The 144,179-nt window shown below is 41.6% G+C and overlaps 5 protein-coding genes and 1 long non-coding RNA gene across 11 annotated transcripts in view; 2 read left to right on the top strand and 4 right to left on the bottom strand.

Moving 5' to 3' along the window:
- Positions 1 to 1,920: 1,920 nt before the first annotated feature.
- On the bottom strand, positions 1,921 to 52,388 carry LOC115375770 (insulin receptor-like). The gene is made up of 21 exons (XM_030075305.1): positions 51,204 to 52,388; positions 43,189 to 43,737; positions 25,373 to 25,709; positions 19,938 to 20,077; positions 19,508 to 19,652; positions 18,940 to 19,154; positions 18,377 to 18,503; positions 16,338 to 16,591; positions 13,044 to 13,211; positions 12,039 to 12,237; positions 11,221 to 11,507; positions 10,232 to 10,371; positions 9,315 to 9,474; positions 8,813 to 8,912; positions 8,638 to 8,705; positions 7,853 to 8,082; positions 7,497 to 7,607; positions 6,489 to 6,648; positions 5,646 to 5,775; positions 4,398 to 4,532; positions 1,921 to 3,529 (listed from the first exon to the last, which is right to left on the bottom strand). The coding sequence occupies exons 1-21, from the start codon at positions 51,283 to 51,285 to the stop codon at positions 3,163 to 3,165; spliced, it is 4,104 nt and encodes a 1,367-aa protein (XP_029931165.1). The 5' UTR covers positions 51,286 to 52,388; the 3' UTR covers positions 1,921 to 3,162.
- Positions 27,056 to 27,477, top strand: LOC115375771 (uncharacterized). Its single transcript, XR_003929746.1, has 2 exons — positions 27,056 to 27,226; positions 27,389 to 27,477. It is a non-coding gene; the product is annotated as an uncharacterized LOC115375771 (long non-coding RNA).
- An 8,157-nt stretch (positions 52,389 to 60,545) lies between the features above and the next one.
- Positions 60,546 to 81,528, bottom strand: mfsd14a2 (major facilitator superfamily domain containing 14A2). The gene is made up of 12 exons (XM_030073891.1): positions 81,302 to 81,528; positions 78,150 to 78,245; positions 72,608 to 72,670; positions 71,493 to 71,620; positions 70,905 to 71,019; positions 69,099 to 69,317; positions 68,318 to 68,431; positions 66,747 to 66,818; positions 65,792 to 65,904; positions 64,497 to 64,594; positions 63,723 to 63,880; positions 60,546 to 63,566 (listed from the first exon to the last, which is right to left on the bottom strand). Exons 1-12 carry the CDS (start codon positions 81,383 to 81,385, stop codon positions 63,354 to 63,356), a joined length of 1,473 nt encoding a protein of 490 aa, XP_029929751.1. The 5' UTR covers positions 81,386 to 81,528; the 3' UTR covers positions 60,546 to 63,353.
- A 366-nt stretch (positions 81,529 to 81,894) lies between these two features.
- Positions 81,895 to 116,273, bottom strand: LOC115374774 (myosin IXb). Of its 5 annotated transcripts, none has more exons than XR_003929660.1 (41): positions 115,753 to 116,273; positions 114,534 to 115,345; positions 109,809 to 109,903; positions 109,395 to 109,457; positions 108,998 to 109,097; positions 108,095 to 108,195; positions 106,190 to 106,313; positions 105,919 to 106,008; positions 105,691 to 105,807; positions 105,196 to 105,330; positions 103,834 to 103,955; positions 102,907 to 103,048; positions 102,085 to 102,274; positions 101,857 to 101,923; positions 101,130 to 101,222; positions 100,933 to 100,972; positions 100,413 to 100,535; positions 98,422 to 98,502; positions 98,223 to 98,333; positions 97,799 to 97,921; positions 97,432 to 97,581; positions 96,886 to 97,034; positions 95,252 to 95,602; positions 94,833 to 94,914; positions 93,763 to 93,960; positions 92,784 to 92,890; positions 92,528 to 92,607; positions 91,920 to 92,104; positions 91,260 to 91,367; positions 90,611 to 90,781; positions 90,329 to 90,367; positions 89,966 to 90,244; positions 88,625 to 88,817; positions 88,389 to 88,517; positions 87,758 to 87,863; positions 87,436 to 87,567; positions 87,151 to 87,274; positions 86,482 to 86,585; positions 85,717 to 85,844; positions 83,329 to 83,672; positions 81,895 to 83,297 (listed from the first exon to the last, which is right to left on the bottom strand). XR_003929660.1 is itself a non-coding variant. In XM_030073887.1 (41 exons), exons 2-41 carry the CDS (start codon positions 115,281 to 115,283, stop codon positions 83,383 to 83,385), a joined length of 5,679 nt encoding a protein of 1,892 aa, XP_029929747.1. In that variant the 5' UTR covers positions 115,284 to 115,345; positions 115,753 to 116,273; the 3' UTR covers positions 81,896 to 83,382. The 5 variants fall into 5 exon arrangements, 4 of the variants coding, with proteins under 4 accessions (XP_029929747.1, XP_029929750.1, XP_029929746.1 ...); XM_030073887.1 differs by having other exon boundaries at positions 81,896 to 83,672; positions 89,966 to 90,039; positions 90,133 to 90,244; XM_030073890.1 differs by lacking the exon at positions 93,763 to 93,960 and having other exon boundaries at positions 81,896 to 83,672; positions 89,966 to 90,039; positions 90,133 to 90,244.
- Positions 116,274 to 133,588: 17,315 nt separating this feature from the next.
- On the top strand, positions 133,589 to 139,539 carry LOC115375901 (uncharacterized). Of its 2 annotated transcripts, none has more exons than XM_030075494.1 (3): positions 133,589 to 135,537; positions 136,234 to 136,856; positions 138,879 to 139,539. In XM_030075494.1, exons 1-2 carry the CDS (start codon positions 134,536 to 134,538, stop codon positions 136,756 to 136,758), a joined length of 1,527 nt encoding a protein of 508 aa, XP_029931354.1. In that variant the 5' UTR covers positions 133,589 to 134,535; the 3' UTR covers positions 136,759 to 136,856; positions 138,879 to 139,539. The 2 variants fall into 2 exon arrangements, with proteins under 2 accessions (XP_029931354.1, XP_029931355.1); XM_030075495.1 differs by having other exon boundaries at positions 138,882 to 139,539.
- A 4,360-nt stretch (positions 139,540 to 143,899) lies between these two features.
- Positions 143,900 to 144,179, bottom strand: part of loxl5b (lysyl oxidase-like 5b) — a 4,449-nt gene continuing 4,169 nt past the window's right edge. Inside the window, exon 7 of the mRNA XM_030074567.1 lies at positions 143,900 to 144,179. This exon is cut by the window's right edge and continues 179 nt beyond it. The gene's annotated coding sequence lies outside the window, so the exon portion shown is untranslated.

The following is a 144,179-nucleotide window of genomic DNA, read 5'->3' on the forward strand; positions in this document are numbered from 1 at the left end:
GTATTGGTGGACTGTGTTAACCTAATGTTAAGTGATGCTGCTTTTCCAGCTAAGTGTAAATACAGAATGGCACAGTCATGAACATGAACAAAAGTTGAATTTCCATGCTTATTTTTCTTGATTTAGTGGAAATTAAACACCCTTACCAGCCTCACAAGGGCATTAATTGGATGTAAAATGATTGGCTACTTCAGGACAAACAATTAAGCAATAATTTCTGAATATACAACAAGCACATGAAAAGCCATTTCCCAGTGTCATCAGTGGTAAGTGCTGTTTCAGACATGAGATACAGGGGGCGCTACAGTTCCACCTGGGCTTTTGTTCGATTGGAATTGTATCAGGTTTTGTTCAGCACAAAAAAATCAAAAGTATGCACATTTTTGCCCCTTTATCAGTGGGAAAAGTGGACAAATTTGACCATTTTTTAAATCTTTTCTACAGGAGTAATGTTCAGTTGCACCATGTGAGGGCAGCGTGATGGTAGTCATAGTTATATAGACACTGAAAATACCCTCCTGTATTTCCTAGTTAGAGCTCAAATTTGTTTGATGGAAAATGCTTGTATAGAAACTATTGACAGGGATGTGGTTAATTTATTATCTTTAATTTTTGTTTTCAGTTCACTTTTGTTTCAGTTAGTTTTCAGAATGATTTGTTGGTTTCAGTTTAGCTTTTATTTTTACAAAATGTTTAGTTTGAGCTTAGTTTTTATTAGTTTCAGTATTAGTTTTAGTTTTTTTTTTTTTTAAATATATATATATTTATATATATATATATATATATAATGGGTGATATTTGTCAGGGGCAAGATTTAAGAATTTTAGAATATGTATTACAGCACAAACACAACACTTTATGAGGGCAACTGCTTGTTATGCTGACAAATTTGATCAAACTGACAAAGACTAAAACTACAGACATTTTCTCTATATTCTTTATTTAAGTTAGTTTGGCACGTACTCAATATTGTTTGTTTAGTTTTAGTTTTTATTCTAGTCTAGTTTTATTCTAGTCTAGTCTAGTTTTTATTTTTTCATTTTAGTTAACAAAAATGTTTTTTTTTTTTTTTTTTAATCTAGTTTTATTTTGTAGTTTCTTTCTAGTAAACTATAATAACCTTGGTTAACAACTCTAGATATTACAAAACTAGATGGCTCAGTACTCACTAAAATCACTGGTGAAACTGATTCTTTGTTTGGTACTTATGATGTGTATGGCATAGATTATTTTTGTGTTGACTGACCTTCATGACAGTTGCTCTTTCTCCTTTTGTGATAAAAGGCCATCAATACAAAACTTTGGACTTAGCGTATGACTTAGAAATACTTTTGTAGAGGCAAAATCATGAGCATATTTGTTCTATTGAAAGGAACTGAGAGGGTCAAAGGTAAGCAGGCTGAACATCCTAAGCATATAAGATTAGCAGCCGTTTTAATGATTTCATCAAAATCGCCTCAGCTGCACTACCCTCGTGATGACTTTTAAACAACCCACCTCGGCTTGTTTTTCATACGAATTGGCAGATCATTTTCTAGAGGATATAGTATTACGTCAAAGGAGCTTAGCCTTTTTAATTACCATATGCTGTTACATGCAGGGACAGGCCTCATTAGCACAGTTCACTGAGTGGCTAAATGTCCTCCAGCAGGTGGCAGCATCTCTCTAGGTTTAACCTGACTTCTCTGTGCTCTAACCTTCAGTTATCAAAGGAAACCTTCAATTAAGTCAAGTGGCTGGGCTCTAGACTGCCTTCCCATACCACAACCCTCTGAGTGTTAGAGCCACGTTCGACCCAGTAACACAAGGCCACCAGTTTCCCTCTCATATGCATAGCAATCTCCATCATTCCAGGAGAAATGTTAAGACAACTATGAGACACAATTCGATGAGAAATAACAGAAGCATCGCCAGAGCCTCTTCATGAATGCACCTTGCTGCTTTATTTACAGCACTATTTTATTTGATCTTGATATGAGGGGCAGACATCTGAAGCAAAAGACGCCAAACACTCCTTCTCCTGTGCATCGCATAGCACAAAAAAAAAAAAAAAAAGAAGAAGAAGGCCAAGTGCTGTTGGTTGATCAAGAGTCCAAAATGCTAATTAATATGATTCTCTGGATTAGAAAAAATAAACATAAGAGACTAACATGTAAAAACATTTTCTACGACCGGAAATACCTCAACATTGACAACATATCAACTATGTACAAAAACATCAATAATATATTTATATATATATATATATATTTTAAATCTTCTATACCCACTAAAATATACCAAAGAAGCAGCTATTGGTCAATCTGAGGAACTCGTTTGCCAACATGTTTTTTTTTTTTTTTTTGAAAAGTTTAAATATCCTTCAGCTGTAAATGTGAAAAAAGAAAAAGAAAAAAAAAGAAATGTAAATAAATTAAAAAATAGAACCCGACAAAAATCCTGTTAATCCTGTGTGCCGTGTTGGAATACTGCAGAGTGTGAGGAGGTAAGCGGTCTCGGCCGGCTTCTCCAGTGGATGAGAGTTTGTTCGGCGATGGAACGTCTTTGACCGTCCGACGGAGTTCCCCAAGTCTTTCAGTTGAGTCTGTCATTCATTTTACCACTTGAGTACAAAGATTCAGACACATTTTCAGGACGACTGATGTAGGCCACGGACAAAATAGAAGGGCACTTTTTCAAAACGTAGCAACCCGGGGATGAACCCTTTTGATGCAGTGAGGGAGGGGGGACAAAGTCTGGTGGTCACAAAGGGACTGGGGTTTAGCAGCCTTCTTGTTTTGTCAAGAGTTTGTTTCACAGTTGATTCCATTATCCGCCCAGTCTAGCACAAACTTGGCAATACATACATATATATATATATGTATATATATATATATATATATATATATAACTACAATCATAGACAAGAGAGAAGCAGGAGGTCCGTCCTTAAATACAAAAAAGTGTCTTCTGGCGTCCGCGTGTGGACATACTGTAGTGTTTGTGTGTGTGGCATCTGAGGAGAAAAATAAGGTCCTGAGATATGTCTTGAAGGCTCTCTGGAGAGCGAGTGATAAAAGTGTGATCTATATAAAATGACAACAAAAAACAAAAATATATTCATATCTATAGCACTGATGTGTGTGTGTGTGTGCGTGGGGGGTGTGAGGGGTGTACAGTATGTTATGAGGGGCTGGACCGTGGCAGGGCCAGTATTCGTCCGTTGGTCTTGCCCCCGTTCATGTGCGTGTAGGGGATGTGGTGCTCCTCGTAGCTGCCCCGCAGGCCCACGGAGGAGGCCTCGTCCCTGTCCAAGCACTGCTCCCTCTGCGAGTAGGACGACGGGTCCAGCGGGATGCTCTCCATGTTCTCCATGTTCTCCATGTCCAGGTCGAAGTCTTCGCTCTCGGGCGGCTTGTTCTCCTCACTGTAGAAGAAGGACACCTCCTGGAAGGACGGGTGCAGTTCCTCGCGCAGCATCTCGATGATCTCCTGGAAGGTGGGACGCATCTTGGGGTTGTACTGCCAGCACATCTGCATCAGGTTATGTCTGGGTGGAGGTGAAAGACAAGGGGGAGAGGGAGAACATGTTAACTGCACAGAAAAAAAAAAAATCACACTGTTGTTTTGATTTTTAGGTTGCTTGCATGTTGTGCACTAAGCATAGCCTATATTTTATGCACATATTCAATAGCTTTAAAGGCGACCAAAAAATAACCAAGATTATTTTTTTGGCAAACAAATTTACACTCAGTTGACGAGAACAGCTTAGGCTGCTTAGGGTTACAAGTGTCAAAAAGAAAGAATTAAAGAACAAAAAGAACCTAAGGCACACTCTCGAGTTAAGCTGAATGATATGGTTAAAAAGAAATCACATTGCAATTAATTTTACAGCTAATGCAATCTTAATATGAGCTATGATTTTACGAGGAATGATAATTTTTGCAAAAAGCTGTTAAAAGATGATAGTGATGATGATAGTGTGACTGTTGCTGGGGTCTGTACACCTTCTATCTGGAAAAGACAATTTGTAGGTCAGGGTGTCTTTGTAGCACCATAATCCTTTATTTACAACAATATTTTGTCACACATTTTAACTTCATCAAAAAATTACAGCTCCTGTGATTTAGATATTGCACTTGGCATATTGCAGTTTTGCTAATATTTTGATTAATTGTTCAGCCCTACTGTTGAGTAAAAAAAAAAGTAAAAAGCCTTCATTTAAGTGGCTGAAATTTAAATGCACCAACACATTACAGGCTTTGCAATCTTTTCTTTTTTCAACTTATATTTTATACTTGTTGGGGTGGAGAAAGGCTCTGAAACAGCATTTTGACCATCACAGGACACAAAATGTCCCGTGACACTCATACCAGTGAAAACATTTCAAGCCTGTTCTGGCCTGCTCCTGTACTCACAGCCTGTCAGCACAGTTGTCCGGCCGGTCCAGGTAGCCTCCGTCCATGACGAACTTGAGGACCTGCTCGTTGGACAGGCCCTGGTACGGCTGCTCGGCCAGCGTGCTGATTTCCCACAGCACCACCCCGAACGACCTGGAGGGCAGGAGGCGCAGGAAAACAACAACACGGGGACAATGAGGACGGGCCAATTAGACTGCTGACAGAGCGAGCCTGCCTGTAAACACTTGAGGAGCGGGAGCAGAGGCGGCGGCCGCATCACTGCTGGTAAACGGCGCTCCAGGAAACAACATCTGAGAGCCGGCAAGAGATTAGCCACGGTGTTGTGCAGTGGGAGTGACACACACATACACACACTTATCTGTAAAGTTGTGATGTGTTGACTGTTAGTCTGACGTGGTTTTATGATCTATTTTGTTCGGCAAAAAGGCCTTACATATGATTGACTTAATTCAAGTAATACAAGCAGTGTGTGAGAGAGCAGCTTGTTGTTCACTACTGGAAAAAATCATCCTTGTGTCCCCAGCTGACATACACTATGTTAATAACAGGAGGCTAAGCATCGTCCCAACTCAGAGGACGGACATTTTACTGGCAGAAAGTTGCACGTGATTTTTATTATATGGCCTGTAGATTCTGAAATTAACAAGTCGACAGTGACCATGATTTGGCCTGTTGGTGGCGCTGTGGTGAGCCAACCAGTTTTACTTTGTAGATGCTGGATATCAAATGTACAAATTCATCATTCCCCAAAAGGTTCATCGGATGTGCGAAAGTGCACATCTGATCCTTAAATTTCTATTTTGCCTAACAATATCTCTTACTTCCAAAACAAAACTGCCCGACTTTGACAAGTTCTCATTTTTGAGATAATGCTTGCCCCTCAGTGGCAGTCAACATGGCTGTATACAATTAAGAGTCAGCATGGAGCAATGAAAAGAAAATGAAAAGAACATTTCTTGAATGTTACGTGAAGTCTGTCTGGTGTCTGTTTCCTGTTGAAGCCAACCGCTGTGTGTATCTGTGTATGTATATACATACATACATATATATTCTGTATATACATTTTTTTTCAGTTCTGTGCTAAGGTCAGTTTTAGGTAGAATTCAATGACTTTTAAGGCCTAATAATTCCAAAATTGTATTGAGGACATTTTCAGGACCTAACTCTGACCCTGCAGACACCCTGCTCAGCACACAGGTGTCCACACACACACACACACACACACACGGTGAAAGTAGCACTGACCAGCAGTCTGAGTGTGCGGTGAAGACTCCGTCCTTGAGGGACTCGGGGGCCATCCACCTGACGGGCAGCAGGCCCTTCCCTCCTTTCCTGTAGTAGTCGGTCTCATAGATGTCTCTGGTCATGCCGAAGTCTGGCAACAACAGTTGATTTCCAAATTGAACAATTCAATTATAATTTTCAGATTAGCTGCAGCATGACTGCAATGTCTTATCAGTTTGTGAAATATGAAGTTCAGTTTGCTGTAAACCTGTGGGGCTGTAAAGCCCGGTGAGACAGTGAATAGTGATTTGGGGCTCTAAATAAACTTTGTTATGGTGTTTTGTGTTTAAAATGCTATATAAACTCGACCTGACCGCTGTTGTCAGTTTACCTCTCTTATCTGTCTGCAACAGTGCTTGTAAGAGATAAGATGGCTTTGTGTGGTCAATTATAGTCTTACGTTTGCCATTATCTGTCCTTGATGCTTGTGCTGACTTTAACTGCATTTAAAGTAAATCTGATTTGAGAGCGCCGCGCATGAGCGTGTCTTTCACATATCGAGATAAACCTCAATGTAATGCATAATTAAAATGTAGATGGAGCATACAAGTGAGCTGTTCAATACATGTAAAACACATTCAGTCTTGTACAGAACATCTCGTCAGCACGATATGTAATACGCCACCTTGCACCTCGTGTGTCAATCCTGTATTGTGTAACTGTCCTGTAATATTTCAGCAACGTTACTCAAGTCAAATTTCTTTTGTACCCACTGAACTCTGCAAATAAAGGTGGATCTGATTCATAATTAATAACCCCCCACCTTGGCACCTTGGCACGGAGTGCAATCGTGTCAGGCCTCACCTCCTATTTTGACAGTGAGATCATGAGCTACCATGCAGTTCCTGGCTGCCAGGTCTCTGTGGACAAACTTCTTGGCGTTGAGGTAAGCCATGCCGTCGGCGATCTCTGCAGCCATCTGGATCATCTCCTTCAGCGTGGGCGGCGGGCGCCCCGGGTTGTTCTGAGGCACATGACACAGCGCATGTGGCATTTGAAACTTCTTTTTTTTTTTTTTTTTAATGTAAAGAACCTCCTTTGATACCAAGTTAAATGTTTAGAAAAATGTAAAATCTGCAACTTCTATAACACCACAGCACCTTAAACACACATCAAGCTATGTGATATGATACTTAACTTGGACAACTTAGAAGCAACTTTTGCACAGGGGTTTATTATGTTGTCTGGGTGCCACTTCTGTCTTTTTGTTATGAACACAGTTAGTTTAATTATCAAATGTTTATAAATTCAAAACTGAAAAAACTCTTTTGAAATGAACTGAGTTAGAATTGAAAGTTTGGCTATTGTGTTAACACTATGACAACTAGATCCTGGTTATGCAACAGAGCCCCATCTCATGAGTTTGTAGATATGCTTTAATCCACAACTCCATAACCATGTGAGTAGAGTCATCAATAATAATAATAATAATAATAATGCTCTAACAATTGGAATATAATTATTCTATATTTGGCTGGGATGCTTTGGAGACTTGTTTACAACCATGTGGGGAAACGTTCTCCCCACGTCCCGTGTTGGAAAGCCATGTCCTATCACATCGTAACGGTGTCAACAGCAGCAGAGAACCTTTAGCAAACAGGGCTAGGGTGTTTTTTTAACGTGCTGGTTGTAAAGCTGATTTGTCATTCAGGGACAAACTGACACCAACAAGACTTCCCTGATTCAAAAAAGGGGAGAAATCCAAAAGACAAGGTTTGATGCAACCAAAACGACTGATATTTATCGGACTGAAGGGCAGGCACAAGAGTGATGATGTACAGCAGAGCAGTGTTTGTGCTCATGTGGTTTTACCTCGGAGTCTGGGCGCAGACAGCGCAGGTAGCTCTTCAGGTCTCCGTGGGTCATCAGCTCCATCACCACCAGGGTGGGTTGGCCCTTGGACACCACGCCCAGCAGACGCACCTGAGACACAACGGGACAGGTGAGGGCTCTCGCTGCTGAAACTGGACTGACCACATTACCATACAGTTTGAAGTGGCTCTAGTTTCCCATCCAAGCCTGTGTCTCTACATCATCAGTGAACAAAAACCAAAGACCCAGTCTGTATTTTCATTACTGTGTCATGATGCTGAGCACTCCGCCAGCACCTTGATGGCTCTTTGTGTATCTAGAGGGCACATTTCTCTTTTAACGATGCATCTCCGTACCACATGGTGACAGCTGAAGGCTTTCATGACAGAGGCCTCGTTGAGGAACTCGATTCTCTCCCTCAGGCTGGCTGACTCGTTGACAGTTTTCACTGCGACGTGCGTCTCCGCCTCGCCCTTGATGATGTCCTTGGCGATGCCCTCGTAGACCATACCGAAGGAGCCCTGACCCAGCTCCCGCAAAATACTGATCTTCTCCCTCGGCACCTCCCACTCGTCCTGCTCGTACACTGCAGGCAGATTTCATTAACAGTTTAGACTCGGTGCTCATCATCTTACCCACAGCGACACGCACTTGGTGTAAAAGCAGAAGAGGCATCATTTCCTAAATCGACAACATTAAAAGTAGCGCCAAGCACAGGGTGCAAGGGTTGGGAGCAAAGCTTGTCAGTGGCTGGCCAAAAAACAAGATTTACAAAGTTGTCAGTAGACATGGGCTCTTATCAAATTTGCATGGTGCAAACATCTTGGCCAAAAGTGCCCTGCTTAACCATGTTATCATAGTATTTATCATAATAAGCTGAGAAAATGGTATTAAGGCTAAAATGTAATGTAATCATTTTGCATGATTTGCGTTCCAAAAGAAATGAAATATAGAAAATTCAATTTTCCACTTAATTCTTCACAGATTTTCATACTGAGTCATTGAACAGTCATTTTACTGCCACTAACACAACCTATTTTCATCTTCAGCTATAAAGAGACGCTACATTTTAAAATAGGGTGAGAAAAAAAAAAAAACAGTTTCCAATTTACTGTTAAAACAACTTGATTTCACTGCTTACCATCATTAGCACTGAGGTACTCTGGGTTTGAAGAGGCATAGATGGGGCCACTAGGACCTTGGGTTTGCCTGAAGAGGAAAAGAGAGAGAGTGAAAATCAGTTGGGAAATAACAACCTTTTTTGTAAACAATACAAAAGTAATGCAGATAGTGAACAAAGAGTGGAAAACGCGTACTTCTTCTTGAACATAAAAACTCCTGCGGCGGCCACAAACAGGAGGAGGACAAAGCAGATGACTGGTCCAATCACAATCTTCACCACATTAATTGGATCCCCTGTTCAAAACATCCGCACAGGCAGTGAGTCACATCTCAGCTGAAGCACAAACAAAACTGATGAATGCCACACAGCTAACAATGTGGATTATATGCTGCTCTGGGAACATAATCTGCTTCAAGTGTATTAAGGAGCATCTCGGGCTTTGTTGATGAAGACTCAGAAAGCTAATGTAGCCCTGCGTGGTTCCAACATGTTTTCCATTTTGACATCCCACACTTTTCCCAGATTCATCTCTTGACATGATTTGATGATTTCTGGCAGCAGCTGGGTCATGTGACTCTCAAATGTATAGATTCTCAACAGCAAAAACCACAGCATATGACATAACAGTAGGTCTACAGCTTTATCAAATGTGCAATTATTTTGTCATTCTCACACTCTTCAAAAGAACGACTTACTCAGGTCCTGGACATAGAAGTGGGTGGGCTCGGTCCAGGAGCCGTTCCCTGCCAGAGAGGTGGCTCGGATCCTCACCGTATAGTTCCCAGGATGCACCACTCTCAGTCTGCAGCCATTGGCCATTTTGAACATGTTTCTGGACACGCAGTGGTGCAGCTCCTGCAGGGAAAAAAAGAAAAAAAAAAAAAAGAAAAAAAAAATTGGTTAGTGTAGTAACCACAAAAAAAAGACTACGTTCAAGAAAAAAACCTGAATCACACTGTACTTCCCTAATACTACACTAGCTCAAAAGATCAGGTTTAAAATAACTTGCTGACTCATTTTTCAGTATACTGTAAACCCCACGTGTTAAAAGTTTCCATGTTTTTGTGTCGGCTGTGGGAACGTCGTTGTTTATCATTTTATTTTGTTTTCCACAGGAAATAATAGTTGGCAGCATCAAGCCAGATGTTTTGTGCTGCCATCGCCATGGTAACTAAAACATGGTGCGACACTAAAATTACCTTTCCATTAAGGTTATCAACCCAATGACATTACAGGAACCACAGGGCCCAATTTCAAAATGCAGCCGTCTAATTTCTGGCCAAAAAGGGTATGGCCGAGTAATAACTATTGCAGCTCCTATTTGTGTGTACCTGCGTGGGTAGTTTTAAGATGAATAAATTCAATTTGGTTTTTAAATTCATCTCCTGTCATCTCCAGGCTTGTGTGTTGTCTTAATGGGAAAGCGGAACATGCCGCAGTAAGTGTGTTGTCTGTGAAAATTAATGCGTCTGCTTCCGTGTATGTGTGTTAATGTCAACTTACTGCTTCCCTTTCTCTTTGAGTGGGGCCACTGGTTATTACAAAAAAAAAAAAAAAAAAGACATAACAGATGTGTATGTTTAGTATGTGTGTGTGTGGTGTGTTTCCTCACCTCAGTATCTCCCAGTCTCTTGTAGTTAACCTCATACAGGATGATCATGCCATTGGGGGCTTTAGGTTCCTGCCACTTGATGTGCACCGTGTACTCAGACACGTCGTAAGCAATGGGACCGACGATGTCATCAGCTTTGTCTGAGGAAATAACATTAAATGGCGTTAGGAGTTTGAACTGCACTCACTGATAACAACATTTATTCAAGACAATCTTTAATGATTAGAATCCAGGAAAAAGTGGCTTTTCATCTACATGTAGATTTAACTTCGGCTTTTTTTTTCTTTTTAAAGATAATCTGAACACTTTTGTTTGTTTCACTACTCTCTAATGCCAGATGATAGTAATTAGATCTATTCACAGACCATTACATGGTTTAAATGTTGTAAATTTGCATGGTGTGCGGTGAGTCTTCCTCAGAAAAAAGTCCTCGAGCACATGTGTTTTACATTTCCAGTAGCAGCAATAGGAATTCATTTGGAATAAACTGGAGAAGAAGTGCCAGTGCTTAGCATGAGCAGCAACAGGCACTATGGCTGAACAAAGAATAGAGCAATACCAGCAGAAACTTCATCTAACTTCCTCATATTTGTTATGTGCATACCCTTTCATTAGCCAAAGTTAACTTCCATAATTAAACATTAAGTCATGATTCAAATAATTTAAAGCTTTGAAAATTCAGTGAAATCTTTTTTTTTTTTTTTTTTTTTTAGTATAAATATACTTTGTTGTGGAGTCACGTTAAACAGCTGTTTCATCTCATAGGCTTGGTTAGGATTGGAAACCCTCAATGACGCAAAGGGGGAATCCTTAGAAGAACGTCCCAATTAGTGACCATCAACTAGCTACAAGGTCTAGCAAACACAGCATCTTTGTAGATTGTGTCCTTGGAAGGATGTGGCCCCTGAATTGGAACGCAGCGCATAGATCAAAGCTGGCCAGCCCCTTGGCAGTGATAATAAAAGGGAGTACTATCGATGGCTCCTTACCCTCAGGCATTGTGCGGGCGCTGACGTACGCTGCCATGCTGCAGCGGCCCGGGTCAGTCGGGTGGTTGCAGGCGTGGATCTCGATCTGGTAGCTGGTGAAGTGGCGCAGGTTGGAGATGACGGTGGACTCCTTGGAGTGAACTGTCACTACGGTCTTGGTGCTTTCAAAGCTCTCCTCCTCCTCGTCCTCAGGGCTGCGGGTGCCCTCAGGCTGGCTGGGGGTGGTGGTGAGGAAGGAGTGTGTTCGATTGGCGATGCCCATGGTGGAACGCCGCTGCCTGGTGGGTCTATGGGGGGCAGAGGGTGGAGCCATCATGTTATACGGTGTTAAAGCCTTGTAAAATCTGATGTTATTTCTCTACCGCTTCATGAATGAGGGAAGGGGAAGCAAAGGGTCCTTTCAAGACTTTCAAGAAGTGCCAGAAATTTTAACCAATCACAACCTTTGAGAGCTGATTTAGGGTAATTATTTCTGACATTTGAAAACTTATCTGATGTTATCTAACTGTCTTTGTCCAACAACAATTTATAAAACAATTTAACAAACAATTTATTAAGAAAAATCTGTGAACACTGTTTAATCCGGTTCTGTAACTGAAGTAAGTTGAATTGAATCGAGTTTGACAATGGCAGAAAGACATCTGAGAAGCCTTTTTGATATAGGTAAACTTAAAGAGATGTTTCTACTTGTAAAACCTTAGAAAATTCTCCTGACATTAACACTGATGCATTATGAAAGTACAAAAAGAAAAAAAAAATCTCATACATTCCTCTTAGCTAAACTTCTTCAAAGACCATTATGTTGTCAACCGCCTTACTTTATCTCAAAGACCTCGTTGTGGAGGTAATTCTCGAAGGTTTTGCGATACTCCGAGTCCTCTTTCTCCTTCTTGAGCTCTTTATCGGTTTTGGGGCAGGCGCAGCAGCGTGTCCCCTGGCCCTGCTCCTCCGTCTGGTTCCACTTCTGCTCCTCATCGCTGTCCACCTGGGTTGGCACCCGCGATGGCAACTTCATCCCTAGAGGGACGGGAGTCAGCAACAGACAACCCCACACACACACACACACACACACATAAATACATACATACACAGACACACACAAAGACAAAAAAACAGACAATCAGACAGAATTAGATTACGAATGTGACAGGCAAGCACAGACAAACGAACACAGATGCACACAGTCATATGCATGAACATGCATGAACATACATACACACACACACAGACGCATGCACACACAGAGCCTGAGGCGCAATGTCAGTCACTGTCACTCCCCAGGTTCTCACCCTGTCTAGTGGAGATAAATTACCGGTGACACAACCTCCCCAAAGACTCCAGTTTCTTGGATGTGTGGGAGTTAAGAGAGTTGTAAGAGGAAAGTTTGGGCTTTCTTGTATGCTGAGATGGAAGGGCACCGGTGACAGTGTTCTGCCCAAGGTCAGGCTGTGACAAAAACAGTGCGACCGAGATTTATGTCTGAACTTCATCTGAACCCAAATCAAGAGTGCGAGGAAGATTCTTCGTGTCTCAGTGTCAGATATTCATTGTGCATGTCGCCATTATGCACTGATGTGACCCGGGCAAATCCCTGTATCTGTAATGCACTTGCTTCTGTTGCTCAGTGGGTGCAATATGGCACTAACACTGCCAGGGACAAGGCTTGGATTCCCGCTGTGGGAATCCAACAGGACACAAAGTCAGCTCAACATTAGTGCGCCTCAATGAAGTTGTAAGGGGAGCAATCCTACCAATGGAAGGCAGGCAGCACTAACTCAGGGAAGCAAACACGGGAACATGGACAAACAGACAGTGTGGCTCACCCTTCTGACAGTAGTCAAACTTGTAGAGCTCGCTGGCTTCCGGCTGGCGCTGGCAGAACACAAGGTAGTGAGTGATGTTGCCGTTGGGGTCGTTGGGTGGCTTCCACTTCAGGATAATCTGGGAGGATGAGTTGGATGACGATATCGGGTCCAGTGGGACGGAAGGTTCTGCAGGGACAATGAAGAAAGGTCAGAAGCTTAATAAGCAGGGTTGGTTAATAAACGCAAATAAATTGAACTTACTATGATAGTAGAGGATATCACAGGCCGATATCACAATATTTTTTCTTTTTTATGGACTGTGGACTAGAATATGAGCTTTTGAGGGGAAAAAGACAGAAGACTGAAGAAATGCAACAAAACTGGATGCGAGCTGCCGTTAAAACTCAAGAACAAGAGGAAGGAAAAAGAGATTAAGAAGGAGGAAGAGAGCTGGTAAATTTGAGGGACATCATAATAAGTACATAATTCTACTGGTCATAATTTTGCAGTTGAGTGCCAAGTTTGCCAAAAATGTATTGCATGTGAATCATTGAAAGGGACTCTTTTAATCACGCCTTCATGAAGAGTCAGCGCAAATGATTTAAACATGTAGCAGCGAATTAAAAAATCTTTTATTATCTTGAAATATCGTGAAAATGTGTTCTCTTCTGTGCCGCCATAGTAAAAACTCCATACATCAGTATCACACTGCAAAAAGTCAAAATCTTATTTGTCTTATTTCAAGTAAAAATGTCTTATTTCTAGTCAAAATATCTCATTACACTTAAAATAAGCTCAGATCAGCTCAGAAATTACTTGTCTTTAGACAATTTTCACTTGTTTCAAGTGAAAATTTACTTGAGACGGCCCTGATTCGAATGAGTAGGCCAATAATGACAAATTTTTACTTGTTCACTTGTGTCACAAGTAAAAATTTGCTTGTTCCATTGGCAAAATTTGTTTCTTGTTTCAAGCTAATTTTCACTTGTTTCAAGTAGATTTTCACTTGAAACAAGTGAAAATTGTCTAAAGACAAGTTATTTCTGTGCTGATCATGTCTTATTTTAAGTGTAATGAGATATTTTGACTAGAAATAAGACGTTTTTACTTGAAATAAGACAAATAATCTTGGTAAGATTTTGAGTTTTTGCAGTGCATGATTATATAAATTAATCACTGGGAATTATCAAGAATGTCAGAGTAGGGGTGCTATGACAATCAACTTTGCCTTTCAGATCACATTAGATGATAAACTAGATGGAGCTGCAGACTCATTGTGTGTGACACTCTGAGGCAACAAGTAGCTTCCCCGTCACTTCTGCTTTCTGGCTATTACACTATTTGATATGCTTGTTCTCATCATGATAAAGCAAGGTGAGCAGAGTGTCAGTGCTCATCTATTTGACCTATGGCATTTGGTGTTGGATGTCCCAACTTACATCTATTTTACAACTTAATAAAGACAATTAAGAAATAGTAGAGGTTCCTGTTCCACTGAACATGCATGTATGTATTTCCTGGAGAGAGGCAACCTAGTTTGTTTGTACCGCTATATTTTTTTACCTTATCTAAATGAATGTGCAAAAACAAACAAAAAACTTCCTTCCTACAGTTATCACACACCAACAGATTTTGGCAACAATCAGACATTGCAGAGACAATATTTATTATGTGCCATGTTGTGTGACTTAATTTGCAGCCCTAATATTTCATGCAGACTGCAATATAACTGAGTACCTTCTATTGCTTGGGAGTTGTTTGTGTTTCATACAGCAAAACAAAGTACATTGTCAAGTACATTTTGCCACTCTTAATTCGATCTGCTTATTGATCCAAGATTAACAGTAATACCGTGAGAGGTGTAATAAATATGAGTCAGTGTCTGAGATTTGCAAATGCAGGGTGGGGAAACTGGCAATAGCCACGAGCCAAATGCTAATACACTGTGACTGCAGCTGGCAAGGTTTGTAAGTTGAAAAGCATCTTTGGAAGCTTCGCAGTCGTTATTTGGGTGTAAAGTTTTTTTGTATTAGATTCGGAAAGTAAAAGTGGTTCATCAGCTTTGGAAGCCACCAACAATTTTGGCCAATGGACAACAATGATAGCCTCATGTACTGACTGATTAATAAACAGCTTCTTTTTCTTTTTTTTTTTTTTAAAGAAGGTTTCATTGGCTGCTCAGGCAAGATTGTTGATGGGCATTTGCACCTCTGATGGTGTGCTGAGGCCTTTCTGAGCAGTCATATGAATGAGATTGGTTGGGTGCGTGTATTAATGAGAGGCTTAAAAGTCTCTTGGCTTGGAGCTGGAACAGTTCTGAGAATCAAACTCCCTTAGACAGCAATAAAAATATCATCAAACAAAACAAAAAAAAAAAACAGGTTTACTAGGTGACATTTGCATTTCGTGGAAGTGTGTATGAGCATGAGGAGAAAAGAAGCAAGGAGGGGGGGCGAGGGGACGGCAGCTGAACCCTGAGGAGACAAAGGGATCCAAATTGTATTGTCACAGAGTGATTATTTTGTCCCAGTCTGATGACAGTGCGACACACTGGTCCAACCACATTGTCAGACTGAGTTTCACCAGTAACAGTGTATTTGTAATGACAGCTTAGCTGCTGCGATGAGGTATGCGGGGTAGACATGACACTGATAGTGAACCCAAAGCAGTCGGCAGACGGGTAGCAAACAACCCTGCCTTTGGTGTGGCTGGCTGAGTGTGTGCGTCTCCGCTGGCAGCCAGCGTTTCGTGCAAGCGACCGACGTAATGTTTGATGCGGTTTATCAGGAAGGAAGCCTGCTCTGTGTAAAAGGAAGCCAGTTAGACAGGCCATCATGGCTACGGCTAACCCAAACTGCACAAGGCATTCTGTGGGTGGCGAGTGCAATTAGGTACTAGGAAAGAGATTTATGATTGCTGCGTGACTGACTGATGCAGACACCTTGCACTAGGCAGCGCCCTGTAGGTTGGCAGCACCCCAGGCAAATCATGCCATCTGTCTTCCTTTTCCCTGTTCTTGTGCCAAGGACATTTTTGTAGCAGCCAGACTGACATACAGAACATTGAATCCACTAGTCACTGATAGTAGCACCATAGGCATTATGGATTTAAGATGACCCTGAAAAATAAATTCGCTAAAGGAATTCTAGTACCATCTAATGAAAATACCTTACAGGAATTAATTATAGCACATATATGGACAATAAATTCTACAGGACTTTGTTCACAAATAATTTATCCAGACATCAGACCAGGACAGAGGTGTACATGGTGGTGTAACCGCTGCACGACACATATCTACATAAGCCTTACTGGTGGCATTGGTGCGCACATAGATGATCTCGCTCTTGGCTCCGTGGACCTGGTGGTCGTCTGAGGCTGACAGCTGGGTCTTGACCATGATGGCGTACTGCGTCCACGGCTTAAGCGGCAGGATGAGGTGCCCCGGCTCAATCTGCTCTTTGTCCCCCTCGGTGGCTCGAGGCGGAGGGTCCACATCCGCGATCACCCAACTGTTGGAGCCGCAGGCGTCCTGCCCGTCAAACTCGGTCACGTTCTTAAAGGGTCTGATGTGGGACACAAGAAGTGGGTGTGAGAGAAAGGCGGCACTGAGGCCTAAAATGTGTTTCACTAGATTGCACAGGCAGTCTTGAGTGTGTCTGGAAATGTACTGCCTGATCAACCTGGCATAGGGTGGGTGGATTAAAATGATGAAAAGACTCAAAACACCCGAGGAGTGCAGAGACATCTCTCAGCATGTGTACAGGTCAGATCATCAGCGGTGCAGACAGGCAGTTTGACGCTCCTCAGAGATTTAGCACTAAATTTATCTGAGCAGTTGAACGCCAGATATTAGTGCAACACCGGTCCCGAGAAAGTATATGTGTGCGACTTGTGTCTGAGTGTATAGGACCAGGTCAGTATAGCTGAGCTTGAAATGATCACTAACCACCAGCCATTAGCAGAGGACTTTGGATATAGCTATCAAGTATGTAACTTCTCCCTTTCACTTTGGAGAGCAGCCAAGCTGTATTTCATCAGCTATTTTCTACTCTAAATACTACTTTAGCAATTGCCACGCTGACTGAGGAGATATACCTTATTGACACATGGCATTTTATGCGACTAGTTCCCAGATAAGATTTGTCCACATTACATTTACATTTGTTATCAAAATGCTTCTTCAGCAGCCAGATAGAAATCCGGCTGCCTCTCCCCCGCACTTTCCCTCTCAATATGCAAATTCTGTCTGCACTGAGTGTAAACATCTGGTTTCATTTACACTCCAGCCATGACTCTCATTCACATCCAGCCGACTGTTGGTTGTTTACTAGGAGCTGTTTACTAATCTAGCTAATCTTCCTGAGGTCCAGCATGTAGCACATGTAAAACGCACAACACTAAGAACATAAGTCAATAAACTGACAACCACAAGTACATCATAGGCATATGTTACTAAAACAGGATGCTCAGGCCACCTGTTCACAGAGACGGACACACCTTAAACTCACTCATGTTAGCTGTCTTAACATAAGTGCATGGCATATTCCAGTGAATGGCAGCCCTATTACAAATGTAACCTGCTGACTCCTACTTGCTTCCCTTGTTTAGGAATCATGTGTCTGAGTACAGATACAGATCTTGTACAGATCTTCAGAAGCCCTGATATTGATTACATTGATTACAAAACAGTAAATTAAAGTACTGTCTCTCCATCTGGGTTAGTCATGATAAACTAGAGTCTATACTGGACAGGATGTGGCTTCAAAGCTTAGGTCTGTTTCAACCCTGTTCTTCGTGCTGAATCCCAAATTAGTAACACAGAACCAGTCTGTACAATTAGAAGAAATATAAAAACTGACATAACTGTAACAGTCTCTAGCAATAACAATATACATATCGTCATAAAAACATTAGTAAAATGCTTTGGCCATGAAAGTGAGCCGTCCACTATTATCCAAGGAGTTTAGACCCACTGACCTGCTGAAGTGGCCCATATGACATACTGAGCCCCAATTTAAGATTGGTTACCAAGGTTGTTTCATTCAATTTGTTATGGATATTGCAAACAAACCTGTCTGCTCATCCCAAGTCATGAACTCAGATTTGCAGATTATTTGTCTGTTAATATGCTATTTATGGCCTATATGTGACTGTGTTTATGGAGGCTATCTTGATCTAAAGAAGTGTTTTTGTGATCAACAGGTTTTTAGGCAAGTTAAGGTAAATTGTGTTTAGATGATTTGTGGGTCTGGATTTTCATGTGATTGTGATCACATTGCTATCCAAATCACTCAAGATGCCTTATAATGGGTTCAAGTTTAAGTTCATATCTCGGGGAAGTCACTTACGCTTCTTTGTAGAGCACCATGAAGCCCAGCAGGTCTCTGAAATCTGGAGGCCAGAAGGGTTCCCACTTGATGATGATTTTATCGCTCAGGGTTCGGACCTGGGTGAACTTCAACACATGATTCTCACCTGAGACGCAAAAGAATGAACAAAAATTAATGATCAGCAGGGAAAGCTTCCAAATGAAGACGACAGTCATGCGCGTGTTGTTTGTCTCTGTTGAGATGATCGTGGGGAAACAGGTTTTTCTAATGATTGAGAATGCAAACAGCACGCTGTCCTCAAGTAAGACACCCGCCACCTACTCAGCCATTTTAAGCAGCTCTAGATAAAATTTGAGCCAACTGGCTGCACTGAAAATGGGACACAATACGAGGTCTCAAACAGGGAACATTTATTTGTGTGCAAGACATTTGCACACAAACACACACAAATGGAGGAAATGACCCTTATAAAAATAACCATAACTATCTTTGACTCTGTCACCATGTCTGACTCGGTGGTGTTGCTGTTGCCATAGTAAGTCGTGCTGCGTTGAACATCATCTGCAAACAGAGGTTCTTACATGAAGCCTGGTCTCCGTTAGTCTTGGACGCAATGTCATGCTTGACCTGCCGATCCTTGGTTCCCGTGACCTCCTCCATCTTGGCGATCTCGGACATGCAGAGCTTGGAGTTGTAGTGGAAGAACATGCGGCCCTGCAGGATGGTCAACTTGTGTTTGGACCAGTCCCAAAGCTGACGCAGGTTCTGGTTGTCTAGTGCGTAGAATGAGTAGTTCCTGAGAAGAACACACAAAATTGCACACATTTTAGCCTTCAAATGCGATGCAGTCGACGGTGTTACCATAAGCGCATGAGTGTGTGAATTTCTTTAGCATAAGTAATATGCTGAAAAGTGACGACTAAATTCCCAGCCTTGGCGACGGCATTGCCATGTGTAACCCACTGAGCTACAAAGCTTCTTCCACCTAGCCTAAATGAAGCCTCGTGTATGATTTGGGATAGACAGACTAAAAACAGCTACCACAGCAAGACGTTTTGAAAAGGTCAGTCCTTCCGCTTTTAACTCATAATTACAGGAGGAGGCTTTGACATGGCATGGATGAGACGGGCGCAGAAAACGGAGACTCACCCGATTTCCTGGACCTCTCCACGGATAACACGAAGTTTGCGCAGGAAGGAGAGGGACACGAGGGCGTAGGAGCGCCGCACTGCCAGGTAGCCGGTGATTTCCTCCAGCTGGCCCAGGTTGGCCTCCAGCTCGGCTGCAATGTTGGCTACAGAAACACAAGACGCATCCTTACGGTGACTTTTGATTATGCAGCATTTTTAGCTCTGTGACTACAAATAAAGAAATTCCCCTGCAGCTGCTCTCAGACACCAAATTGTTTTCTTCTGTCTCTATTATGACTCTAGATTTCATCTTTAATTATATCAGTGTCTACAGTGCTCTGTGTACTGTCACAAACGCGTGGTCTAAACAAAATGATTTTCTCTAAATGGGCTGCATGCTGGAGCTGAATCATCCAAACTGAGTGTACTAACAAAACAAGGATACTCACTTCCTCCACGCAGGTTGATGACCAGGCTTCCATTGAGAACAGTACATCCTCTCAAAGCCTGGGCAGCCGTGACAGAATCCACAGTTTTCAGACCCATACATATCTTGGGACAGAGGCCGGCACAAGGAGTGCAATTGAGCCTACAGAACAAAGGAAAAGAACACTGTGACCTTGATATCATTCAAGGAATAGTGTTTGCATGAGAAGTCAGTAGTCTCCAACTTAACAGTCGGTGCCACAAACCACAGCAGACTTGCTCTGTTGCACATTACAGTCATTTGTCTCTTAATTAGGTTAGGGTTCTATCCTCTTTACTTAACTCAACACAGGAGGTTAACTCTCTTCAAAAGTGAAACGGTAATAGTCCAGTCATTTTATGAAATAACCTAGGACAAATTGCAAGAGAAGCAAACTCAACTGATTTTGTATCCTCAGTTTGTCCTGAGTGAGGGGAAAAAAGTCCCAAGAAATCCCATTGGTGGAAAGTTTTGAAAATCACCTATTTATGACCACATATTACCAAAAAACACTGTTTTTAACACACAGGGGAAAGGGTTCAAAATTTTACTTTTAGATATCACTATAAAAATTCACAAGTTGATTACACACACAAAGACAAGAAAAAAAGTCAATTACAAGTTCTTTAAATTATTCTGTTTACACATGCATATCACACATTATCTGATTTGATATGCGCTAATAAGGAATATAAGGAATAAATGTCAGAACAGATATTTAAACAGTGAATTAAAAGGTTACTATATATATAGTAACCTTTTAATTCACTGTTATATAGTAACCTTTTAATTCAAGGTTACTATATATATAGTAACCTTGTAATTCACTGTTTAAATGTCTCTTCTGGCATTTATTCCTTATATTCCTTATTAGCGCATATCAAATCAGATAATGTGTGATATGCATGTGTAAACAGAATAATTCAAAGAACTTGTAATTGACTTTTTTTCTTGTCTTTGTGTGTGTAATCAACTTGTGAATTTTTATAGTGATATCTAAAAGTAAAATTTTGAACCCCTTTCCCCTGTGTCTTAAAAACAGTGTTTTTTGGTAATATGTGGTCATAAAAAGGTGATTTTCAAAACTTTCCACCAATGGGATTCCTTTGGGACTTTTTTCCCCTCACTCAGGACAAACTGAGGATACAAAATCAGTTGAGTTTGCAATTTGTCCGAGGTTGACCCCAATTTTGGCCTAAAATTACTGGACTATAATGCGAAATCTAGAGTTCGTGCTCACTAAATGAAAAAGCCGAGAAAGAAGCGTCTCTCAGTACTTTGTGGATGTCGGCTTGAAGTTGTCTTTTGAGTTGAATGAAATGAAAATGAAATGACCTCAAACCTTCACCTTAAGAAACACGTTTCACAAAGTGGTTTACATAATCTCCTCTCATAACACGTTTGAATGTGGCTTTGCATGCCAGCCATATGAACCTAGCACCCCCACCCCCACCCCAGCGGCGTGTGTATGTCCTCCACACTCATAATGGGATAAATTCAGACTTTCATAAGGTCATATCAAAAGTACAGCACGTCCTCTGTGGCCTCTTAATTTCACACAGCACGATGAACTGACAAGTTGTAGTGGCAGCACATGAACAGAACTTATCATTACTATTATTTTTTTCCCCATAGGTTTCAATTTGAGGGGACTACAGGGCGGATTAGACAATGATGGGTTGTTTGCTTGGGGCCGCTGGTCTGGGTTCCATATGTGTCAAAGCTGTTATTACGCTAGCTGCTTTATGAAGTGAGAAAAGCCTTGTCTACCAATTGTTGGGTAAGCCGACAGTACAATTAGGGAAAAATGTGGCATTCCCTTGTGTATGCTAATGGCCCAGTGGAATTAAATTTCTGACAAACGAACAGGGCTTTTACAAGGTGACATAATGTTTGAGATGTAAAAAGAGTTTATTTCCTCTGTTTCTTCTCTGCTACAATTTGCATGGTGACGTGTTTCATTTGCAAAGCATAAATACACCTGAGGAATGTAGAATAAAGACATGCACTGTGAGCTGCAGCCATCTTGTACTTATGACTGAGATTATTGTCCATTCTAAAGCTTATAATTACAAAACAAACCACCCCAAACCAAGCACTTTACCCCCAAGTGCCCCAGTCGTGCTGCTGGGGGTAAAGTGCTTGGGGTTTGTTGGTATTTTATCAAATCTGAATCTGCTTATGGAATCCAAATCCTTTTGAATCCCTCATCAAACCTTTTTACGTCATTTTCAGGAGGAAAAAAAAGGATAAAGAAAATTTCAAAAACACAGCAATCATTAACTTGACTTGATGCGGTTAGGCTTAGTGTTCATTGCACTAATGTACCCCGTCTAGCTGACAGGACCATGCCATTAATTCTGTATTTACTGTATCCTCATTGATTTTGAGTGCCCAGGCTTCTTAAGAGTTGTGTTGATCTGCCATGTTGACAAACACACTGGGAAGTGTTGATGCAAATGTATGACATCATGAATTCAATAAGAGGATTAAATCGACTTTAGGGATTAACAAACCTAGATGTTGTGCTTGGGACACTTAGAACCGGTTCCAGTACAGAACAAGGTGATGGAGCCCACGCTGGAACATCACCGCTGAACTGGGAACCTCCTCAGTGTGAATGTATAGAACTTCATGAATGACTACGCTGGTGCAGATGCTTTCCAGACAAGGGAGCAGACTGAGGCCCCTAGAGGAATGCCGGTCTGTCCCAAATCTAGTCTCCTCTGGGGCTTCAGCTGCTAGCCAGCCACCCAGCGAGTCAGCCATGTTGGGGCAAAAGACAGCAAAACAGTCCAGCTGCATTTCAACTCCTATCTAACAGATGATGTGAGTGTATGGAGGCCCTAACCTTGCAGACACACCCACAAACACCAACATGCTGTTTGAGGCTCGCTGTCAATCAGGGAGTGCCTAAGGGAGCCGGTTAAGGTCAGTGGTGGGTCAGCGCTACAGAGACACACACACACACACACACACACACACACACCACTCCCTGCTTTGGACAGGATGGTCAGTTTGGATCCTCATTCACATTCACAGTCACAGCCACAAAAGGTACACAAATGTACACAGTGTACCAAAATACATATTTTTTCATTCAGCTTTTCATTACTTTCCAAAAGTGGACATGGAGGACAAAATCCTATTTAAGGCGGCAACTGAGGCTTCAAATATAAAGAGTGTGTGCAAGAACGTAGGCGCTAAATTGTAACTAGTTCTACATCTCAACATACATGAGATAACAAGACAGCTGTAAAATACACACTTAGAGTTATGGGGAAAAACCTGCTAAAGGCATCTGCCTATACTTCCCACACTGCAATGCAGACACCAGTGGTGAGTAAACAACCATTAATTTTGTGCAATGACTGAGTGACAAAAATGTTGTGCATGAATACTGACTGAGTCAAAAGCAGAAGCACAGATGTGCCAGCCTTCCTGCTGCACTGCACTACTCTGACACACACACACACACACACAAAGAAAAAGCATGTGCACACATTCACATATACAAGTGCTGTCTGAGCAACAGAACCATCAGTTCCTGCATTTTCATTGGGAGCCGCACAGGGAGAGGAACACTCAGCTCACACAGAATTCTAATTCCAGCCTTCTGGCGATCAGAAAATGCTTTGGCACCAGCTCCAATGCTGATAGGCCGGGCTGATAATAAGCAAAGCAACTATAATCACTCATGATGAAATGCAACAGGGTCATAAACATATTTGAGCATTTCAAATCTAGCCCAACTGCATCAAGATTTAAATTAGCGGACAGTTTGAATTACTGTGCAGCACTGTCAGAGTAATGAGACACCACATGGGTATGATATGTATGATTAAATGAAGTTCTTACCACTAAAGTCTTTCTGTTTGAAAAAAGGAAAGGTAAATGATTCAATTATTCAACAGCTTGTGCCTGAATAAAGCTACATTCACAGACCTTTAGGTGTTTCCCCTGGAACTGTTTCTCACAGCAACATACGGCACACATATTTTTCAACTGCTCCTCCCTGGAATCACAACCTTATTATGGTAGAGGGGTTTGTGTGCCCCTGTGACCCTGGGAGCATGTAGCTCCTGGTAGGGTCACAACAAGGCAAAGGTCTCAGGTGAGGGGCAAAGACAAAGAGCAATTCAGAAGTCCCTATGGTGTGTCCACAACAATCACCACCTGCAGGAGGAGAGCTCGAGGCCAGGTGTGATGACAGGGTGGAGACCATGGCGGACTGGACTTACAGTGCAGACACTGCGTTTGGCCAGTTTGCCACCTATCTGTCGAAGGGGAGCGGGGGCTTATGTGAGAAGCTGAGCGACACGGACTACACACAGCCTTGGGTCTGGAACAACACACTCCAGAGTTGTTTGGGAGGAAAGGTGACGGGCAGGTGTGGGGTTACTTGTTGGCCCCCAGATGAGCTCTGCTGTGTTGGAGCTTGTCCCGGTGAATGAGACGGTTGCATCTCTGCGACATCAGGTTGCAGGGGGGGGGAAATCTCTGACTATCATGACGGTGTGCACACCCAGCACTAAAAGCAAAGCTCTCAAATTACTGGTTGATCATTGTTCCAACCCTCACCTATGGTCATGAGCTCTGGGTTGTGACAGAAAGAATGAGATCGCAGATTCAAGCGGCAGAAATGAGTTTCCTCTGGATGGTTCAGGGGTGCAGCCTCAGGAAAAGGGTGAGGAGCTCAGACAGAGCCAGGATGCCTCCTGGGTGACTCCCTGTGGAGGTGTTACGAGCACAACCAACTGGGAGACCTGAGGGCAGACCCAGGACATGCTGGGGGGGGTGGATTATATATCCTGCCTGGCCGGGAAGTGCCGTAGGATCCCCCAGGAGGAGCTGGACCAGATAAGCGTCAGGTAGTTTAAGACAGACCATTCGAATGATCCTCTTCCAGGGGACAGGCCTAATTTTCAGTATTTTTCTCACACCCAACTCTTTCGTTTCTTTGCTATTACTTCTTCCTGCTTTTTGCACTTCTTACCTGTAACACATAATTTTTCTACACTTGTACCAAGCACTGTGTTGTATGCATGCATGTCAAATACTCCAATGAACTGACTGCTGCATGAAACCTGGGAGCGTTTTTATCAATACTGTGTGTGAGCACAGCATTTGCAAATAAAAGCAACTTCTCTTTTTTAGCACAATGGAGGAGCACATCAGAGTGAATTCCCAACCCTAACCCCACTCCAAACCCCTTATGGAATCGAAATGCAACTGTAATCACCTATGCAAGTGGACTGGACTACGTGTGGAAATCCAAGTGTGCGCAAGTATGCGTGTGTATTTACGCAGGAAGAATAGCCAACTCCACTGGTCACAAGTCTACTTCATGGATCGCACACTTGTGTGGTCACGGCCGACCAACAAGCGCCCATCGGACCGATGTGAGTGTGCACTTACGAGGAGGAGTTGACGGTAGTGTAGCCAGAGGGACACTCGGGGATGCAGGCTCCGTTGTGGATGACGTACTCGTGACAGTCGGGGCTCTTGCTCTGCTCTTTGTCCCGCTTGCATTTGTTGTGGAGCTCCTGGCAGAACGCGAAGGAGACGCAACGCCAGCCCTTGAAGATGTAGTGGTTTTCCGGGCAGCGCTCCACGCAGGTGCCTTGGTGCTCGAGGTTGCGGCAAGCCACGCACTGGCTGGCCGAGTCGGGCTTCAGGCAGCCCCCCAAGCACTGGTCGTGGCAGCACTGGTCGTCCTTGGTGCAGGCCCGATGTTTGCAATGAACGGGGCACACTGGGGAGACAGACAGACAGGACAGGACAGGTTAGTGAGGGTACTCAGGAGAAGAAAGGAAGGTGAGACAGCACAGACAAAAAGCTAAAGGGTAAATTCTTTCTTCAGCTATAGCTGCTAGGCCTGCAAGTCTTCAGAGCCCAATGTCAGATACAAGAAGAGGAAGAGAGGAAACAGCGGCTTATCATCATTCAAACACCTGTTATTTCAGTTCCCCAAATGACTAAGTTCATTTTAATCAGTCCAAGATTACATCTTCAGTGGAATCAAAATCTCATATGGTATGATCTCCGTCTCAACAGGAGTCAAATCCCTCCCCGCTGCACATTGCTAGAGTCTAGCCAGCAGGCCAGATGACCATCTGCCATTGGCCGACAAGCACACTGAATACAAACAGCAGGGATCCTCCACCGGTTGACAAAAGACAGATACTCCTCCAGATGGATGAGTGAAAGTGAAAGCGCACGAGAGAAAAAAAATGGCGTCTTTTTAAGCATATTTTGGGAGGAACTCGTGCCTGCCACTTTAATGTGTGACACGCTGTCGTTGCTTTGTTTATTTTTTAAAAAGGCATATAGGGTTATTACATAAGTGAGTGAAACAGAGAAGTGGGCCGACCTTTATCCTCCATGCTATGGTTATTTCAACAGGCCTCAGTGCCTCGGGAGTGACTGAAAACAATTTATTCAGCGGCGGCTTTCTAGCGACGTGACCTACACAGGCACCTTGGGAACACGCTGAGGAAGAACTGTGGCAGAAAGCTGCAGTAACCCTGAAACACTCCTGCAAGCATGCACACACACACATGAACACACATATACACTCACAAATGTTACTGGAGTGCGTATACACTCCAGTAAGGAAGGAAACACACAGAGCCTGTTGGTTGGCTGTGTGTGTGTGTGTGCGTGTGCGTGTGTTTTCTTGCAAGTAAATCAGCCTCTTACATAACAGACGGTCTAGATTGGCAGATGTGTAGTATGTGTGCGCCAATATTTGTTTGTTTGAAAAAGTGTTTGAGGACAAGTGTGCAAGGATGGAGGCTTGTCAGAGGTAAATACAGCAGGCTGACCCGTCCACTGGGATTAGCCTCTCATCCCAGAGAGACAGATTAAGATTGCCCAACAGCAGTGCAGATAATTAGAGGTTGAGGTTAAGGGCAGGTCACAGTTCAGACCCTAAGGATGTGCGTGTCTTTTGCAGGTCTGGACAAACAACGTCCAGCCATGTCTACCTACACGCCAGCGAGGCGTTCAGCTAATCACAACAAGAACAAATGACTCACAAAGACGGGGAAATGCAAAGCGCTGTGCTCCACATTTAGGGGGCAAGGTGAATTCTGAACGTAATCCCCTGTTACTCGTGATATCTAAAATCCGGCAGCGACCGCCGAGCCTCATGTTAGCGTGTGTGCCGATCTGCTAGGGGTTCATCAGTGTGACAACCAGCGAGGGACACGAGGTCAGTCTTTAAAGGAACAAAACAACATGGATCCCTGTCCTCTTGCATTCACTGAGGTAAGCCTTTCAAACGGCTGACCTAAAAAAACGTGGGCATGTGTGTGTGTGTGTGTGTGCAAAGCCAGCAATATGAGAATGGCAGTCGGAGGGGGGAGGTGCAAGGGGGCACGAATCTAGGAAAACAAGTGATATAACCAACTTTTGTCTTCGTCAGGGCAGACTGCATAACCCACTCCACGCTGGGTTTTAAGAACAGGAGGACTGTGAGGATTTCCACAAAGGAAATAAAGACTGACTCAGTGTTTTTTTTTACCTCTTTGATATTCTTTTTTCTCCCCAAACATTTCTACGTCTGCCAACTGCAAAAGCTCAATTCCCACTCACCTCCAGGCAACATGCATGCACGCACACACACACACGCACACAGACACACACACACACACACACACAAAAACGGCTTTGCTGTCTTTTTTTCATTCAGTCCTGATCCTCCTGAAGGGCTCCATGTCGGAGCACAGGCCCAGCAGCAGATCCACCCTCAGCCTTAGCCAATGTGTTGGCTAGCTGGAGAAGCTAGCCATTCAAATGGCCTCTCCCATCTCCAAGGAAGAGCACCGCACAGATTAACCCCTCGCATGCCTCCCTCGCCTGCCAGACAGCCAGACAGCAGCAGCAGCAGCAGCAATGGGAGGTATGCAGAAAGGCGATATAAGAGCCACATAGTAACAGGCTGGCGCTGAGCTGGGCTGCTCTCGCTTGTCTGTCCTATCACAGTGGGAGAGGCTGGGCTCAACATAATCAAAAACACAAGTGGTCTTCATGGAGATTTGAGGTGGCTTCTTCTGAATTTTTTTTTTTTTGCGATTTCACTTTTAACATAAATCTGTGGCTGACAGGAGGATGAAAATAACAAATCCCTTTTTTTTTTATTATTCTTAAGTGTTTGCTGAGAGACTTGCGGTGTGCTCTGCATTGAGGGGTTCAAAATGGTGTTGTAACAAGCACATGATGTGACTGCGGCGCTAAACAGCTCTGCACCTCAGGTAATGGGTCATGCCTTGTCATGTCTACGCCTCATTAGGAGTGTCTACAGACTAAAACTGTCGTACAGCACATAAAGTTTCCTTCCAAAAAGAGATCTTTACCACTGTTTTAACAAAGCTGATGCACGGTACAAACTGACTGAGGGCATGAAAGTACAAAGAAAAAGCGCCCTAATTTATGACATTTTTACAACATTCATATTTATAAAAATGTTCAACATCTAGTCTTCACGCAAGTATCAAAACAACCCAGTCAACACTCAAAAAAATGTATGATTTGATGGGCAGTGAAGGTTGAAATGAGTGAAGAAGCCGAGATTTACTGTCCATGGAGCTGACTTGGCAAAGTCTGATGACTTGAGAACAATGGTGGATCTTAAATGAGCAGTTTTCTTCACTGGTAGTCATCTCAGAAGCTTCTATAAGGACGACAACAAAAACAACAACAGAGGCCACACCGATGGAGATAGACTTGTTTCTCGTGTGTGCGCTTGTCAAAACAGTTTCAAGGTTGGGACCCTGAGGAGCGTCAAAAGTGAGGCGATGCCAAGTCCACTTTGATCTCCCAGAGCGAGAAGGAGACCGGAGACTGTTTGGGGGAGCTCGTCATTCTTTCCTTAAACATGCAAATCTCTCAGTGTTGGACGCTCTATTATCACAGATCCCGCGGCCAGCGCAGTGCAGCCCGGGCCCTTTCTCAGTTTAGTCTGGGTCAATTAGTGATGCTCAGCTTGAATGTGGTCTTGTCAGCGTCTCAGCTACTTATCTTCCATTCGGACAAAGTAAAATCACTTGACAACAAGAGACAAATCAATGGGCTTTTGGGGGGGGCGAGTGTTGGCTCAGCGGTTGGACTTGGGTCTGCTGACGACGGGCTGCAGCTTAAGAAGAAAAAAAATGTAAACGGCAACAACAACAACAAAAAAATCAGGCTGTGTGTCAAGGCTGGAGATGTGTCCACCCCTCCCCTCTTGATTCTCCTCGTCCTTATGGCTTCCTCTGGCACACTGGTCAGGGCCTGTCAGATCTCCTGTCATGCGGCCTGTGCAAAGTGCAGCGGGATCACATGAAGTCCGGGGAATAACGCAACAGGAATGCCTGGCTCTTCATCTCATTAGCAGGAGTTTCACTTGGATGGGGACACGAGGGGGGGGGGGGCGGCAGCAGAGCCACATAATGAGGCACTCAACCCAAAGTTCAAAATGGAACTAACAACAACAAACCAACACATCTCCAGCACTGCAAAAACGCAAAATCTTATCAAGATTATTTGTCTTATTTCAAGTCAAAAATGTCTTATTTCTAGTCAAAATATCTCATTACACTTAAAATAAGACATGATCACCTCAGAAGTAACTTGTTTCAAGTGAAAATTTGCTTGTTTCATTGGCAAAATTTGCCAGTGGAAAAAGTGAAAATTCACTTGAAATAACTGAAAATTAGCTAGAAACAAGAAACAAATTTTGCCAATGAAACAAGCAAATTTTCACTTGTTTCAAGCAAATTTTCACTTGAAACAAGAGACAGTTGTCTAAAAACAAGTTACTTCTGAGGTGATCATGTCTTATTTTAAGTGAAATGAGATATTTTGACAAGGAATAAGACATTTTTGACTTGAAATAAGACAAATAATCTTGGTAAGATTTTGACTTTTTGCAGTGAGACCGCTGTGTGAGAGAGACGAACACACCCTGCCAACTTAAAACGGGAGGTGACGAAACAGTTTAGCACAGCCAGCGAACGGCGAGCTCCAGCAACGCGGGGCGTCCACAAGGCTGACAAGAGTCCGTGCCGCACGCGAGGGACAGCTCACACAATACAAATCCTTGTCCTGTTCTGAACCTTTCGGTATCAACAAACCAAGTGCATCGGGAATTCCAAGTCTCCCATCTTTGCTTTCAGTAACTTCAAATGCAAGCCAACATGCACTCAGTTATGTATTTATACAAGCAGAGGGATAATATTTATCAAGCTTTATTGTAGCCTAAAGCACAGGGTCTCTGCCTGCTGCTAAGAGATGCGGTCCTTGATATTAACCGCAATTCCTCAAACAGTTTGTGGCGCGTTCTTCCATGTCGCTTTTTTGGCAGGGATGTTAAGGACAGTGCATTCAGGCCTTGTGCGTTAAGATCACGTTAGACCCCAGAAAATGCCAAACGGAATGTGGTGGCGCACTAGCTGGCAATTAAAATTCCAAGGCCATGACAAGGGTAGTATTTAGTTGCTTGTGAATGAAATTGCTGAACGCCCAGAAGAGAAAAATCAGAGGAAGAACACATGAAATGTCTTAGCTGACATAACCCTATATGGTGATCTTCCGATGTTTCAGAAGGCACGTTTGACTATTTTAAGTACATGGGCAGCGCAAACAGATTTGGCCGCTCCTCAAATCCAAATTTCAGCTAATCTGTATTTTGTATTGTGTGGTCTAATGAAAGTCTAGATCAGTTTAGAATGGTGATTGCTTATTCAACGGCATATGCTGTACACATTTTGCATGCTGACTAAACTGTCCAAGTAAAACTGAACAGATTCATGCGTCGTTCCGATGGGACAGTGTGTTGGATGCTCACTGCTTGGCTTGGCACCGTACAACACTTGACTAGATATTTGGGGAAGTTGTCATGAATCAGTGACAACAGCCATTCCGAGGCGGCTATCTCATACGTGCACTCACTATTAAGTTTTCCTTTTCTTTCCCTTTCAGGTTGACTGTTCCCTTTTTGTTTCCACTGGAAACTCGAGGATTTCATCAAAATAAACAGCGCAAAAGTGAAATTCGGAACTGGTTGCAGTGGAAATACATTACTGTACAGTGAAAGTGCCTGGGAAAAATGTGTTTTCGAGCACAGGATGGAATTATAGCATCCTATGTGAAATTCCCATAAACCTCCAGTTTATTTCCTGCAAACCAATTTTGGAAAATGGAATTTTACAAAAACAAGTTCTAAATGTGACATTTTTCAGTCAAATGAAATGATGGATTCTTTCGGATTGTACATTTTAATCTTAGAATAACATGATATTCTATGAGGAATGTGGTATGCCAGCAAGTAAAGCGGGGTAGCATCAAACTGAGGTTGAGCGGTGTAACGGCATAAAGCAGTCTCTGTAAAGAGTGCATGGTAGATATTGGGGCTTTCATGGACCCAAACATAGCTGGCAGTGTCTCTTTGGAGTACTTCCCAGCTGAGCCCTTCTGTCTACCTATGTGCAGCACATATGTACATACACGCAGACATATGTGAGTACACGTGTACTCGTGTAAACCCGTTTCCCTCTATGCTCATTGTCATATTTGCACTGCACCAGACCATAGGCGCATGAAACACAATCAAGCAAAGCCTGTGCAGCTAGTTCGGGCAGACGACTGGAGTCACAATAGCGCATGAGACACGTGATGCAACATTCATTCGAACAAATATCTAAAACTCCCTCCAGCCACAAGGCGATCTGTTTAAGTAACGTCTTGCTCACTCGCTCTACAGTGCTGCACTGGTGCTGCCATGCTGCTCCGACTGCAGGTCACTGCTGCTGCTCACTGTACCAGTATTTTGTCATCCCCACCTCCACCCCAGCATCAACTTGCTGGCTTGGATATCTAGGTTTCCCTAAGGGGAATTTGCTGCCGTCATTCCCTGCTCTCTCATTTTCTAAGGTGTACTGTGCTGTTTGCAGGGAGAGACACGATCAGAGCCTTGACACCATAATGAACTCTGCACCCATATCTGCATGCATTCTAATCACAACTGTTCTATATGAACTGCCTGAACCAGCTATAATTATGTATAAGTGGCAGTGAGTGTCGAGCTAAATTAATGTGGTGTTATTGCAGTGTGAACTAACCTTACAGTGAAACATGAATATAAGAGCACGGCGACCTTACAGGGCTAACATTAGGTGAGAGGTCTAGCTCAGAAAAGCTGGTTGTTTATGTAAAATTAGAACATGAGCACGACGTGATCATGTCTTATGCAAACCCACGGCTATGTTTCTATTGATATATACAAGTTATTCATTCCAAGATGAAAAAGATGAGTGTTTTGCCAGGGCTGTGTATGAACTGGAAAGTCAACACTGTGGTTGCCGGTGGCACCGGGGTGTTTCCGCTTCAGGTGCTCTTTCGCGCAAGTGGTTGACAGGTGCCAACACAACTTATTCATGCAGAGCAAGCATTAGACAATATGGGCGTTCAGTTCGATAAAGAAATGTCCCACTGTGGACTGTTTTTTTCTTTACAGCCACTCTGCTGTTCCCATGCTCAGTCGTGATCCTACACCGTGATGAAGAGACAGGCCTCCTCATCAGGCTGAACACAGGACATTAACAGGCAGCCAACACAAAATCAGTGTACCAGATCATTATTTAAAACTAAATGTAATTTTTGGTAAGTATAGGTTTTCAGTTTCAGATCACTGAAAATTTGTTGCAGACAAGCAGTCCACTGCAGGACTTTAAAAACTTAAAGACTAAATTCAAAATTATTCAACATACAGGCTGGGTTTATGTCTTGTTTTCCGTTTTACAAATCATACGCAGTGGTATGGCTACAGGATTATAGCTAATACTTGTGAATTTTTTGCTTGATAGTGACATCATGATTGTTTATCACGATTATTCATGTTTTTTGGAACAAAAAAATTGTTATGTGAAAACACATAACACCTTCCTGCACATGTTGAATCTCTGAGTAAAAATAAAGATTGGCTCTTATGCTGCTGATGATTTTTTAAGCTTCACAGTGAAGACACAATCCAAAGGCAGATTTTGGACAGTAGCCTGCTTCTTTTTTGTCAACATGACGCTAAAAAAAGAAATGCTTCCTAACAACAAACAACAATCCAACTCTTTAAACTATCCCTGTATGCAAATTTTTGCCTCTCTTTTCTACAGTCTGATTTTCTTTTTGCCGACTGCAGTGCAGCTGAAATCAGGTATATCAGGAAATGTTTGCTCAAAAAGCTTTTTTGCTTTTCTAAAAGATTATTTTTTGGGGCATTTCTGCTTTTATTAGACAGGCACAGCGGAGAGAGGTAGGAAAGGCCGGGCAGAGAGAGAGGCTGACATGCAGCAAAGGCTCTTGGGCCGGATTCGGACCCAGGCTGCTGCGACTAAGTTAGCCTCAGTGGTACAGAGTATGCACTCTACACGGTCAGCGGCCCTGTGCACTGTCTAAAAGCGGGCTACACACCCTTTTAGCGAAGCCACGATCCCTGACAGTGTCCTTGGCAGATTTCAATGAATAATTTCACCTCGCCTTAGGCCCAGAACACTCATCTCGGTGGAGCCGGGGTACAGCCTGGGCTGATATGGTTTTGGTGATGACTAGTGTCTGAACCCCAGCCTGACACACACGCCTCCGTCCACGCAGCACCGACAGTCTGTAATAAATACTGGTATCCTCTTTACCAGAGAGGAACAGATGTTTCTCTCCCCACCGCTATTTCAAAACATGCCTCTTCCGGATTGCACCTCCCTCTTTACCGTAAATAAAAATGAGAGCAGCAAATGCACATGAATGGTGCGGCATACAGTCAGCAAATTATTAATTCACTGATTCATTCTGGGTGAAATTAAAGAGAAAGTTGAATCTGCGACTGAGTTTCTATCTGGTATTTCAGCTGAGTCTAGAGGCTAAATTTGAACAAATCTTACAGAATATAGACAATATTCCTTTTAGGTTCTTCTGGCTTAAGAAAGTCGAATAAATACCACAATGTAAAATATGAAGTTTAAAATAAAAAGCAACTAAAAAGCAAACAGGAGACTGTGGAACCCATGATCACGGCCAGTGGCATTTTCAAACTATATGAGGATATCTTCGTGCCACAACTGAATTATTAATGTGGAGGAAAACATTCTAACAAACATCATAAGGGTATATGAAAGGTCAATCACCAGTTCAATATTAATAAAAGTGCAAAAGGTTTTGTTGCCTGGTAACAACACAGAATAACGTCTCAGCTTTTTGGGGTTTAAGCTTTAGATGAGTCGAGGATGTTTAAAAACGATAAAAATAATAGGAATAATATTGATGCCACAGAGGATAGAAATAAGGTGGTGGTAGTGCTATCGGATCAGGCTTTTTTGCACTGTTGCTGTTTCAAAGTAATCACGGGAAGGTAATGATTAAGAGGAGAAAAGAGCACGAGACAAATCAGCGAGAGCTTAGAGCTGAAGACAGGCCTCCACAGATTCAGACACACAGAAAACGCTGTGGTAATCCATCAAACGAATGCAAAATTGACTGCATACTATTATGGAAAGAACAATGAGGAACAAAGTTCGTCAGAGGAAAAGACAAATCATTACCTGTCTGTATTTTGGCTTGAATGTGACTACATACAAAGCAATAGCCTCATGACCTTGGGTTATTTGTCCTATTTTTTCCTAGTAACCACTTGTCAGCTGGTCTGACTCAACACCAGCGGGGTTCAGCTGAGACGGCCGGGGTAGCAACAGGAGCCGTAAACAATTTCATTAACCGACCGGACTCCATTAATAGAACAAAAACATACAAACAACATGGAAAAGCACTTTTTGTTTTGAACGTCACCCTGCTGCCGCTGTCATCTGAAGGCAGGATATCCAGCTTGTCCGTGACTGGAATAGAAATGATAAACACTGTGCACTCATTGATGGGTTAACTGCGATGCCCGCTTGACAGGCAAATGACGCACACCGCAGCCTTGAATCTTCACATCCTTCCAGTACTCAAGAAATGACTTCTGCGACTAATTTTGACGGCCTGTTACGACATCAAGGCGCTGGCGTGAATACAGCGGCGTCACACCGCACTTTGCTTTATTGAAAACGGACAGGCATTTTTGCCATTTAGCTTTTAATGATGGCAACAGTTCAGACATGTCAACGTAAGTACAGGTGAAATGTTACGAGCAAGTCAAAACTTAATTACAATGCCAAAGCCATCACGAAGTATCCCCTTAATCCTCTTTATAGGCAATTTAAGTGTCTCTCCTCTGGCAGAAGGTTTACACTGCCAAAGGGCAAGTCCATAAGGGTGAACAAGTCTCATTTCCCATGTCATTAACTTCCTTCATTCTGACTAATTTTTGTTTTATTAGAGGGTCCTCGGAAATCAATTAATGCTGCTCTATAATGACAACGGACTTCATCTATTCCTGTGTCTTGTGCTCTGCCTTGTTTTTACTTTTTGGATGCATCTGGCTGCAAAGAGAATTTTCCCCTGGAGAGTAATTATGCTGGTTTTGACAGTAGAGAAAACAAAGGGCTGTGCTATAATTTTTCATTTACAGCTTCTATTCTGATTTTGGCTTTGCTGATACTTAAAATAATCTGTAACATTTTCACATGCTGGATTTAGCTAATGTCTTTCACTGACCGGCCATTAGTGACTGACTACGTTCATAAAAGCTTTAACATTTGCTGTTCTAAACATCCGGTGTTGGCTACTGTAGGTTTGTACCAGGAAAAATCCTGCAATGCGCAGGAGGTGAGGTGTTTTGTTTCTAGCTTGTTTGGAATACATGAAACGGAGCTAGTTATTATGTAGTGAGTGGTAGACACCTTGGCTGAAGAGAAACAGAAGAGAGTGCCACCTACAGAAACCTAAACATGATCAAATCCAAGGAAAAGACGTCACATTATCACCCACACTAACTACAAAAAGGCATTTTCTGGTTAAATGCAGTGTGAACACACCACGGCAATAAGCCCTTAGCACCAAAGATACTGCAACAACAAAAAACTAAAAATAACAAAGTTAATGCATACATAAACAAATGGAAAAATGAATGAATGAATAAATAGTGATTAAAGTAACAAGGTCTAACAGTAGCAAAATTGCTGATATAATTATCAGTGTTTGAGCAGTGATACAGCATTATTGCAAACTCTTTGTCTTCGTTGGACAAACCTATTGCAATTTGTTATTGCAATATGAATTCCACTTCCTTTCACAGGACTACAGTAAAAACCGTAATAATAGACTGACAAAATCAAACACTTATGAGTAAAAACCCTGAATCTACTGCATGACCTTTCAGCACACTTTTAATTTGCCATTTTGCACTGGCAGGAACATTACTGTGTAACTGTTCATTCATTCCATTAAATTTGAATAGCAAATAGAATTAAATACAAGGCCTTAGCATCACCACATCAATATCATGTTGTGGAGTGAGGTTCTGTGATATTACACAGTTGTGATGTTTTCCTCCACTGTGATTTTACATCTTATTAGCAGTCAAGAGTGCAAGAAAAAAAGTGGTATATACACAACTTTAACCACAAAATCAAAATACTGTGCCAACTAAAAAAAGAAAGGAAGCAGGATCCAAGTGTTTTGTTTCCGCTCACATAACTAAAAGCATCTCATTCCCGAGGGTCTGATCAAGACAGTGGTAAGCTGTTGTAAATAGACTTGAGTGTGCTGAGTGCAAGCGCGTACAGTGGTGGAGAAACGTCTGTCGGTCCGGCTTTAACAAATGCCTGAAATGTCTGGGATTCCAGGGGAATGGCTCCAGCAGTTAAACTGCGAGGGTTCGCGAGCTGCAGCTCCACGAGACTGAGTGCCAGAGCAGTTAAGTCAGCTCAAAGGAAAAGACTCGCGGAGCGAAGGGTGGGGGTTGGAGGGGTTGCAGCGAGCGTTTTGGATTTAGGCTAGTAGCACTCTGTGTGCTGAACCATGAAGAGAGCAGACCTGGAGCTCGCAGAGATTGTGAACAATGGGGGTAGATTTTTATGACTTCCACGCATCTGTCTGATCTTGTCTGACATGATTCTGTTTTTCCACCCCTACCTGATTGCAAAGACTAGTTTTGTGGCATATGGAATGGATTGGAACTGTCAATCAAACCAAACTGTATTACACAGACGGTGTGATTCTTAATTGCACACCGAATTAAATCATTCCTTAACTGGGTAATTACACCGTCATTGCAATGGCATCCTAAGTTCATGACTTCTTGCCCGGTGACTTAGCGCACAAAATTGGTCTGAGGTTACATACAGTCAAGCAGTGCCGCTTACTTAATGTTACAATGTATTTGACTATTATTAAAACACATTGATAAGTTTTGACGTTATTTAGAGGAAAGAGAATGGAGAGGGGATGGGGGGGCAGTGACAGAAATAGAAAGAGAAGGAATGATTCATATGATGGCAGGAGGACAGGGCTGGCTTGGCTTTCAAACACGTGTCATGCTTTAGGAGGCAACACTATGTGTAATGAATACACAAGCCGCACAGGGCTGTTGGAATTGGCTTGCAACAGTGCTCAACATGTCAGTGAGACATCCAAGAGCAGTGTCTTTACGCCCCTAGCTGATAAAAGCAGGAGCCCCAAATTGAGATACAGTCAAGAGTTTACAATATCAATAGGCCCATGTACACAATCATTGATCCTGCAGGCTCTTCAGAGTTTTAGGGGTCACTTCCATCCCAAAACAATACAGCTTAGTAAAGGATTCCTGCGAGACAGCTTGTGCCGGTGGCTAAATTTGTCGGCTTTCATGCCTTGCTGACCTCTATGGGTTACCAGGCAGTATTTTGGTCCTGTAAAACTGTCTGTGCCGCTGCCCAGGCTGTGCTCCAGACCCCCATGTCCATTCATAACCTCCGAGAGGAAGGAGACCAACAAAGACAGGAAACAATTGGGAAGACCGCTCCGTGAACTTCCACGACCGTCATTGTTCCGAGTGTAAGATGGACGTGGCGCCGACACCGAAAATGTGGAGTGTGGAAGCTACGATGGGTCACTGGGGAGAAGAGCTGAGGTCAATGTTGAGGTGGGTACGTTCCTCCCCCTCCCCCTCCACGGTGACCGGTGACCTCGCCTTCCTTCCACTGAGGCCTGGCTGGATGACTGATGTGTTCATATCCACGATTACACCGGTGTTACTCTCCTGTTTCCTAGCAGTGAGCCTAAACAATGGCCGTCATCTCTGTCTGCACATACACATACACATGACCAGAAGCATGTCCTGGTGTGATTTATGTCTGTCTGTGCTCGCAGTTACGCTCACACACATACACAGCCATGCGCACTGCCTCTGACTGATCTCAGAGTCCATCCTGGAATTGGTGGAAACAGATGAATGACGTCACCCGAGGGGTAAATTTGGATTCTCTATATCAAGAGGTCTGCTGCAGGTTCCTCACCTGACCTGACTTGGTTATGATTCACAGCAATGCTCCAGTTGCGACAGCTGGGCTGAAGCGAGCAGCAGTCAGTTTCCGTCTGGCAACAGGCTGGGCCGCGGAGCCACACATGCCACAAGTGTGGGGGGTGCCAACCAATCAGAGTTTGGGGCGGCTGCTAAAGCCATTCTCCGCCTTATTGGAGCTAATTAACTATGCAATATTTTGTGACACACCAGTGGCTGCTGCGGTGGCTGAGGGGGACTGCCCTCCCCCCTCCTCCCCTCGCTCTGCCTCTCAGCTGGGCGTCTAATCTCCCCAAGAGGGGAGATAATGAAGATCATTTTATAATGTGTGTAAAATACTAGCCGCCTGGGAAAACCATGCTCATTCAGATCCTTCTGGGCTTGGCGACGGGCCTGCAACGGAAACAGCGGCACTCCACAATGAGCACAATCACAACCCAAATGTGATTACAATGTGAAAAGACTTTATAACACCCCTGAAAGCATCAACGGTACTGTAACCTGTTAAAAGATTACATCATCACTGTCATGTTTAATATATCCATTTGGGAACAAAAAAGAGCAAACTCATTAAGTTATCACTGCAGATAAACTAGTGAGCACAAGCACCAGATGAACAGACTCCCCCACTGAAAACCCCACCGGGTTTCACATCATTTTATTTTAAAATAATTGCAACATGGATGAACAACTTTAACAAGTTAAAAAATGTATAATGCCACTGTTGATTTGACTAGCTTCAGTGTCTGTATGAGCCTTTTGCATGTGTTCCAAGGAATTTTCTTTATCAGTTCCCCCTGCATATCTATAACTTAAAGCATTCATGTGAGCTCACTCCAATGCAAAAGTTAACATACACCTCAAGACAGATTCTATCTTCACATATGTTTTAATCTTGCTTTCAACTTAAGAAATTTCCACTTGTTTCCACTGGCATTCTCCCCGAGTTCTTCTAAAGAAAGTTTTACTTAAGTCAGCGTCCAACTGTCAGTGCAGATGAACAGTGGAAAAATTAAAACCAAGGGGGACGCCCCTGGCCTTACTGAGCCACATCTTTGGCTGTGAGCTCCTCATAGGGCTAAGGCTAAGCTGACGTCCTAAAAGCTAAACAAGCTGTGTCTAATAACAGTCATTAGCAAAGCATGATCAAATGGCCATAATCTTTAAACAAGTGCTGGCAGAGAGCAGCACTTCATGAAAAGTAATCAAAGTTAAGAGCAGTATAATTTTTCAGGCAGTTCATGGATACAACTTACTGTGTCAGTAGTCGGCTATAGGGTTTTCAACACATATAGTCTGAAACATGTCTTTAATAAAACTCAGTAAACAATCAAACATAATACAAAATTTGTGCCAATTTTTCAAAACTCAATTCTAAAGATGACCATGACGCTTTGCAAAATGATGTCTTGCATTAAGTACTATTCTAGAAGCTGAGATGGTGCATGTGTGCAAATCTAATCTGCTTTGGTAATGAGCATCTCCTGCAACCTCGCTTCACCACTTTGTGAAACAAATGCACCCAATTTAGTGTAAAAAGGAGGAGGGAAATTAGCAGTGGCTGCTCTGGGAGCAGCTCAAATTACCTCCGTTATAGAAGTAGGGAAAGGAAATGGGTTGTGACTCCAAACATGGGAGCTACGCCAAGCCCCGTGGTTCTGCAGCTTTGTTTTCTGCGGGTGTGACTACAGAAAGTGTGTGACCTACGGTTGCCTCTGGCAGGACTGATGCCACTTAGCCACTGACAATTCTTCCACGAGCAAAACTTTTTTAAGATTCAAGATTCGGTAGTTATACTTGTCACAAACATAGCTACACTCAATGTACAACAGGCAGAGAGAGAGAAAGAGAGAGAGAGAGAGAGAGAGAGAGAGAGACAGACAGACAGTGAGTGAGTGAGTGTGTCTCCAGTGTAATGATTGTCCTTATTGCTGGTTATTTAACAGTCTTATTGCCACAGGGTAGAAGCTCTTTCTGAGTCTTTCTGTACAGGTCTTAAGGTTACAGAGGCATTTTCCTCATCTTAACAGTCTATATAGTCCCTTGTAAGTGTGACTGAAGTCTCTGGAGATCCTGAGGACCTTAGTCCTGCACTGCCTGGTAAAGACGTCCTGCTGGGGACATCACTCCCCTTCACTCCACCGCAGGGGAGTGAAGTCTTAGTGACATGCTCTGCTTGACGTACCAACGACTGTAGGGATTTGGGGTCATGGGCATAGCAGCTCCCACACCAGGCAGTGATACTCCCAGTCAGGGTACTCTCCATGGCTTTGGAGTACAAAGTCTTTAGGATGAGAGAAGGGACCCTGAACCTGTTGAGATGCCTGAGGTGGGAAAGCTGCTGTCTAGCCTCACTGATCAGGAAGTTTATGTGTGCCATCCATTTAAGATCCTCTGTGATGTGGACCCCGAGCTGTTCACTCTCTCCACAAGGGTATCACTGATCTTGAGGGGGGTGTAGCTCCACTGCTACTGCTGCATCCTCCTAAAGTTCACAACCATTTCCTTAGCCTTGCTGACGTTCAGCGCCAGATTATCCACCTCATCCAGGTAGTTATTCTCGCCTTCACTGGTGATCAGACTCACCATGACCTAGTCATTGGGAAACTTGACTATGGAGTTGGAGTTGTGCATGGCCGTACAGTTGTAGGTAAATAAAGAATACAGAACATAACCCTGAGGTGCCCCCCCAAGTTGAGTGTGAGGGTATTTGAGCTTGTGCTACCCACTCTCACCATCTCCCAGTAGGAAAATCCTAGCCTAGCTACAGATGAAGGCGCTGAGATCTTGAAAAACAAACAAAAACATTATCTGGGGGTCAAAACATTCTGTGATTATTCTCTCTTAGTATCAGATTGTAATAATGGAAAAACTCTCCAACACTGACACAGTTATTCTGCTGTCAGCTTGATATTAGATACCGGCGTTAGTGTTGGTGCATGACTGCACTTTCATGTGGAAAACCTTAGTGTAGTCACAACAGCAGGGCTGATGTAAAAAAAAAAAAAAAGGGAAGAAGAAAAAAGTTTTCTGGCCACAATGAAGTAGCTTATTTAGGAACTATTCTAGGTCTTAAAACAAGATAAGTGAGCTACAACTTAACAGGGCACCGCACTCGCACTCTGCTCTGTGGTTCTAGCTGGGGCTTAACGGGTCTTTTCATGCTTTAGTGAAACTAGGCCAAAAACCACAGGCCCCAGACCACAAGACCACAGGCCCTGCTTGTGCCGACTGCAGGCCCATGATTGGAGATCAGTGCTTGCCAGTCGGCTTCTGGTCTTGGTTCTTTGTAAGACAATGGTACATGCTAACTCGATTTGGGATCATCTCTGCGGCTTGACTTTTTAGAGCACTTGCTCCTTCACATTTTCACCACAATTTGACAATAGGTCTTCTGGGCCTATTCTGGAAATCTATTCAAGGGCTAGTGATGAATTTGAGCAATCATCTCAAGCAAAAAGTCATTAGTGGAAAAACTGTAAAACCACACTTGAGTGGCAAGGGGGACTGGAGAGCATAATGTGGGGCCCTGCTCTGTTTCACAGAAACTGTGTGCAACCATCACAACAACCTCAGATGCATCCACAGGAGCTTGAGAGAGCAGACATGCACTGGAGTTAACTGGTTCAAAAGAGCAGTTAAATTATGTGCACTGAGCGTTGCGTAATGGTGTAAGCCAAGGAGTTGAGACAGCACCCATATGCAAAATTCTTCTCAGCGCTCAAACTTGAACTTTTTGGCAGTGTGGAATGGGTGGGCTTGTGGCTTTACAACAAAAGCCACTACAGAGGGAACAAGCCATTTCCCAGGAGTTGTGCTTGGAGGCGATCAGAAATGTGGCATTATGTCTGTCATCTCCTTTGCTTGGGTTTCTCCACACATCACGAGCAATGACAACACTATCGTCTAGTGAAAACACACAGTCACAGACTAACGGGCGAGGTGTTGCATCACACACACGCGCTTCGAAATGCTTTGATACAAAACTTGGCCTACTTAACTAAACCTACGCACATGACTTGGCTCTAACATGACAACACTAAAAAGGGACACAAAAAAACTGTTTTGGCAAAACTGAACTTTTCCTGGTCTGACGCAGAGACACGACTTTGCATGGTAAACATAAAAAGTTTGTCATTCCCTGTGCTGCTATGAATTTTGCTGCAATGATGCATTTACTGTGAGGCTAACACAGAAGAACTACTTTAATTTTTAACAGCAATCTAACTTACATTTGGTACCATAAATTGCAATCTGTAAATCTTTGTTATGTAGCAAAAGCAGCGGAAATAATAGCAGAATGGAAATAATGAAATACTGCAAGCAGCTTACAGGGGCTATACAAAAGGTGCTACTGGTCATTGTCAAAATTTATATGGCAATGATGTACTTAAAAATAAATCATACAAGAGTTACCTTTATTGGAAAAGACAACCGCTGCTATGATTCACATGTCATTCTACATGTATGTAGACAAGTGATTCACATGTCATTCTACATGTATATGCAATGACATGTGAGCTGCTTGAAATGGCAGGTTGGATTTTTTTCCTATTCAGTCAGGTGTATAAAGAATGAGAAACTGAGATTAAACTTCTCTGGACTGGAAAAAAAACAAAAAAAAATTTTTTGCATGAAATTGGAAAAAGATGGCAAACTGTAAACTCCTTTCAAGCTAACACCAAGACAAAAAAAAAAGATGGTTTTTCCATTTAACTGTAGATGATATACCTGAGGTAAAATTCTTCGCCCCAACCATAAATAATGAGTGGGCTCACATACTTATCAATCAGGAGAGTAACAATATTAAATCAAAAAGGCTGCTTACTTCTTTGACAGTGCCTCTGTGTCCAGCAACGTTCGCTGAAGTGCCCGTTGATGGTGGTCGTCTGGCAGGTGGTCTTTCCCTTGGCCGCCCCCGGGCACACATCTCCACACTCTCGCTCGTTCTTGTTGGCCACAATGTAATTGTCCTCAACAGAGTCCAGGATCTTGGACCAGTCCAAGGTGGAGAGGTAGCAGATGTCTGGGTTCTTCTCGATCCTCACAGCTCCTCTGGTAATATTCATCAGGCTGTGGAGGCCGATCTCTCGGAGCTGGAGCATCTCAAAGATCACCAGGGCATAGTTGAAGAACAGGTTGTTGCCCCTGATGACGGTTAGGTTGGGGAAGAGTTCACTGAGGCTCTCCATGCCATAAACCCTGAAAAGCAACAGGTAGTCAGTGACGACAGTCAGCCTGGGGAAGCTGAGGCCTCGGAAATCCTCGGGCTTGGTCTTGAACATTAGTAGGATCTTCAGGTGGCCTTCGATCACAGTGCAGTTCTCTAGTGTCTGCAGGTTGGTCACATTGTTCCGGATGTCTTTGCTTGAACAAACTGAAACGACATGAAAAGGAGGGGGGGAATAAGCAGGATTTTTAGAAACTAGAAACTTCCTCCTTAAAAAACAAAACAAAACAAAACAAAACAAAAAAAACAGGAAAAACAACACAACACAACACAACACCGGTTAGGCTCCACAAATAACAGCCGAGCTTTTCTGAGTTTGCATTTGGCCAAAAAGGAAATTAGGCTGTATCATTCATTTCCTGTATTCTGAAAAAAAATGAAAATGATGTACGGCACACCCTATTATGAGTTACTAAAAACAACATTGAATTATTACTACCAGAGGTTAGGAAACTTAGATCTAAACAAATCCTGCAGACTCTAAAAACAATGATTATAATGCGATTAGAGACTATTTATCTGCAGTTGTACACTGATTAGAACTGCACTATGTGAGGCAAAACGTCTGGTTCTGCTAACTTCCATTTGAAAACATGTTTTGAGGATGTTAAAAACAGTCTAGAGGAGAAGAAAAATAAACCACTTGATGATAAGAGGGGATATTCTGCTAAAAAATATGTGTCTTGTCTCTGGTTTTGATGAAAACCAGACCCCTTCACTGACATTTTGTTTAGCAACCACATATCAGGCTGTGAGCCGTATTCAAATATGGAGCGCTGTCATCAGTGTCAAGTTGTGCTCATCCTTGGCTAGTCGTGTTTGATTTGTGTAGCTGCTGCTGTAACTGAAGACCATAAAAAACATTAGCTAATGTATTAAAAATACACCTCTGCTTGGGAATTCGGGTGCTAACAGTCATCTATTTCACCAGTAGAAGATTTGTGGCTTTTTCACGCCTGACCCCGACACATTATCCCGCTTGATGAGAAATTCTATATGTAGCCTATGCAACTACTGCACAGATGCCGTCATTTTTTTTGTCTCAAACTCCCAAACTACACCACAATAAGGCAGCAGAATAGATTCATATGAATTCCCCCACCCCTGTAGATGATGTATACAATAAGCTTATAGCCTACAAGCTGTGACAAAATATATCAAACACGTCAAAATGCGTGACATTAGGCTTTGACATTCATAAGTTGCTTTTTGAAAATAAAACCCAAAGAGCTGACAGTAATGAGGTTTTCCTCAGCTCTCTGCAAACTCCTGGAAACAAGCCAGAGTCTGAGGCAGATGCCTTTTAAATGACATAACACAAGTAATGATGGCCATAAAACTTTTTCCCCTTTACAGGTGCAGCGTGGTACATTCCAGGCCCAATTTTACAGTTCACAAGTCATGGGTACAGCTGGGGGGTGTGCTGCTTAGTGAGAGGGCTGCATTTGTTTACCAACCGGCCCACCGCTGAACTGTACACATCAGGCCAACTGGTCAGCCATGTGGGCAAGAGGTATAACAGCTAGGAGTACACCTCTTTATGGCAGCGGCTCAGTTTACACCTTGTGTTGCATAACAGTACAAGACAACCAGCACAGCGAGCATCCAATCGCCAGGCTTCATGATGACACACAACAAGCTTTTCACTCCATGACCTTTATAGCCAGAATGTTCACACCATGGAAAATTATCTAGGCTTAGGCTACTACTTGTAGGCTTGTATACGGCCAACATTTCTTCACTTGGGTTTCAATTAGAGGCCTTTAAAAGCGCCTTGGCTCATTCATTTCCGCTTTCAAACTTCTTCATTTCCATCTCCTTGAGGTGTCAGGAGCATTGCCAAATCGGCATGCCACAAACCTGTAATTTCAACACATCCACTTCCAAATGAAACACTTCCCATCAGGGGAGTGCGAGTGGAGTCTGCAGAAAGTCTCACCTACTGTAGACTAGATCCATTACCCAGCCTTAACCTCGTGCAACCCATTTCCAACTATGAGGAGTCTAGCTTGCTCTCGTTTAATAAACGAAGACACCGGAAGTGTGGAAGACGAGGGGACAGGGGATCTGCAGCGGTGGTAAGTTAAACCAGCAGGGAGGGAGTACTGAGTGACCCTGTGGGGAAGGCAGAACATCACAGGGCGGTGAGTCCAGGCTCCCATTAGTGTACACTTTCAGCCAGGCCAGTATTTTTAGCACCGCATTCCCAATAGAGAATCTAATACACTCTGTTCGTACCGATAGTGGCTTGCATTGGAAACTGGAACACTGCAGCCCTGGTGTGTATGTGAGGAATTCTGGAGCAGCAGGAGAGAAAGGACCGGCCAGGCTGACTTCTCCATGTGTGAACATGAGGCTAAGACTAAAACTTAGGAGATTGTGATTATTTTTTTTTTGTTTTCATATAGCACTCAATGACAAGATAACCAAACTCATCCTTTAAAAACAGGCGCATAGCAGGATTTATGTGCTTCCTGTAGCATTGAAAGAGAGAGAGAGAAGTTTGGGGGCATCACAAGCAACAGGGTTACCATGGTGACTAGGCAAGCTCCAGCTCTTCATTAGCTTTCAGTACATCACCTGCTCTGAGCCAGACGAGACTGAAAACAGAGACACTGTGCTTCGAAGCGTCAGTTAGAGCCATTAGGACAGCAGATTTACACTGACCAATACCATCAGACCCCTCCGCCGCTGCCCCCACCCCCTGACAGCGATGCACTTTAAAGGCCAATTACAAAGACGCAGTATGATGGCTTCCCATCGTAGCAACACCACAAGCAAAGAAAAACAGGCTTTATTAATTGTTACTGCTGCTTTGTGGCACCTTCCCGGTGAATAAAATGAAAACAGGCGTGATTACCAGCCGAGGGAAAGCTCATAATCAAAGTTTAACTGTTAGTCACATGGTGGTCCTAAATTTAACTCAACAGGTGCTGAAACAAACTTCCCCTATGAAGTTCTGAAATGAATTCAGAATGCAAATACATCTCTATTACAAGCGGCCGGCCCTGCACCGTCTCACGTCTGGCAAACGGCCCGTGCTAAACGCTACAGCCTACGCTAACAAGCATCACAAGAGTTGTGAAATGCACACGCATGAAACACATCTCCCTAAGATTTGCTGAGCTTTACTGTCTGTCCACGAGAGTGCTAGGTGGCATAAGTATACAAACCCACAAGCTTTTTTTCTACGGCTGCAAGCATCAACAGGCACTGACAGTGCTGATCTCATGAAGGAGGCGGATGGTTGCTAGACTGTTGGTGCGCGCTATCACTGGGCCTCCGAGAGAGCTGAGGCCTCAATAAGCATGCAAGAACACAAACATTCAGTGATTGCAACACTTCCCTTTTTCAAGGTTTCGCTGTTCTGTTGTTTTCTAACCTGGGCCTAACTGTAGACCTACAGAACACAGAGGTCATCAAGAAACATGTTCATCATTTCCAAACTGACATTTAAGATGATTTGCTTTCAGAGGGTTTGAAAAGCCAAATCAATTATTAATCTAATTCTGATTTAAGCTGCACTGTACACTCATGCTCACAATAAAAAAAGTTGCTTTGATTTTTTTTTTTTTTTTTTAAATCAATGCAATAATGACGTATGTAAATACATGCTCTTGCAATGAAGTCATTTAGGACTGGTTAACGGAGTCGTGAACACTTTGAAAACAAAGAGAAATTCTGACAACCTCTGATTTGCTTCTATCCACTTCAGGGCCGTGCTAAATAAATTGCCATACCACCCTCTAGCTCTGATTGGCTCTGGGCAGCAATTGTGGATATTTAAGATGAAATGACATCTCATTGAACTGCACGTGATTGAATATTACTCGGCAGCTGACACTGCTACACCTCAGAAGGATACAAACTTTTCAGGAAATTGCACAACGGAGTCAAGGCCATTTTGAATTGTGTAGGATATCCTATAAAAGTCTCCTCAGCGGGAGCAGGGAGAGGCCTGCAAACCACAAAGTGCCCGACAAAACTGCGGGATATGTGTCCCATGGAGAGATGGCTCTACATACAAGATAATTTGGTGATTCACTTGCCCACCAGCTGCTCTCACTTACCCAATTTTCTCTTGAAATGCGGGTTCAGGAGGATGATACATTTCATTTATGAATTAAAATCATGAGCCGATATTTTCTTGCCTTTCTTCAACATGTGCAGCAGGACATCTGTTGCTTTGTTGCTAGGGCAGACGTCATACTAAGACATACTAAAACAACTAGTTTAGGCTTGTATTGTCTGCCTGTATTAATCTAATTACAAGCTACATCAGAAGTCATATCAGCTTACTGAAAACTTTTTGCATTCTTTAGGGTGTTAAAACCACTGTTGACACTGAGGTAATTATTACCTTCTATGTGTGAGAGCACAATAACAAGCACATTTCCTTTTAACAGGGGCACGGTGTCAAGGGTAAAGATCGGAGAAAACAAGGCTTCCTTGTCAGATGCTTGTGTGGTCGAACAGTCAGACTGATGTTTGAGTGCAGGCGGGGAAGGATTACCGTGCGCTTGAGCAATATATAATTTGCAAAAGCAAGCATTTCAAGCTGATTAGAAGGCTATTGTAGACAGTGACAACTACAAAAATCTTCCTTTTGTATCCACGTCAAAAACACTGTGACTGCTGGCGAGAGCAGTGGTAGTGCACTGTGTGTAGTATGTGGTCACAATTTCGTCACCTGAGATCACTCTCATAAATCAAGAATGACAGGTTCTTGGACTGCCGCCTACCTACCAGACCTCCTTTAAAATAAGTGATATTCAACAACAAGCCATAGCTCCCTGGCAAGCGCCCGCTCTGGCCGACACTAATGACAAAGGGATGTCTGTCAACGTGGTGCGGCAATTGAGATTTATGAGTCAGACGGCGGTCGACTAGCTGACCACCTGAGACGAGACACACAACCTGGGGTGAACCAAGCTGGCAGATCTGCAGCAGCCGCCGATATATACAGACTGAGCTGAATTACAAAACACAAGCCCATGAAACACATCTGTAATTCTGCTGATCTCCGCGGTGAATTCTGACTGCCATCAGGTGCTGGGAATAACAAATCAGATCACATAACCACGAAATGTACTGTAAGCTGCATTAATAAGTGAACTTTTCCATCAAGCTGAGCTGGACGGCGACCAACAAGTAGCTCAGAAGATTTCCTGACTTCGACATTGGTTGGTCCGGCTTATGAAATCGGCCAGTGTGAGGCCCAAGTTCCACTCTTCCCTTGTGTGGTTCACTCTCAAGTCTGAGAGGAGCGAGAAGGGGGGCATGCAATGCAATTACACAACTTGTTTTTGATTTATGTCTTAAAAAATCTCGCTCAGACTGGTTTGATGACATCGCCCAATTCTCCCCCTCTCCAGAGCTGATGAAAGGTGAGACGGTCTACGCATTTGTTCAGGATGCCTCTTAAGCCTGCTATTACAATATGATTTTAAACCATTATGCTTATCAGATTGCAAGAGCAACCTGGGGGTTACGCGCAGCGCTAGAACAAACGTCACATACTGTACATAACAGGAGGAGCTCTTGTCAAATCTGCCCGGAAAACAAATACAAGCACAACACTGTTAACTGTGTGTATGTACTGGTGTCACAATTATCATATGGCAGGGCAGAATCTAACCCTTTAAGAGCTACTACTGAAATCCACTGAATCTACTATCACAAGAATGATTTACTCACGATTCTAAGTCATACTGAAGGTGCCAGATTACTGACAGATGCTGTTTGTAAGATCATAAACACCTTAACCCTCCTGTTACCTTCAAATTTTGTAAAAATTTTTATCAATTGGAGTCAAATTGACCCCAGTCATTTAAACCTCCAGAAAATAATTATAACAAAAACTGTTACCCAAGTTTATGTGTCAGGTACTTAAGTTGTCTTATAACTACCTAAACAGCCCTTTAATTGATAAAACTTGTGATGAATGAAATCAACAAATAAGGCAAGCAAGTGAATCATAATTTAGTGAGTGGTTATACTAAAAAGCAAAGTTCATATGTGGAATCCCTATATATGTTTGGACATGCATTTGCCACAGCGACAAAGTACTAATTCAATACAATCAAATCATACAAAGTGAAGATTTTCATGTTATTTAGATATTCCCTTTTTTGAGAATTGACTCCTCGGTGCAAAACTCTCCGAACAAAAGTACTGACAGATGGATTGAACACAAGCCAGTGTTTCCTCCAACTAGGCGAAGCCAAGTGTCACAACAATGGTTATATTTATTTCGCTATTTCAGAAAGCCCTAAAGTCCAGACAGTTGAGAAACTACAAGTACAGCTATTTGTGGGTAATGAAGAACTTTAGCAACTACCCCCCACCCCCATCCCTCTTTATAAATCACTAGTAACCTATTTTGAATCACTTGCTGATATAAAAATGACAACATGTCCTCAGTATATGGGACACTAGGTGAAATAGTGACAAGCACCTTGAGTAATGTGATGTCTCTACATTGACTTCATCCTGAGCTCTGTCTTTAAAATAAAGCAAACCTTAAACAATGAGGTAGTCCAACAGCTTCTCTAGGCTATGGATTCAATATGTGTAATGGTGTGGCGTGTGTGAATACAGCAGAAGAGTGCAGAGATGCCGGCGTGCCTGTGCTGGAGACTAGGGAACATGTCGGCCAGTGGTTGCAGATGTGTTCATTCATTCTTATCACTGGGGGCTTCTTGGTTGTGAATACAGCAGGATTGTCAAGAGCTGTAAAGTGGGCTTACTGTTGCATTCCTGCGCTGCCACAGCAATAAGCCAAGGCTTTGCATGTACAATAATAGCCAATCTGTTTGTCTTAATTCTCCCAGCACCTCTTTGGGACAAAACATTTTGTTTACAGTTCTTGTAGGCTCAAAAGGCCGATAAGTGTTAACCTTTGTCCCTTCAATACAGCGTCTACCTACCACACCACTGCTGCTGCTCTACGTGCCATGACAAAAATCACAACCACTTCTTTTCAAAAAACTATCACTACAGGGCTTTTAAGGTCGGCATTAGTAGTCAACTGTTTTTTTTATTTTTTTATATATACATACTTTTATTTTAAGACTAGCCTACAACATTACAAAAGAATACGATATATGGATGTTTTTTTCTGGCATATTAAGAGCGTTTATCAATTTTTAACAAATCTGTGATTTAAATAGAAAACTACACAAAACAACACTGGGTACCCATCACAATTAATTAAAAAAAAAAAAAAAAAAAAGGTTTAACTACCCGACTCCTAGCAAGTTCCTTCGATGAAACGACGTGAATATTAAATATTTCTTCAATTTCGTTTTCACTGTGCTCACTGTTGTCACCCAAAATGCAATGTAGGTAGTTATGCAATGCAAAACCTGATTGTAGTTAACCACACAACCTTCACGATAAGGGCCCTCAGGTGTTTTTTAAGAAAATCACATGGGGGTCATCGGTCTGCCAATTAGCAAGTCTTTCCTATATAAAGTGTTAGAAGCCTTTATTATTTTTCTCTCTCAGGCTGCCGTCAGTTTCGGTGCAATGGTCAGTGTTACTGGACTTGTGTGTGCCACGAGCCGGCTGCTCACATGTGACATTAACATGTAACAGTTAAAGTGACTTACTCTCTCCGTTGGCGTGTTGACAGCTCCACACAATGAAAACAGTGGTCACGAGAAAATACACAAACAAAGTCCGGAGCCACATATTGACTCGGGTTTAAGTCGCTTTATCCAACGCTGGCCGAGGGGGGCAAATACAAGGTAATTCCTTGAGAACGCACTTCACACTGGTAAGAAATGCCTTCAGGAAATTGGTTTTGTCACAAGGCGTGAGCCTACAGGTAAACAAAAATAAAAACAAGACATCCCGGAAGATGGGCGGAGGAACAAGTCCAACGTGTTCAGTCAAATACTAGCTAACGCTGCTAGCCAGCTCATGGAAAACAAGTTACCACACACACAAGCGTGGGACGTCACTACTCGGCTTATGTAGGGCTGTTCGGCCGCATTAAACACATTGTTCGGTTAAATTAACGCCGTTTAATTTGCCAGAGTCGAGAAAAAGCAACCTTGCTAGCCGACCAGGAGCTAACGTTAGCGCTAGCAAGCGACAGTTAGCTGTCTGGCTAGCTCCGCCACTCCAGTCCAGGCCACAAGTGAAGTTTGCGTTGCTACTCTGCAACTCTTTCAATAAAAAATCGCTCCAGGAACCACATGCACAGCTGTACTACTCATATACACGGTGTTTTAAAATGGCTTGCTTGTATGCACAAAAATATTTATACACACGACAGGTGATTTAGAGTCATTTTAGAGGTGTTTGCTGCTAAGTCGGTAGTTGTGGCTTGTGTGGCGTAGTCAAGTCTTTTCGTTCAAAAAAATCCTCTCAACTCCTCAGCGAACACACACCGGCGATAATGTACGTCTTCAGCGTGTGAAATATCGGCAGCTACATCCAAAGTTGAAACTCTCCAGCCGATGCAGAGATTTCAGTGAGCCCTCCACTCTCCGAGCTGTCAGTCACACTTCGCTGTGGCTCGGCAGTCCGCTGTCCTTTCTTTTTTGGGAAAATAAAAAATCAAATGCGCTCCACGTTGTTTTCATGTTCCGGACAGCTCCTGACAACACAACTGAGCGTTTGTTTCAGTTCGGGAAAAATAAGTCAAATAAAGTTTGAAACTTCTTTTTTCCCCTCCTCTTCCACAGCCAGAGGTAGATTGTACAGTCTCCCAGGTCCCCTAGGATCCCCTTCTTCCCTGCCTCTCCGCCAGTAAACAAACCCTGCCAGTGAGCCAGATGGGGTGAAGGGGAAATACGGACTGGAGCTTATTGGATTACACAACAAACCGTCCAGCACGGCTCCTGCAGCCGCTGTGGCTGCTGCCGCCTTCAAACCCAACCCGGACTGAATGACTGTTTCAGTACCGCTCGTAGACCTCGTATAACAGTCACTAAAATTAATGATAATAATAATAATAATAATAATAATAATAATAATAACTGCTGTTGCTACTACTACTATTACTAATGCTAATAATAATAATAATAATGACAGTACTGCTGCTGCTACTTCTACCGCTACTACTACTACTACTACTACTACTACGATTGATAATAATAATAATAATAATAATAATAATAATGATAATAATAATAATTGTTGAAACCATTATTATTATTGCACTTTAGCATGGCCAGATTTTTTGCCAGGGGCTTCACATTTTGTGCCAGGCATTTTAAGTTAGTGCACTGCATCTCTCTCTGGGCCTTTACGCCATAATTAAAACCTTTGTTCAGTTGCAAGAAATGATGGGACATCCACAAGTTGATATGATCAATAGGGCTGAGGTCATCGAGTGATAAAGAAATGTACAGCTGTCTATCATCAGCATAGCTGTGAAAATTAAACCCTCGTTCTCTGGTGATATTTCTCAGCAGCAGCATACAGAGACTAAAACAAGGTGGGTCCTAAAATGGATCCTTGAGGTACAAATAATAATAAGTAATAACATCAACAACAATAACAATAGAAATAAGTCTATTATAATATTACAATAATAATTATAATAACATTTTAGCAGCTTGTCAAAAGTGTAATTATCAATAGAATAAAATAATACTCATTAAAAAAAAAAACAAACAAAAAAAAACACTGACAACAGTGGCATTAGGGCTAATGGGCTGAGTCACGTTTGAATCCACTGTGAAATTTTAATGTCACCATAATGTATAAATATTAATAGGCTAGCTGGAAAATGTCATAACACCTGTACACGTCACACAGCAAGCACTGTGTCCAGTTACTTTTCAGTGGAACTATGGAAGCATAGAAGAAGGATAGACAGAAGGCTAACATTTACTTCATTTTGATTTCACTGTTTCAGATGAATTTTTAAGGGTAGAGAGGCTAATTTTTTCAGGTGTTATGAATTAACAAAGTGAGTAGTGTGAGTGAGTGCACCCAAGAAATTCTGAGTAAAGTCATGAGATTACTGTTTGTGAGGAATAATATATTACTTTTTTTTCCTTAAGGAGTCTAGGTGCTGCATGCAAAATCACCAAGGGCTGATATAAGTGACAATCTTTAGGAATCACCTGAGAAAAACCATGCGATAAGCAGTCATTTGAAGGTTTTGTCTACATGGTTCTCAGCATTTGCCTGACTCACAGATGAATTACTGCTTATTCCACATTTTTTGTCAGTTGAGTCCAAAGATTTTCCCTTCATTCAACACTCAGTAGTTCTGCAGAGTGCACCTTTAAGTCACAGAGGGAGATTGCTTTAGGACACAACAGGAGGTAAGCAGCTGGTTTTGCCAAATCTTCTATAGGGGACAGATTGTTCTTCGTCCTTTATAATCTATATGGAATAATCTCTCTTGCTAACATATTAACCCCAAATGGCCTCAATCATGTTTAAGAGAGACTGAGAGTTTTGAATCGCTCTTTATCTAAACTGATCACTTGTAAGAACTTGACTGTTAATACAAACCGTGTGTCAAGGCCCTCCCTTAAATAGTTTATTGACAAGTTGCAGCTTGCATACATACACACACCTGGGTAAGAGAAGGTAGTTAGGAAAATGTGGCACTTGTCTACAAGCCCAATTTGGCTGTCATCTTCCTCCCAGCTACACTCAACCTTGCAGGCTAGTGAGCAGAGCTTTGCACTGACAGTGAGAAAATTGGCTGCAAGGGCTCACACGTGTCACTCTTGCAAAAAGCTAACAATGGCTGATTCCTCCCAGAGTTGGTCCTCTGTCTCCTCAAAACAGAAGAGCCACGGTTATTTTAAGAAGCACAGGAAAAAGACAAGAAAGGAAGATCCACGTGTGATACGAGCATTGTTTGGAAACATAACTCGATTCCCCTTTTGACCCTGCAGAGTTCTCACTCTCAGGCAAGCTAATGGAGCAACAACATTCTTTGGATGAGATTACACACTACAAAATATGATCAAAACTGAACACTCTGAACTGAACAAAGGCAGAAAATATCTGAGATTGTTCTTCCTGGCACGTTTTTGCACTGGAATCGAGCCACAATGCCAGTTCTATTTCCACTGCTAATTCACTACCTGTTTACATTCTCTGTTAAAGGCAGCATTATGTTTGGTGGCAACATGTCCTGTTGTTAAATCAACTAAAATAGATCCTATTTTACTGGAATACTAAAAGAGCTTCTATAATGGGATTCCTTGGGTCTTGATTGCAGTGAGGATCTACACATCCTATCTACAAATACCAGCTTCCTCCTCGTGGTTAGATCAATCTACTGACCACAAAACATTTTAGCCACCAGCTCATTGTGAAATGTGTTGTTTCTAAGATATTTCTAAAACAAGCAGGCAGCCATTACCAACTCCACCTGAGATAAAGACGCAGGCAAAAATCCAAGGAGGGGAGTGACCTGGTTAACAATAATGTATAATGCGAGAGCAGCTCAATAGCAATATCAGCACCAGGCACTAAAGGTTAATGATCCAATATATCACAAGGGCCGGAGGGGGAAAAACACAGAGAGATACAAAGCAAAACATCCGAGGTGGTGGAGAGAAAATTGAAGCAAGGGCAATGCTCTCTGTGGTTTGTAATAAAACCCTTCAACAAGTGTCACTTAGAGTATACCAAGAGGGAGAGAGGTTACCAATGGGGCAATGACAATAAGCTACTGAGCCGATTTGACCACCCAGGCAGGAACATCTTGCATTATGGGAGGTAGCAGAGCTGAACTGCACTGCACTGAATTCCATATCATAATCCCATATTGCGTCTGCCGTCTGTAGGAAAGAGGTGCAATGATGAGATTAAAGCAGGCTGAGAGTCTGGATGAAACCACGTCCCCGCTTCCCACTCATAATCGAGCCATTACAATCACTAGTGAGCAGGATGGATTCAGTTTTGTTTGATTTTCCTTGTTAGTCCCATTGTCTGAAATTAAATAAAACTAATTAAATGCAGTACGGTGTGCTTAGAGAGATATAAATGAAGCTGAAGAAGTAAAGCACTAGACTGAATTATTGTCTGTGCATTGAAAGGTGCATTATGGAAAACTCTGGGTTGATTGATGTCAGGACTGTTTGCCTTCCGCTGACAAAAAAGGTGGAATCAGCAAGTAATTATCAGTGAGTTGGGCAGACAATGAGGGCCATGTAGACTGAGCCATTAATTTTTGTCCGTATTCCACGATCACTCTAAGTTCAGTCTGAAGGGTCCTCACTTCAGTTGACCTTCTGTACTTTTGCATAGTGCACCTTTAAGTTTCATCCTCTAGTATTCCCATCTTAAAGGGAATTCAACTCAATTGACAGCTAGGTTGATATTCTGCAAAAGAGGCAATCTCCTTAAAAAATGTTTTTGTGTGTGTGTGTTTTATTGGTTTAAATATTCAATACAGGTGTAGAAAAGTCAATGAACCTAAAGCCATCTTTCAGCTGTTTCATGTAATTCAATTTAATCATGTCAAACATCTTTCTTTACATTGAGAGCTGAAATTTTAAAATTCAAAACAACAGCCGAAAAGACCTAATACAATAAGAAAATGCTTTCTTATTGTATTAGGTGCAAACCAGTGTTGGGTGGCCAGTGCAGCAATCTTTGCCCAGCTGTGTGAAGAATGCTTTCTCTGAGCTTGCTGAGCTCTTTTGACCAGATTAGGATCATTAAAGCTCAGCACTATTGATGTGCTATTGATGCTGAGATGAACAACAAAACAAATGACTCATAAACACATGACCTGTGTGCTGACAGACTATGGCAAGCCATTTTAACATTTCATAGCTAAACTAGATAGTCCAAACGAACATTTCAGATATCCATGATATCATTCTTCCTATGACAAATGACATCACTTTTGCCATTCATTTTGAATGGGGCTTCAATTTCAGATATCCACAGTTCAGTTATGTGAATTGCGGATATCTACAAACTGACTTGTGACTACTCATAATTTCAGTTTCAGATATCTGCAATTTAATTCTGACTAGTCATAATTCCATTTCGAAGCATCTTTAATTTCCATTAATTCAAGGTATTTAAATTGTCCTTATCTTTTTGTGGCCTTTCTGTTTTATTTGATAGTTACAGCAGAGAGAGAGGAAAGGCAGTGGAGAGAGAGGGGATGATGTGCAGCAAAGCGCCTGGGCTCGGATTTGAACAGATTTGAACCGGATTTGAACCCAGGCTTCTGTGGTAAGGATGGAGCCTTGACAAGTAGTAGGCACTCTACCTAGTGAGTAAGTTTTAACTAGTCAGAATGACATTGTAGATTACATTGTAAATTACGACCAATTCAATTCATAATTGAATTGCGGACATCTGAAACTGGAATTATGACCAGTCACAATTTAATTATAGACATCTTAAATTGGAATTGCGACTAGTTGTAATTAACTTATAGACATCTGTAACTGGAATTATGACTAGTCATAATTTAATTGTAGATATCCACATTTCACATTGCGAATATCTACAACTGAATTGTGGAGATCTGCAACTGAAAGCTCAATACATGAGTGACAAATGTGACATCGTTTGTCCAAGGAAGAATGTCATTGTTGATAATTGAAATGTTCTTTTTGAAAGGTCAGGTATACATATATAGGTATATGGATATATGGAATGAAAATCCTGACTTGTAATTATGACTAGTCAACATGACATTGTTAATATCTGTAATGTTAATTTTGGACGGTCAAACTTAGCTATTAGTTGTTAAAACAACTCACTGGAAGACAGTGAGGCCTGTTGCTGTGACGTTAAGGGGTCTGTTTGTCGAGCTCTGAGTCCTGGTCCTGACGGCCCTGATGTGGTTCCAGGGGCCTCCTTTGGGGATCAGGTCAGGTAGGAGGTTGGAGGGCTGGGAGTTCACCTGAAGCCCATCAAACCATGTATGATGTGACACAGCACCCAGTCCGGTTCAGGTGAAATGTGTGTGTTTGCAGGAGCAGCCGGGTCCTACTCACCTGACTGTTTTTTGAGATTAATTTTCGCCATATACATGTGAACAGTGCAATGGATTTCCCTGATACAGTGTCAGTGTTGTATCAGTGTTGTATCTGCTTGAGCATTTGAAATAAACAAATAAAGACTCACTACGGGCTGATGAAAAAGAGTGGATTCTTCTTATTTACCCTTAACTAGGCCCTGACTTGTCACTGCTCAGCATGTTATGTTATGTTATATATACCTTTGTCTGAATACTGACGTAAATCATTTTCAGAGGATTTAACTCGGCAAAGAGCAGGATTAACGTGCTCTTACATGAAAGCCCAAAGCCACACTTTGTGGCTCACTTTGGGTGTCTGCTGCATGCTGCATTAATAGTCACCACTCATTACTATGTAACCTTTACCTTATTCCTAGATATAGGTATGTGGGTAGCACCGTGTTTGAGCATGACAACTAAATCAACAGGGTCAGGGTTCAGCATGATAAGGCTGCAACAGGCCTGACTGGCTGTGTTTTTATTAATATGATATCATGTGGTTATTATTGTCAATCCATGATGTTGTTAGATTCACAACTCTTTGGGGGTTGGAAGAAGGGGGGTGGACTGATGGGTAATTGGAATGTCCAAAGGAAATGTCCACGCCTTGTGTCCAAGGGGTCTTTGGGGCCTCGTGTCGGAGGCCCACACCTGCCCTCATGTTAATGGTCAACCACATGTGACTGGAAATTTCATGAGGAAACACAGGCGGTCTACATATAGAACATGGGAAAGTAGGCAGTGTGGCAGAGGTTAGTGACAATGCCCTGTTCACACAGACCTGTCTGACTGGAAGAACAATGAGGTTCACTCATGATTCATCCCGTTGTTCTTCCTAGACGCCAGCATGGCCCTCACCTCCGTGGCAGGAAAAAAAGACGTCGTACGTTAGGGCTGAGGATGACATCCGCCACTTGGCTGACTTCCCCTTCCCAGAGTGTCTGCTGGGCTTGAGGTGTGTTGTTCTAAAGAAAGATTCCTTCCTGCTGTCATTTTCACGGTATGCAAAGACAATACTCTAGCTTTGGAGGCAGTACTGATGGATGCACTAGTTCCCAAAGGTTAATGGACACTCACATTTATACTAATGGTGCTGTGGAGAGTGTATGGCCTTTGGCCAACTCCAGGAGTCCCATTTTCAAGCGTGTAAGCATTCTTCCAGTCTCATGCACCTAATTGGAGCCTGAAAAGTAAATGTGCTATGACAGCGACTCTGCATCACAATACACTCCAGTCGGTCCCCGGAGAGTCACATGACCCCTTTCATCCCTGACATGAGCGCAGACAAATAAAGGACGGGAAAATGACGCTGCTCTTGCCCTCACTTCACACTTACAGCTTGGAAGTGGAAGCAGCTTAATCCTGATAGGGCCCAGTGCCTGTTATTCCTGGAAAGCTGGGAACTGCTCTTTGTTGATTTGATGTGCACCTATGAGCACTGAGAGCCTTAAGGTGAAGCATTCCCTTCTAATATCATGAGTATTTTAAATGGGAAAAACTATTGATGCAGCCATGTGTCTGGAAGTGTTTAGAGAAAAATAAAATCACACAGATATAATGGTCACAGATGGCCATCTTTTGCATGCTCGCCATTCTTTCCAGAGAAGGCTAACCAAAGCCTTGATACCCTAGCTGCCTCGCATGTTGCATGTGATTATGTTGTGCTTAATAAGAGACCCCATTTTGCTGATGAGTCAATCATAACCAAACCCATATGGCAGAGCGCATGCTGTTAGAAGGCTCATTAGTAAACAATAGACATGGATTAGAGCTAAGAGCCTTATAACTATCTCTTCCATTCCTGGTTAAGACCACATGACACTTCACCTGCTCCACTTGGAGACTTTCGCCTGCATCATCATATTCCAGCAGACACTCCCCCCACCCCATCCAGTGAGGCAGACACTTAAGCATGACTCTCATAATAGAGAAATGGTCAAAGCACACTAATCAATTAAGTGCAAGAGTGGCAATTGTGTGACAATGCTATTATCTCACATAGGAACGTGTTAGCCAATGTGTAAATTGCAATGACAGTTTTTTTTTTTTCAAAGTTCTGCCTTTCACCAATGATATAAAAATAGAAGCCAGAGTCCAACATGATCAAGTTTAAAATTAATTTCCGGAGTCCATCCTCATTAACATAATCATTATACTGTTCATTTAATTAATTAAGTGGAACTTGACAGATGGTAAACAGAACCTCCATCTGTTATTGGATGAGGTCATACAAGTTTTCATGGCTTTAATCAATTAAATACATTGTTGGTAAGTTACTACAATTCTAAATATTTTAATGTTTTCATGTTACAACTTGCCAAGTAGATTCCACAGCGGTTTCTATTCTTACCCACAGGCATGTGAAAAATGCAGTTTCTTAATATAATTACTTTTGCAAAGGAAACTTGTATAAATACTGAGTTTTAAAGTTTCAAAATTAACAGATAAAGCTAAAAAGAGTGTAGTGTGTCATCAGCTTTGAACGCTGTAAAGTGGTAAACACTTGTTCGGGCCGGCGAAACTGATGGATTTCTACTGCACTTTACTACTGCCTCCATGTGGCTTTAATAAAAAGGGATCAGACCGGTGCAAGGAAATGAGCTTAGGGCTGTACACCGAAGAATATTTGAGGATATAGCTGAAGGAACGCATTAGTGCTGCTGTGGAACTCAAGATTACTAAACTCACCTGCTGACTACATATCCAAATTAGCTAAAAGTCTGCTATTATGAATTATTAATGAAAACCTGCTGGAGCACAAGTTGCTAAGTGACCTAACAGGATTTATAGGCATTTAAAAACAAGGATTTCCATTTATGAACACACAAAACATCAACATTACCCTGATTCACTTTATAGATGTTTACTTGTTGAGACACACCCTGATAAACCAAATAAATCAGCCTTGGCACAAATAAAAAACAGAAAAAAGGAAAATATAGTGCCCACCCCTCCACCCACAGAAGCAAGTTCAAACATCTCATTGTACAATAAACCTTTAATAAATAGTTTGTCATTAGTGTCCCATATTTACATAATAACCACCACTTACTCATGTTGCCATATTCATTTCTTGGCTAATTTTAGGCACACAGAGAGGGGCTCAGGCCACAAACCACATTGTAACTAAAAACAGGAGTGGCTAGCGGGTAAGTCTTGAGAAATATATAATTGCACCATACAACCAAATAGACCAGGAAGTGGCCGTCTCCTTGAGCAATACATATATACATTTGCTGTACGTACAGGTGATTTTGTACATTTTACAGTCATCTGTTTGGGAACTGTACGAGTGCACATGGGGCTGGTGCAGAATCTTACCAATCGATGCAGGGTCTGTAATCATGGGTTTACCAACGTGTTGGTCCTTTACATGCTAAATCAAACAAAGAAAGTGAGAGAACAAATCAATATTGATGGCCTTTTGTCTAGGAACACCCTCTCTCTGATAAAATGCAATGGCAGGCATAGTCAAAAGATTTCAGGGTATGGTACAGTGGGTTTGCTTGGTATGTATATCAACATGTACAGCTTAGCTTGGAACATTCAAACTTTTTGTCATGTCCTCTTGATAAAATGGAAATACACTTCTCAAATGTTTGTAACCAAGGTGAAATGCTTGTTAAATGAAGACTGAGACTGAATTCTGAGACATTCGATGATTTGCCACTGAGCCACAACATTGACAAGATTCCTAAAAATGACCAGATCCAAGTTTTAAAAAGCTATAAAACAAACAAACAAACAAAAAAAACCAAAACAAAACGATAGCATATAAACTTAAATCTTCAGCCAAAGAAATTAAGACAAGAGAAAACAAATATCCAAATCACTCAAGCATGTACGCACAAACCACATAAACACACACACATACACACAGAAGTACAAAAAAGAAAACCAAAAGAATACTAATAATTTTGGCACAAAATATGAATGAAAAGTACATTTCAGTTGAGATAAATGTTGAATGCATTGTTAGCTAATCCATATCAGGTTGTGATTTGGTTATTTCAATGCACTTGAGCCATTAAAAAAAAAAAAAAAAATCAATTGCTGAAAATTACAACAGTATGTGAAAAATTTTCTGCCATCTTTGTTGGAGATCATGTCAGAAATGCCCAGTGCCCGTTAATAACCATTATGTATGGAAGATTTAATGTCAAGGGATTGTTTTCTTAACCATTTATACTCTTAAGGTCCTCTGTCATACCACATCACATTTAACCTTTTCACTTTCTACTGCAGCAGCACAAGTGATACTCTACTGAACCTAAGGATATTATTCCAAAGACACCTTATGAACACTGTCAGTGCAACTCCAAGTGTTCCAGAGGCTGGAAAAATCGCATCTATGGTTCTGTAAGCCTTTGTTTCAACCCTGGTGGTGATATATATTTTAAGGAAGAAAAAAAAAACAAAACAAAACAAAAAAGGCAGGAAAACCAGAACATATGAGGTGAAGGGGAATAAAATGTGTATCACACAGCTCCGATGGGAGCGATAGCAGAAGATTACAGAGCCTTCTCAGACCTTGGTCTTCATACAGGTTACGTAATTTATATTTATATATATATACATATACATATATGTATGTATCTATCTATATATATATATATATATGTATATATATATCTTAAGTCACTTCAAGGCAACATTTGTTTTTCTGAATTAAAAACTTGAAGCACAACTAGCCTTCAGTCAGAACAGAGGGAAATATACAACCCAAACAGTACTGCTAATCTAGAAGAATGGCAAGTAAACATTGAAAACGGTCGCGGCTAATAAAGTGGTCTCTCTTGCGCACTTCTCTCTGTGGGAAGTGGGATATTCAACAAAAGTGTGGTCTTTAGAATTGTTCAAGTAGACCAAAGTCCCTCCAATAAAAAAGGTTATTTTTATACCTGCACTGGCTAACCCATCCCAATCTAGATTAGACTTGTCTCCTGGGTTTACAGTGGCTGCGTTCCCCTGTTGAACCGACAGAGGAAGACCTGTGTTTCCCTTCTTGGATGCTGAAGCCGAGCCTCGAGTCACAACGAAAAGCATCAGAAACAGAAGTTAGCTCGTGAATGACCATTAGACAAGTGCTCGACTGTTTGTTACACTCTCGTTGGACAAAAAGGACAAAATCGCCACTGAACTGGCTACAGAGGAGTAAGAAGAACCACACAGGGATTTAGTAACAATTAAGATACAACCCACTCACACTCTCAACCAAATCACTTTGTGTGTGTGCTTGCAGGGCTTCTTTTTTGTTTTTTTGCACAGGGGGGGGGCAAGCTGCTGTATTCCACCCTGCTGTTGCTTTACAGGAACCAAGGGTTAGAGTCCAGCTCAGCCAGAAAGTCACTCCCCAAACACACACACACCCCTCTCCACAGCAGCCCCAAAAATACTCAACACACTGTCCCTGCAGGGTCCATAGAAAGTCCTCACGCTACCCTGCTTACCAAAAAAAAAAAAAAAAAAAAAAAAAAAAAAAAAAAAAAAAAAAGAGCTGCTAGGGAGGAACAGCCCACTTTTGTGCTGTGGACACACACACACACACACACACACACACACACACACACACACGCACACACACACACACGCACGCACACACACACACACACACACACACACACACACACACACACACACACACACACACACACACACACAAACAAACACCTCTTCCTGGCACTCTTGAGGTGTGAGTGTGTACATGTGGTAAAACGTGTGTATCTGTCCATGTGCTGGGGGTGGGGGGTTGAGGCGGAGCGAGCGTGTCCTCCCCCCTGAGCTGGGGTTATACACTGCTGTCCTCCAGCAGCGGCTCCTTGCCCTCGGCCCCGCTCCCCTGGGGGCTGTGGGAATGACTCTGCGCTCCGTTGCTGTGCTTCTTGTAGGCGCCGGGCCTCATGCCGGGCCCCGTGTGTTCTGGGATGAACAGGGCCACCAGCAGGGACAGCAACACTGAGCATGCTCCAAACAGGAAGGGAGGACCTGGGATGATGGCACTCTGGAGGGAACAGAGGAGAGAGAGGACAAAGACTTTCAAGGACTAATATTTTCCAAATTCAAAACGGACAATATTATTGGCTTCAAATACCGTATATGCATGTATCTGCGTTGTGCTAACAACTTAAGTTTATTTCCCCCCTTTCCTGATGCTCACCTCGTCAGTGGGGTTGACCATGTTGAGTTTGGCACCTTTCTCAGAGCCGTCTGTGTCAGTCAGCTCCACGTGGAACAAGTAGAAGACAAACCCGTAAAGTGCCGGGCCCAAACCGTTACACAGGCCCCGAATCCCTGTAATCATCCCCTGGACCACACCTGGAGGGAGACACATAAACACAAAACAGTGAGGAAAATATCAGGCCAGTAAGAATGAGACTCACCTTATTGTTGAGCACAATACAAACACAGAAAATTGCTTTGCTGGTATTGATGCAAGCACACGCTAAGGGCTTACAAAGTAACACACTTACACACATGACACAGGAACAACAGGATCTTAGATACACTGCACAGCATATGATATAATGTGACTGTGGACATGTCCCATATCAGACATGTCCCCATTTAACATGGATATCTTTTCCTGTGGCAGTTTAGACAATGACCCCTCACATATGGTTGGTCAAAAGCATTTAAACAGATTTATCAATACATGTATCGGTTGTTTTCTACTGGTACAAACATATTTCATAGTAAAGAGTCAACTGCATCTCTGCTTCATGGTATCAGACAGATGCATCCACCTGAGCCATGGCTGGATACACAATTTGCTAGGCCTGAAAAATTAATCTAAATATGATCAAAATTCATTTTAATATAAAAGAACCTTTTATATTAAAATGAAGTTATACTTATTAAGAATTTCCATGTCTGTATGAAGGAGTACTGTATTGTTGCAGACAGGTGGAATTCATGTGGTTGGGAAACTCACCCTGCTGGTCGGGGTCTGCGTTGCGGGACACGATGGCGCTGATGGCAGGGAAGGTGATGCTGGACATGGCTGCTACAGCTCCAGCTGCCCACATCATCCTGCAGAGAGAGCACATTTGTCAACTATTCATTAAAGCATTCAAATACTGGACTTGTTAGTATACGTTCTTAAAGAAATTGATAGGTAAAGGGATAAAAGAGCCTTTCTTTTTGGCTTCCTTTGAGAGTTTTTATAAATATTAAGACATCAGGGTGATTGATGCTACAGAACATGTGCAACCATTTAACATATATAATAAAATCCACAAGGTAAAAAAATGTTCTCTATACTACAATCACTGACAGGGCTTTTAAGCCAACGAACCGTAGGATGTGTACACAGCTTGAGAGCTAGGCAGTGATCAATGCCAAGAATAGAACATGCATGCATGCTATGGGTCTATAAAGAGCAAGTGTAAGGACATGGCTGTTGATGATACTGTAAATAAGGTTGTTTCTCCCTCTGGTGGTTTATCAGGGCACTGCACTAAATGTGGATAATAACGGAATCATAGTGAGAAACTGAGGATATAGATTGATTTAAGCTGAAGCCATGCCAGTTAAAAAGTGCTGGAGTGCTGTCATATTGGTCGACAATGGGGAAAGTATTTATAGTTATTGAGTTAGCTGGTCGATTGAAACACTAGATGGCAGTGTCGAGTTTATTGTAATTCTGAGCTTGCAAGGCACAGATTTTTAAAAAAATGAAGCAATCCTGTTTAGACAGTCAGAAAATTATGGGAGTTCCACTGTTGTTACACACTGGTGGCATCCAGATGGATGTGCTGGGATATTTGTCACACTGAATTTAGTGACAGCTGGCGATCTTCATAATTTGGGGATGGTGTAAAAATGAACATACTTCTCTTTGGCTGATTCCATTTTGTCTTAACTGCATGGAAATCGACCACAAACACTGTCCTAGGTTTAAGCAGCTAAGTCGACCAATTACAGTTGCAGCAGCTTTGTGCTGTCCTATGTGCAGTTACATTTTTGGAGAGGTGCATGTACGCTACACAGGTACAACAGACACCTGCTGTGTCACTGTAGTGGCACTGTCACTGCCCTGTGGTTGTTCATTTCAATATGCAATAAACTCATATGACAACATGAATTTTCATTATTTTACACTTTTTTTTCTGGCAGTGGGGAAGCAATTTTCCAGCAGCGTGGTGCTTCTACCGCTGAATGAATGTCGGGGAACAGCACTGTGTGTGTGTGTGTGTGTGTGTGTTAGAAACAATAGGAGTTACTGACCAGGGCTGGGAGCCGAAGCCATACCAGGCCAGCTGGAGAATCTGGAAGCCGAGTCCCAGCAGGATTGTGTTCTTATTCCCTATGGAGCGCATCAGGATCCCCAGCACCACCGTCTGGGAAAACACATCATGCAAGTCATTGAAAAGAAACATGACATGGATAGTTCTGCTGCTTACTTCTAGTGATATTTAATTGTTGTAAAATACAAATAAAATGTAAACTGTCTGCATAACAGTTGATTCAAAAATTAAATTCCATCTCATATAGTATACAAAATGTTTATTGTCTTGAAATACTATGATGAAATTTAATTTCTTTTCCTAGAAGGAAAAGCCTCCAATCAACAAAAGACATCATGGTTACATCCTAGAGGCTGGAATTTATTCATCTTGAAGAATCCAGAATTAGTGACAACTAAAGACTACAGGTAGAGGAACCTGTGTTATATCCTGCAGCTACACCCTGTTTCAAGTGGAATTATGTAAAATTATGGAAGACAGATGCCATAAAAATGACCCTATAACATTAATTATCATTGATTAAAAAAATAAATGTATTGACCCTGATTCTTAAAAAAAATTACATTGGAGTCTTACTGCCGAGTAATGAGCCACTTAAGGTTATGGCTTATAGTGATTTTAGAACAGCTAAGAAGGACTGCTTTGCATCAAGGCTTACAATGCCTCTCATTTGTTCTCATTTCGCATATTTTATGACTCGATCTCAGGGATGCAAAACACATTTCATGTACAATATCACCTTGAATAGCTCACATCACATATCTCACTTTTAATGTAAAACAAATGAAGACTGACTTAGGGTTTGTTTATGCAGGAATGCATCCACGACTCATGTTGCCTTAATAAAAATAACCACAATCCATGAACAGTTACAACAAGGGGTTTTAATGTTTCACTTCCAACACTGCTGTAACATAAATGTTATTTTCTAGTACCTGAGCTAATATTGAGAGGATCCCCACCACCGCAATAAAGGCAGCTACTGTCTCTGATGAGAAGCCTATGACCTGAGGGTGAGAAAGCATAAAAAAACACAAGTTAGGACACAGCAACTTACCAACAAACAAACACAGCCAGAGTCAAGCCCATATCTCAGCAAAATGTTTTTTCACATGCCTAAAAACCTGGAGTGCACAGCAGAGGAAACAGGGTTTATTTGTGGCTTTTTCTGAAAGCATGCCGTTTACTACCGCATCCTTGGACTGCACAAAAAAAAAAAAAAAAAAAAAAATCTATTCTGCTTTCTTCCTCTTGTTTTCTCTAGCATATCCAGGTCAAACACGTTCCCCTTTATCTCCTTCAATAAAGGTGGCAGCAGGAGTGGGACAGCTGGTGTGAGGTGTGTATAATTTATGACAATGAAAGAGGACAGATATATGATAAAGCTATCTTGGCACAAATAAAGGGGGGCTAGGACAAAGGGTGGTAGGTAGGTGTCATGAGAAATGCTAAAGCTCCAAAGCTGCAGACTCCTTCTCTTACATCTGGCAGCAGAGAAGCTTTGTGTGCTGTGTCAGACTTGCCTGACTAGTTCTTCTGACAGTGTTTACACAAACCTAACAATCCACAATCTTAGCAGTTTGAACAAGGAGGAGGACGAGTCCGTTGGTTCATACTGAAGCTGCCAGCTCGCTTCAGATGTTAAAATTACATAATAACCATCTGAAGCTGCCCATTCCTGGTTACTTCTGTGTTTTTTTTCCCTGGACTGGGATTTTGCTGAGAGGCCTAATAAATTTGCTCTACTTATTCACGCACTGAAACATGCTGCTCAGCAAACCTGCTGATCCGATCTTGTTGCAGGCGTAGGTGAAAGTGTGTGGTTGGCAACTTTCCCTCCCATTTGTACTGAAATACAGCTTTCCAGTAGCAGTTTCTGCCTTTCGTTAGCAACACGGATTGCAGAGTGTGGAGCTGTCACAAATTCATCCCAAATCGCTTTGTCCCTCTGGTAATCCATAGCATCACCTAATAACAACATGTCCTAGATTCTACCTCTCTCTGCAGGAGGTCTTCACCACTTTGTCACTTCATGAAAACCTGGAGCATGATGCAGGCAGACTGCTGGCGTTGGTTTTGAATACACACTAGGTGTGGCAATCTTTGGGTTAACAGAGATCCAACTGAATTCAAGATTTATTAGTTGGCAATTCAATTTAAGAACATTTTTTTTTCTTTTTGGAATGATTGAATTTACAAGCCGTGATTCGAGCCACCAATTTGATTCAGCACATTTAGCCAATAATAAACAAAATAAAATAAAATAATAAAACAGCAACTCATGCTACACTGTTTCAGCTGAGTTTATAATTGATGCATCCCTTGATACACACCTTTTAGAAATGCATTCTTGAATAACCAGTACACTTTTTGGCATGAGTACATACATGCAAAACAGTTTCCCAGACAACCTGTTTTTTTTGTTTGTTTTGTTTTTTTAATACAGTAAACAGTGGAGTGGCCGATCTAATGAGGTGTGAGCAGGGAGATGGGGGACTGGTGTTACCTGTCTGAGATAGAGGAAGAAGCTGGAGTACTGGCCGGCCTCAGGGAGGTAGGAGAGGAACACTGTGATGCAGATGAGCAGCACTGTGGAGTCCTGGCCCACCTTACGCAGAGACTGGCCCAGAGAATAACAAGGAACATTTCAGTTTGGGACAGGGATTAGCTCTATCAACAAAACCTCTGTCATGACTCCTAAGACAAGTCATCTCACTGAATGCTACCAATGTGTCTTGACTTAGTAATCATCAAAAAATGTAAACCTTAATGAATAAATCACCTTGATATAGAAACAAAACATATCAGTTATGTCAGTGAGGTCAGTAATTCAACAAATTAGTGCATTAATGAGCAACTATTTGTAGTGGTATCAAATGATCTTTGCATTAAGGGGGACATAGTTTGCAGCAACATGAGTTCATTATCTATCAAGTGTGATCCATTAGTCGGGTGATTGTGTCCCACTAAAAATGGTTCTATATAAAGGATATGGACCCATTTTAACATGAAGCTATTTGGATAAAAGCCTCCGCCCGGTGGCTTAACCTTAATTTTTTATCTAGTTCAGAGGTTTTCAAGCATGTGCCGTTGTGAACCAACAGAAAGCATGATTTCATTCATAGCAGATACTCTTAGCAGCTAATTTCACTGATTAACACACCCGCAATCAGAGAGGAGGAACCAGACAGTGAAATAAGCTGTTATTTGGCTAGAATTAAAATGAGCACAGCCTTGGGTCACAATGACTGATAAAGAGCAGATGAGCTGATTGTGTTGGTACTCACAGCGAAGGGGTCGGCCTGTTCCCAGGAGATGGGCGCTCCCCATGATGCTGGCCTCATCTTCTCAGGCAGCGACTCTGGTACGGCAACCAGGATGAAGCAGATGTCCAGCAGGGCGATGGCTGTGGCCAGGATCACAACCAAGGTGTCACCGTATGCTACTGACAGATAGGCCCCGATGGCTGGGCTGGTCACCAGGCTGGCTGCAAAGGTAGCCGACACCTGGAGGGAAGAGCCAGGGCTGAGTAAAACTTTCACTTGACAACAAGCTGTTGGATCTACACCAGTTAGCGCTTAAAAGATTGTTGAGTACACTTTTAAAGGCATGGATGGACCTGGTATCTACAAATATCATTCATGCTAACTCTGTTCCATACCATCTGTACTTTTTCATATTTATTTATTACCATCTGTATATTTTACATCTCATATCTTATATTCTTAGGTTAGTTCTGATTGTATATATATAGTCTTTATTGTATATAATTCTGCTTAATTTTATTTTTATGTTTCTATTGATGCTGTTGTAACATAAGAATTTCCCAGTCTGGGATCAATCAAGTAAATCTATCTATCTCTCTATCTCTCTATCTATCTATCGACTCTTTAACCCCATAAAAAACAGATCACAGCCTGGGGTCTTCAGGCAGGGCTTTGCCTGGGGAATGGCTTTCAAAGTCTTGACTGAAAACAAGACAGGGTGTCCACAGGTATCAAAAAGTTAAACTTGATGCTTTTTCAGACCCTTTTCAGGCACATTTTAACTCAACTTAACACTTATTTTTTGAAAAATCATCTTTTTCTTCTTCAAATAAGCATTGCATATGAGCATAAAAGGAAGTACTATATATTTGGTCCAGTGCAGACATCACTTTTAGGTAGAAATATAGCAGATTATTAAGTATATCATTCTACAAACTGTTATTTTAACAGTTTCCTTTAGCATATGCATAGATACTGCAGCAAAGTGCTATTGTAATAATACCAACAATTACTTTTCCCCAAAGGACCTGTCATAAGTAAGTACAAGAAGTTTCTTGGATTTCACTCTGAATGACAGTAAGTAAAGTGAGTTGGGTTAATCTACATTAGGCATCTTTCCAACAAAATATCCACTGAAATTAAGACACCATGAATACAAAATGTACAAAAATGACTTAATGTTAAATATTTCATTCATTCATTTTCCAAACCGCTAATCCTCATAAGTGTCGTGGGGGGTGCTGGAGCCTATCCCAGCGCTCACTGGGTGGAAGGCAGGGGAAACACCCTGGACAGGATGCCCGTCCATCACAAGGCAGACAGACAAACAAGCACATTCACACACACATTCACAACTAGGGGGAATTTAGTATCTCCAATTCACCTTTGGACACCTTTGGACTGTGGAAGGAAACCAGAGCTCCGAGCAGAAACCCACGCAGACATGGGGAGGACATGCAAACTCCACACAGAAAGGACCTTGGCCAGCTGGCTGGAAATCGAACCCAGGACCCTCTTGCTGTGAGTCGACAGTGCTAACCACTGCACCACCATGCCGCCTATGTTTAATATTTATGAATGTGAATTTAACACAAGACTTACTAAGGACCTGCAGACATCCTGCAAGAGGTGACTGGACCTTTGCGACTAGCGCTCTTAGATCAGAGTTTAAACTGGCAAAAATGAGACTTGCTTTTATGCAATGAGCTATTATTGACTGTTCTGTCCCTCCTTTTTATGTTTTCTTTTGATGACCGTGCATTGCTTTTGTGTTTCTTACACAGATACGAAAGACAATGAAACACTTTAAAATAACTGTCTCCTTACCAAACCGTATGCTGTGCTCCTCTCATGCTCCTGCGTGATGTCTGCCACATAGGCAAAGATCACAGAGAAGGTGACAGCAAAGACACCAGACATGGAGATGACTGCAAAGTACCACCTGAAAGAAGAGAAGGGATTGCTTTGTCAGCATAGGGAAAGCAGGTTTCACAAGGTGGAGACTAGAGAGGCAAGAGAGTCATGACTCTGATTGTACTGACCGTTTGGCACAATACTGTCTGAAGGCCTCCATCCATCACCTGTCATTCTAACTAAAATGGATCCTTTTCTTTTTTGACATTTAATTATATTCCTCCACATTCATGTTTCATGGGATATCCAAAGTGCCTAGATCTATCAGCACCCAAGATGAAAAAAAAAATGGATATGAGCCCATCTTCATGGATGTGCATCATTTTCCATATTTGTTACTGCTAGAAAAACACAATGGCTTTTCCAGGTTTTCCATGACCAGATAACACCTGATGTTCTGTAGAGAGCAGCCAGCACTGGGCAAGGCATCCCCTATGACACAGGAACAAGACTAAACATGACACTATGAAAACTGAGCAGAACTGTCAGTTTTGCACTCACCATGGGCTGATCTTCATCAGAGGGATGGGTGCGCATGTGAAGAAGACCGTTAGCAGCAGGAAAGACTTGCGTCCCCATACGTCTGACAATGCTCCAATCAGCGGAGCACTCAGAAATGATAGTAGGCCCTGGAGGGAAGGAGAAAGAGAGAAAGGGGGGTTTGGGAGAGGAAACGGGAGAGGGAGTGGTTGATGATGTAAAAAAGAACCAGAGAGAGGACAATGAGCGGCAGAAAAAGGAGAAGTGAATAAGAAAGAACTGTGTTTACAGAACTGAGCACTGTAAATGGATAATTTGAGTTAAGCAGCCGTGTGTAGACTCACTGTTGTTTGAGTGCACAATCTCCCTATGAGCAGGCAGGTCTGAGAACAATTTAAGTTCTGTATGTGGCTACATATAAACCCCTACTATAGCCTGTGCATTATTCCAACATTTCTGCTGACATTTGTTGTAGGAAATTAATGTGAGCGACCAGTCAGATGCATATAAATTTTTCGCTGTGGCTGCAGAGTTTGTATATTCTATCAGTCACATTGGCAGGCAGATGACCATCATTTTTACAGTTTCAGGGCTGATGAAATTTGTTGTAACTGAAGCAGGGCATTGCTGAACAAAAGCGCATGTGATCAGTATAGTTCATCCTAACATCATTATTTGAATCTTCAAATTCAATATGAATGTAAGCAGAACAAATGAATATCTGAACTGTCAAATAGGAAAACTCAGTATCCTGAAAATCTTCCATGGGCAAATAAACAGTAGCGTTACGTGATCCATAGCAGATGTGTCTCTTGACACAGATAAAAGTAAAAAGTAACAGATAAATAAATCCATGAAAAACTTGGTAATGTGCTATAAAATCAAATTCTAAATAAATAAATAAATATTTAACCTCAATTATCAATTATGAATAATTATACATTACAGATTGATACAAAGGTTCAAATTAAAACATGAACAAAAAACATGACACTGGGTATCTATACAAACAGGAGGTTTACATGCAGACAGCAAACATGCTCATGGGACAATTCTTGATTTTGTCTGGAACTGTTATGTTACCGATATCACAATTTGACCCCCTGACTGTATTCGTGCGTAGTGCTGTCTCTTACCTTGACACCATGAATAAGCCCATTCATCAGGAATGTGTGGTGGGGGAATGTCTGGTGCAGTACCTACAGAGCAAACATAGATAACCACATGAGACCACTTTGTTCATGTACAGTGCACCATATTTCAATGACCTAAAATGGCTAGTTTACATTTCATTGTTACTCAATGTTACTCTCAACTCTGAGGGGTGAAATAAAGACAAAAATGTGTGAAGGCTTACGAGATAAGAAGACTGCAAGTATTCATGCCTAGCTGATAACCTGTTACTGACATTTCATTTAGTGAGCACAGTAACAGATTTTTTCCAGGTGCAAAAGTGCTTCAATATAATACATGCTAGTAGCACTGCAACATTAGCCTCCTGTTATACTTCCATCTGATAATTGAGGCTGTGTTTCCCCATTCAGATTGTGGCATAGAGAGCACCATAACTCCAAGGAGTACAGACGTGCTGTGCCACAGCTGCAATGAATTATGGTCTTTGTTGTTCATCAAAATGTTTTCAGCACTTGGCAACATTTAAATCATAACTGCAGGAGAAATATGCTGGCAAGAGCAGCCGGCTTCATGCATCACAGCAACCAAAATGAATCCAAAAACCAAAATTTACTTAGTGGTACATTCATTTTGCATGGCCACCCACATGGAAAGGGAAACACTGTTGGCCTGTCAATGAAAGGTAACAGGTTCAATCCCAGCAACAGCCTTTTGAAGTATCACTGAGCAAGACACTGTGCTCCTACAAGGCATCATGAGGTGCTTTCTGACGAACAGTTCTAGGGACTTTTTTGAGAAGAAGAACTCAACAGGGCCGTTTCCTTAGAACTATGAAACCTCAAACACTTTTTTATATTTGCCTTTGCACTACCAGGAACGCTGAAGTGACGGAAGCCAGCGCTTAGATAATATCCAACGTCATTTCTGTGTATGATAAACTAACAGCAATGAGATGGAGCTGTGTGTTTCGCAGGTTTCAAGTCTTGACTTCCCATTTGCCTGTGTTTTATTCAATTTTTGAAGGCTAATGCTAAGAGCTGTTATGTACATGGCCATTGTTATACACGGGTTTTAAAGAACTGCACTTGCTGGTGCTGCACCGTCCCAAGTTCGACTAATTTACCAATGGGCACTTACATCTTTTATCACTTATATCACTCAAGGTTACTCGCCCATATGGTTCCTATCAGAAATCTAACCTTGACGCTGCCCTTGTGGTCCAGGGTGAGTAAGGACCATTTGATTTGTTTGGTTAGTTTGTGAATATAAGTGGAATATCGCATTCATGAAATTACTTGTGAATCACACACTTCTGTTTTTATCACTACACATAAAATTTGACAGATAAAACACCAAAAATAGGGAATAAAAAGTGAAGCTTAGTTCAAGAAACTTATGGCTGCTTTTTCCCAAAATTGAGTGGAACTTTTCAAGTGTAGGTGAAATTGTGAAGTTGCAACTAAAACAGCAACACTGTCAGTGTGTACGATGTCAAGAGGCCAGACTAGAACCAAACTGGAAGACCCTCCAACGTCACTTAAGTCTCTTGTGTGGTAGCATTGTGGCTTTAGTGCAAACTATGATAAAAAGACAGTGCTGGATAAAAGAATGACGATATGCAAACATTAAGTAGCAAGTGTGTCACATGCTAACGGGAGCATGCTGAACATGACAGACCACTTGTTTGTGTGTGTCCAGGCCAGAGACAAGGGATCAGCGAGATGAGAACATTTAGACATGGAGGATATGGCTGTTACTCATGATTCAAGTGCTTAAGTCAGGTTATAACACCCTCTTTGTCATCACTTCAGCACTTCTTGACCTTTGTGAACAGACATGTATCAACAACTGTCAAGGAACTAGCAAACACCCTGTGTAGCTCTCACAACAGACAGGTGAACCTTCAGGGCAAATGTGTTACCTGACTGTGACTGCCCACCATGTTACACTTGAGTGAGAGATAAAAAGCTCTGTGTTGCATCTGGCTGATGCACTGATGGGGGCACTGACCGAGTTGAAACTGGAGAGGATCAACACCACAATCCCTGCCAGCTCAAATAACGCAGATAAAATTGTGAACACAATAAAGGAAGCAACTGGACTGTGGACAGTTGCTGGGCCCTTAGACTGCTTTCAACTTTGCAGCCAAGAATGCTGTCTTTACCGTGCTCAAAGAAAAATGTTGAGGACATTGTTGTCTTGACAGTAAACCTAGCAGAATAGCTCATTCACGCCATCAAACCCCTTTTTAGACTGACACATTGGTTGATATTTCCCCCGGCTTGTGGTGATACTTGAATGGTGTGGGTGACCATTCCCATTTTCCAGTCCACTTTGAATCCAGAAAACTCCTCCAATATATCTCTGATCCCACTTAGCCTTGGATAGCAGGTCAGCGGTCACATCATAATCTGAATCTGAATCTTTTGATTCATTATTGTTTTCATCCTCAAAGTAAGCTTTGTGCTCGGGTTCAAAGTTGCCCCCTCGCTCAGGTCGTCAGACACTGTCACTGCATGAAGTGCAAACTTAAGAGACATTTTTGCGGTCCACAAGGAGACCACAAAGCTAAAACAATGCATTCCATGATGCGTTTTGCATGCCCCACATTTATTTCAATGAATCATGACGCATTTGATCAATCACATCTTGAAAGCGATTACATCATCTAAAATGTGCTCACATCAAATCCGGCTCTAAAGGGAGACTCATGCAAAAACACATCAGGTATGCAAATGTATCTTCGACCCCCCCGAAAAGGACACACTTTTCTTCTGATTAAAGTAATACCAGCATTTGTCTGACCCTTAACAATATAGCTTGGACAAAAGTATATCGACCAACTGACCAGAAGACAACAGCTCTACATGGTGCAGTCTTTCATATCAGATGAAAGCATCAAGCCTTTTACCAAGATCACAGAAGACAACATCCCCTCATACAAGGCAACAGCCTGCATGTACATGCTGGAAGAGTAATGAGCACAAGTAACAGCTGTGCCTCGGACATCTGTACCAGGTGACTTTTCTCTACTGCAGGGGACACTGCTACTGCAAACAAATCTCATCTTACAGCTGAGAAAATGTATAAATCGATCTTCTTTCTGAGGAATGTGAAAATACAATTAATATACACTAATTTCAGCCCTGTTTTTAAGTTTACTGCAGATTCAGATAGTGGTGCATTTTATATTCATGGCCTCAGCCTTGATTGTAGCCTTTTATTATGTAAAAATAATACTGAAACCCAGGAAACCTACAGTTTGATTTTGGGTAGATTCGCTTATTTGTTTAATAACTGACATTTTGTTAACTGAATGAGACTTATGTTCATTCATACATTTCTGAAATCCAAGAATAATGCTGTGTAGGCTGGGTTCATGCTTTGGTCTATGATGTGTTTTTGTTTCATGTAAAAATAACAAAACAACCCTTCTTAAAAAGCAACTAAATTTCTGCTCTGAATGTGTCAAATGTTGCACTTGCATCTTGGTATAATTTGCCGCACATAATGTTGACAAAATCCTGCAATTTAATTTTACATAAAAGAAAAGTTTTCTTTAAAATAATAATTTTGGCTGTTTTCATCCTGGTTCATGTTTTAATAGTTTTTTTGCCATCATCATTACCTACTTTACTATAGAGCCTAACATAGCGAGCCTGCATGTTGCTGGGAGTGCTGCTGTTCACTACACATGCAGGGCCATCACATGATCTCCAGTTACTATAATTCAGTTACTAATTCAGTTTAAGCAATTAAAACAATGTCCTCTCCACACAATAACACCCACATTAAAATGAGCCGTCCCTACATCCAAAGTTCAATCATCCCTTGGCTGAAACCTGCCTTTAGGATAGTGTTAGATATCATATTTTAATTTGTATGATGCCTACAGTACTGCTGACTGTAAAAAACATTCACTTCCTAGTGGTAATTACAAAGAGGATATGTGTGGGAATAGTTGTTAGGCTGTGATATCTCCCGCCTGCCATCACAGACTATAGAAGCATGTCGACACACCGTTCAGAAGAATTGGTCGGGGGTGGGGTGGTAATCATACAATGTTCAGTTCAAAGTCTATGGTACTGGTGAGCAGTAGGCACAGAGCAGAGGTGTCACTGACACCGGTGCAAGAACACGAAGCCGTTGCTCAATTTGGGCCACACCAAGCTTGACTGGGACTGAACAACAGGATCCGATTATTGGCCGGGGCTACATGAGGAGAGCTAATGGCGCAGCTTCCTCCGAGAGTCAGTTACCCAGCATACAGAATGTGAATGCAGCAGCAGCAGGAACAGTACTGGTGAGGGCCGTTGCTGCTGGATACTAATGAAGCGGCGTGCTCATTGGGAGCAGTGAAGCAGTCCCTCTCGTCCTCTGGCACCCTCTGATTAGCCCAAAATGCAAATCCTGCCGGTGCCCAGGGATCTTAGGGGCAACAAACCCGGAGTAATTAATGCTAAACCATTGCATGTACAACCACCACTTCAAACAAGAGACTACTGCAAAGCGTGCATTGCATAAGCCCTGTCCAGTCAACATCATGTGGCTTACAGATGTTTGCTCATCATTTGCTTGAGATAAGAGTTTCTGCCCAAATTTATGTTTGTAAGGAAAACACGTGCTAGAGAAAAACACGGCATAGAGCTATATTCCAAAGTGAGATATGAACAGCCAAAAATATTAACTACTCATCCAAAATGATAGCTGGCATGAGGTGAAGTGCTTTATTGTTATGACTCATCCCTCATCACTTTGCTTACAAAACAGCTCTGTTTTGTAGATTCAATCAATCTGTGTGTTTTTTTTTTTTTTTTTAAATATTGACTGATGATTTTCTAGTGGCAAAATTTTCCTAAAACATACCTGGTAGTAGAATGAATGCCCTCAAAATGATGCCCATGCACTTGTCTGTAGCATATACACAAGTTGCGCCAAACAACAGCCACTGTGCACTGAGGTGTGTGTGTGTGTGTGTGTGTGTGTGTGTGTGTGTGTGTGTGTGTGTGTGTGTGTGTGTGTGTGTGGCGTGGTTTGCCTGGCCTACATCTGTGCGTGGCCAACAACACAAACCATTGACCCCCTGATAAGCCTTTCAACAAAGAGCGGGTGCTCAGACAATATGCCATTTGATGCCCTTTTCATATTTCTCAGTCCATTAGTGGCAGGCAAAGCATCTGCCAACACGCGTGCACACGCACACACACACACACACACACACACACACACACACACACACACACACACACACACACACACACACACACACACACAAAAGTGCGTCACCCAGGCCCTTGCTCATTTGATTACGGATTCAATTATTCAGAGGGTGGTGGGCCTTGTGTGATTCCAGTCAATGGGAAGTGTCACACTCTGCTGAGGCTTGAGGATAGAAAGAAGAGTAGGTGAATACTCTTCCTCCTATCACAAGTAAGACTGTGTGTGAGTATATGTGTGTGTGTGTGTGTGTGTGTGTGTGTGTGTGTGTGAGTATCTATGTGTGAGCATGGGAGGAAATGTGGGACTGTGAGCTAATGAGCTTACCGTGAGCATCGGGGTGGTGAGGAGACCCCATGCAAAGAACTCAAGGAAGATGACCACAACAGCATGGTAAACACTGGGCTCACCGATTCCCTGAGGCTGGAGGAAGACAGCAGGCGGGGGAAAAGAAACAGAAAGAGACAGAGAGAGAGAGAAAATGGTTAGCTGAGAAGCTATAAAGAGTTCTCGCCACATACAGTTAAGTGCCTGCTAATGGCAACACATAAACAAGAGTTCAGGCCCTGCAGACAATCTGATGGAGACAGTAAACTGGGATCAATTTGAAGACAACATCCACCTAATTATAGCAGGAGTCTGCACCACCTGACCACCTGGTAAAGCTCCCTGTAAACCACACAGAGCACAAACAGTGAATCTTGGGGGGTAAGAAGACTGAGAGAGGTGTTTTTTTCCTTTTACGCCAGACTTTTGAATGAAGCATCGATAGCAATTCAAACTTGATGTAGCTGCACATAGTGAAGCTTCAGTGGGTTTTTGTTTTTATTTTTAATTTTATCTTGCGCTGTACTGAGGCAAACTACAACCTAAACTGCTGACTTGGCAATGAAGTACTGCATCTTGAGTTAAAACAAGACAACAATCCAATTTGCTGTGATCCATTTTTATTAAAGTTCTCATTTATGTTTACTCATTCATGAGTAAACATGACAGAGAATCAAAACAATATGAGGCCAAGAGAAATGAGATCAATTCACTGAGAGATACAGAGGTTTAACTGTTCAGAAAGGGCTCAGTATGTTCTAGGTGTGTGAGTGAAAGAGAAACAGTTTTCCTTTTGGTGTTTAAGTAAAAACGAAACTGATCTCATTTTGAAACCTGCAGCCTGGAAACAAATGTCTCAACCTAACATGCAAGCTAATTTAATTAGGTTTACTGGGTCGCTCCAAATGCAAGCTTATATCTGTGTAATGACAAAACACAAATAGACTTCCTTTAAATCGCTCACATAACCTGCTCCCGAGAGAGGAAGTCACTTCACTGCGGCACAATAAAAATCCATACAAGTGTCTATAAGGTGAGGAGAAAGTGTGATGGAGTGAGCGGCGATGCTGAGCAGAGTCCTTGGCAGGAAACAGGAAGAGGTGTTAAAATGGTGGGGACAGTGAAGTAGGCCAGGGCTGACTCAATGAAGACACTAGCAGCTAGTTACTAGCTCATGTGGTTTGTTATTTCCCTGTGTGGCTTAGATCAGAGCATCACAGGAAACAGACTACAGGCCTGGATATGACAGCCAAGGAGGGCACATTACCACTGGGGGCACAAATGGCAAATCTGATGAAACAACACCATGTCGTTTTGTTCCATTATAAATCAATGATGTCACCACCTGCTGCGCTGAAAAAAAAAAAAAAAGGAACAAACTCTTGTGTTTAGGTGTCGCAACTTCCTTGTCACTAACATGATTCCTGTTTATGAATTTAGACTGCACTTGGTCATACTGGGCTAGTAACGGAACAAACATCTGAAGCTCGCAGATTCAGTGGTTGGATTGTGTTGGTTGTGCGTTTAATCCTCCTGTTACCTTCAAATTTACTATCATTTTTATCAAGTAATTTAACCCTGCAGAAAATGATTAGCATTATCATCACCCCCTCTTGTGGGAATCATGTAGTTCCCTCTCAAATGTCACATTTACTTTCAGTGGTTCTCACAGTACTACAGGTGTAGTTATGTTTGGTGAGGGCTCTAAAGCAGAGGGAAGCTTTTTGAAGATAATACAGAGCATGATATAGATCCTCGGTGTTATCCAAGTGACCCCAAAGAAACACTGATGTGTACAAAATGTGCACAGGACACTGAAAACATATCAGTATGTTAATTTTATGTTTATCCACTTGTCAATCATGTATTTAGAGATGCTAAACACTGGATGTAGTCAAACTGACCCCAAAAATAATAGGAGGGTTAAAATCAAAACACTTTTGTGAAACAGATGCCTGGTGACAACAGGCCACATCATGATGACAGGTGTTTAAGACATCTATAGGCCTTGCTGTGCCTAAATAACACCTTTGGGATCGTTTTAACATTATTTGTCAGATTGTGTGTGTGTGTGTGTGTGTGTGTGTGTGTATGTCAACTCATATGTTTCACTTGATGGAATTCAAGCATTTCAGTTCAACAGGTTTGAGATGGATGCCCCACTCATTGCACAACTAGCACTGATAGCCTCCTTCTGCATTCAAAACATATTTCACTGGACCCAACTCTTAGTCATCAGGCTAACACAATCATGACTTTCTCATCTACAATAACAGCCATAATAGTAATTTCCTCAGTCAAGGCAAAATGTACAAATGTGTCAATCACAGGCCCTGGCTGATGTGGAACAAAACATCAACATCATCTTCTAGACAGGCAGCCTGCTCTGAATAGGTAGAAAAGAATTCATTAGCTGATGATGGCTATAGCTAAGCCCGTGTTGTTTTGATGTTTTTCTGCCAGGATTGCTCACTTTTACAGTTAGGCTAAGGATGGCTTTTCTACTACCCAACCTAACGTTAGATGACATGCTTTACAAGTCCAGGATCAGTTCGGTTATCTATTAAAAGGAACTCGGTTAGCCCTGCGTTACATTTGGCTAATAATGTGTAAGAAAGGTAACGTTCACGTCAACGGCTATATGTTGGAAACGGGTGTACAAAGTTTCAAATGAACACATATGCTAAGAAGCTAATGTTTCCACAAAAACGATGTACTGTCAACACCATTTTAGCTAGAAGTACACAACAAATAAGGCAACGCTAGGTCTAGTTTTAACAAATATTATATATGGTACGTTATGTGGTGACTGTGGAAACTGAATTACTCTATGGCACAGACAAAACTGTATAAACATAGCTACCATTAACGAGCTAGCTAAAGTGAAGGCTACCTGTGCTGAGCTGACGTGTAAACGCTTAGGCCGCTAACGTTAACCGAAGCTCATTTTTAGCTAGCAGTGTTAGCCAGCTAGCAGCCAGCTAACGGTGAACGTTGACGGTATCTGCCGGAGCAAACCGAGGCAGAAAACCATTAGGAAATGGAGCAACACTGGCTAATATTGTGGAAAACACACGACTAGCTAACTTCAATCCAACGAGACGATTTAGCTCACATGCAAGCTAACGAAGATAAATAAATATTTAACTCACACTGCCTCCATCTTTTATTATAATTTTCTTTGCAAGAAGAATGCTGCGGTTCAGCCGCTTTTTCTTCTTTTTCTCCCCCGTCATTGTTAACTTATGTCCATTCTTGTTGTTAGAGGGTCATCGTTGTATCTATCAAAAAAATAACCTAATGAATTAAGGTAGTAGTCCCTTCACCTCGCTGTTGAACCCCAGCTAAAAGCGAGCTAACTAAATGATGATTTCCCATCCCCACCTCACTTCGACCCGTCTTCCTGAAACAGGAGCCCGCCCTTCCCATGTGAGGTCGCTCACCGATTGGTTGAAACACATGAGAGGAAGTCCCAGCTGTGCGTTTGATTGGTTTGGCAAAACGTTTGCACTATTGATACCAAACTGTTATTTGTGAACAGCATCGCGGGTTTGCCGTGACAAAAAGGAAACCCCTTATATGGTGGGTGGCAGTGTTGATATAGAAAATGTACACGATGTTCAGCCACTTCCCTCAACCCCACAGCATCTTCCACGTGAGGGTCCATTTACCGGGGGAGTGAGCGGGAATTAAAAATGAGACCTACTTTTAGAATGGCTGAGACAAAGACATCTTTTTAATAAAGACATTAATACTTGTTGCTCTCCAAGTTGTACACGCCAATTATAGTCCTTCCAGTAGACCTATCATGACTGTGTGTAAAATGTAAAAACCAATTGCTACATATCAATACAAGGGGAAAAATGCATAACTGTTGGGTTTATTTCAGTTTGACACAGGGGAAATTCTGATCAAACAATATACAGAAATTTTAACCCCCCATTATAAATGTACAAACATGCACATGTCAAAAAAAGTTAACTTGGTCAAACTACACAGTCTTGTGGTGATTGGCAAAGCGGAACATTTTCAGTCAGTCAATAAAAGGCAGCAAGAAGACCATTTTCTTTGCAGTTACACAGAATCAACTGTCCATCATTGCATTATGTTCTACAGGAGAAAAAAAAATCAGAGGAAAAATACAAATGAAAAGTCTGAGATGCATCTCCTACAGAAAAGTCGCCCTTTGTCAGCCAAAACTACAATTCCGCATATTACCAGTTATCAAATGGAGAGACATTATCTGTGACAATCTACAATTTTTTCATATGGTTACAAAAGACAAAAGGCATAATTTTTCCACAAAGAACCACAAATTACTACCCACTAGTACCAATGGTGGTCATGAAAACTGAAACATGTACATTAATAATGATCTGAAAATAAGGCACAGTTAATGTCACTGAATGAATCACGACTTGTTCCTCATCATAGTGTCCCAGTGTGTCTACATATGAGACACCGTTTGTCACAAAACTATTCTAAAATACTTACCTTTCTTAGATATGTACAATTCTGGAATATATTTAAAATCACATACACTTTATTGCTATGAAAAGCCTGAGAATTCATAGCTGTTGGTTTGTCATCCCGACACATTAAACATATTCTAACATAAATTCTGTATGTATTTAATGGGAGATCATACACACTATAGTCTGTACGATCTCCCATTAAATACATATAGAATCTTGACACACAGCAGCTTTACCATAATGGGGTATTAGAAAAAAAGTGCACAGTCTTTGTTGTCATGATAAACTCCACTAGTCTCTAGAAAACAGATTCTATGTGTGTGTGTGTGTGTGTGTGTATATATGTGTGTGTGTGTGCGTGTATATATGTGTGTGTGTGTGTGTGTGTGTGTGTGTGTGTGTGTGTATGTATATCTACATATATATTGAATCTGTAGGCAAGGGACAAGTTTTTGGTATTGGTAGCGTTCTGGTTAGTGTTTGTTGTCCGGGTGCTTTCAGGTTATAATGTTGGTTTAATACAGGTTAACCGCCTGTGTGGGAAGGAATAGAGGTGGAATGCACTGGCCAAATTTTTTGTGCCAGAACCCCCCAAAATTGGCCATTGCCCCCAGGGGCTAAAACATTGTCAGACATAAGCCAATGGGTTCAGAGATTGCAACTCCACTAATTAACCTAATTACTTGACATAACTCGAATTCTTACAATGCATACTGAATATTATTCCAAAGTACTGTTCTGCATGTTTGATGTGCAAGTTATATGTCCTCATCTATAAAAGGGATGTCCAGGTCATCAAAGCTCCCATTGAAGCTCTTAGTGGTGAACTGGGGGTTGCTGGCTAAGGAGGAGTTTGAGGGGTCGTCTTGTCCAGGGATGGAGCACACGGATTGGGTGACTTCTGTCCGATGACCTGACTGGCTCTCAGCTAGAGTCCACTCGCTGTGCTGTTCTGTGAGACCCATCAAACTTCTGACTCTCTGGGCCAAGTCAGGGGGTTTAGGTGGACAGTTGGGCTTGTGACTTTTCAACTGCGTGGTCATCTTCCCTAGTGTTAGAAGCCATAGATTAATGAGCATGGTTGGTCTGCACTCATAAGTCACACAATCAACACTGACTTGCTGTGTCAGTTTGACACTATAACCTACTCATGGGAATTCAAAACAAGAGGCACTTCAGCTGCCAAATGTTCCACCAAAGCCATCACTTGTTACTCCACATAACTTCAGCATATGAAATAACTGACTATGTTGATTAATAAATTCATTGGCAAACATTTCTGTGTCAACATACCTGTCTTCGCATAAATGGGTGGGATTAATACTTATGTTTACACATTAAAGTAACAATTCCACCCAAAATACAAATAAAGATCTTTTCCCACTTAGCCCTAGTGCAATCTATCTATCCAGATGGTTTCTGCATGATTTGGTGAAGTTTCCAATCTCAAAAATTTAATATGTGCAAAACTCAACAGAAACAGCTCTTTCCAAGAACAATGAAGCAGATACCCAGTATATTCCACAGTCCCAGAAGGTGAAGAACTATTTCCTGCTGAAGAACACCATGAAACTGTATCAATTCACCCCCAAAAAGTACAAATTCAGGGTGGACAGATTCACATGTCAATTTTTGATGATTTGAGCTTTACAAAACAACACCAATGCAGCTGCACTATATTAGGATGAAGGGAGACAGGGAAGATTGCACAAATCAGAAACCTTGCAAAATCACACAGAAATTATCTGGGCAGAGAGACTGCACTAGATCTAAGTGGGAAAATATATTTTTTATATTCCTGGTGATTCGTTTCTTTAAAGAGTTATACAGTTAGGTCCATAAGTATTTGGACAGTGACACAATATTCATAATTTTGCAATTTGAAATTGAGTTATCAAGATGTGATTGATGTGCAGACTTTCAACTTTAATTTAAGGGGTTGAACAAAAATATGGCATTAACCTTTTAGGAATTACAGCCAATTTTATACATTGTCACCCCACATAACTGTAATTAAAGGATATTTCAATATCTGTTATATTCAATATTTGGAGGAAAATCCTTTGCAGTCTACAACTGTCTGAAGTCTGGAACCCAGGGACCACATTACCTAATTAATGAATAATTAACAAATACTTATGGGCCTAACTGTTGTTATCTTGGGAAACTAAGCTTTTCGTTATTATGTAAATTTATGAAGCATCGTGCTCAAAAATCTAATCAGTTTATCTGTTGTATAGGGGGAATCTGTGGGCTAAACCAGTGGTTCTTAACTGGTGGGTTGTGGTCCAACAGTGGACCACAGGTCATGTCTGAGTGGACCAAGGGCATGTGGGTCCACAAAATAAATAAATAAATAAATAGACTTACAACACCTTTTACAGTAGAAAAAGAAAGAAATTAGTGAGAGGGAAAATGAAATATTCAGAAATTATTATTAAAGTATATGACAAATGTTATATTAAACATTTGATAAAATACAAACAATAAAAATCTAATATATTTTTGAAAAATGAAAAATGCTACTTTTGCCCATGAAATTGGACAAAATAAAAGCATGTAGTGTTTGATTGCATATGCTCTTTAAGATAAGACTCTTGATAAAAAAGTGTGAGTTAACAGTGTATTACAGTAAAACATTGTGGATTACTGCACTTTTCATTTTGTAAAATTCAACTGAATGGATCTTAAATTATGTTAAATGTGTCTTGAAGGGTTTATCCTCCCAATAAAAATATTGTGACAAGTGTGTAATGTCACTTAATGTTTAAGGACGAATGTAGACCCTAAGGCATCACCAGTTGAGAACCACTAAACATATTGTTTTTATCATGTCTTGCTCTTCAACTATTGTGTGAAGAATGTGGCTACACACACAGACATTCACACACACAAACACACACACACACACACACACACACACACACACACACACACACACACACACACACACACACACACACACACACACACACACACACACACACCACCATGATGACATAATGTCAAACATACCATGTTCTGATGGCAGAGCCAATGAAACATTTTATTAAACCCAGAGGAAGGTAAAAGCACCGTACCTCTCTACTGACCTTCCGAGTCCAAGCTTCCTAAGCGTTCTTCTAGAAGACTCTCTGAGCTCATGGACGACTCAGAATCCAGGTTGTCATTATCTGAGTTCTCCTGCTCTAGGTTAGGCAATGTGTATGCCAAGTCCTCCCTGGAGGAAACAAGGTGTTATTATTGCAACCCAAGGGATTTGTAGTGAAGACTTTGAAGGAATTTAATAAAAGGGTATTAAGTCTATTTTTTGGTGAAATGGAAGTATGAATTCACCAGAATCATCCATGTCAATATAGTTGACATGGATGATTCTGGTGAATTTCCAGTGAGAAACGTCACTTATGGACTTACTTTTTAGGGAGGAGTACAGAGGATCGGATTCACAAACCTTAAACCCTCTCAGCAAGGGACCAACTCAGTATGCAAACAAATGTGAAACATGATCAGTCTCCCCTTCTCATCTTGACTTATGGTGTTGAATAATGGCCAGAAAAGAGTTTTTGCAGAACATAATGCTCACAGTAAAGCTGACCTTTGACCTTCTGGATATAAAATATTGTTTTATCTTAATGAACATTTGTGTGAAACTCTGTCATAAGTAGTACATTAATTCTTGAGTGATGGCAAAAAAATGTGTTTTGTGATTCAAAGAAATTTGAAGGAATTCCCTCAAGGTGTCCTTGAGATATCCCATTCACAGCAATGGGATGGACATATGTACATATGGATGTACGGATAGACAGACAAACCAAAAATATGACAAAACATGAGGCACAAAAATGGTTTTGACGTACTTCTCCTGCTTGATGGACTTGATCCTCTCAATGAGGGTCTTCTCTGTTTCATTGTCAGATTCTGTTTGGTCAGGAACATCCAGCTCTGAGGGTTTCTCAATCACCTACACAAAGAACAGAGTGAAGGGCTGTGATGTCAGTTTCAATTGCTGAAGAAACACATCAGCCCAGGACAAAACACCATTTTAAAATGAAAAGTTTCAGTCCAAAATGATATATGAACCTTGAGAAAAATATACACCGTCAGAATGATTGCTGGCATCCTTAGTATTACTTAGTTCATGTGCTATCTTGTGTTGACAGTAGAAAATTGCTGTTTTACTGGGCATCTCTCAAGTGTGAATGACAGGAACTGTGTGAATGTGAAACAGGACGTTACTGGAAAAGGAAAACCATACTCAACTGACTATCCCCAAAATAAGATAAAACAATGAGTGTCAGAAGGAGTTAAGATCATCTGGAAAATCTTTGAACGTCAGTTTGAAATGGTTTGTCAGTTCATTATGCTTTTTTCACTTTGGCACCATCTAAATTCTCTTGGTGCATCATGCATCTTTCTAATATTCCAAGCAGCTCTGAACAAACTTTTAAGCATTACTTGCAAATACTTCCCCCCCTGGATCTGCTTTCATGTTGTGTCTTCGTTTGGTCTTGCATGTGTCCTCTCACCGTGTTTTGCCTCTTCAATCTGAGCTGATTGACAGCTAGGGCCTCTGCGTATTCCAGCTCCTGGATATTCTGCATCTTCTCTGTGTAGCGTCTTAACTGCTCATTGATCAGGATCTCCACACATCTACAGACAACAGAGTCAGTGGTGAACTATCTAAATACTGTTTAATAAAACTTTGTCCATACATAGAATCTCCTACTTCTGACAAACCATTTAAATTAGATTAAATAGCCCTGCTTGTTGGGAGGCTGGAGAGATATGGGTGTGTGCATTACAGTACTCACAGTGTTGTCTTTGACACATCCTTCATACCAAGGAAGGGGTCATCAGCATCAGGAGAGCGCAAGATGCAAGGGGCAAACACAATAGCAAGGGAGTTGGATGACATCCTATTGTGATCTTCCTCCCTGGCAACTCTGGAAAGACAAACTCTGATTTGAATCTCATTTGACTTATAACACTCTAATAAACATCATGATCAACTAATTGCATACTGCGATGAGGAATTCTTTGCAAGCTTCACTGTGGAAGATGGTGGAAACCTTTTGTTTTGGCAACAAGTTAATCAGAGTAGAAGGAAGAGTGGGAAAAAAATAATCTCCCTACTTGACAAGATGGAAGATGAGCCGTTCCAAAGTGTTGTAGTTAGCAGAGGGAAGTTCATCAACCTTTTGGTATACAGCCCTTATTCGCTCACATTTCTCTGGCAACTCTGTGTGTGAACAAACATGGAGATCACTCAGTTTTAACAAGCTGTCAGAGTATGCATATTAAGCATTCTTATTATGTTACATTGCAGGTTAAAGAAGCAGGTTTAAGGCCAAATTATTAGTCGCTCAGATCACTTTCAACTGACACCCAGGCGTCCTGAAGCAAGACACTTAATCCAAAATTGACCCCGTGAAGCTGCTCCATGTACAATAGCTGAAGGCTGTGGCAGTACTGGGCAGCAGCCAAGGGTGAATATGTGAGTGTCCCTGCTCCACTTCAACGTAACTGAAGGCGAATGTCACAAAACAGAAGCTGCTCTGTCCCCAGCATTTACGCGAGAAAACGGCTCCATTACATTTGCTATCATGAGAGATCACTTATGTAAGTTTTTGTGTCTTGACATCATGAATAAGTCCATTCATCAGAAAGGAACTTGCTTTAATACAAGAGGAAAAAGTACATGGACGCTCACCTGACCTTTGCTAGGTTGGATCAACAAGTAAAAATACCTTCAGAGTTTACTCACCCACAGCGTGCAGGAAGTCATTGTAGAGGCTGAAGGTCATGAGGGGGTCGGGCAGCTCTCTAAGCCAACGTTTCACCAGGCCCGTGATTGTGTGGATAGGGTAGTTATCTAGACACGCTGTCTCAGGATCTTGGAACACAAAATTTTCACAACTGATCACGCCAATTCATAATACAAGACAAATCATGTTCTGTAAATTTTGTATTGTTTTAAGTGGTGTTCATAGCATTATTTACATGTCTCTAGTATCTGGTGCAGCTCCCTAGAACGACAGGCCGAGCCAGACTTGCGATAGATGCCCTCTGTGTAGAGGCCATTCAGCTCTACATGCATAAGCAGCATCTCCACCACCTTGGGCACCGGGTTGGCTTTGCTTGTGAGGACACACACCTGCACCCCGAAGTGGAGGGAGCCGGGTATGCTGTCATCCTGTCATACGCAAACACACACACACACACACACACACACACACATGCAGAGACACAAATACACAAATATGGGAAGCATACATGAGAGTGAATGAGTGAATGCTAATTTTCTATTTCTATTATTATTTAATGTAGGTTATTCTACAGTGGTGGAAAAAAGTTTTTGGACACCCTTAAAATTTCACACAATCTCAAATATTATCATGAAATATTTGTGGAAAAATCTTTTTTGTGTTTCAAAAGGTGTGGCTGCATTAGACAGATACAAACAAATACAAATTATATTTTTTTTGTTTATTGTTTACAAGAAAAACTAACAAAACTAAATTATTGACAAATTCTTCTGACCACAGAATCTTCTTCCAGTTCCTGGCTGTCCAGTTCTTGTGTGCCTGGGCCGACGACGCCGGGCTAACCTCTGTCTCTCATTGATCAGGGGCTTCTTGATAGCCTTGTAGGACCTTAAGCCATGATCTAAAAGTTGGCCACATACAGTGCAGGTGGAACACTGGACACCAGTTTGGTTTGACCACTGCTGCTGAAGCTCCTGTGATGTCATTCGGTGGTTTTGCCTGCACATGCGGATCAGGATGCAGTTATTTCTTGCTGAAGAAACCCTTGGACGCCAAGATCTTGGTTTGTCTTCCAAGCTGTTGGTTCGTCTGTATTTTTGCAGAGTGTATCCAACTGCTGAAGGACTGCATCTGTACTTCCTGGCTATCTGGCGGCAGCTGTACCCTTCCTGGCTGAGAATCTTTATCTTCAGGCGTGTTTCCTGCGTTAGGTTCCTTGTTTTAGCCATTTTTGTGTCTGAAGAACTTTCAAATGTGCTGGCTTTATATAGACACGAAGCTTGGCAACAAAAATTGTGTCTTTTAATAAAAAGAACGACCTTCATCACTGGTACCAAAATGACCCAATACTCAAAATTTCTTATGTATTTTTATAGAACCAATCAATGTTAAGTTTTTAATGGCTTTTTTAGGATTTGTTTAGTATTTTAGCTGTGACTGTACTAAAAGAAATTGCACGTGAAGACCTAAGAGTGATTCCTAATGCAATATTTCACAATGAATGGGGTGTCCGAAAATTTTTTTCCACCACAGTATAATGCTGCCACATTTTCTAGAATATTAAAACATTTTGTACCTTTCTTGCACACCGTGTTGAGCAATCTGTGATGACTTTAGTAAGGCATTTCTTGTGACATATTAACTTGCATGCTGAAATGAACAAAAGAAAAGAGAGCCTGTTATAATTGTGATGTAAAAATTTGCATCTATCGCAAGTTTGTAATGGTGTGTTGGTGAACTCACCACTGCACATATAGGCTTTCTCCATTCCCCAGATGTAGGAGCCACACAAGTCACATGACTGCATAATGTTCACCTGGTACGTGCTGAACAGATGGTCCAGAGGGCTGTGTGGCTGCAGAGACAAGAATGGCATCAGATGCTGTACTAGAATGATTTAGGTAAACTTAACAAGGCTGATAGAGATAAGTCAACTTACACATTTGTCTTTTTTCCTCCTCTTCTTTTTTTTGGTAGCCTGGATAGAGTTAGGAATAATACATACTGTATTAGGAATAACCAGTGTTTTCACAAAACTGTCAATTATTGCCTTGAATTGCACTATGGCAGATGCTTAGTACTTATTCTGAATCTTACAATATATCTCAGAAATAACTTCTTGAAGTGGAGCGAATTAACAGTGAACACAGTGAAATGCTTCTTGAAAGTGCAAATATGGTTAGGAGATTAAAATCTGTGGGAGTGAAATTCTCAAATCTACCTTGACCGGTTCAGCTTCCACTCGTTTCATCTGTCCCCTGATGAAGCCGTCTAGCACAGACTGGAAAAGGTTCACCACCAGCTTGACTTCTATTTTCTGCTTAGGCCCGGCCAGGCTGTTGACTTTGTTATGGTACCCCTTCATCAGATCTTTGTAGCCAATTTGGGGTTTCTGTCAGTCACAGTGTTTACAACAGCAGAGTTAGTGATTTATCTTCAATTCTCATAATTTTAAGTCAAGGTTATTTGTATGGCCTATAGAGTCTCACTACTCACATTTTGAAACAAAAAATGAAAAATGAAAATGGCACCCTCAATCTTAATCACTCAATGAGGAGCAGGAAAACCCATAAATCTCTAATTATGTAAAAAAGGAAAAAGAAAAAGGAAGGAAAAAGAAAACTTGGGAAGGCCCTTAGAGAACAGGTAAGCAAATGACTAACTGTAGATCAAAGTAAACAAAGTGGACAAAAACAAAATCTGAAGCATAAATACGATAACAATGACTTTTTTCCCCCTACAAGCCTAAGTTCCTTAAAATGAAGAACAACTTTAACATCTTCTAGTGTAATACTGTTATACCCCCCACAAACAAAAACATTAGGAAACTTTACACTACATATTTGTAAGGAAAACGGAGTTGAACTGACCGGGACAGAGTACATGCTTTTAATTGTCTCTCTGAACTGCATGGTGGCTGTAAGGAAGATGCTCTCAGTTGCTGACAGCTCTTTTATCCTGTTGCGCAGCTCGTTCACCTGAGAGCAGACATGATTACAACATACATTACTGATAGAAAAATAAATAAATAAATAAACATAAAAAATTAACTAAATATGTCTGCACAGATTGCATCAGGTTGTTTTTTCCCCCCAAAATATTAGAAATCCATCATGGAAAAATCATCATCACTTAGCTTTTCTAAAACCAGAGCACTAGGTCTGTAAAATATCAATTAATTATATTGTCAATTAAAGGTCCAAGTTCCTAACTATGCTTTAATGAACTGTTTACCACAAGTTACTTATTTATTTTTAAGTACATGCTTGGTTTTGGTGAAACCACTAAAATGCTACTTAATTTTTGCAGCTAATTATGACCATGTAAATGAGAAACTTTAATAACACAAAACTCAACATCCCCTGATGCAGTGCAAATGAGAGGAAAAACTAAGTAACATAGGTATGCCAGGAGACTAAATGTGACAGCACTGTAAAAAAAAAAAAAAAAAAAAAAAAAACTTATTGAGTTATCTATCTGCTGTACTTTTTTTTTTTTTTTTTAAATCACTCCTGAAAGAACAGTCTCACCTGATTACCCAGGAACTCATCCAGGTTTCGCAGCTCCTTGGTATCAGTGATCTCACGGTCTAGAGAGGCGTTCCACTGTTCGGCCCGTGTGGCCCGGCTGATTCGAATGGTAGGGTTACGACGGGTCCTCTCACTACCCTGATCTGGCATGCGGTAGGGTTGTGGGGAGTAGTTGGACAAGGTGACTGTAGGCACCCAAGGGAGATAGCATTGGTCATGGGGATGCAGATCAAAACTCACACATTAAAAATGAATCTAAGAAATATTTTTCAAGCAGTGGAGTCTCTTTAAAAACCTCTAGGACAACATTAAGATGCATGCTATGAGGGCCTCTTCAGCCACTAGATGGCAGTAAAGACAGTATTGGTAGATATAATCATGTAGTCCCACAATCAAGTCCACACAACCAAACCTCAAGGGATATTATTTATTGTGCCTGATACTATGAATTTAGGACTTACATACTTTATGTTGGTCTAAAAAATAAATGATATATTTCTGTATTTAGGTTGGGTAACCCTCCAGTACTTCCCTGGTGCACTGTGCATGTATAAGGCGTTTCTCATTACATAACTTTGGGGAAGAAACCAATAGGATGTTTTGGCTACCTTCTTTGTCTGATGGAGAATCAATTATCTGCGAATCTCTAGGTGTCCGCTTCTTAAGAATTCTACTGAGAAACCACAGCCTGTGGAAAATAAAATTCTTGTAATTTCCATACTGAAACATATCATATCATCATATCATATACATGATTTAATTCTGACAAAACATGAGGTAAAACTAAGCAAAACAGAAAAAAGTTAGTCTTGAAAATCAAAACTTGAGTGTTTATCTTATTGCACAATTATTCGACAGGTTTACCTCTCAGGGGTTGTGGGTTGTGATTGGTTAGACCCCCGGGGTCCTGAGCCCTCATTGGTGCTTTTGGCAGGAAGGCTGAACCTCGAGCCATCAGGTTCTGCCTGTGTCTGGAACAGTGTGCAACATGTTTCGAGTCAGAGTATTAAAACTTGACTAAACAACCAACATACAGTATGACAAACCTTTCACACACAGACCAATATACCTTTTCATATAGTGGTGTAATATTTCTTCCCATATCCCAAGTAACACAGTTAGTCCTCTTTCCCCACCACATTCCCCTTCCGTGGCCACACCGATGTCCATTCCAAAAGGATTCCCACAGCTCTCCCACCACCAAACAGGTCAGCACGCTTCAAGAATAATTGTTTAACAGATGGTATACTGCCTCACCAAGTTTATGCCATCATGCAAAGATCTGCAACTTGCCACCACCTAAATTGACCTTTTTTGCTTTAACATGACCTCCTATAGGGCCAAATCGCAAATCATATTACTGAGATTGTGCCATGAAACTGAATTATCCAGAATGACACACCCATGTTAGTAAGCATTAATTCTGAAATTAACCCATTTTCATTCATATGCACCATGTTCAACATGAGATGTAACTGAATCCCACAATATGAGTCAATGTAAATTACTTAGTAATTAGCTAAAATGATTACAACAACAATGAACACAACAACTGTGTACTTAACTGTACCTACTGGCCTATCACTAATGTTGGTGAGGTGACAAAAAAGGTCAGAAATGAGCTAGGGGAAAAACAGCTTTGACAACTTTTTTGTAGGAGAGAGAAAATGACTTATATTGGAAGCAATAGCTCATTTTTCAGAGTCCTGAGCTTCAGAATAGAAGCTGAAGGCCCAGCAAACTGCAACCTTAAATCTGCCTGGGACATAAGGCGAAGATATACATGCAAGGCCTGCATGCAGAGGACAGCTTCGGTCGGTCAAAGTTCCCCTCTGGTCAGTACCTTGACCTGGGATATGTGGGCCCGGACGTCCACACTACTGGCCGAGTACTTCATTCTGGGCCCCTGGGGGCTGATGGGAGGCAAGGGAAAACTCCAGAACTCACTCTCCTTGGAGCCCCCAAAGTTTAACATCAAACCACTGCGGGCGTAGGCTAAGCGCCGCTTGCGTTTGGGCTGCTTGCGGAGGCGCACCCTTACCTATTTGGGCCAGGACATGTCATGAGGCACCGTGATACCGTGCTTGCTTGAGGTCTAAAGAGCCTCCATTCATGGGTTTGCCAACATAATTTAAGCTTATTGTACACACAGTTGTAATGTTAACATTTCTGATGCATGGACAGCACAACAAAAATGCAAAAAACAACACTTAATAGATGACTGTGTAAAAAGAAAAATGTCTGGCACTTTATTTGGACTGTCCAATTCAACTTTTGTTTAACAATTATTTTTAGGCATTTCTGCTTCATTAGACAGTCACAGAGGAGAGAGACAGGGAAGACAGAGGGGACGCCACACAGTAAAGGGCCCAGGCCAGACCCAAACCCATGCCACCATGGCCCTGCTCTGGTATTAGATAGTACACGCTCTACACATCGAGCCACTGGGGTGCCCCAACTGTCCTATTCAACTTTAATCAACCTAATCATAATGCTACGTTAGGGTGAAGTTACAAATGGATGTCTCCTTAGTTGCTTTCTTTGGGTGCTGGTCAAGCACAAGAAATTCAAATATGCTCAAGTCAAAAAATCTTGCCATACACCAGCAACACACAAAACATGTTGCTTATCAATGTTTTGTACTTGCAAAAGATGTAGAAATAAATATCTTGATCAAGTGGGTCTGTTGGAGTCTGATGGTTGGGTATTTACATCTGACAGATCAATATAAAGTTAGGAATCAAAACAGACTAAACTGTGAAATCCAGCAGAAGCAAAGTTGGTCTTAAGTTGAATGTTAACTTTGGCTAGTCCAAATAAAGTGTTACTGAGAAATGCATTGGAAGTGTCTGGTTGAAGATAGAGATGCAATGTTGTGGATTATGCAATAATAAGCAGACAATCACATAATACCTCATTTGTTGATGGAGAACTATCAGAGCCTGAAGAGCTGAGCTTCGATAGCTCATCAGCAGACATGGACTTCCCTTTGTTCCTGGGTTGTAGAAAGAAATGAGAACAGAGGTTTGGACTAGGGAGGAAAAAAGTTTATAATATCCATTGTCATGTAAACATCTTGTCACAAGCTAGTTAGATGATGAATAGCTAGTGTACGTGTCCTCAAAGAGGAAATCTGGTCCCAGTCTGCATGTGGAAACACTAAAGAATAGTAATATCAGACGTTAATACATGTTGCTACTAGATATATAAAACAATTAAACCAAAAAAATCATCTCTGATGTTATTAGATTATTAGATTCAGTGTCTGCATCAACAGATAATGAGTTCTATAAGTTTAGGAGAGCTGATGAATCTAGTCATCAAAGACTTACTGGAACCTTTCTGACCGCTTAACCCTTGGGTACCGGGTTTCTGGACTTGAGTCGTCTGTCGGCTCTCCCTCGCTCCTTCTTTCCCTCCACCTCTCAGCCTTCTCCCTGATGTCCTCTGTCTTGATGTAACGCTGTAGGCAGCTGCCCTGTGAGGGGCTGCTGGAGCCTTCATCTCTGCCAACTTTAGGGTCCAGGGGCAGAGAAAGGGGTCTGTTGAGAGGAGGGGGGGATCCCCTGCCCTCCCGTTTCACACTCTGTGCAGGCTGGCTATCTCTGTTCTGGCTGTTGACTGGATCCTGCTGCTGGCTCCTGCTGGGACTGAGCTCCACGCCCTGCTGCCTCTTCAGCTCTCTTCTCAACATGTGAAAATGTTTGTTTTAAACATTGGAATATCTCCATGCAATGGCATGATAAAAACATTTTGACGTGATGCTTATCAAGTGTGGTGAGTTGAGAAAATAGATATGATATTTCTATATGGAAATTCTCGCTTTCATTTTGACTAGCTGTTGTCTCTAACAGCCTGCCATAATACAGAGCAAGTGTTGGAAAAGCTATCACTTTATTTTATTTTATTTTTTTTAAATAATTTTTTTGGATTTCTGTTTTATTTAATAGCTACAGTCAGAGGCATCATGCCCATTAAAACTGTGTGGCACATGCCCCCCAGATTTTTGGTGACTGGATTTTTTTTTTACATATTTATTTCATGTTATATTCTATTTTATTCCTGTTAAAAAATATGGTTATAGACATTTTATATTATCAGTCACACGTATTAATCTAATTATGCTATCTCATAACTCAAAATGTCAATGCCCCCATGATAGTAGCTTATTCCATCGACACAATGTAAACACTAGCACATGCACAGAGCATGAAGTCGCAGTCGGCATGAGAGCAGCCAGTAGCCACAATGTGTAATGTTAGCTGTTGAAGAAGTTAGTATAGCATCAGTCCCAACTTCTAACGTGTGAAAATGAAATGCCATTAGTTACATACTTAAATGCATTTGAGACAGTATGCTTTGTAAGATAATTAGCTTGTATCAGCCTCTGTGTGTTTGTTTAGCTTTCTGGCTAACTAGCAAGACTTCACTTGTAGTCATGTTAGTGTCTCACATCTTGCTACTTGCTACGGGTACACAAGAGCTGTGTGATTCTCATGGCAGTGAGCTGAGCTGCTAAATCTCACATAATGAAGCTTTTAAACTTCTAATCTTAAAGTCTTTGAATATATACGTATATGCCAAATTGCAAGAAATTACATCATTTTTTTCTGGACCTCATGCCACCTGCTCTAATGGTGTCCTCCCGCCAAAATTTTGGCTTGCTTGACACCCCTGGCTACCATAAAGAAAGACAGGAAAAGCAGAGGAGAGACAGGTGATGGCATGCAGTGAATGGCCTGGGCTTGGATTTGAACCCAGGCTGCTGCAATAAGGACTCAGCCTTGATAAGTGATACATGCTATACCAGGTGAGCTACCAGGGCGGCCCAGCTTTCACCTTATCATCAGATAGTTGCTCTCTTAACCCTTGAAGCATTTTTAAAGCCTTTTCTGTTGTCTGAGTGCATTTTTATTTATTGACATAATCCATTGTTGCTGCAATTTGAGCAGCACAGGTACTATACCTCTGCCGTCCTGGATGTTTTTTGGGCATCTCCTTGTTATCCTCCTGATGACACTGGTACTGCGCCCTCTTCTGCGAAGTCCGCCATGCTGTCTGAATCACTGTGGCAGCTCGGCTTTGGTTGTTATGATAAAAAGTACGCCAATACCTCTGAAACACAAGATATTCTCTGTCAGATTGAGCCTGTCACAATGTTCATCAATTGTCCTTTGACTGTAATAACATTTTTTTAAAACCGTAATTTATCCAGGGAAGCTTTGTAAAGAATGCAAAGAATGAATATTCCAAACTAGGAGCTGTCCAGTACAAAATATCTTCCTCTGCTGGCTGATTAGCAGCTGATTAGTCTGCTGGAGCAGCTGGTTGCTAAGTGCCTTGTCAAAGATTTTAATAGACAGGGATACTGTGACATTACAGTGTCATATGATGATAATATACAGCTACAAATATATTTACAAATGGCCATGTGAAAAAAGCCAGCATTAAAGCAACATGAAGGCTTTCAAAATAATGTCAATAAATTGTTACAATATAATCCTGATATTACCTGTATGAGCATGGCAGCATCTTTCTTTTGCAGGAAGTGCATCCTAATTAGACAGAGACGGAACCACCGCTGCAGGACAATGATGTGATGCATCACTTCCTTGTTAAGGGTGTCTTGGAGCAGCTGCCTCTCCTTTTCTTTGAGGAACACCTTGTTGGAAGAACCAGTGAAAGCCTTTACCATGGTGGCCATTTTCATCCAAAACACCTTATAGAACCACAAGAACTTGCAGTTCCCATGGGCAAAACTAGCATTAAACAAACCCCTAACAGCACCAGTATTTGTGTTACACTCTGGCCAATGAGATACACAGACTACAGTGAATCATGATCAAAATGAGAAACTAATAAGATTAAAGTATCATTACCTTGGTTTTCCCTATTTGGTAGGTGGTCTGATCCAGGTCCATCCTCTCAAACAGTTTAGTTATGTCCTCTGGTGTTGCCGCAGCCCCTTTTGGAAGCAACATTCTGAACTTCTCCACAAATTCCTTTGTTATCAAGACAAAAATATTATCAGAAGGTGCTAATTAACTTTTTTACACCCTCCCAGTCAGGCACAGAGTGAGTTATCTGTTTCTGTTTATTGTAAATTCCTTGAATGCAAATTCCTTTATTAGGTGAGGTATTTTTATAAGCCCCTCAGGGTGTTTCTTCTTGACGACACCTTTTGATGTTTTTTTCCCCTAAGCTTTTTCTGTGTTTTTGTGTATGCAAATAAATGAACTTCAAACTTACGACAGTAGCTTTGTAAATGCATTATTGGCAAATTATTATGGGGTTACTGCCCACCTTAAATGTGAATTTGGCACTGTAGGCAGACTTCTTGATGTGTACCACTTCCAGCATGCTTGTGCACTTGATTTGCTGTAGCACCAATTCATCATCAAAGTGCAGCTCCTTCTGCAAAGAACATTTGTGCACTTGTTCACATTTGCTCTTCCAGGACAGTATTACACATTCACTGACCATATGCTGAAGACAACATTACCTTTTCAGCATTGGAGCGAATACAGCAAATAAAGAAAGGTTCAGCTTTTTCAATAGTCTCCAGCAGGTTACTGAGTGATGCCTGTAAGATAAATGCAGTGCAGCTAAAAATCATGGCTTCAAACCAGTGTTGGGGTCATTTCAACTTAATCAGTTCAGCAAATAGATGGAAAAACTGCTATATTTCACCACCAAAGTGCTCATATATCCAATGTTCTACGTAAAAAGTAAGTTTTCAGGCTCTATCAGGATTATGTGAAATATACAGTACAGGCCAAAAGTTTGGACACACCTTCTCATTCAATGTGTTTTCTTTATTTTCATGACTATTTACATTGTAGATTCTAACTGAAGGAATCAAAACTATGAATGAACACATGTGGAGTTATGTACTTAACAAAAAAAGGTGAAATAACTGAAAACATGTTTTATATTCTAGTTTCTTCAAAATAGCCACCCTTTGCTCTGATTACTGCTTTGCACACTCTTGGCATTCTCTCGATGAGCTTCAAGAGGTAGTCACCTGAAATGGTTTTCCAACAGTCTTGAAGGAGTTCCCAGAGGTGTTTAGCACTTGTTGGCCCCTTTGCCTTCACTCTGCGGTCCAGCTCACCCCAAACCATCTGGATTGGGTTCAGGTCCGGTGACTGTGGAGGCCAGGTCATCTGCCGCAGCACTGCATCACTCTCCTTCTTGGTCAAATAGCCCTTACACAGCCTGGAGGTGTGTTTGGGGTCATTGTCCTGTTGAAAAATAAATGATGGTCCAACTAAACGCAAACCGGATGGGATGGCATGTCGCTGCAGGATGCTGTGGTAGCCATGCTGGTTCAGTGTGCCTTCAATTTTGAATAAATCCCCAACAGTGTCACCAGCAAAACACCCCCACACCATCACACCTCCTCCTCCATGCTTCACAGTGGGAACCAGGCATGTGGAATCCATCCGTTCACCTTTTCTGCGTCTCACAAAGACACGGCGGTTGGAACCAAAGATCTCAAATTTGGACTCATCAGACCAAAGCACAGATTTCCACTGGTCTAATGTCCATTCCTTGTGTTTCTTGGCCCAAACAAATCTCTTCTGCTTGTTGCCTCTCCTTAGCAGTGGTTTCCTAGCAGCTATTTGACCATGAAGGCCTGATTCGCGCAGTCTCCTCTTAACAGTTGTTCTAGAGATGGGTCTGCTGCTAGAACTGTGTGGCATTTATCTGGTCTCTGATCTGAGCTGCTGTTAACTTGCGATTTCTGAGGCTGGTGACTCGGATGAACTTGTCCTCAGAAGCAGAGGTGACTCTTGGTCTTCCTTTCCTGGGTCGGTCCTCATGTGTGCCAGTTTTGTTGTAGCGCTTGATGGTTTTTGCGACTCCACTTGGGGACACATTTAAAGTTTTTGCAATTTTCCGGACTGACTGACCTTCATTTCTTAAAGTAACGATGGCCACTCGTTTTTCTTTAGTTAGCTGATTGGTTCTTGCCATAATATGAATTTCAACAGTTGTCCAATAGGGCTGTCGGCTGTGTAGTAACCTGACTTCTGCACAACACAACTGATGGTCCCAACCCCATTGATAAAGCAAGAAATTCCACTAATTAACCCTGATAAGGCACACCTGTGAAGTGAAAACCATTTCAGGTGACTACCTCTTGAAGCTCATGGAGAGAATGCCAAGAGTGTGCAAAGCAGTAATCAGAGCAAAGGGTGGCTATTTTGAAGAAACTAGAATATAAAACATGTTTTCAGTTATTTCACCTTTTTTTGTTAAGTACATAACTCCACATGTGTTCATTCATAGTTTTGATGCCTTCAGTGAGAATCTACAATGTAAATAGTCATGAAAATAAAGAAAACGCATTGAATGAGAAGGTGTGTCCAAACTTTTGGCCTGTACTGTATCTTCAATTAAAGCGTTGCATTCCAAAATGTTACGTATTTACTTTCACACAATTAAGACAATTGTTACATGCTCACAAGCACACCAGAGGAAACAAACCTGAAACTGAGAGCTAATACTCGGTAACTTCTTCCTCTGGTGAAGACAGAGGAGGGATTTCCTGGTTTGGTCGTGCGAGGTGAGAGCCACAATATGTGCAAGGGAGCGTACATTCATGAGATTCTGGGAGATACCAATATTAAAATAAAGTAAGAGAAGATTTTGAGAGAGAGACAAAGCAACAGAGAGAGAGAAAGACAGACAAAGAGAGAACAAAAGAGAGATGCAATGAAAAATGAGGAAAAACAAGAAAGCAGCCGTAAAGAGTAATCTTCCATTATAAATGAATAGAAATTGGGTCTCTAAAAACTACATGGATAGACTGAATGACAAATAAATAAATAAAAAAATATGAACACTCACCTAGATGCAAAATAAATAGAAAAAATAATAATAACAACCTTGTACCAGTGAATTTAAACTGTAAAAACATCAAATTGGAAATGTTTCTTTTAAATGAGAATGAGAGAAAAAACTGAACCCCAAAGCCACCAAAGCAATTATTATGATAACGCTTTACCTTTGGAATGAGCTGCTTCTGTCGGTTGCCTCTATTTTTCCTGCAGAAAACAGAGATAAAATGAGGATCACTGCATGTATATAATAAAATTGACATGAGAAAAGAATGGAAAAGGTGAAGTACAAAGTACAAAATGAATGCATTCAGACTAATTTTCAGGAAAATGTAAAAGTAATGTAAAGATAGGCCTCACTTACTTTCTCTTTTCATAGTTGGCAAAAATGTCCTCAAAAACATCAACAGGATGCTCGTCAGAGCGATCAAAGGAGAAATCCAGTGTCAGGCTGTTGCTGTGAATGTGGGAAAATTTTATTTACTTTATGCACTGACAGAAAATAATGCATCTTTAAAAAGGGATGTTTCCATTTGGGTTTTCATTTTTTCATACATGAAGTATAGAGCTGACGTTCTTTAATGGCCCTGTAATGGCCCCCTAATGGTACCTGAAATTGTTACCAGTAGTCGTTTTTCTTTGAAAATAATCAACATTTCTTAAAACATATCCACACAAGGCAAAGCAGACAAAAGTAATATTTTGTGTCCAAGCTACTTTTCATGTCTCTCTATGTTAGCCTTTTTTCACTGGCTTCCATCCAAAGCATGCTGGGATAGACTCCTAACGAATAAATTAATGAGTAAATGAATCAACATTTTTTTCTCTATATTTAAATATCTACACTGAGAGCTGGGAATCAAGCCGTAGCTGAGTCAACTAATAGTGGGCTCCTCCTGAACTTCTACAGGGGCTTGCATGCTAAAAACTGAAACTGCCATCTCTGTTCTATATTGTATTATGAAAGATACAGGGATCCTCACATGGAGTCCCTCTGATTCAAAAAATCACTTTGAACAAAATCCAAAAAGAGAAGTAGTGCTATATTTCATTATGTATGCAGAGACAGTTTGAATCCCTGTGGATCCTACCTGGACAGCCTGTCCATTGCAGTGCTGGACCTCTTCATGTTTCTGAAGGACTTTCGTTTGGCAGCCTCTGTGGTGACAACACAACCAGTCTGTTAATAATCAGAATGTGACTCAAAAAAGTTTGAGGGACGTGTAAGTGATATAGGGAAAGAAGATGGGCAAGCTGTGATGAGTTGGGCAGAGAGGCAGTTGACAAAAGAGGCAGAATTAGCAAATAAGGCTATTTACTTGATGCTGCCCGCTGACGCCCCAACTCCTTCAAGACTGCAAGGATGCGGATGGTGGCTCGAAGGACACCCCATCGAAACACTGCTACTGGACTGGACCCAACCAGATGATGAACGAAGGCCCACTTGCTGCTCCGTAGCAGTGATAACACTTCAGGCTGCATGTTGTCTGTGTTCTTCTCTCGAAAGTCCTGACATACATAAAGAATTATTCTCAACATGCTTATTATCCTTTCATTCAAGCTGTACTTACACAGGGAGGATTTTGTACATGATGAAGTACAACGTCCTGCTTCAAATTCACATTTTGTGATAACAATTCGTAGTAAATAACTTACACAAGGATACTTTGATAGTACTTGTTGAGATTTTCTAAACATGCTCAAGGGATTGGATTAAGAAATCTTCCTATTACAAGCTTTCTTATCTAATCCAGCTACTGCTAATCCCTACAAGGCTACAGCAGCAAAATATTACAGTATTATATATGGTTTACTTGAGATAGGAATTCACATGAAGAGACAGTGGAAAAATAGGTTCCCGATGGGTTAGAGTGCATAATTGTATGACTGTACAATCGTATAATGCACAAACAAATATCACTTATCTCAAGTGATATTTGTTTGTGCATTATACTAGTGCAATAAGTCGCAAGCACTTCAATGCATGGAGTGGACACAAAAATAGACCTGGTAAGCTGGGGACTGACTTGCAAAGTTTGATGATTTTCTTGGAGCATTACACATTTTACATTTACTTGAGGTAGTGGGATGGTTCTTTTTTATACATGAAAGATGTTTGAAGGGTTTGAAGAATATTCCACCTTGATCTGATATGCGACCCTCCCAGCAAAGTGCTGGATGATAAAGGCTGGTTCTGTGGCTGTAGTCAGTACAAAGAATGGGTTATCCTGATGTTGGAGCTTCATCTTGTCCAATAGAGTCCCATCCGTGGCCTCACAGAGGCTGAGGATATCCAGAAAGAAAGACAGGTAGGACAGCAATTTCAACAAATCTGGTATTACATGCAGCAGATGAGTTTGGACACATTGTAGGTTGAAAAGACAGTCACCAGCAAACTCAGGCTCCCCACACCCATTGCTCAGCTTTGTTCAATTGCTAGCAATAGCAACAGGAAATTATTGCATCAGCCTTGGTGGAAACGGACCAGTGGAAAGGCACTTTACAGCCGACTGACAATACTGACAGACCAGAGTGACTGAAACACACTGCTATTCAAGGCCCATTTAGTTTTGTTTTGTTTGTCTCTCTAGCTCCTAGTCATGTTTGGTTATGAGACAGGTGGTCTTGCTTGCAAAATTAGCTGAAAGCATTAGTGTTAAAAGACTTATTGTTTTATGTTAATAACAAGACGCTTTAGGTAAATTTGAGCATTATGCCAAACTTAATTTGTTGTAATGCTGAGCTGAAGGCAACGGACTGCTCGAGGGTGGGAGGAAACCTTAGTTGAGTTCTGCTAAACTGAATTCCTTGTGTTCACTAGTCTGCTGAATCAAAAACGAAAACTGTAAACAATTTGTATAATTTCTTCACATGAATTGCTAAAGGAAGAGATCAGTCTCTCAGAATCCCTTGCAGCTTGCTACAACTGAAGGTACCAGACGGAGCAGTTTAGAAGTATACATTGGAGGTCTTGACCTATGTGTTGTGGAATGTGCAAGAAATCACAGCAAAAAAAAAAAAAGAAGAAATCACAGCAGGCAATGATGGTGCAACCAAACTGCACCTACTTGCTCTCCTCATCCAGCAGGTGAAAGAGTCCTGTTGGTTGCTTGCTGATCAGCTGTATGCATCCCAAGTTGTCAGTGTAGTCAATGGTTTGCCATGTGATACCCTCTGCCATGTACTCTTCCTGGAATGCAGAAAAAATCACTTCATTTGTTGTGTAAAAACAATGTAAATAATTTTGTCTCTGTGGAATTGATGCAGTGCTTCTGTATGTAAAAAACAATACACACACTGGTACAAAGTTAGATGCGGTCATATGGATAACTAAAATAATCCAGTGCACATGGCACAAATAGGACATTAGATAAAAGTAGTGAAGTAAATGAATGAAAAATGATGAAATCTAAATAACTGTGAGGGCAAGGTTTTAATAGGAAAAACGGACAGGGTTTGAAATTAGGTTTTGCATCATCAGCCATTATGGTTACTGGATTTAAAAGTTAGCCATTCTGAATTTCCACCAGGCAAAACGGTGTTGGGTTGGCCTATTGTTACACACAGGTTTGACACAGCTTGTGACTGAAATGCTGCCCCACTAACAATGTTAAAATACAGTATTAGAAATCACACAACATTTTTAAAATCTAAATATATGGACTAGTCTCTTTATTCATACACACTGGACAACAACTAAGCATACACTAATCAAACAGTGAGAAGAGATGCTTTATATGAGATATCAATTTTCGTTCTGCAGGCCATGGGCAGGTAAACATACACAAGACAAAACACAGTTGATACAATAAACCACCAACCTGTTACATGTCCATAATATAGTGTGGCATGTACAGTAAATATGAGCCTGCCTACAATTTAAATGGCAAAAAAAAAAAAAAAGTCACTTTGACCTTTAAGCCCTGATACACATCTAACTAGGCAGAAGACTGATCTATAATGATTAATGGTCGAGGAAGGGGGAGTTTCTGTGAATAAACATATAAACTTAATGTGGTAGCTCTGCAAATCCCATATCCAGCAAGCTAATGTGCTAGCATGAAACCATAGATTTAAAAAAAAACAAACAAACAAACAAACAAAATGAGACTAAACAATACAAGTGATGCACTAAGAGCCACATAAATGATAGGAGGTACCAATTTCTAACCGGGGAAGAACGAGAGGTGATTCAACAAGTATTGAAACATTTGCAATTTGTATTGAAAATCTCTATTTTCGACCACTTTATATCCCATGTAAGAATGTGGCTTCACTTCCTAAAACAGATGCTGTGACATTTACAGCCTGTATAGAACTTGATTAATCAAGTTCACCCACCAAGTTGGCTAGAAATTTCATAACATTATCCACCAGAGGTCATTTTTACTCACACTTGGCAAGTTGGCAAGTGTTAATTTCAAACCTACTTGCTCAAGCTTGAAGATATGCTGGTTCGTGTAATACCGTAGTTTCTCATTGGCATAGTTGATGCAAAGCTGCTCAAAGCTGTTTGTCTGGAGGTTCTCGAATCCGAACATATCCAGGATGCCAATGGACAAACACTGAAACAAAAACGCAAACAGCACACTTCATCACCACCAAATAAAAAATGATGATAAAGACTGTGATTCATCAGATACAGTAAGGCTGCTGCATATTTCTCAGTGACGCAATGTAATGCAATTGTAATATGAACTGCAACACATGGGAGGGCACAGCTGATTCATACAATACCTTCTTCACCACTTGAAAAGTGCCCCAATACATTTGAAGTGGAAAAAACAAGATGCTAAAGCTTGGCATCTGCTGATGAAGAATTTCCTCTAATGTACAACTTTAATTAAAGATCAGTAATTATGAACACATGCTGTCAGTATTGCATTTTTTTTAAGTTATCAGTGCAGCCCTAAACTGCAACTTACAGAGATCGACTCCTCCATGTCCCGTTTATTGAGCAGAGCATGGTTGATGTGCAGGACAATCCAGTCAAACAGAGCAGCGTATAAAGACTTTGCCATAGAGTCCCGCACTGTGGTGGCCTACATGCAAAGCAGCATCAAAATCCAATAAAAATTCAAAGCAAAATGATATTAAATTCCATCAGCAATAAATCCACAGTGCCAGAGTTCAAACTGACTGAGAATTTCTACCTCATTTAGTGTGTATGATGACATTACTATGTCATCGTCAAACACTGCTCTCCTCTGGGTCAAAGTTTCCACCACTAGCTCCTTATTGACCTACAAAAGGACAAAAGCTGTCAAAACTGTAAGACATTATTTAATGAAGGACAATATAACCAGGAAATGCACCTACGAGACAGATGTAGATTTTTTGACAAATCTGGATCACTTACACTGTTGTAACATATAGTAGCACACTTTATAATCAGCCATAACATGTTACACTTAAGGAGTGTACCTTGAGCAGGTTAGAGAGCGTGGACAAGACTTCAGCAGGTCCAACCTCCAGGACCTGAGCATCCTCTGATGGCGTGAACGTCACGTTACCCAGGTACAGGATGGCAGAAAGGATGGAGAATATCCTGCATTGTGCACACACGTAACACACGTAACACACACACACACACACACACACACACACACACACAGACTATATAGAGAGCTTTCAGGTGAAATAAGATACCGTCTGACACCCATTTTACCTTGGATGCATACAGCAGGAACAGATGTGGCATTATGACAACATATTAGACCGATATGTTTCATATTTTAACAGCTGTGTCATCATCAGATCAGGGATTCACCTTAGCAGTGTCCTACTATATTTCACACTGAACAATAATAGGCCTCCCTCTCTTTCTCTCACACTTGCAAACATTCTCTATAAATCTGTATATTTTAAATCCATCATGTACTGATAAATGAGGGTAAACTAAGAGAATTTGATCCAAGGTGTGACCTGCTCACCAAAGATGAAGTGAATTTCTCTTCATCTTTGGCTATATTTCACTTAGTGAAATATAGCTAGCTGACCACAGAATCTAGTCAGCTAACGACCCATCACCTAGTACAAACTAGCATTACTGGTAGCTGACTGATATTATCCTCAGTTGCTTTGCTAAATTAAACTGCTGGCTAGACAGCAATGGCTAAAGCAGCTGTATGTGCTGACTACCATGAGGGGACGTATATTTATATACACATATAATTTATATATGTTTACTGTGTTGATGCAACCTACATTTGGAAATTAATCTGCCTCAGCTAACTATTTAATTTTTCTTATATTTTCCCAAAACAAAAAAAAAATCTTTTGCTGGTGTCTCTCTTTTTCTTGACTGGTTGTTACATATTTAGCCATCATTAGTAGCTAGTTTCCCACTGGTCCATCATGATGTCATCAGATATGTTTGCTGAGAGATGTCTGATGCAACTAAGAAACCTGTATTGAACAAAAAACATGAACATGCATGTTTCTAATTGACTGGAGTCTCTAATTATATTTCTGGTATCCTGACAATACTACACAATACTCTGCAGATTTATTCATAAAATACATAATGGCCTCTGTGTGACTGCTTATTAAGGGCACCAAACTGAACAGGTGAGAAACTCTGCTGCAAGCCTTTAATGCGCATGTCCCGCCCTGAGGCAGTCAAGCGCAGGCTGACACACTTGCTGCATTTTTCTCCTGCTTGACTTGACAAGCTGCAACCTGCTACTGTCACCAGTGGAGAGAGGAGGAATTTTTGGACAGCATTCACTATCATTTGCTTTCTGTTTTAATATCCATTTGTCTGCTCTTTCTACAGCTTTATTTACTTTTAATGATCTATTCTCTGCAAAGCACATTGTAACTTCTTGTTTTGAAAGGTTCTATATAGATAAAGTTCATTTACTCCCAGAGGTGAAATTACATAAACATTTTAAGAAGAGCCAATGGTACAGTTAACTGAGCATTGTGCAATGTGTTTGTAAACACTCTAAATGAGAAGCAGTGTGAAATGTTTCTGGGCCATGTATAAAATAGTTCTGTAATTCTTATCCTCATTGGAGAACCACGTGGTTGCAGGTTTACCACATCCACATACTTTCCTGTGATTGCCTAAGCTTTCTGGCAGTTATTGCATTGCCCCATATAGCAAACCCCACCTACTTAAAACTCCGCTAAGTTAAGCTAATTATTATTTACAAATGCTATTTGGCCCAAGTCTGGCATACTGCACATGGCCAAATGACACTTCATACTGTTTCTTCCTCATGCATGTCACAGTCTGTTTTAACTTAGGAAAAGCATGACTAGGCACAGCACTATTTGACTCAGGCTGGAAGTGCTTTGGTTTGTAATAGGAGCCATACATACTCTGTTTTGGTGGAGGCCAAGAAGCCGACCATCTCCATAGCTTGATGGAGTCTCTTGTACTCATGCCTAAGTTTTTCCTCATCTTCTAAATGGAAGTTCTCCTGCAGAAAGGGGCCAAACGAGATGAGAGGTGCAGAGAGAGGTGGAAATATATCTGGCAAGGGCGCAGAGCTCTTCGGCTGGACAGGTACTAGGCTGCTGATTTTGACTCTCTACAAAAAATCAATGCTGTGGATACTGAATTACTGAAACTATTCTGAGCCTTCTGGGGGTGGACCTGTTTCAGTAGAACATCTGTAATGGGAAATAAAAACATGAGAGATTTTGACATCACATGCTTTATATGGCCACATAGCATTTCAAACAAAAGGAAAAATATGACAAATAATAATGATGTATTATAAACCAAAAGAAATGACAATTTGTAAATCAAACTAAAATATTGCAATTCAAAGTGAATTACCGGACAAATAATTACTTGAAATACTTTGTACTTGCAATATCTTTCTTTCCTTTACAACACTTTTATGCGGGACTCATTTTCTTTTCTTTGCAATACTTCTTGGAGCTTCACTTTGTGGCCAGTTCTTGACATGGCCCAAAGCTGGTCCAAAAACTAAAAGATGGGGTTAGGTGGCACAAGTACAAAGTATTTCAATTATTTACAATATATGTTCAGTAATTTACATGTATTTACATTTCTTGGTGTCATTTACAAATTGATTTTTTAAAGGTTTCCAATACTGCACTTTCTTTTCCAGTACTTTGGTTTCATATACATTTTTTTACAACACTTCACTATCAGTTGCAACATTTTTTCTTTTGTTTGAAACTCAACGTGGCCTCATCTTGAATCCATAGAAATCTGCCTGAGCTGCTATACAGAATAAGGATCAAGGGTACCTGCTTGAGGTAGAAGTAATCTTGTGGTGGTAACAGCAAAAACTCTTTCTGCTCCTCTTTGGACGCTCCCACCAGCAGGTAGTAGAACACGTGGTAGTTCCTGAGGGTCAGGGGGCACAGAGAGACAAGCAGCCAATCAGGGCAGACATAAGTTTCATTTTAACTTTACTATCTGCTTAACACTCCAGTAGGGTGCTGTAAAGCTGACTTGATTACATCGGCCATCCACCCACATGCCCACGTTTTGAATCTCATTTTAAGTTATACTAGAGGTCAGAGTTCTTGTACTAAGGAGTTAAAACAGGAATTACTATTAAGGATTTGAAACACTACATGATTGTAATGCCTCCATATCTTAAAATGTCAAAGTTTAGCACTTCCTTCTCCTTCTTCATACCTCTCACTGCTATCTCTGGACACCAGGCGACTCTTTTCAAGCAGATATTTTTCAACAACTGCCCTGCAAGAGAAACATGACAAATAAAGGACGTCAACTAAATTGATGGAGCTTTTATGTGGTGTCTAACACTGTCACATTGCAACAGACCCCTCCATACACCCCCCATAAAAAAAAAGTTATAGAAACAGTTTTGACTAAAGGAGTTGGACAGTTATATGCCATATGCACAAGTAAGTCAATTTGATTAAGTTCACTTTGGGCTATGAACTCAACAACATAAACATGTTTACTAATCAGTCAACTAGAATGAGCCAAGGAGTCTTTAATGCTGTTTGCTGTGCTGCCAGCAGATCTAAAGCTCGGTTCTCTACATGAGTAAGTTTGTGAGAAAAATAAAACATGGTGCCTCACCCTCTGATGACACCACTCTCCAGATAGTTGAGTTGGATGAACTTCCCGAAGCGACTGGAGTTGTTGTTCCCTGCAGTCCTTGCGTTGCCAAAGGCCTGTTTAAAACATAAGAACATTTGTTCACAGTAGAATAAACGGTCAAACTTCTGGACAAGTTCTTCAGATAGTTGGCACAAAGAACTAAACATTGTAAATATCTGCAGCAGAAGGGACCACTGAATAAATTACCTCAGGTGGTAGACGGTTATAGGTTTTGCCTGACAGAGCAACATTTGCCTGAGCAACCTAATAACAAGAATTAAATCAACCTGTACTCAGACTTAGAACTGATTTGGTTATTTAATGAATGAACAGCAGCTCTCATGGGTTTAGAGTTACCCCCAAACACTTCAGAAGTTTTGTAATAAATCAGCTATGAGATAAACACAATAGTCTGGGCAGGATGTAGTACAGGGTATACCAACCTAAACTGTTTACTGATCCTCTGATTTACAGAATCATTTTCCTCATTTTCATTTCAACATAAATGTTTATAGGGTAAATTCATAGTGTGCATCTTAGTATATATTCTAATGTCAAACTGATGTCACATAATGATATGGCCAATAAAAAACAAAACAAAACAGCAAAAATTTTGAAAATATTATTCTATTGGTGGTTGTTTTCCTTAGGATGATTCCAAATGGAAGTTTTCATTTTCCCACCTTCTTATTTAACGCTACATCATCATTGTCATTATCATATCAGCTTCCTTTACCACTGGCAGTTTTCCATGCCTATCATACACTGCAATGTACATGGATGTTGCTTTTCCCTGTGAGATGGGCAATGTAATGCATGATGATTTGATTCAGCAGGTTTAGCAAAAATTTTAGATCAATCACATAAATACATGCAATGAGGTAGGACCTTTTTCTTCTGAAAATGTGCCAAAAATAGTAGAAACAAACAAATTACTTAAGCTTTATTTTATTCTAAAAAAAAAAAAAGGCAAACAAGTTAGAATTCTATGAATTACATTTTAGTGAAATATTTGATTTTTTTATTTTTAAAGAATCTTAATTCAGGCTGAAAGCAGAGCGATTCACTCTGCTTATTTGTTTTAGTAGATCAGATGATGTAGATGAACCAGCAGAATTAATTACTTCTGTACTGGTGCAATGAATGAATCATTACACTTCCAGCAGTTCCCTGATTGTACTTTGCTCATGTATATGTATTACTTGAAGTGTGTGATTAATAACAGATTTTGCCACTGTAGGAGAGCCCTTGCCAATACTACTATATTCACTAGACCCATGGAAAATGAAGCACAGAAGTTGATGCAACAGGTCAAGTTTACTGTAACCAAATAAATAAATAAATAAAACATTAATTTTTCATTTTCATTAATAAAATTTGTGTTTACAGTAAAACACATTTAGTTTTCTATGGACACCTTATCTTGATGGGGTCTTGAAGGAAAACCTTGATAAAATGATCCTAAACAAAATATTTTTGCTGACAACTTAAATTTTCTGAAAATTACACATGTACATTATGCAACTATCAAATTCACTTGCTTTATTTTTTATCGTTTCAAGTTATTTTCACACCCATTTGTTAACCACCCACCAGAAGCTGGGAAGGAAAAGTGAAACCTTGACATTATGCTAATGAATAATGCTCTCCCAGCAGCCTGCACTGTTATTGTGAAACATGATGGATACAGGAACTAAGGTTCACCATTGATAACTGGACAAGAAAAAAAAACAAACAAAAAAAAAACTCCACCCTGGAAATTTTATTGGATGAGCTGAGGCATACTGGAGGATTATAGGTGCTCAGGGGTTGCTCCTGAAGGCTTACTCTGAATCAGCTTCTATTTCCCGAAGCCTAACCTTCCCCAAGGGAAACAAAAATCTGAACTGAGCCCCCGTCAGCATATGGAGGAGCTATTTTACTCCCTTCCAGTGTGGGCTGTACTAAGGGTCGTGTCCTAACAGGCCGAAGCAATGCCTCCACAGACAGTCAGACAGAACTGTATGCTGTGCTGATCACAGGTACAGTGTCGAGTTGCTGGAATGTTCCTCCCAAACACACCTTTGTAAACACAATGAGGGGTTTTGGAAACATGGCTTCCATTTGCCAGCACATGAATCAAAACTGTGCCAGGGAGATGAGTGGGTGAGAGTAAAAAAGTAAAACGAGACTGTTTGCATGTGTCAGAAAGAGAGACAGGCCTGAGGAGAGGGGGAAGTGGGAAAAGAGAAGGCACATTTGTGAGGAGCAGAGAAGGACTCTGGTTATGTGGAAGTAAAGGAGGAGGAGACATACACATGGCTCTGTAGAGTTGCCAGCTGACCTGGCTGAGCCTGTTCTGACACGTTCCCAGTTCTTCTCTCCCTTTCTGGTGTTCCCTTGAAGCCAACGCCCTACACATTCCCCTGGTGGAGCTCAAGGCTTCGCTTCCTCATCTCCAACACCTAGCACTCTCACAGCAACCACACCGTCAGAGTCACGAGCCATTCTTAACTAAGGCAAGCTGACAACACCTGGGTAGTGTTCCCTTTTCTTTGGTTTCAAATCACACAAAGCAGCCAGAACCATCAAAACCTCAAACAAGAGATCAGTGCATTAATTGATCCTTGTTACTAATGCAGGAATCTGGTCATTGGTTCTTGACCTATTACCCACTGACAGTCTGCTGTCTACGTGTGCAGCTCCCTCTGCCTAAACCTGGCATTAACTGTTGTGGCAGAACACCATAATGTTCAGTAAGCTTATTTCCGTTTCATCAAGTTTAAAAAACAAATCAACCTAAGAGAACAAAACATCCCCTTTCCTCCAGCTATGCAAACGCCATCCCCTTTGATCCCCAACGGAAAAGAGTAAGAGAAAGGACTAGAAAAATCAGTCAGTGGGTAAAATAGCTGCTGCTCATTTCAAGGAAAAACTTGTCAGACTTGTTCACAGAGATGGAATCCATATGTAACTCTGTGACGAAGGGCTGGTCCTTTGTCTGTAAGATCAGGAACAAAGTGGGCCACAGTCCTTTGTGCAAAAGGTTAGTTGAGATGAAGTAGAGGTGAAGCAGAAGTCTTTTTTTTTTTTTTTTTTTTACAGATATGACTACCTATAATTTTCCCAAGTATGGTAACATTGGTGACTAGAACAGTTAATATGGCACAAAGCCCAGCTAAAGTGAGGAGCCCCAACAGTACTGCCAACATGTATGACACAAACTATCACAATATACCTTATCTTACCCACATGCTCTACTGTCAAAATCTGAGCTCTGAAAACCCAGAAACAGGCTCCTAGACCAAGGCTGAGTGGGTGTTTTTCAGAAAACACTGTAGTGAGAAAACATGCCATTTCCCTCAAAATGTTCTGGCCTAGTTCATGGCCAGTTGACAGACAAACAGATACTGTTGTTTAACAAAGACAAGACTATTTTCTGTGCCTGAGAACTGAAACTGAAAACAGCCTGCTGTGGAAGCAAATGTGCTGCTCTGTTACTCATTGACACATCTGGCACAACACTGGTGTAAGAGCCAAACAAATGGCAAAGAGGCCCTCTTTCTAAATACGTGAGAGTGAAACTTAAGTTATGTTACTGTGGTTAAAAAAATGTGGATCCACAATTAGTACAATAGCTATCAATTAATAATCAGAATGACCATAATAATTGGAGCCCTTATTTGGTAAAATCTTGATGCCATGGTTCGTCACCCTGAGGACAAATCAATCCTCAGAAAAAAAAATCAGCCGAGCAGAAAGTTGTTTACCCACTGTGTAATCCACTGTTTAAGGGCTTTACTTAGTATACTTTTCAGCATGCAGACTTTCTTGTTATTTAAATAGAGAAATGTTTGTCATGTTTTCTCATTGTTTTCATTTTCCCTAAAATGCACCAATAAGCAAAATACAATGGCAAGCGGATCACATTTTTGCTTGCACACTGCAAGCAGCCTTTTTGTGGTTGCTGTTGACCACTTTGATGTTTTTATTACAGCAGGTGCAAACAGTGCAGACTGTGTATTTCCTGTAATGAGGGGATGGTTTGTGTAGTAGCCCTTTTTATCATGTGGTTTTCTATTTCTGAACACAAAAGCTACACCTAAATCACTAAGCAAAAAACAAGAATTGGCAGTTTGCAAATGTACAGTGGCTTAGACTGACATCACACCACAAGCTGAGTAAAATTAGAGCCATAAACCTAAAAAAAGAGCAAGTGTGTAACAAATTTACATGAATTCATGACTATTGTTTCACAATTTGCAGGTTGCAAGACTATGTAAGATTAGGCTATGCTTGCGAACTAATAATTCTGTGGCGTGAATGTAAAGGAGGATTGAGATCAGTGGAGGATTGGTTTGTTAAGTAGACAGAGCACAAAATACCAGTACAACATTTGCGCTCATTGACCCAAGTGGAAGCCATGGCCTGTCTTTTATTTCATCTATTAACTCTATTTCAGCAATAAAGAAGGAAATAAATGGACAAGTTTTTGATTTAAGTCACTAACTATGAAACTCATTGTCAGGACGGAAATCTTGATTTTGTGCAAACTCAGTATGTTACATGGCAAGCAACCACAAAACCAATCTGTACCTCTCAAACACACTCAGATAAGACCTTCAAGTTCCTTCTGTCTCTACACAATTGACAGTGTGGAACTGTCATGACAGACATGTGTCAGAGTTTTATTTAGCAGATACCTGCTGTGCAACAGTGACCTACCTCCAGCACGGGGCCGGCCCCCAGAATAGTCCGTTCCACCCCACTGGTGTATCTCTTCTGGCTGAGAGCAGCCAGGCAGTGGATGAGATAGCTGGAGCTCTCAGTCTTCCCCGAGCCACTCTCCCCTGATATCACAATACACTGGTTCACCTGCTTGTTCAGCATGGCACGGTAGGCCACGTCTGCCACTGCAAATATATGAGGACTCAGTTTGCCCAGTGGCTGGTTCTCATACATCTTGACATACTTGGGATTGTAGTAAACAGGCAAGAACTTATTGGGGTTGACAGCGATGAGGATGCCACTGGCATAGGTGTAGATTTTGTGTTTGTAGAAGCGATGGCGCAAGGCCTCCAGGATCTCGGCCTCAGTCAAAGTGGGGAGGTTGCAGAGGTCGTCATAGTCCTGTCCGCTGGGCTCTCCACCTTGGGCCTGCTGCTGCAGGATGAAGTAGTAGCCCTGGCTCTGAGGGTGCTCCTTCTGGGCCTCTGGGGGCCATAGTAGAACATGCTCTGCAGGGCGTTCCCCAGCCTCCAGCATCCTCTCCTCCCCTCTGCTCTCCCTGAGCTCCAGTAGACTGTACACCTGGCTTGCATCCAGGCCCAGAGTGGCCACAGCGTTCTGGATGACTGTAGCTGCTGTGTCCTCGGCACTGACCTGCAGGGTACAGTGAGGAGCTGTGTCCTGGGACAGCCTGGGGTAGATCTGCAAAAAATGATCCGACGCAGCAGCTCCCTCCAAAGTGCTCATCCTGACACACACGGGCAGGCTTCAGCATACCTGACTGCTCAACAACTCTCTACCAGCATCCACTATAGAGAAAGACAGGGATCCATGAGCAACACTGTTTATCATTGAAAATGAAGGGGCAAACAAGAGGAGTGCAAGTGATATAGCAAGACCTCATCTAACTTTCAATGACACACCTTTTTCTGCATTTAAAGCATGAAGTTTCTTCATCCCCTTTTACATTATTTAATTACACATGCCCAACATTCACACGTTTTGTTAAACATGCAAAGAAACTACAAAAGACAGTAGTGTAAATGACAAAATTACTGGATAAATATGTTTGTTCGACACCACTTTCTAACATGCAAAGATAAAATACTGCTAAGTTACAATTCCCTTCATTCCCCACTACACAAACTCCAAGGTGACAAGCGTCAAAACATTTAACAAGTATCAAACGCGAACAGACGTTCAAAATAAACCTCACCTTCCAAGAAGAAGCAGTCATTTCATTTCTAAAAATGAAAACATCGCTGACAGCGACGAGGAAGACTTCTGCGCTCCGGTAGGTTACTCCAATTATGCAACTTTAATACGGGGGGAAAAGTTTTCCACCTGCACTTCCAACAAGGTGAGCGAAAGAAAGTACTACGTCCCGGTTTTGAATTATGCTAAAGGTAATTTTCCAGCGGTTCGGCAGCGTTATTGCTTTATAAATCACAGTTTTGGAAATGCTTTACTGCGATATCCTCGCCGTCCTGATCGGATAGTTACTTCCTAGATTTCACCACACACGCACTCGTCGACGGGGTGGAAGAAATAAAGGTTTCCCTTCACTGACCTGAGGAACTTCACCCTTTGCCAGAGGAGATAAAACTGCCAAGCTAACACCGACACACTTAAAAAAACGGCGCTTAGAGAGGGTGACACTCACATTACCGAGAGAGAGAGAGCGCGCGCGAGAGAGAGAGATGATAAAGTGCCAAAGAGTCGCCTGCAAAGCATACATTCTAGTTTTGTCTGTTTAAGTGAGCAATTTCAATCGGCCTCATTTGTTATTGTGGCACAGCTGTGAGCTTTGAGCGGGCCCTAGTGGAGTTTAACGGTAGCATACTTTTAAAATCACAGAGCAGCGCGCGCGTTGTGCACGAGTGACTAACCTCTGTAGTATTCCTGTAAACTCTTCTCTCTTATAGCGTGCCGTCAGTAGAGCTGATGGTGATCTACATGATAGTTTTCTCTCACATCACCAATACAGTGGTGGAAGCAGTTGCCAGTCTATTACTTAAGTAAAAGCAGCAATACTACACTGGAAAGGTACTTCACTAAAAGAAAAAGTTCATCTGTCATTACTTTTACCTATCTTTTAATGGTAAGTAGGCTATAGCAGAATTAACAGTGAAATGTAGTCAAGTATGAAAAGTAAAAGTACCTATGTGAAGAAATGTTGAAATATTGACTTGTAAGACGTATTTTGTTAGCTCCAATAGGCTATATGGATGGCTAGTTTTAGATAAATGCACCATATTTTATTTCATATTTTAAGTTGTGAAAGCTTATTCAGCAAAGCAACTAGTTACTAAAGTCGTCAGATAAAAAAAAAAAAATTGTGGAGTAAATAGTTAAATATTTCCCACTGGAATGGAGTGCAGTGAAAGTATAAAGAGTCACAAAACGGAAATATTACTAATAGTACTGATCAGTATTGTAAGTACTATTACTATCAGAAATATACTGAAAGTGTCTCAAGAAGTGTAAGTGCTTGAGTAAATATTCTTAATTACTTTCCACCTCTGCCATAATCTTATAGGATATTATAGTTAGTTTTTTTTTTTTTCTGTTTTATTTTTATGGTATCCCTGTAAGATTCTGTTTTACAGTAGGATTGATGTAATTCACTCTTTTCAGGGGAATCAGTCAATTGGAAATTAATTTTCAGTAACATGAGGTATTTTAAACCAGTTTACTTTAGGTTTGCAGGAGTTAAATGACCAGACCCTGAAATTTAAGGGGTATTGGCAGTACAATTATGCATATTTACACCTTTACAGAGGTTATGCATGCCAGGTAACACCGCCTGTACCTAGTTTTCATTAATTGCAGCTACTGTCCTCTGTTTTTTCCCTTTGTGTTTTTACAAGACCCATCTCATATGCCCAATTTTCTATCATCATCATCATCATCATCATCATCTACACAATTAGATTTTATCACTTAACCTCTGCTATTTTATGACCATTGCAAATAAATAAGCTACAACAGGCACCAAGTCTGTAACAGCAGTCATCACCACACATCATTAGTAAATCAAAATTCCAGTCTGTGTTTCATGGTTTCTCAATATGGATTTAGTCAGGCGCCACAGATGTGTAATTACAGCATAAAGAGGGGTAAATCAATCACTTTCACAGTATAAAATTTCACAGCAATTGAATTTTTTCCCCCAAGCAAGCTATATGGATTACTGCACATGCATGCAGAATTTTTAATACAGCAGTCCACAGGAGCACAACTCAAGGTGAAAAATAATTGTGTACATGCACCTTGACAACTAATGCCAATCAAAATCAATAACATGTCTTATGATTTTCAGTGTTGCTTACGCCAAAGCAGCACCTGTCCATATAGGTATGTAATGAGTGTGTATGTGAGTGGTGTAATTTAGTCAAGAGGATTGCAGACACAGTGACAGCTTATTATACTGTGAGGAATGAAGAGAGGCACCATAAACCTTTACTCAGCACAAATCAGCTGCTGTTAATAACAAGTATCCACAGTGTCAGCCACTGTCACACACAAAGCAGGACAAACTGGGACACACATAAAAGATGCACACACTGTTCCTGTCCAAATCCGCTCGACCTGGCAAAAGCTTCTACTGCTAAGTGCTGTAATAGAGATGTTTGTGGTTATGTTTTTCTGTGAGGAACTTATGATTGTTTAAATGGCAGTGATGATGTGGGTCGTGATGATGTTGTTAAGGCTGATGATATCACATTAGGTGTCACTCTTGTTCCTGCTGGACTGAGCCAGTTCTTTAAAGACACACTGAATCCAGTTCAGTAGGCACAGGAGTACACAACCCTAAATGTCACATTAATACAATCACAAACTGACAATATCACAATAATGTCACAAAAGTCAAACAACATATATTCCTATTTAAGACCAGAAGTCAATGTAAATCCATATTTGAGATAGTGATAATGCTTTCATAGACTGGATAGATTTCCCCTCAGGGATCAACAAAGTGTTTCTGATTCTGATTCTGATTCCACTTTATCTTAGAAATGTTGCAATTTGAATTTAAGGTAAAATGTGTTTACAGAATATTATGTAAAAAATGAACACATATTTCAAAATAAATCAAAGTAGGGTGATGGTGTTTGAGTAACCGTGACAGGTCTGGTAGCTACAATCTGTAGCTACCAGACCTGCTGTAATCCATATTTGGCCTTCTTCTTCCCAGCCACGAAACTGACTCAAACTAGGAGAAACAGAGAACTGTACAGTGTGTCTGGACATGCAAAGACTTTTACAGCATTCCTCTTTTGTTTTACAGGCGGCCGGCTTTTCCATCCTTTGTGTCCTCTTCCCTCACCTCTGCATAGGGACGTCGGACTCGCCGGTATGCAGGAACTCATTCTTTCATGTCAGACACTGAACTTAGCCACTGTGAACAATTACTGTTTGCTTCAATGCTCACTAATGAGCTAAGTTCTGCATCTTCAGAAAAGTCACTGCAGGGTGGCATTTGCCCGAGGGAAGCAATGAGTATCTGCTATAAAATTCAAAATTCAAGATTTGGATATTGTTCTGTATGTAGAGAGGAATTGTTTGACAGGTTTTGTGATATCTTACAGGCAAAAACTTTTTTTTTTGCACTTGCCAAGTGTAAAAATAATTAATGGAGATACTGAAGCTGATTGATGTTGGGATCATACACAATCACATTACACACTGTAATGAGGTTTTCTGCCCAAATCACTGCTTGCTGTGATTTATCCAAATGAAAAATCCAGGTCTAGGCGCAGTAGTCATGGCATACATTAAGGCTGGCTCTGTTGAAGAAAATGAGATAATTAGAAATAGAAAGATCCAGAACACACGGATGATATGCATATTAAATCACAGCAGTATGGCATTTTACATTGGCTACTGCTGTACACAAGGGGGTCATGGTGCAAACATTGCCAAAAATTGCCACTGGGCAACAGTTTATGATTGATTGCAGTAATTGGACAGCCTCTCTGGATTGTTAAGCACCAGCTTGTATCTTAATAAGCCTTGCACAAAGCACATTATTTTGCATCACTATTCAGATGTAACTTAAAACTAAAATGGACAAGTCATAGAACATCTGATGAGTGGAGGAATAAACACAAAATTGTTGAGGGGTCTGGCTTTGGGCTGCAGAGTAATAGGTTTTGTACACTGGATGTAATTTGCATGACTACTAGATGTTTTATTAACTTTAAAACACAGCTATCACCTTTCTCTTTAGCACTTGGTGGGTACATTTCACCCCTCACCCCACCCCCACCCCGCCCGCCCCGCCTTCTCACCCAGCTCCGGCTGTGCAGAGTTTCTGCCTTCTCGTTTGTACTCAGATAGTTTGTCTGAGCCTCGGGACACGGGGTCAGTTTTCAGAATAAACTGTTAGCCCACCCAGCGGTGGTGTCATGACATCACAGTTCAGTGGAAAACAACTTACTCTCACGTACTGGTTTGGGCTTGAGCCAAACCAAGAACTTGTCACATGCACATGCATAAAAACACACTTACATACTACAGATACTTTATGTTTAAACATGTATACGCACAAACTTTGACTGATATCCCTCAGGACTGCAATGCTACTTGTCCTTTTTGTTTTTATGAATTGAAACAGCATATTTGAGTGCATCAGTGTCATATAATCTCAATTACCTCTTTTCTCTTCAAAGGTGTGCCTGTTAAATCACAGCAAATCAACAAGAACAGGGGGTAAACATGGAGATAATGAGGCTGAGTAACAGTATTTATGAGAGTTTTGTGTAATTTTCCTCCTCACCTCCATGCTGTTGCCTCACAAATAAAACATCATTATAGCCTCAGTGTTGAAGATGAAAATTTCACACTGCCACAGCAGCATAAACTCCATAAACACAACCCAGGATGCTTTAGTTTCAAGAGTATCAGTGTCCAAGTGAAGTTACCTGAGCTCCACTGTCATTATGTCATTTTTCACCCTGGTTGAGGAGAAGAAAAGGCAGCTGCAGTCTTTGTCATCCTGCCGCCTCCTCTCTGCTGGAGAAGAAGCATGATGATCCACCCTGGGATTAAATAAACAACAGGACAAAGCCTACACGTTCCAGGTGCTACCCTATTATTACATTTGTAGATTATTTAACCATTACTCCTGAGTCATCTCTTTTTATAAGGGACACTCAAGTGAAAGAGTGGACAAAATCAGCAAAACATTTCAGAATTGGTAAAGTGGATCTCAGACAAAGTAAGAGAAAGAGAACAGAGAAAGTGAGAGTGGCACAGTCTTAAAACAATCTGTGCTATCAGTAGTAGTTCCTGTTACTATGAAAGAAATCCACTCAAACACATTAGGAATCAAAGTTGTACATTTGATAGTATCATTCCACAACATACCATGGATTTCCTTAGATTCCTTGTCTATTGACCTGAAAGCTTAAATGCCAAACTCTTGCTACTTCTTGCATCTTGTAAAGAAGATAGAAGATGTGAATCACAACTCACCAGTCTGTAAGGAAGAACGCTGGGCGATGACGTAAAAGGTGAAGGAAAGAGATAGAAAGAGAGAGAGAGAGAGAGAGAGAGAGAAATAGAGAGGGGCCCTCAATATTCTCAAACCCAGTGTCTTATCTGGCTGCTCTGTCTGATGTTGCATGTTCTTAGCACCACGGTGCTGCTTGCCGCTCCTCAAGCTGTTCAGTGCGAGGTGTGGGTAAAAGAGGGGGAGTACGTGTGAAAGAGAGGAAGCACAAAAGGGGGAGGGGAGGAGTGAGTGAAGGGGAAGGGAAGACGGACGAAGGGAGAGAGAGGATGATGGGACAGGTGTGGAATTTACACACCCTGCCGGTGGTGCACACTATTGGCATGTTTGCTTCAACGTGATGAGTCACCCGTCTGCTGCGTGTGGAAGAAGTGAAACAAAATGTGGGTGCCTGTGTGAGAGAGGGAAACAAACTAAATAATAAAAAAAAAGCGTGAAATGCCTGCAGGATGCATCATTGTCATAAACCAGAGTTGGGACAGGAAGATTTTTGTGTGTGCATGTGTGTGTGTGTGTGTTTTGATTTGATTTTTATTTTATTTTCTTAAAAATTACCCCTTTTTTATATTCCTCTGCTCTCACTTCTAGTGTCTCATGTTGCAAAAAACGACTCCAAACACCAAAAACAAACACTTAGAATTATTTGCAAGCTCAATTTGACCCAGATCTGGTTGTAACATATGGATGACATGGAAACTTTTACACTGCATCATGTCAGTCACTACACCATCCATGTACATTCTGCCCTCTTTCAGTGCAGATTATTGTTTTTATTTTGAAGGCTGCAACCTAATATGCCTCTATACATGGCTTGTACGTGTCACTGTCCCTCTATACCAGGGCAGCAGGCTGACAAAAGGGAGGCTGTCTTCTTTTTTTCCCGTTTTTTTTTTTTTTTTTTTTTTTCCCCTTCTCGCCTTTTAAGAGCACTCTGCAGCGTGCTCCTCTCTGGCCCCTAATGCACCCGGTCCATTTAGCAAGGCAGAGCTGTGAAATCCAAGATCACAGGCATGGTCAAAAACAATTTCACCCTCTGATTGAGCCAATATCCACTTTACATTTTGAGGAGAAATGGGAATCTGATATGTATTAATGCATGTGTGCAATACAGAACATCTCCAGATAATTTTTTCTCATATGTTGTCAACAAAACATGGAATATGTAGTATTTCCTTGACATGCAGACTGTTTTTCCAACAATATACATAGCTATATACCCCAGATATGTTATTTTTGCCAGTTACCTTATATCCTACACGAGATCCTTTTTCCCTTGTAACCCCAGCCATTGCGTCCAATGCAGTGATGGGGTGCACAGGATTCACTACGCAAACCTGATGAGAGGAAAGACACATCCTGCATTAGAACCAGCAGCAGCCACTCCATGATTTGATCTGTCCGGTCTCTCAGGGTCATTGTTTTGGAGCAGGACTTGCCCTGAGCTAGAAGAGATGGGATGGCTTTGGTGTGAAACCAGATCCAGTCTGGGGTGATGGGCAGCGCATGGCGGAGTGTCCTGGATGCATTAGCCCAGGCTAATGGGCTAGCTGGCTCCAAGAGCCCTGCCGGTCCATTATGTGTGGCTATGGCTGGAAGAGTTTGAAGGTAAACTGCTTTTGACTGCTCTGACGTTTGGCAAGGCCTTAGAGCCTCTTATCTTTACTCTTTGTGATGATATACTGATACTGTTACTGAGGTCTCTTTAAGTTTTAATGATTCTCATTTCTACTGGACGTGGACTTTCTCTTGTTTATTGTCTGTTGCAGGGCAGCAGTTACTGTGATAACTGGGGTTAGCCAAATCTTTTAAATGTTCTCATTAGACTGACTTTTATAACCTAGATGTTTTTGTGCCATTTTTTCCTGATTCTTTTTCCTCTTGATTTCTTTTAGATTTTAGTGCTATTTATTATTATCCATTTGCTTCAGTTCCTTTTTTGTGTAAGGCTATCAATCTCAACAATAATACATTATCTTTGCATAGTTTTTTTTTTTTTTTTTTTTTTTTAAGATAACTGTGGAAAATACAGCTGCAGCACAATTAAAGGAAAATAAATTGCAAAAAGATAAAACCTTTTAATGTTAGAAATCCTACCAACAAAAACTGACTGAAAACTGACTAACAATGACTGAAAAAGGCAGACATCAGCCAAAACATAACAGAGAGAGGAGTGATCCATACTTTTGTTGAACATTTGTGTTTGAGAATTTTGGCCTTATAGTTGTGTTCATGAGGGTGGCACCAGCTGATGGCTGCATAACAGCTAGGTCAGTGAGGGAAGAAGGAGCCAGCTGATGGATAGCTTAGTATTTAAAGAGGAATGTTTTGATCTGTATGCTGTGCTGAATGCAAAGCCAGTGGGCTTTTTGAAGGGTGTGAGTAATGTGATCTGTGGAGCAGGAGTGAGGGCGCACACAGGCGGCAGAGCTCTGGACCTGCTGCAGTTTGTTCAGGACTTTGGAGGATGTGCCATAGAGGGTGCTGTTGCATTAATCAAACGATGAAGTGATAAATGCCGGAATAAGAGTTTCAGTGGCCAAGAATGAAAATGAGGGACAGAGGCTGGCAGTGTTTTTGTGGCAAAAAAAGTTGTTTTGTTCAATAACACTGTATACTGCAGCAAAAAAGAGAGTAATGTAGTTACTACATATCTAGCCTTTGTTTTTATTCAATAATAATTTTAGAGAAAAAGCAAAAATTGGTGTTTTTGAACCAAGCTGTTTAAATATCATGTATGCAAAACTTTTTTTTGAAGAATTTTGAATTGAAACAGATTGGGCCAAAGATATATAAACAGGTAAATATAAAATGTTGTCAATCCTCATTTGACTTATTGTTTGTAATAGTGATTTATCTCATGGAATGGGTTTGCAAAGCCTTCAAGACAGCTAACACAGCATCAACTGTCTCATTTTAGGGTCATGAGCGCCACCTATTGCTCATAGTGAGAACATTCATCTATTTCAAGAGTGTGTTCAGATCGTTTCAATTAGAGGCCTGCTCTAATAAAAAAAAAAAAAAAGAGGAGAGGAGAGGAGAGCAAGGACAGTTTAAGAATGTTCTATGTGCAGGTTTATTTACTTTCAAAATGAACAGCTGGAAACTGCAATACACATTCAACACCTCAGTTTCCTGGCCTCTCAGTGGGGATCGGTAGATATCCAGTTGCCTACAAAGCAGGAAAACAACATCTGTGAGAATGACTGAGTGACCCTTGACCCTCCCAGTGGTTTGTGGGAGTGGTGACACTTGCAAATTCCAGACTGTCAGGTCTGTTGCACTTCCCCTCTGTGGTGCAAGTGGTGAGACGATGCACATTACATGGCATGTGTATCCCACAGGAAATGCAGCTCAGCCAATTATATTTAGTAAACCTGAAGCATTTGAAAATGTGATGTATCTATTTTGAGGAGAGAAAAATAATCACCCCAAATTTTACTTTCATGTCATTTTTTTTCAATGAGGGTGACATTTTTCTCCTAAATTGTGAACATCTCATTTTGAAATGAATGCAGTAGACAAATTACTACACATGGATTTCACTAAGGTTTCTCAAGAAATAAAAATAGCCTTATGAATATTTTGAGGGTCAGTGTGTGCTATATGACATTATTGCCTTTGAAGTGAAAGGCCTATTCCCAATCCAAGGCTAAGCAGTTTATTTGCAAATTAGATATCCACTGTCAAAGTGACGGTCTGTTTTACACTGTGATTGAGGGCACAAAGCAGAGCTTATCAATGAACAATATTGAAGCACCGACTGTTTAGACCTTGGCTTATTCTGTAGCAACATTCAAGAGAAAGCAGTCATCTGTGTTTATAATAAAATCACAGATTAGTTGATGTCAGGCAACCTATTCTTTTAAAACAGCAAATTCTGTATTTCTATTTAAAAAAAGAATGAAATGGACGTGTTAAAAATGTGCAGTATAGATACTAACAAAGGAACTGCAACAGATGCTGTCCTGCAGGAAAAAGCTTTTTAATGCATTTTCCACATTCCACTGAAAGTGGAAAACTATAGTGCTCTATAGTGATTTTTCCCAAGATTCAGAGTAAGTATTCATGCTAGCCACACACTAGAGAAACAGCCAGTATTTCATAATAGATATTCAATGACAGGCAGCACTTTAAGGTGGTAACATTGTAGTGCAAAATTACAGTGTCAACAGTTTACTCAACATCATCAATATCAGTGCTTACACACATGTTAGTTTCTGTAATATTGCGGAACCTGCCTATTATGGGTAAAAGCTGCTTTTGTCCTAATTGTTTTCTGGCCATCACTAGAAGTAAACACAATGTTCGTCATCCATAGGATCTTTTAGGGGAAGTGTTGTGGCAACTGGTGCCAGCTGTTGGCAGACAAAAGCAGAAAACGAGAGGAAATCATTCATCTCTATGGCAGTGTATTGGGGCTCCCATGTTGCTGTGGTGAAGCTAGCAGTAAAGTGATGAGATGCTCTCATCTCATCATTGTTTCTGATGTTACAAACACTGTCAGGAGCTCAGCTTTCATTTTAGGTCTTCTGGTCACAAGTGGAGCATAAAATATTACACTTTGTGCATTTTCCCTGATCCTTTGCATTATTTAAGGTACAAAAAGGCATATTGTTTATTTGCTTCTGGAACGTCTCTACGGTATGACAGTGAGTTGCTCCTCTCTCTAACCCCTAATGTGCCAGATGCTGTCAGTCATGAAAATATATGCAGCATGAGTGTACCCACATTACTCCCAACAAACCTTGAGAGCCAAACATAGGGCTGAGGCACTCCAAAATGTAGCACACTTAGAAAATGCTTCAGACTCCCTTTGGACTTGGCCTTGACTTGGCCTTGGAACTGACTAACTCAACTATGATGGTCTTGACTATAGTCTTGATAGTGATTTTGAACAGCTGTTCCCAACCTGGGGTCCAAAAATTTGGCAATATTTTAATTTCACTATTATTTCATTGCCTAGAAATTATTCCAGTGGGAGAATGTATAAGAATGACTGGTATAGAATGACTAGTTCATAGGTTTCACACACTTCACTGTTACCAATCTACCAATGTACCGTATAAACAGTTATGGAATAACTCTTATAACTCTAAATCTTATCATATGGGGATCCCAGAGACTACATCTTATCAAATATGGGTCCGCAGCCTGATGTGTGTCAATTTGGGGGTCCTTGTCACCAAAAAGGTTGACAACCACTGGTTTACAAGACCTACAGATTCAACATACATGGACAATACTTAACAAGAGTGGCAGCACTAAGTAGAGACTGCCACTTAGAAAAATAAGAGAGGTCGCATGATTGGAGCCAAGACTGGGTGTTGTGTCAGCACAGTGTGTTAAACCACACTCCCAGGCTTGGCTGTTCCTGGACTCAGTTCAACCAAGGTCACACAGAACTGCCCATCTCTCTTTAATGGCTGTTTACTCAGCATAAAAACCCCTCTCAACACCTCCAATGAACAGTAGTATCTTTGCTAAGGCCAAGCAAGGATATCTTTGCAAAGTTTCAAACTTTCTCCACTCAAACGAGGTCACTGAGGCCCTTTTTATAACGTTCGATCCTAGTTGGCATGTCCTCTCTCCTCAGATTAGTTGTGAACCAAGTGATGGACTTAGAGGCAAAGAGCTATTGCTCACAAGCTGCTGCACAGTAGAGAAAGAGATGAGGACTTTTTGCTGTCTGCTTTAAATGTTTGATTTTCTTTGTACATATTATACTGTAAGACACACAAAATAAATTGAGAGCTGTGTGAAAAGCTTCACACTGAAGGGCATGCTCTTTTGGAAGGTCTTTGTTTGAAGCAGATGTGAAACAATGTGGGATGTGAGAAGTCAGGTGATGATGATTTTGATGTCGAGTGGTTACAGGGGAGGATTTTATACCTTGTCATGAAGGATGTGAAATGGAATAAAATGGATAGTGAGCAGCTGTCAGCATGAATATGACTTGAATTTGTCCCCTGGTGTACAGCTTAAACTTCATTTTCATCTCATATAGAGAAAAAAAAAGGAGGCCAGAGGCTATATGTTTTTAAAGGTAGTGTTTTTCCCACTGCCTCTTTACCATCAATTCTGACACAGCAGCATCTCATTGAGTTCTGAGATGCTGCACTTTGAATGCCACTGAATGAATGACTCAGCCATTGTCAGTGGATAAACGTCAGGTATTATCTTGTACAAAGAAGTGGCCCTGAACCTAAAGCTTAAGAGAATATTAAAAATGTTGTACATCTGCTACACTTTCTTGCTCCCTCCCAGTGCCTGTTGAAGCCAAATAAGAAATCTGCAGTGTACAGTTTGCTGCGAGGGTAGAACAGGAGCTGGTCAATGAATATTTTCTGCTTAGTATGCATTACAGCAAAGATGCTTGCAATATTTATACCTTGACTTCATCTGAAAATGAGTTGATCAAATCTAAGGAACTAAGGAAGACAGGTCTAGTGAGTTTAATGAGTGAAGCCTCATATTCCCTGCTTGTTACGTGATCAGCTTGAAATATGTGATAAGGATGCCTCACATTAAACGGCAGCCCCCTCTATAAAGTAACACCCCCAGATGGCAAAAATATTGCTTGGTTGGTTTTATCAGTTATTACTTCAAATATATAGATAATGGTAATAAAATGCCCAATAACTTAAGTGTTGTTTTTTTTCAAAATCACTTATAGTTTTTCATCAGAAACCACATTGTAACAGTAGATGTCACATTTTCAGATGTACCTGTTGTACATTACATCACCTTTTTATCACACCAAATCAAAGCAGGGTGACCCAAGCAGCGCTGACTGACACCCAAAGGCCTTTGAAGTTATGCTGGTTACGGGACAATGTGATGTGGGCTTATCTGGGTCAGTGTGCGTTACCGCTGCAGGTCAGCTCTGACTGAAAAGAAGTCTGACTGTCTGTTCCTCTTATACAGGCAGTGTCATTGGCTGGAGGGGACGACGGGCCTGGTTTTCATGTCCCGGACTGATGTGTTCATTGTGCCTCGCTGTTTAACTCCCTGATGAAACAACAAGATGTTTTCAGTATGATTTTTTCAAGTTCACATCATTTTATACCTTCTAGCAGGGCTGTAGTGCTTGTGGTGGATCTCAAGCCTTTATGACATGATGGTGTTGTCTTGATCTCATGACTATCTATGGCATTTTTTCCCCACCCAAAACTACAATATATACCCTCAAACTCAAACTTCCATCTGTTCATTTGCTAAAATCCTATCAGTCAAATCGCGAAGGGTATAAAAACAGAGCTCTGTGGATAGATATACATTTTTATTGATGCGTATGATACGCCTTAATCATAATTTGTACATCTTGGAAAGGACTTGATCTGCTCTGGTCTTGGTCTTGACACAGTCTTAACTCCCTTTGGATTTCATCTTTAACTTGAGTTCCACTGGATTTGGTCTTCGATTCGACTTGGATTCGACCAGGGTGGTCTTAGCTACTATAGCTCTGCCCTGTAGACGTCCTTGCATTCACTGTAATGCTTCCTTTGGTGCTATCAGTACAGAACTGATAAAACTCCTTTCTCATGCCTGCCATCTGTCTCTGCTTCCCCTTGTCACCACTGACAAACCAGGTAAACACTTCTCTCCACCTCCCCATCCTCCTCAGCGAATGCAATCTCAAGCCAACAGGGCAAAATGAATCATTTCATTCCCATTTTCTTACTGTTGGCCATAGCAACAGCTTCCTGCCAGCCCTCTCATGCAGCTGAGTTTCTCACGCAAATCCTACTCACCCCCATCATTATTCTATCTATTAGTGATTTTTGCCACTGTCTTTTGACTTTAGGATGTATTCTAACATCAGATTACCATTTGGTGCTTTTCACAGAAAGACAAATTGGAGAATTGAGGTGTTTTACATAGAGAGGTGTATACAGTGTATCGTGAGATATAGTACATGTTATAATGGTTGATCACTGGAAATGGTTTAAGGAACAATAGTTTTTTTTCTCAATAAGCAAAATCCAGATTTACTACATGGAATCTTTCAACAAGGACAACTTTTCTTTTGACATTTCCAGTCTTGCACTGATGATAAAGGATTACAAGAAAGCCTGATGGTAGAGCATGCCTGTGTCGTTTTTGTCTTTCAACTCTCTTGCATTTGCAACCTCATACTGTATACTGCAGCATTTTAGGTCCCCCACTCAACACACTCAACAGAATACCTTATCTTGTGAACTGCTTGATACAGCATGTTTGTGGCAATACAACAGCGTTCCCTGGCTTGGCAAGGGGAATTGTTCTATAATCCTCTTTGGAACAACACAACCATTGTGTTCCTAAGAGGAGCACATGTACGGACACACTGCGGCCTCATACAAATCATGACCTCACTGGGTGTTACAGTAGATCTAATGTAGTCTTCAGTAAAATTGGCCCGACACTGTCACGAGCCACTATCCCAGAGTGGAGAAATCACTCTTGACTGGCGGATCAGAGTTTCACTGGGTAGTTACTTTCTTCTTACTGAGGCCCATCCTCCTCCAAAGCTTTCTGGAACATCGAATACCTGCAAATTGTCAAGAGGGATAAAAGTATGAATCAGTATGAATCTGACCACTTCTCAGTTTCTTAACTTCTTGTCTTTTATAGGTATTTCAAATACATAATTGAATAGATATTACTTCATTTCTTCCCATGAAAGAATGGTGTCATTTCCAGGCCAGACTACTAGCTATTTCAAGATAGGTAATGGTGCCCGGGATGAGTGCATTAATTTACTCACAATAGATGGTCATTTGAGAGAGAAGTTAGAGTCACCCCATCTGATTTCTCAAGAGACTTGGGAATGGTTCATTCCTATTAATGCATTCATTGTGAAAGTAAAAAGAAAAAGCATCAGGGACGCTCATTTCAGTCTTTTCATGAAGTACGCTGATGAGGTGAATCCAGGTAGAAGCCATTATCTTGTATTGATTTACCTTATTGAATGAATATCAATCACAAAGTTGTTTGGAGGGGGAATTTTTCGGCATTGAGACAAATGAGATGTGGATAGTGCAAAAGGGGACAAACTCAATATCAGGGACATGTGCCTAATATATTGTACATTAAGTGAATATTATACATATATTGTACACTCAGTGTATCTACACCATACCGCAGTGTATATTACACCATTTGCTTTAGTGGGCTATTTCAAATTTTTACTCAAAGGAGATACTCCAGAGGGCACTCTGCTGAGTTTGTTTTGGAGGGTGGGGGCATCTTTTTCTACTTCTCTTTTTAGCTTGATTATGCATGGTTGTAATTATAGCGTATGTGATGGGGAGTTTAAAACGCTCATGGGAGCTTCATGGTGCATACCACAGCAAATAACAAAAAGCATGTGACCACAGCATTCTTAGAATGTTTTTGCTGGCTCCGAGACAACCTAACACAATGCACACGGCAACATGCCCCCATATCACATAACTACAACCATAAAGCATAGCATATTCTGCACAGGAGTATAGCGGTAACTGTCTGCCTATCACTCTGATATGTAATACACAACTCTACATCATTAAGTATTGTTGTTATCAGGTAAAAATTCAACAAACTTGTATTTATGAAGCCATTTCATTACCCCTTTGGAGAACTCAAAAATGCATGGTGTTCAGACCAAAAAAAGAGCTGATTTTCTTGTTGTTTTGAGGTTTAGATTTTGAAGATACAAGGTTTTCACCTGGTAGCAGCGACAAGCCATTTTGTGAACTCATTTACCCCAGTGTCATGAGGGGTTTATTTTAGCACTGGTGACCACAGTGAGGGCTTAAAGGACCATACCGTTTCTATTTTGACTTCTCCTCAGAGGTTGTCATCTGTCCATCACAAATATCAATTGCCTAAGTGTGTCTTTAGCAGCTTACAAGTCAAGGCTAACTTACCCCAATTCACTCCCATTCATGTTCAAAAAATTTGTAAAACTTTTCTGTGAAATTAGAATGTTGCCATGGAGCAGTTTTTCTTCCTTTTTTTTTTTTTTTTTTTTTTTTTTTGAAAATGACAGGGAGTGAATTGGGGTAAGTTAACCTTGACTTCAAAGCTACCAAAACATATTCTGTGCACATTCACTACCAGATATTCAAAATAGGACTGATTCCTTAACTTGCTGTACCCACTGAGCCACACAGACCCACATACCATTCTCTAACTGGTCTGATGAAAGTTTTGGCCTGTGCTTATATCACAGGAAAGAGTAGCACTGGACATGGACTATACTCCGATATCTATCATACATTATGGATAAAACATGAAATATATCACATATCACTTGCATAACTGCAGATTCTGCAGATCAGAGTCATGTGGGATGCTCAATTCTGCATCAGAGAATATCTGGGTCCGTGCATCAGTACGAGGTTAAACAGGACAAACAGCATCTGACACCATCACCAACACCATATTGAGCCCTTGTTATAGACTCATTTAGAAGTATCCATATGTGCTAATTAGGTCATCTTGACCCTGTTAAGGACATGGACTGTGGAGTGGCAGAGTAGTCAAGTAAGGCTCCCATTCTCTACCTTGCTGCTGCCCTCCAGCAGGGCAACCAAGCGGGAGGCAGGCAGATCGTCACAAAACAACATGATGTAAGATCGGCACAAGCAGGCCTTTAGGAGAAGAGGGGGGAGGGCTTCCTTTCTGAGGCAAGCAGGCAGACCTTAACACACACACACACACACTACATCCATTTATATACGGGGACAGACACACACACGTACTTCCTTTGAGATTGCTGCTCTGAGTCAAGAATTGGCCTCAAGAGCACAGAATGAGAAATTCAGAGATCAAAATTAAATGTTGAGGTGTAACTGTGCCTCTTCTCAACTGCCAGCTGAGTCTTTCACTCCGTCGATGTGAACTGTAACCCTTGCAGTGGAAATAGTACCAAAATATCTTACTCAAGCAGAAGTGTTACTTTGCTGAGATTGTGCTTAAGTACAGCTAAAATTACTGGTGCAGAAATGTACTTGAGTAGAAATAAGAGTTTTGCTACACTTGAAACGTGCTTAGAGGAAAAGTTACTTTCTGCAAAAGGCAACACTGTTAGATGTTGTGTCTTTTTCATTCAGTTTGAATGGGGTGGCGAGGACAGAGAACAAACTGGTTTCTTTTGACTGGAATAATAAAAAAAAAAATCTTATAAAATCATTTGAATTCATGAATTTAATTTGATTTTATTAATAGCAACTGCCCACTTTCTGAGGCAATGCTTTTACAAGAAATTGTAATGGATATGATTTAAAATGTGGTTATGCACATTACTTCACTCAAAACATCGCCTTCTGAGAAATAAGTAACTAAATTTACTATGAATAAATTTACTCCAAACTTATATAAATAACAAAAAAGCTGTTCAGTTACAGTAACAAAAGTAAGTCAGATTTTTTTTATACCCTTGCCAATATTTACTACTTTACATGAGTGTATTTGAGTGTAACATGCATTTTCATACTTTGAAAAAAAGGTAAAATCAGTTTCCATTCACATATAGAATACTAACTACAAGGATAATTGTAATAGCAACAATAGACTGGCACTTAAGCATTTACATTTCAACAATGTCTATTATCAGTTCCTATGTAAACAAGACATTGCTGGAGCAAACTACCAAATTCTCCCGCCTGCTTCTTTTTTAGACCTTTAATTTGACTGGTTGAAAATGTTTTATTGTTAACTCTGCTTCCAGAAAATTGCTCTGATACCAAACCAAAAATGTAGTTATAGTCGGGACACAAACATTGTATTTACTTTGAGCGATTTAAATCTTTTCATAATCTTTATGATGATTGTTCTAAATGTGAATGGGCCTTAACTGTGTGCTTTCTCTCCGTAATGAGGCGCCCATTCCCAGGTTTTCGCCTCCCTCTCAACAGCTGGGAACGGATCATCCAGGCTCACGCAGGGGAAGATGAATCCCCTTCATCCTTCTCTGGTGTTATTCTCAGTACTTCTTTTTACAACCCATTGTATTCACAGCTCCAGTTATTTTCTTTGAAAATAAATGCCTGTCCTCAGCTATTGTGGACAAAGAGCCGCAGCACAGGCATGTTAGGCTATTTTTGAAAGCAAACGACAGCAGAGATCTTCTTGATTTCTTGTCCCGCTTTTCACGCAAAGGTAGACAACTGATTGTGTTTGGGAGGAGTTTTTGTTTCATTCTGCCAGAGATTATGGTTATCTACACCCAGCAGAGATTTATAACGATAATGTGCTTTGTTAAGAATGAATGAATTCTACGTAGCTAAAGCAAATGTTTGGACTTGTCAGAGAGTGCATTATATAAGATGGATATGGGTATGGAATTGAGACGAAAAATGCATACTTTTCGAGGTAGAGTTATAATCTATACATGTCTCAACAGAGTGAAGTTTAGCTGAACTGTTGAGCTGAGATCCCTTCAGCAAAGAGAGTGATAGGCTGGGACTGACAGAGAGAGAGAGAGAGAGAGAGAGAATGAGAGGGAAAGAGAGAGAGAGAGAGAGATCGAGAGAGAGAGAGAGAGAGAAGGAGGTGTAGAAAGAGACGACTACACAAGGATCCATGGTGAAAAATGTTTCCCCTGTACAAAGGCAGTGACTCTCCTCTACTCCTGTGCTGTCTGCTCTCTCGTCTGTATGTGTTAGAAACCCCACCTCCCCCAGTGCTTCTCTCCTCCCCTCCACTCCCCTCTCAGTCTCTGGCTGAGAAATCCCAGGCTGCGTTTAATTGCAGAGTGTAAAGGCTTTAGTTGGGCTAATGAGCTCAGCACCGGAGCTGAGATTCACTCACGCACTCTCTTACACACAAACCTGTATGGAGCCGCTGTCTTTTACCGGAGGAGCCACACAAGGCAGTTGGATTTCAGGTGGAGAGGAAAAAAGGATTTCAGAATTTCAGGTACAGCCGACTGTCTGAGAGAATGTACCAGAGGCAAGAGACGGAGTAAGAGGTGGAGAAACAGAGGAGAGCGGGAGGGGAGGGGAGGAAACGGGAAATACACAGCCAAGTGCTAGAGAGAGGGAGAGCGAGAGAGAAAGAGAAAGAGAGAGAGAGAGAGAGAGACGGGAAGCCTGCAATAGCAAATGAGACAGAACAACGAGGCGGGAGAGGTAGAGAGAGAGAGAGAGGGAGAAGGAGGGAGGTGGAGAGGGGCCCCATGCAGGAGAGAGGGCTAGAGGGTGAGGAAGAAGGAGTAAGAAAAAGTTAGGAGAAGTAGGAAAAGGGGGTCCAGAGAAAGAAGAAAAGAAAGAAAGAGAGGGTGCAGATATTAAGAACTACAGGAGAGAAAAAAAGGGCAACAACGAGCAGGAAGGAAGGGGAGGGAGAAGTCTTGGGCACAAAAAAAAAAGAGAGCTGAGGAAAAGTTTTCTTGTGGGAAAGACGCAGATGAAGAAAACAGAGTGAGTGAATGACTGGGCTGGAGAGAGCAGGGAGGGGAGGAAACCAGTTGTTTTCTAAGGCGTTTTCCACACAAGCCTCTGGACTCCTTTGGACATGTACACAGACAGCGCGCGGACAACGGGACACCACCGGTTTCTTCAACACAACAGCCCCTGCCACTGCCGTCACTGCACCCACTATGAGCCACCATACCCCCACCACAGCGGGCCAGGATATTGGCACGCACCAGCACAGGCAGACCACCCATCATTGGACTGCAGGAGAGACATTCAGGCTCCTCGGCATAAAGATGTAGGAGGCAGAGCTTTCGGAGTGGACAGGACTGAGAGAGGCGGTCATCGCAGCCCACAGAGGAGGCCTGTGTTTGCAGGGCCGGGCCCCTACAGCCAGCCAGACGACTTGAGCCAAAACTACCCCTGGGACTTGAACCCTGCCCAGTGGAACTGCCCGCTGGAGCCTGGGGTGAGACACTACCCGTCTGTCAGAGAACAGTGTGCCTGTGTGGTGTTGGGTGACGCAAGGGCACACCCCTTTAACACCAGGCCACAGCAGCCACTCCCACCCCCTCAGGTCAGAGGTCAGGGCCACACACACAGACGGGCTGTCAAGTATGTCTTCGAAGAGGAGGTGGAAGGGGGCTCGGGATGCACCCCCGAATGCTATCATTTGCAGCCTCATGCACTCGGTCCCCAGCCAGGGCATTTGTACATGCCCAATGGCCACTGTGGACCGAGGCCTGTGTGCTTTGAGGGAGGGGAGGAAAGAGATAGCCATCAAGACTGGAGCAGATTGAAGGGTGGATCAGAGGATGGCTGTAATGGACGTGGTGCCTCTCAAAAGGGTTTCTTCTCCACCGAAGTCCCACAAAAGCACTTGAACCAGAGCAGACGGAAGGGGCCCTGCGTCCCTCCTACTGGCACCTCGAGCCAAGAGCCCTTGAAAACTCCAGTCAACAACCACCATGAGCACCAGGGTTCGGACATAGCCAAGCAGAAGGGGAAACAGGATTCGGTCCGGGATCAAATCCGACAAGTGGTCACCGATCTGGAAGATGTGCTGGGGGGTCTGAAGCAGGTTCACGTGGAGATGAAAGAGGTAGGAGGGGCCTACTGATGTTTACTTTTGGCTTGTGTTTACATCAGGTGTGTTGACATGAAGGCGTGAGTCAGGTGCAGGTGTTTCAGTCCCTTTGAGGTGTTAAAATGTAAATGTGACATTTCAAATCATTTTCATACAACTGAGAGCCTGCGAAAACAGCGTAAATACAGCAATTTGACATGCGTGTGCCCATGTGTGTTCATGAGAGCGTGCACGTCAATGTGTGTATTCATGTTGATTTTATTGTTTGTGACTCACCCATCGTCTCTTGCCGAAGCATTGATTGAGAGCGATTTGCACTGACCTTTTACAGAAAGCTGTGGAAATTGGCAGTGCTGCAGGTAGCACATTTTAAAAATCTGGCTTGAGACTGTTACTAAATTATGCCTTGCTTTTACAGTATCCATTTTGCACGCAGCTGTAACATAGCACTTACTCCTAGTTGAGTGCCACTGGGGAAGGCCTAGCATTGTGCTGTAGCACCACACAAAAAGTCTGCTTCATAAATGCCAATTGAGACACATTTTGAAACAAAAGACATCCAGTTAAATCAAGCTTGATTTGAAAGACTGGTAAAATTGTTGGTGACTTCTTCAGCAACAGAATTTCCTCCCATCATGCATGGATAACCTCATCTTTTTTACGGTATGCTGTGTCTAAAGATTTGTATTGATCGTCTCTATTGTCATTCAGGTGGTTGAGCAGATTGATCGTCTCACAGCCAACATTGACCTTGGCGAGGGAGGATCCAGTAATGTTCGCAGCTCATCTCACCCTGGAGACCTCAGTTTGGCCGTGGTGCCCAATCATAAGCCCAGTCCAGTCCAGGTATCGCAGCACATAGACGAGGACCACATCATCCTACGAACTCACTCTCCCTCCCCTGTCCATACAGCATCGGTTGTCAAAACCAGTCGCGTCACCCCACCCAGCCACGGTAAAGACATCAACCACGACCGACCCGGCATAAACGGCCACCCGCCTCACATGTGCCCCCCCAGGGACTCCAACCACGTTGGCCAAACCCATCCAGAGCCCCCCCCACGGAGTCTAGACCCCAAGATCATCATTGGGAACAGTACCAGCAGTTCAAGAACTCAGAAGCCTCCACCGTACCCCCAAAACGGGAGGTGTGTGAAGGGCTCGTACCCGCCTCCCAACCCCGTAAGAACTCCTGCCTGCCCTGGGAGAGGCCGACAGAGCACCAGCATGGTGTGAAGGAGGGGGTGGTCTGCCCCAGTGCCATGGGGGCCTGAAACATGAGACCCTGCAGAGCGTGGAGGTCAGAGAGGGACCGGGCAGGGGAACAACTCATGGTAAGCTGAGATAGAGGCAGACCTTTCTTTTCCTTTTGCTTTTACAGTGTTGATGTTTCCTTTTGGGTCTCATAACTGATGACGTTGGCCGTGTTTACTGGCAGCGTAGGCTTTTAAGTCAGTAAATGAATTGCAGTGATCCCCCCTGTTACACAAGGAGTTTGTGTGTGAGTATGTCTGTCTGACTGTGTGGTGTGTGGTGTGTGTGTGTGTGTGTGTGTGTGGGCGGGTGGGGGCGTAATGTGTCTGCCTTTGTTGATGTCACATGATTTCCCGGTCTTTACTACACTGCAAAACATGTCTGCCTTAACAAGTGATTCATTTTTGTGTTCAGTTCTAAAACTTTATGATTAGTTTGAACCACAAAACTAGACAAAAACAGCCATCAGGATTAGATCATTCCAATTTCTCAAATAAAATTCAACTTTTCTCAGAAAAGTAGTGACATCTTGCAAACCAAGTGGAGTGTTTAGCTTTTTAAAATAACATATTCTCAAAGGCAATCCTCAAAATGAGTTAAGGTGCAGCGAAACAAGTAAAGTTATCCCCCATGTGGTCAGTTTTTCTCACTTGTTTCAGTGGAAACACAATCTAAAGATAGAATGGAAGATGAAGACAGACATTTTTTGCAGTGTAACTTAGTCATGACTTTGAGGGAACTGAGAGTTGGCAGGAGCTCAGTACTTTTTGGCAAAAGAAGACCCCACAGCTGTCTGATTTGAATCATTTGACACAAAAGAGGCGTCAATATATATATAGGTCGATAACAGCGATGACTCAGAACTGGCATCAATTATTGTACAACATTGAGGAGGAACTCAACCCTCTATGTTTGCCATTGTGAGATGCATTATTACTGAGTGAAGTAGGAGCACACTCAAAAACAAGATAACTCAGATGGAACAGTCACTCCAAGCCCTACCGACAGCAGATAAATGAAACAGCACATATATACTGTAAGTACGTTTAAAAAGTCAGACGTGAAGGAGGCGTTTCGACGTGAGACGCTTCCCTCTTGTGCGGAGTATGCGTAACTGCAATCTATTTTTCTGGCCTCTCTGAGTTGGGCAAGCACAATCTGGTTTTAATCATAAAACCCCTGGCCATGTGCCAGACTGGAATGAGGCAAGCTCTCGTTATATTTGTGATGTCCACATAAACACTAGCACTACCTCTGAGCCTTCACCGTGCTGAGCGGCTCTCCACATTGTGCTGCAGAGAGAGAGAGAGAGAGAGAGAGAGCGAGAGAGAGGCACAGCTGTAGGAGATGAGAGAGAGGGCTACAAGTTGAGGCTTTCAAACACGACAAAAAGATTTCCGAGAAGCATGTCTGCTGTGCATGTGTTGTTTGTGTTTAAGAATGGGTTGGCATCCCTGACAAGGTCTGCGGGACCTTGTTGGATTTCAGCGTGCTTTCATTCATGGATCGTCATTTATTGAGACGAGGGTTTAATTAGCTACAAATATAGCACAGCTTTCCTGTTCACCACTCACCTTCATTTAAAGACTTTTTTTTTTTTTTTGAAAGGCACCACTGCTGTTGAGAGAGCTTGAATCATCTAAATTAATCACTCAGTAGAGGTTCAGTGGTAAAATGGCTAGCACAACACATTTTGCGCTCAGCAGCTTTATCACACACATGCTTACACACACACAAACAAACACAAAGCTCACAGACGGACACACCTTGCCACAGCACAATTATGATAAAAACAGGTTTACAGTGCGCCTCCACCAGCAAGACCACAACTCACAAAGACACACACACACACACACACACACACACACACATACACACACACCCTCAATTACAGCAGGGATGAACCCTTCTGCCACTCAGATTAGCATCCTTCTCCTTCCACAGCTCCATCATTGACTGATGCTACAGGAACAGCCTTGAGAGGGAGAATGAATGACAAGTATTTCATGGGGAGCTGCGTGTGCTTACTGAAGCACCGGGGGTTCTGAATTTAAATGATGTTTTTTTATTTTATTTTATTTTATTTATTTATTTTTTTACAGCAGGAGCTGATGCCACTGAGACAAGCTGTCAACTGGTGGAGACAGAGCTCGGCCTGAAGGTGGGGATATTTCCAAGGGAAAACTCCCCCAAGAGTCAAGCCTTTATTATGCAAGCATGTGATGGACAGAAGTGAGGCGGGAGTACACATGGAGCAGCACTCAAACTTTCCCAGTCCAACCCCTCGAAGGAGTCGTACTTGTGCTGCTACTGGAGATGTAATAGCAAATTATGAGGGGGGAGACATGGACTCTCATCCAGTAAACACAAAGAGAAACAAAAAAATGTGTCTTTTCATGATTATTAATTTATTTTTTTGTTTTTATTGAAGAGAAAAACAAAATATTTTCATACAGGTTACAGAGGTCTAATACTACCTAATATAATGTATGCAATGACGTATTGTTAAGATTTTCATAACCTTACAAAGGTGGATTAACTATTCCACAAAAATATGGTTAAAGTTGGTTTTCTCATTGGTTACATTACCAAAGAACAACCAAAGAGAAGGAGACAAAGAAGTCGCGAATGAACCGGTAAGAATACATTGCAAAGCAATGGCTTGTTCTGTTCTTGTCTCAGTGATCTCATTCTACAGGAGTTGCATTGACCGCTGAATGTTCCACATTTGTTCATGGAATAAAGGAAACGATGACAACGTTTCATTGCATCTGCATCGGTGAAATGATTTATTTATGTTTTGCAGCTGCAGAGAGCCTAATGAGCTAAGTGTGCGCCCCAAATGGTTGTGGAAGTGGTAAAGAATATTTCTCATGCTGATCTGAAGGTGGCAGTGTGTGATTTCTCGTGGCCTTATTCTGTCAGGACACTGCTGCGTCCTGGACCAGCCGGGCCAGAGTCTGTGTCTCTGTTTGTTTAAATCTTGTCTGAGATTTTCACCACTCCACTCTCGCAAGCTCCTGCTGCTATCGGAGTACATCACCCCTCATCTCTCTCCCTTTGTACCCACCTCATGCTTAGAGTTATCACCCATCCACTTCACAAAACACTTCTCCCTCTCTTTCTCTAGGTCTCTCTGTCTCTGTCTCTCTCTTTCTCTATCACTGACTGATGCCACGGCTTGTTGGCAGATGACAGATGTGGTCAGACTTCAAACTGTTAACTCACTTGGCCTCTCTGTCACTAACTGTCTTGAGTCTGTGGCCCGTGGAGGTTAGAGTAATGATGGCAAGAGAGGAGTGACGCTGTAAGTAGTCAATAAGCCAGTGAAGGTTACAGAGATAACCGAGGACATGTGCCAGCAGCTATTATTACTGTCATGGCCACCCATCAAAACTTGACTTTTTTTTGGCCTTGCAAGCATCCTTATTTGTCATTATTTGATAAGAGGCGTAATTCATCATAAGTACTGGAATAAATGTTTGCCATTTCACTCTGTGCTCTGCTGAATTCTGTGTTCTCTTGCACCAGCAAAGGCTAAATATTTGTCATGGCTTGGTCATGAACTGTGCAGGAATATCTCACATATTCCAGATACAACATCACTTCACTTGCTATTCATAGGAGAGCCCTGTTTTGGCAGCAAGATAAAAGTGTGATTTGGTAAAAGGGTTTTCTTTCAGTTATTCCCTTCACGTAAAATCTATCTCTTAAAACAAACATCTGTTGTGATAAGACTTGTGCAGAACACTGTACGAATACCAAGTACAGACTGCAATATAACCATCAATCCTCAAAGCAGTGACTTTAGAGTCTCCAGGCTTGGATCTTAGATAATGTCTGAGGCACTCAGAGCCCAGTGGGCTTTGAGCGAAGGCGTGCCCTGCTGTCCAAGTGTGTGCCTTTCCATACACACTCTGTATTAACCTTGTCAGACAGAAGGCACACCGGCCGAGCCGTCAGCCATGCCTCCTTTATAAATAGTGGAATGATTCTGGTATGTCAGACGGAGTTTTGGACCAAGAACAACACCAACTCTCAGTGCCTCTGTCTCCCGTTTGTCTCATCCACCCAACAATAACACAGGAGTAGGATGCCCTTGTGCTATTAATACCGCAGGTGTGTGTTGCTTGTGCAAAAGTGTGTTCTTCCTTGGTCTGTTTAGGTGATGGACGGAAAGCTGCAGCATACAGAACAACTGCAGTCTTTGTCTCAGAAGGCATGGCCTCTTCCTGAACAACAGCTGCGTGCTAATAGGTGCACTTAAAATGCAGTGCCACTCATGGAAGATACCACAAGAGTTTGGGTAGTTGAATAAATTTGGTAATTGAATCATCATTTGAATCAAAGTAGCTTGACTCCAAATATTATGCAATGTGTAAAAAACAGGGAAAAACAATGATGAATTACAGTTCATAATTAAAATATAGGTGATTGCTAATAAAAACATGTTTAAAGGGCCAAAGTAGTGATTTTGTATGTTATTTTACTCAACTTACTTTGCTTACTTTGCCTTGCCACCAGTGAATTTGAGATAAAGTAAAATTATGTCACTGGGTTTCATTCAAAACTGCAATTCATAGTTTATGCTCAATTATGTTTTTTTAATGTTCTCATTCAAGGCCTAGATGACAAATTTTTCAAAGGCAGTCAAAAAAAGGAATTCATATTGTAGCCGTCCTTGTCTTGCCTAGAATTTCATGCCATCACATGAGATGTTCACAATCAAAACGCAGTTTTGTTATCTCCAGCATGAAGGGGGGGGGTTCTTTCTGCAATCAAAGCACACAAAAAAGACTGTCTCTAAGAAAAATGAATATGATTGTTTGAAGTCAAAGATGAAGAGCTTAGCGCAGACAGAAGAGTGGATCAACAATCAAAGAACGGCAAATCCTTTGAGTCTTCCCTCCAAATACCACCCAAGTCACAGTACCACCCAGCTTGAAAGAAAAACAGAATTCATCATCAGTCCCGCTCACAGATGACTGTACTGGGCTGCGTCTTGATGGAGCACCATGGAGTTCTGGGTCTTCCACATCACATTTGCACTGTATGAAGTTGTGTAAGTGACCCTGGCGAGGAGGCAGCCCGGTATGTCTGCCTGTGGTTCGAGCCATATACGCTCTCGCTGTGTTACGGCTGACCTCAGCACTATGCTTAATCTCAATGAGATGACAGAGCTGCTGAGGAATTTCTCTGCTCCGTGCCTAAACCGACCTGTCAAGATGTTCCCTTGGCTGAGCACGTTCCACTGTTACGTCCTCCCGTCTCACGTGGCCCCGCTTTGTTGAAATATGACCTGCAAATACCAGACCCCGGCCTTCATAACCTCTCCAAACACTGCCCACCTACGTGCAGATGCATCCGGAAAATGTCTCTGTTTACCCCGGTATTTTCAGGATGAGGTAGGCCGCAGGCGGCTGGCAGAACACTGAACGAGCATTAACAACGGGCTCCCTCCCTCTTCACCTTACCTACCTGCGTGCTGGATCGCATTGGTGGGGTAACGAGGCTTAGATGAGGTGTAGCCAAATGAAAGGTGCCGGCCAGTTTGCCAGCGCCTGTGCTTGTGCAAGGCAAGCTGGAGACGTGGTCCAGATGTCTGAAAGCCCCACAGCTGAGCAAACAGCCGCTGTCTTCTCTAAAGCATGACATGTTTGAAATGACATGCTGGTCCAAAAAGGAACAGTTCAGCTAGAAGAGCCAGCTGAGGCGTGTGGAGCATGGTCCCCAAAGCACTGAGCGCTGGCTCGTTAGAATAAATTGTATCTTATAATGTGATGCCCCTAATACTTCAGCTCTTAGCTCTACCCCTGCAGTACAATGATCCTTTGCTGAAATTGTCACTGTCTGTAAACATTGCCCTGAAATTCCTAGACAGACTGGAATGGAGTGGTCTAAAGAGGAGCAGGGGGGGATTTTCCAGACACTTTCAACAACACAGACAATCTATTCTGGCATGGATGCACCTTGGCGGTGTCCAGTGTAAACCATCTCAATTGCTCTTAATCTTCCCGGTTGGCTTTCTTTCTCAAGCCGAGTCTCTGCTCTCCATTCGTCGTAAATATCCTCCATCTGTATGATCTAACAGTGCCTATATTGTCTGCGGCTTGGGTTATTTTTCTTCTCTTTGAAAGCACTTGATGCCATCTAATGCTTGTTTCAAAGAGTGATTTGTCACAGGCAGAAACATCTCTGAATGAGTGGAGGCACTACTTACTCCAAACAGAGAGCACATTGTACCCCAGTTCGGGAGCTTCGCATTTCATTCTTTTGCTGCAAATGTATTTGAAACAGTCTAGTGCTTGTTGCAAAAACACATTTCTCCTGGATATAAACATGTTTGAATGACTTCTTGACGATATTCTCTGGCGGGGTCTATCGGTCTTCCCACTCAGACGAAATCCTCCGCGTGCTATTAAAACTTCTTTCGTCCCAGACAATCCCCAGTGGAAATGAATGAATCTATGATGCAGTCAAATCTGGGCCAGGAGGCCGTCTTTTACTAGCAGCCGAGCTACACTCGCATTTACAAGCGGAGAAAGACGGAAAGAGAGAAAAGGCCCCCATTCATCCTGCTCTCACTGAGCTTTACTGATATGACATGGCAGTATAAGATCCTCGGGGCTGAGTCTTCACAGAGGTCTGTCAGCAAACATGCCGCGAGCTGCTGCCTGCAGGCCTGTTTGTCTCCGAGGGCAGGGGCTCGCATGAACACAGGAGGCACAGCAGTATGGGGAAGAAACACTCATTCAGCCCTAGTGAGCGGTGAAATATGCGTAAAAGTCTTTTTTCCTCTTGAAGCAAGAGACATGAAACCGTGAAAAGAGCTCTTTCTTCAGTGGTCCTCGGTGTACATTCAGTATTAAACTTGGACACGCATCTACAATCCAGAGACAATCCTCAGAGATCAGCAGCTAAACTGGGAAAAAATCTGATCGTCTGGCTCTTAACAAAACTGAACTGATGCCTTTGGCAATCACTGGGAACAAGGCGGAAAAACTTCTCATAATAATACACTGACTTTTCGACAAGTTTATTGTACTAACTCCAACATACTTATACAATAACAAAATATTAACAACAATACTTTAGCAATATAGTTACATATTACAGTTTTCCCTATTTTGTATACACTCATAAACACACGTAAAAGTATTCCAACAAACTATCTGTGATATTTTACATAAAAAATAGATATTTGCAATTTACTAGTATCACCACCAAGTGGTTAAATAAAACTGGAACAAACTAATGACTGCACATAACAGCACAATTCAAGCAATAAAAATATAACATGAGCACAGTACTTATACTTTCACCTCCACTTTCAAGGCCTAAAGAGGTACAAAAATATCCCTCTGGAATGGATCATGTCACCTCAGTAAAAATGCATTATTGTG

This window comes from Myripristis murdjan, chromosome 17 (assembly GCF_902150065.1).
Source record: "Myripristis murdjan chromosome 17, fMyrMur1.1, whole genome shotgun sequence".
In the NCBI taxonomy this organism is placed as follows: domain Eukaryota; kingdom Metazoa; phylum Chordata; class Actinopteri; order Holocentriformes; family Holocentridae; genus Myripristis; species Myripristis murdjan.

Coding starts and splice junctions, on each gene's coding strand:
- LOC115375770 (XM_030075305.1), bottom strand. CDS start 51,285: ATGTGGCTCCGGACTTTGTTTGTGTATTTTCTCGTGACCACTGTTTTC. Junction 25,710..43,188: donor ACAGAGGCACTGTCAAAGAA/GTAAGCAGCCTT, acceptor CTGTCTCCCCAG/TGTGCCCCGTTCATTGCAAA. Junction 19,155..19,507: donor GGAGAGGTCCAGGAAATCGG/GTGAGTCTCCGT, acceptor TGTTCTTCTCAG/GAACTACTCATTCTACGCAC.
- mfsd14a2 (XM_030073891.1), bottom strand. CDS start 81,385: ATGACGGGGGAGAAAAAGAAGAAAAAGCGGCTGAACCGCAGCATTCTT. Junction 66,819..68,317: donor TCTTCCTCTATCTCAGACAG/GTAACACCAGTC, acceptor TCTCACCCTCAG/GTCATAGGCTTCTCATCAGA. Junction 64,595..65,791: donor GGCTTCGGCTCCCAGCCCTG/GTCAGTAACTCC, acceptor CTCTCTCTGCAG/GATGATGTGGGCAGCTGGAG.
- LOC115374774 (XM_030073886.1), bottom strand. CDS start 115,283: ATGAGCACTTTGGAGGGAGCTGCTGCGTCGGATCATTTTTTGCAGATC. Junction 105,331..105,690: donor ACATGGAGGAGTCGATCTCT/GTAAGTTGCAGT, acceptor TTTTTGTTTCAG/TGTTTGTCCATTGGCATCCT. Junction 94,915..95,251: donor AAGCGGTCAGAAAGGTTCCA/GTAAGTCTTTGA, acceptor TCTACAACCCAG/GAACAAAGGGAAGTCCATGT.
- LOC115375901 (XM_030075494.1), top strand. CDS start 134,536: ATGTACACAGACAGCGCGCGGACAACGGGACACCACCGGTTTCTTCAA. Junction 135,538..136,233: donor TTCACGTGGAGATGAAAGAG/GTAGGAGGGGCC, acceptor ATTGTCATTCAG/GTGGTTGAGCAGATTGATCG.